The 121,896-nt window shown below is 43.1% G+C and overlaps 1 protein-coding gene across 1 annotated transcript; it reads right to left on the bottom strand.

Moving 5' to 3' along the window:
• Window positions 1-635: 635 nt before the first annotated feature.
• On the bottom strand, window positions 636-64,053 carry LARS2 (leucyl-tRNA synthetase 2, mitochondrial). The gene is made up of 20 exons (XM_056857456.1): window positions 63,820-64,053; window positions 61,466-61,594; window positions 53,273-53,364; window positions 52,246-52,306; window positions 51,131-51,220; window positions 48,378-48,521; window positions 38,861-38,968; window positions 37,137-37,296; window positions 35,338-35,442; window positions 33,412-33,527; window positions 31,778-32,061; window positions 27,368-27,466; window positions 23,533-23,670; window positions 21,258-21,361; window positions 18,893-19,075; window positions 17,848-18,017; window positions 15,325-15,402; window positions 12,293-12,404; window positions 5,329-5,456; window positions 636-819 (listed from the first exon to the last, which is right to left on the bottom strand). Exons 1-20 carry the CDS (start codon window positions 64,051-64,053, stop codon window positions 640-642), a joined length of 2,715 nt encoding a protein of 904 aa, XP_056713434.1. The 3' UTR covers window positions 636-639.
• Window positions 64,054-121,896: the final 57,843 nt, after the last annotated feature.

Raw genomic sequence — 121,896 nt, 5'->3', positions numbered from 1 at the left:
ACCAAACAAGCACGAATAGAACTGAGAAGGGACAGTGGATTTTAACAGTGGACACTGCTTCTGGGACAGTCCACTGACATTCTTGCTTTTACATTTAAAAAAAAAGAAAAAGCACTTTAGTAAAAATGTTTGCTTTAGTATTGAAAACCAAATTTCTGCTCGGGGAGAGGGTGAGAACATGATTGCTAGTTGTTTATTGAGTTGCAGGTTATTATGCAGCAAAGGCTCCTTGCAACACTGACTTATACTAGTCACGCATCAATAAAAGTCTGTTCTCTTACACCATTCCAAAGTGGAGCCAAAGAGATGCTTATGGACTTCATACATTTGAGATCTTGCATAATTTTCCCTCACTTATTTCTTTCACCTTTCTATTCCCTGCAGTACCTTTATTCAAGTTGGAGAATGTTGTGACACAGTTTTCTTTCCTGATTAGAGGAGGAGCCTCAAGTGCCGCTACCGTTTTTCCTTTACATGGAGAGCAATGGCATAATCACTCGTTGTTCCAGCAACTTTTTTACTCCTGTCAAGTACAGAATACGTTTTGAACAAATATCCTTCCTATTTTTAATCAGTCTTCTTTTAATGATTTCCAGCAACTGTCGTTAGACAGTTGGCTTTAAGAAACACACCTATCCGTTATTCCTGGACTAGAAAGTTGATGAGGGCAGTTCTAGGAGACAAGAAGGATTTGGTAATAGTCCGTCCTTGGAGGTGCTCAGACCCCAGCTTGCTTTGAACAACCAGTTCGCGTACGACGTCTGCATCTTGGGCTACTTGCTGAGGTACGCAAACTTTACCACGGGGTTTGTTATTGATCTGGAAAAGACAAGGAAGGAATCAAAAGGAGGTATTTAAAAACAGGCCCTCACTCCCTCACCCACCCAGTCCATTTATTCATATCTACCAGCATGAGTACCCAGCTTGCTGGGGGTAAAGGGAAGATGACTGGGGAAGGCACTGACAAACCAACCCGTAAACAAAGTCTGCCTTGGAAACGTCGGGGTGTGACGTCACCCCATGGGTCAGGAATGACCCGGTGCTTGCACAGGGGACCTTTACCTTTTTACCAGCATGAAACAAATCAATGCATGAATATATCAACTGAAATAGTCATTTTGAACTGCCAATCAACTGAATAAACTGCTGTTAAATTTCATTTCAACCTTTCTTACTTCTCTTCATTGTCACTACATGTTACCATGGGTACAACCTCACCAGTAAAACACTAATAAGCACAGTCCACCAGTACTTTTTTTTTTCTTTTTTTTTTTTTCTTTTTATCTTTGAGGGGTACAGGAAAGGAAAAAGGGAAAGGGGTGAATGTTAACATTATAAAAACAATACGGTATTGTAATATGATTTCTAAATAAAATAAAATTACAAAATGTCTTTGGTTTGTTATTCTTACATCATAATAATCTTTTATATTCTAAAAATTCTTATTCTTGTCTGACAGTTATTTGACATAAAAAGTAAACAAAATATTATAATATCTTAGCATGGATTGTTTATGTTAGTTGCATTTCATATATGTATAAAAAGATGCCCACTTTTCCTGAAATTGCTCAGTGGAGTCACTAAATTTGGGATTTAATTCATCAGTCATTTTAGCCATTGCTGCATATTCCAGAAGTTTTTCTTTCCAATCATCAATTTCAGGTGTGTGGGTTTGTTTCCATGTTCTTGCTAGGATTGTTCTGGCAGCTGTTGTGGCATATTTAAAGACGTCATACAGTTTTTGAGGTAAATTTGACGGTACTATACTGAGTAAATAAAATTTTGGATCGAATGTAAACTTCATATCTAACATCAATTGTAGTTCACGATGAACTCTTTTCCAGTATAGTTGTAGTTTTGGACACGTCCACCAAACATGAAAATAAGAACCGTCTGATTCTTGACATTTCCAACATGCACCTTTTTTCCCTGGGGTTGTCTTTTGGGAAAGCATATTGGGAGTCAGGTACCATCTGTAGAAAGTCTTGTACCAATTTTCTTTCACTTCTTGGGAAACTGTGTATTTCAATTCGGAGGAGCAAAGTTTTTCCCATGAGTCCATATTGATCATTTCTCCGAAATTTTGCATCCACTTTATCATGTTTATTTTCACTTGTTCTTCTTCTGTGTCGTATTTCAAGAGAAGTTTATATATTTTTCCTAATATGTGTGAATCATTTTTAGATATTAACTGCTCGAATTCGGTTAGTTCACGAAATGGTTGTGGATATAAGCAGTCTTTTTGTAAATTGGATCTCAGTTGTAAAAAAGTTAGCCAGTTCAACTTTTGAAATTTTTCTTGAAGTTTAGTCATATCCTTAATTTCTCCCGTAGGCTCTATCATATCATTGTAGGTAAAATGAACACCCGGTTTTAATTTTACATTATCATGATAAGCTTCAGTTGGTGACATTATGGATGGTGGAGAAGGACTTATTCTCTTTTTGTATCTTTTCCAGACTTTCAATAACGCTGTTTTAACATCATAGTCTTCTTGTACTTTATCTTTTGGAACTTTTGATTTGGGGTCCCACAAAACTTTATGAAAACCCTGTCCCAAATCCGCCCGTTCTAAAATAACTTGCCGACTTTTGGGTTGTTTTATCCATTCGGTTGTCCAAGATAGGCAGGCTGCGTGATAGTATAGTTTGATATTGGGCATTGCCAGCCCTCCTCTTTTCTTTTCATCTTGAAGGACTTTGAATCTTACTCTCGGTTTTTTTCCGTTCCAGACAAATCGGTTGATTTGTTTTTGCCAATTATCTAATGTCCTTTCGGGGATGTCAATCGGCAAAAATTGAAATAAAAAATTTAGTCGAGGAAGAACGTTCATCTTTATCGTCGATATCCTTCCTAGCCATGAAATGTTCATCTTTGACCATAAGCTCAGATCTTTTTCTATTTTTCCCCAGGTTTTCAGGTAGTTTGATCTTAGAAGTGTATTGTTTTGGGAGGATATGTTGACACCCAGATATTTCACTGATTCTTTGGCAATTCGGCAACCTGTAATATCTTCAATGAGCTTGTCTTCATCTGCTGTTAAATTAAAAGTCAATATTTTCGTCTTTGTTTTGTTAAGTTTATATCCAGAGTATTTCGCATATTCGATAAGATGATTGTAAACATATGGTAGTGTTTGCTCGGGGTTTTGACAAATTAAGACGACGTCATCTGCATAACTTTTGATTTTGTGTTCTTCGTTTCCTATTGTTAGACCTTTGATTTTTGGGTCATTTCTTATGTAGTTTGAAAGGACCTCCATTGATAAGTCGAATAAGAATGGAGAAAGAGGACAGCCTTGTCTGGTACCTTTTGTGATGTTCAATTCTGTGGACAACTGACCGTTAATCAGAAGACGAGCTTTTTGTACCGAATATATCGTATTGAAAACTTTAAGTAAAGTTTCTCCACAGTCCATTTGTTGTAGTGTTTTACTAATAAAGTGCCAGGAAACATTATCAAAAGCTTTTTCTGCATCCAAAAATATCATTGCTGTTTTTAATGATTTTGACTTTGCATATTTTATTGCACTAAGAACCAGTCTCACATTATCTCTCATGAGTCTTTTAGGAATGAAACCTGTTTGGTCTGGGTGTACCAAGTTTCCGATGTGTTTTTGAAATCTTTTAGTAATTATAGAGACAAAAATCTTATAGTCAATATTCAATAATGATATTGGCCTATAGGCTTGAGGAAGGCATTGGTCTGCAGCTTCTTTTGGGATTAGTGAGATATGTGCTTCTTGCCATGACAGAGGAATCTTACCGTGTTCTAATACGTCATTGTAAAGAGAGAGTAAAACCGGGGTTAGTTGATGTTCTAGCAGTTTGTAGTATTGAGGTGTTAGACCATCCGGTCCAGGTGCCTTGTCTAATTTTAAATTGTTGATGGCATCTACAATTTCTTGGGTTGTTATCTTCTGATTAAGTATCTCTTGTTCATCTGATGAAAGTTTGGATAGTTGTGCGTCAACTAAATAAGTTGAGAGTCCTTGTTCTCGCAAATCATCCTTCATATAGAGTTGCTTGTAGTATTCCAAAAATATTTTTTCGATTTCTTCTTGTTTGTTATGAATTATCCCATCAACTTTGGCACCGATTATCTAGTCCACCAGTACTGATACCACAGCTACTGTCCAGGAAAGCAACACATCATTAGCCCAGACAGCTTGAGGAGTTGAGACAAATGTGGGACTGTGGCTCAGAATCCCAATTCTCTTGTGAAGTTTTCAGAAAGCAACTTTCAGAACACATATTTTGCCTGCTTATCTTGACTTGTATAGGGCCAGAATTGCAAACTACACTTAGGTGTGGGCAGCCACTCTGTTGAGTCTCTAGACCTATAATATGTAAAAACACTTAACCCATGGCCTGGCATTAAACTATGCATTTCCAAGCTCCAGCAAGTGGCAGCCAACGATGGAGTACAGGGGGGGCAACACATGGCTCACGGATGTCAGAACATGAGGCAAGCTGGACTGAACACGTTCGAGGGAGGGGGGAAACTCGACACAAAGATGCCATTTTCAGTGGCAGTTTTGTGTCAAGCATAATACACAACTTTGCCCTAATGGGGTTTTTAAAGTGCTCTATGCAAACTTTATATGAGGCAGTAGCATCTCAAGTTATGGGCCAAATCAGGCATCTCTATTTTTATGTGACCTTTTTGCAGGGGACACTAGTATAAATATGGAAAACACATCTGCCACCATAAAGTATACATTGGCCCAGAGTGTCAAATGAGTAACAGCATGCCCACGTGAAAGAAGAGGTTTTTTATATGCTGACTTTCTCTACCACTTTCTCTATCAAACCGGCTTATAATCATGTTCCCTTCCCCTCCCCACAACAGTTACCCTGTGAGGTAGGTGGGGCTGAGAGAGAGTGACTAGCCCACGGTCACCCAGCTGGCTTCACATTTAGGAGTGGGGAAACAAATCCAGTTCACCAGATTTGCCTCCGCCGCTCATGTGGAGGAGTGGGGAATCAAACCCAGTTCTCCAGATCAGAGTCCACCGCTCCAAACCACCGCTCTTAACCACTACACCACACCATATGTGCTAGTACAACAGCACATCCGCCTGAGCAATGCGCTAATCCCAGACCCTTCCCTGGTCCCCAAGAGTAGAATCATAGAAGGGCCATACAGGCCATCTAGTCCAACCCCTGCTCAATGCAGGATCAACCTATAGCAACCCTGACAAGCGTTTGTCCAGCCTCTGCTTAAAGACTGCCAGTGAGTAGTAAAATTAAACTCTCAGACACCTCATTCTGCTGCTACATGACACCACAGCTCTCAAGGCACATCACTTACTATTTAGGCACTTACCAGAACCATCACTTCTACCACATCTGGCTGCTGAACATATTCTGGGTCCACCGTGGGCCAGGGTTGCTGCAGCACATCCATGTCCCAGTGGTGATGAGTGCAAAGCTTGTTCTGAATGTGCGACAGGCCTGAAACACGCAACAGTGGTGGATTGCTTGTATTTAATTAAAAAAAACAGTTTGTTTGCTCAGTTGAAGCAAAACCTATGGTAGTTTGCATCAGCACAGAGGGGCTCTATTCACTGCCCTCTGAACATGCCCTGGATTCTGGATCACAGCCAAACAGGGTGAACAGAACAAGGAAAAAGGTAATTTTTCCTTCAGTAACTCAAACAGTCCAAAGGAAAAACAAGAGGAGGAGATGACGTCAAGATTTGCTCTAAAACATATTTTCAAAATAAAAAGGGGCAAGTGCATTTCCAAAACCGGACAAGTCAAATCTCACCTTGGGTTGGATCACACTAATCCGTTCTGCTAGCAGAGGTGTTTTCCCCCAGCAGAACGAGCCCTCCTCTGGCAGCATTTTGGAGGAAATGACTAGTGGGACAGATCCAGAGGGTGGAACCCACAGACCACTGCATCCTCCTCCTCTTTGATCTTGTTTTGCGCTTCTGCCTTGTCACTTCTATCTAGCGCTCTTCCACCAAAATCATCCATGTTCTTTATCAGTCTGATCTTGAGACACTGTTCTTTAAATTGCGTGCTGATTTTCTGTCGTCACCCAGATCCAACAAAAACTCCTTAAATCCTCAAAGCTCTCCACAACCTTGCCCCTCTCCCAGCCAAATCTCTGTGCTCTCATATCCAGATACCACCTCGACTTAGACCTGAGGTCCCTAAGTGGCCCTCTTCTCCTTATAACTCTTCCATTTGTGCATGAGTTCACTTCATTCCAAGTGACCACATGTACAATGGAAGAAGCAAAAAAAACTTAACACTGTGGGGCCACTCCTTGTTTTCCTGTTTAACTGGGTTTTTCAGGCTGTTGCCTCAAATCCTCTCTCTGGAATGAGTCAAATCAGTTACATGCTAGAGACAATCATATGGCATAAGAAAAAATAAGGCACAGTGAAGGACTGTTTGGAGGGAAATATAAATACAGAAAACTAGACATTTCTTCGAGAGACTGCCACTCTTGAGACAGAATTATACAAAAATGCAAAAAGATGCCTCCAGTGCATTGTTAGGAAGGAAAATGAATGAAGTGAAATTTCTGTTTCTTTCTTTTCCCAATTCACATTTTTGGAACCCTAAATGGAAGCTGTCATGCACAGTAGCTGTCATGCACAGTAGCTTCTAAGATCAATGGAGTGTTCACTGCTTCCAGCTTTCACAAACACTATAAAAGAGCATCCCAAGATGCTGAAACCAATTAAAAATGACTAATTTCTAGTAGGAACCTATTAGTTGTCATCTATTTCAAACTGCTACATTAAAAATATTTCTTCTAAAAGGCGGATTGGATCCTGCATATTCGTTTCGCACTTTCCTCAGACATAATGAGCCTTCGCCCAATTCAAGAAGGTCTTTGGCACCACCACTAGCAAAACAGATCCCATGGGATCCAACTCAATAGGTATATCTGAAGTTCTTCCAGTTTCATCTTTATACACAAGATGAGTGTTAGTTAACGAACACAGCTCAAATTTTGTGTGCCATCGTATACACCTGTTGAGTGGGTAATTTGAGAATGTGAAAACAGACAGCAGTGATGATATATTTCCCCCCACTCTTCTGCCCCCATTGGGCCACCAATGCAGCTAAATTAAAACATACCTATTAAAATATTATCTTACATTCCATTAAAATAACACACAAATACATAATTAAAACAAGTTAAAACCAAAACTTTAAATAAGTGCAAAAGAGAAAAATGATAGTTAAAACATTGGGGAGAAAGGAGGGATCACTGAGGGAATGCCAAGTGAAACAAAAAAGCCTTCACCTGCTGGCCACAGAAGAAGAAGAGTTGGTTTTTATATGCCGACTTTCTCTACCGCTTAAGGAAGAATCAAACTGGCTTACAATCACCTTCCCTTCCCCTCCCCACAACAGACACCCTGTGAGGTAGGTGAGGCTTAGACAGCTTGAAGAGAACTGTGACTAGCCCAAGGTCACCCAGCAGGCTTTGTGTGGAAGAGTGGGGAATCGAACCCGGTTCAGCAGATTAGAGTCCACTGCTCCAAACCACCGCTCTTAACCACTACAGCACACTGGCTCTCAGAAGGGGACAGGCAAAGACTACACACTTTTTTTTAATGTGCCTTTTGAAAGACAGTTTTCACTTTTGTCTGATGGGATTTCTTGCATGAATGAAACCTTCCCAGTCATGTAAGTTTTTGTCCTTGTCTGAACAGATTGTTATTGTTAGTATAAAGTGTCCATATGTTGCTCAGATACAAGGTTGCAGGAAGGAAACAGATTTCCTCATCCTGTTGCACTTACAAATTGTCAAGTTATCAGTCTGATGAACTCTGGCTACAAGCCCAAAACCGAAGGGCTGACATATCTCCCTAAGTACACACAGACACACAAAAATACACACGCTCATTTTGGTGACACGTAGGCTAAAAAACTAATGATGCCCAGAGAATGACACAGACTTCCGTATTAAAGAACCAACAAACCCAAAAAAATTACAAACATGCATTACAGCCCAAATGCACAACACATGAAAAGATACACAAATAAAGCTTTATTTGGTTCTTGTAGGTTATCTGGGCTGTGTAACCGTGGTCTTGGTATTTTACCAAAATACCAAGACCACAGTTACACAGCCTGGATAACCTACAAGAACCAATGAACTCTGACCGTGAAAGCCTTTGACAAAGCTTTATTTATTTAAACCCCCACCTTTCTCCCCAATGGGGACCCAAAGAGGCTTAAAACATTCTTCCCTTCTCAGTTTCATCCTCACAACAACCCTGTGAGGTAGGTTAGGCTATGAGTGTGCGACTGGCCCAAGATCACACAGTAAGTTTCAGTGGCGCAGCAAGGATTCTAAACTTGGGTCTTCTAGATCCTCATCTGCCGCTCTAATCGCTGCGCCTCACTGCTTCTCTTCACAGAGAACAGTTTCACACCACAAAGTATGAAAGCATCCGAAACTGTATTCAGCTTGGTTGAAGCACAATATGCTCTTAAACCAGAATTTAGCTATCTGCAGTGGGGTCACAAGTATGTTCGCGTAACACTTAAATATGTGTTTTAAGACAAGGGTCACACACCCCTACCCACCCCCCTCAAAAGGCTTATTTATATGCTGCATTTCTAGCCTGCCATTTCTCCCAAGGAGGCTAGTGCTGCTTACAGGGTTCTCTCCATCCTTCATTTTATCCTCACAATAAACCTCTAAGGTAGGCTAGGCCGAGAAAGAATGATAGGGTGAATGACACTTAGCTTCATGGCTGAGTACAGATCAGAACTTTGCTAGCTTCAGTCCAGCTGCTAACTACACCACCCACTGCCTTACTACCATTAACAAGCAAAGGAGCTTTTGGGGTTGTACTGTGACTGTTCTGGATGGTTTCCTTCTAAGAAACACATTAATTAAGGTGTTATAACAGTGGGATACTAGGGAAATTCAATGTATTCAAAAGAGCTTTCATGATATTGTATCACTATCATTCAAGAACTTGAGGAATTTCCCCCTTTTTTCTAGTAGGAAGAAGAAGAAGAGTTGGTTTTTATATGCTGACTTTCTCTACCACTTAAGGAAGACTCAAACCGGCTTACTATCACCTTCCCCTCCCCAAAACAGACACCCTGTGAGGTAGGTGGGGCTGAGAGATCTGCGGCTTGCCCTAGGTCACCCAGCTGGCTTCATGTGTAGGAGTGGGGAAACAAATCCAGTTCACCAGATTAGCCTCCGCTGCTCAGGTGGAGGAGTGGGGAATCAAACCCGGTTCTCCAGATCAGACTCCACCGCTCCAAACCACTACACCACGCCGGAGGAGGAACCTGCCTATCTATGATCATTAATAATCAGAAAAATAAATTCTTTGAGAGAAGCTATGCTTGGGTTTTGTTATTCTAGAGGGCACCAGGTTCTTTCTGAGGCACCTAGAGATCAATCAAGTTATTATATTGTTTCTCCACACACTTGTAGGAAGAAAACTGGGGGGTGGGGGGGTTACTAGGCAATCAACCAGACTGAAGATGCACCTGAACCAAGAGGGATGCAAGCTAAAAAAAAGTTCTGTCGACATTGTCTGAGCCTGCACTCCCCTCCCCATGCCCCACTGATGTACTTGAACGCCAGGTACACGTAGTTATGCAGCAGACTTTTCCCAGCCACAAAATACTATTAAGACAGAAACTCCATTCATCTCTAGGACAGTTCAAAGGACTTAATATGAGCCTGGCTGAATGCCAGCGCATGCTTTCCTGTTTGCAATTTCTCTCAGCCAACAGGTTTTTTGAAAACGCGCTCATTAGAATGTCCAACTGTAGAAAGGCAATGGCTAGTTAAACATACCTCCGACACAATGGTAAAGCTTAACCTACCTGTGTTCTTACACAGAAAGATACAGATTTCTAGTTATTTCCACAGAAGTTATTTCCAAACTATATGTTTAAGCTGGCAGTCCGCAATAATATTTCCTGAAGTGTCTTTTTGTTTTTAACCTAGATTGGGGCTACATTGCTGGACAAGGGGGGGGGGGTATAACTATTCCTCCACCTCTGCTGTTTTCCCAGCTGAAACAGCGCCCCTCCCCTGGGCTGCAACAGCCCCAGCGCAGAAGGAACGCCCTCCCCTAGTCGTTCCCTACTGGAGTTAATTGAACCTGGAGGTCTTGTTTCTATGGAGAAAGTGGGACCAGAAGGAAGAGTTAAACCTTCCTTGAATAAAGGCACAGCCCCATTCTGAATTGGACCCTATGATTGCTTTTTAGAATTAAAAAAAAAAACAACTACACTGGGAGATATGATCATGGATCTCCAATGTAACTTACGGCCTGGTTCTGAGTAACTGAGAGACTTGCTATTCAAAGCACTAAGAGTGGCAGGGAAAAAAATCTTATTATTAGTCCTGTTAGATAACAAGCCAGGCAATTTAAACACAGAAAGAAACACATGTAGAACAAATGATTAAGTTCACTAAGCTATAATCTCATATTACCTCTTTCTCCGGCTCCCCTCCACTCGTATAAATAAAGACATTTACAGCATCCTATTTATACACAAAAACTCCTGCCATAAAAAGTTATTCAGTTTCACTGTAAAGCTTGGAGAACTAAGCTGTTGGTGTAAGGGATGACTTGCCCAACTGTACTGAGGTAAAAGTTATGATGTGGTAGGTTCTACCACAGTATACATTTTATATAATATAAAAGGGTTTCCCCAAATTATACAGTTGTATCCACAAATGGCATAATTGTAATTTAACTGAGAAGCAGTAGAAGATAAGAGTTTTTAAGGACATGGGAACTTTCGTGCCTCAGAAATATTTATATCAATAGGCCTAATATAAATTAATATTTATATCAATAGGCCACTGCTTGTTCTACCAGCCCATACACTAAATGAGACATAAGTCCTATTACAGAGCTCTATAACATTGTCGTTAATTAATACAGCATACTGCCACCAAGGAAACAATGGTAGTAAAGGAACTGAACGCCCTAAAAGCATTTGATGCATTTCCACAGCTCAATCTAATTTGGTCTGGCCCCGAAAGCAGCTCCTGGGGAACTGTAACTAAGTAGTTTTGACTCTTTTTGGCAGAAGACCATGGAATAAGACAGATAACTTACAAGGAATGTTTATTTATGATTTTATTTAACGTAGTTCTCTTTTTTCAGTCTTTTGCAGTGCAATTCTAAGAAGAGCCATACTTTTTGATATCCCAACGAAGTCAATCAGCTTAGAAGGATGTCTGCCTTTCAGCCATTAAAAAAGTCACTAATGGAGGAGTAATGAGAGTTGGGCTGAATTCATGTGTACCAACATTACGCTGATGCATGCAGGAACCTGACCAGGTGTTGAGCTAGGGTTTCCAGGTTCCTCTTCGCCACTGATGAGAGGTTTTTGGGGAGGGCGGGGTTTGGGGAGGGGAAGGACTTCAATATCACACAGTCCAATTGCCAAAGCAGCCATTTTCTCCAGGTGAACTGATTTCTATTGGCTGGAGATCAGTTGTAATAGCAGGAGATCTCCAGCTAGTACCTGGAGGTTGGCAACCCTATGCTAAGCCCAGGCCCATGCCTTGCTCCTTTCCCTTCCTTATCACATGCAGAATTCCCGTTAGAAACTAACTCAGGTAAGGAATGATGTACGAAGGCAGGCACATGGACAACTGGAGTTAGCATCTCAACCCCAAGCTGCGATTTTAAAACAAGTTCAGAAACTTGGTTTGGGGCAGGGGGCTAACTTCAGTTAATCCATGCATTTGTGCATTACGGGTAAATGGAGTTAGTTTCTCACCAGAGTTCTCTATGGAAGAAGGGAAGAGGGAGAAGGATGTGACATGTGCCTGAGTCCAGCAGCAAGCCTGGTTTGAACAAAATGTTGACTTAACATGACACAGGAAAGCAGCCAGAGATAGAAAGGTATTGTATTACATTATGCTGGCACCCCTGCTATACAAGTCTAATCACTTGCTGGCCAAACAACACAGATACTACATAATCACTGGAGATCAGTGAGTGGGGGCTGAGTCACCAAAAGAGACAAATTTGGGTTTTCAAGAGCCTGATGAGAACTCTCACTATTATAACAAACATCTTAAAACAAAAGTCTGAGTTATCGCATATGCTATGAACAGCCACTTAAGTGCATAAAAGGTACCAATTTTTCATGGAGAGGAGTCACTAACTGGGCCCTCCTAAGCAGAATTATACCCTTGAAGCCAATGGGCGTAACTCTGTTTAGGATTGCATTGTAAGGGCTGCTGCTGATACTCGCCCTCTCTTACACCTGTAAAACAAGGGGCATTTGGTCACAATTGAAACTTTGCAAGTTACCTTTCCAGATCTCTGAAGTTATGTGCGGGGCCATCGGGGCAAGCATAACAAAGAGAGTTGCCAAACCATCTTCAAATTCCACACTGTGGAGAATAAGCCGCGGGGTGGCTTGCTGTAAAGAGGAAGAATGGGATTTGTGCATATAATAGTATTCAAAAAGGTACACAAAAAACATACAGCACAAATAAAAAACATGAAGAGCAGTACTCTGCAATGAAGAGCCAGATGCCACAGTTATATAGGAAGATGCTAAAGTTAGTTCCAACTGTTCTGTCTGCAGAACATTAAGATGAACACACAACCTAGAAAATACACAAAACAGAAGATTTAGGCTGTCGATGGATACTGCTGGCCGTTGGGCCTTGACCGACAAAGGTAATGGCATCAGCAACCCTTGAGGTTCTGTACAGTCCTCCGAAAACGCTCCTACACATAAAAGTCTATATGATTAGGGCCTCAAAACAGGAATTCCCTACTCCATACTATCTTAATTTATAATTCCTCTTGCAAATGCAAGAGATAAGCTGGACAAGATGGATAACCCGGGCCTGTGTTTTGTTTGGATACGTTGTCAGCATTCCATCTCTGTCTGCTTTAGATAAAGCCGGGTAATGGAATCAGCTTCAGAAAAGATGAAGTATTGAAACTGGGGAGGGGAAGGAATTCTCCAAGGTTCAGGAATTATTAGCTTTTGGCATACATAGAATGGTCTTCTAATTCTGTCACCACAGTTTCTGGGCACTATTCCCACAGGAGGCTTTCCTAGGACATAATAATATCACATCCACACTTAATACAAGGAGGCAGCTGCTTTGCTCGGGAAGGACAGCCTTGCAGCTATATACATAAACACACATACTCTTTAGGAATGTTATCATGCAGTAGTTGTTCACAATTGAGTGTGCAGCCACTAAAGTGCAAACAAACAGATTAATACATGAAGCTGTCTTATACTGAATCAGACCCTTGGCCCTTCAAAGTAAGTATTGTCTACTCAGACAGGCAGCGGCTCTCCAGGGTCTCAGGTAGAGGTCTTTCACATCACCTACTTGCCAGGTTCCTTTAACTGGAGATGCCAGGGATTGAACCTGGGACCTTCTGCATATCAGATGCTCTACCACTGAGCCACAGCCCCTTCCCTGATAGACACACACGGAGAGTGTTAGATAATTATATATGTATGTGTAAAAAGAACTATCACTTTAAAACTATGTACTTCCTGGTGTGATTCCAAATATCCAGAGACTTTAGCTGAACAGAACTTTTCCCTTCTTGCTTCTGGGGCAGCCCAGTGACTCCACATCCCAAATTTGCTTTCTGGGTGGTAGTGAACCCTCTGGGACAACACAGGGGGAAAACAGGGGGTCTGCAGTGAGAGGCAGGAATCAACAGAAATGGTCGTCCCCTGTTCCTACCTCAAGAGTCTAAGTCTTTGGAACTGTGTGGTTAAATACTGGTCATTGCTTTCTAACCACTTGAAATAAACTATGTTTTAGATGCCCATGTGTGCCAAGAAACATCCAAATAACTTAAAAGCGGGGAGGGGTGGGGGAAGCTATTAAGTTATAGGTGCATTATTACTTTGCTTGTTGTGTTCATTTAAATAATTGTACCCTGCTCCTCCCCCCATCCAAAGTGTCTCCTTAATAAGTTTTTTTTAATGTGTTAATTCATGCACTGCTATATACTCCAGCTCTAGAACAATACATTAAAAATGTTCATAGAATGGCTGTGTGAACTGTATGCTGCTGATTACTAATAAGATTCCAAACAATATGCAATAAAAGTGACTGAGATACTGTCCTTACTGCATTCCGAACAACAATCACTAACTGTGAAAGTGCTGTCTGGGGTAAGTGTCGAATGTTCCCCAGGTCCGAAATTGGTCCAGGCCCCTGCTCCAGGGAAGGGGCTTTAGTTCAGCAGTAAAGCATCTGTCTTGCATACAGAAGATCCCAGGTTCAATCCTCAGCATCTCCAGTTAAAGGGATCAAGCAGTAACGTGAGACCCCAGAGAGGTGAATACTGACCCTGATAGATCAAGGGCCTGATTCAGGGTAAGGCAGCTTCATGTATTCATTGTAGTTTGAGTGTTTGGAGAATGCATCTCAAAGAGTTAGCTGAAGACTGTGTGAAACAAGCCAAATTTTTTTTAAAAACCATTCACTGTACGCACAAAAAACCCTTGTCAGTATCATTCAGAAAGCCTTGTTGCAGGTTGACAGTTCTGCTAGGTCCCCAAAACACCCCCTTCTCCATTTAACAACTGACTACAGATCATTACCCCTCAGAGGTTTTCCTCACTAGACCGTTTCCACTGGCACAGAGCATACATCCATGGTTACCAGAAAGGATTTCAAAGTGAGAAAGAACAGACTTGATCGTTTTCTGAAGTGGAACTTTTCAGTCCTAATTTTAGCTTTCAGACTTCCTCATTTCGAATGGGGTGACAGCGGATAGTCTGAAGCGATGGTGAAAACTTGTTCTACAGCACTACTGAAGTCCCCTCAGGCTTGACACCCCCTGCAGTCTGGGAAGAATGTGAGCAGATGGCCTGAACAGAAAGACATCATTGTTACATTTGCCTGAAGACATTTGCAGTTTCAGCATGTTGCTTCAAACAAGCCAGGTATACTGATGTAACCAAAAATTGTCTCAGAATAGCAAGTAAAAAATTCCCTCACTGTAAGGGAGGGATTAAGGTTTCACTTACTGCCTATTTTTTTTTCTTGCTGAAAAACATGTTTTAATTTATAGCCGCAAAACCATATTTGCAGTACTATAAAGGGTGATGATTCTGTCACATACTTGATTAATCACCACTAACCTGTGGCAATGCAGGACAAGCCACATTGTGAAGAGACAATGTCAACCCTTCTCAAAATGATCTTACAGGAAAGTGGAAGATAAACATGTGGAGATTTCATCCCAACTGGTGCAGTGCTAGTACGTAGCTTCTGCTAGTTTGCAAGTATCGGGCATATCAGCAGAAGGGGGAAAAAGTTTTAGAAATGTTTACACAGAATGCTCACCAACAAGGCATTACTGAGGCTCATCAGTCGAGAAATCGCAGCATTAAACAAGTAATCCTTCAGGAAGTATCCTGTTACCTAATCACATAAAAGCAGAAAAAAATCATTGGCAAAGTAAATTACTGCATCATTGAGGGTCTCAAATTGTGCTTAGTAAAGATATAAGAAGAAACAAATGTTGAGGGCCTCTAGGTACAAGTATGCCTTCTAAATGTGTAATTTAGAAAGATACCGTCTTTGAACTCAAACAATAATCTTTCCTTACATATATTTAACAAAACAATTGAAGTTTGGAATATAGCTTTCCTTTTCATCCATTAGGCTTGAATATCAACAGGAAAAATATTTTGGTATGTTTCAAGATCCCTGGAGATGAACCCTAAGAAGCAAAAACAGGCTATCTGTTCACTGTCCCGTGTGTTCAGTTAACACAAGGGCAAAGCACATCATTCTGTCACACAGCCAGAATGGTGTAGTGATTAGAGCAGGGATCTCCTACGTGACACCAGGGGGCACCGTGGCACCCACCAACCATCTTTAGAAAGTGGGTGTGGCCAGGTGGGGCTTGTGCCCAGGAGGCTTCTGATTGACCGCTGGAGATGTGATTGTTCATACAAATACTGACCAGGGCCGATCCTGCTTAGCTTCCCAGATCTGACAAGATTGGGCTAGCTTGGCTACCCAGGTCAGGGCCGCGTATCATTGCCAGGACCTAAATAACAGTTCAACTTGTTCCACATGACCAGAGGAACTTCTGTCATTTGCTACCTGATGAGGCGGTGTTCCTTCCTTGTGTGGCATGGCAAACGAAAATTTAAAAATGGAAAGAAGGGGCAAAAGTAATTTGTGATGCAGCATGGGGAATCATCTGAATGAAGATGTCTTTGAGACAGCCTAAAGCAGGATCCTGTCATATCTTTATGGTATTCTGCCACAAACAAATATGGATTTCAGAGATCAGAAACAGTATTCCCCCCCTTCCGCACAACTGTTTGTGTTTCTGTGCTAGCCTCCAATACATTTTATATAAAAATGCATTTTATATATGCAATATGTTCGCATAAAGCCACATACACAACCACGAGCCTTCAAACACATATGGTAATAGCATACTGCACACCTCTGAGAAGCATCAACTATTTCCTAGACTGAATTAAATGCGTTTCCTTCATACTATCCGACTGAAAAAAATCCCCAGCCAATTTATTAAATCAGCAGTTATTTTAATTAGGCTTCTACAGAAATCATGCCTAGCTCATTAAAAAACAAACATCCTTATTTGACTATCACATCTTACAGAAACATCAAAACCTTGAGCTATTAACAGCATTTCTGTACAGGCCCTTCTACGTGAAGACATTTTGCTCAGGCATAAAAGATATACAACTGAAAGAAACCCTGATGTCAGCAACAAATGGTTTTTCTTGGGGCCAGGATCTGGATTAAAGCAACTTGTAGTAAGGAGGACCAGCATAAGTACTGCATATGAAAATTCAGGGCTTAGGTTGTTTACCCACAGTCATGACATGGACAGGAAATGAGAAGTTCATGCCAGTGCTACAGGGTAGGTTCTGGAATTTTAACTGAACTCAGAACAACACATATCTAGAAAAGCTTTATTACGCCACTTCAAGGGATCTACTACTACCGCTACTATTTGAATTTCTTGCATCCTTCTTCCAAACAGCTCAAGACAATGTATAAGTGAGCTCATTTTTCCTCATAAGAACCATGTGAGGTAGTCAGATTGAAAGGTAACGGCTAACCCACACTCATACAGAGTGCTTCTTGGCTGAGCGGGCATTTAAACCTGTTTGTCCAGGCTTCCTTGGTGCAAATCTAGGATTTGAAGCCAGGTCTCCTTGGTCCACCTCTGGTGGTGCATCAGCTCCTTTCGTGGGCTACTATCTCCCTTCCCTCTGCTTATCAATGTCAAATCCCCAAGAGAGATGTTAGATGACAGCTACACAGCAGGCAGAAAGTCAGCTTCTCCCCCACAAATAATCAACACTCAAAAGAAGGCCCTGTTAAATGTTTTTCTCTCTTTTTAAAAATAAGCACAATTCATGGTAATGTACTCTGTGCCTGGCTTCAAAGCAGGAAAACGATCATCCAGCAACATTTCAAATTCTTTTTCTGTTGTCTTTACAGGAGTTTTTATCTGCGCCACACAGTACAGATGAAACAGTGGTATTTATAGTACATTGCATAGTAGCTGTTTTGCTGGCAATGCAACAGTTTAACAGCTAAACACACACACAGAAGTGTCTCAAATCGCATCTAGCCTTGTGACATCTGTGGTCATCCACTACATACCATTATAGAACAGCATGTACTTTCCCTGGGTTATAAGGAGAGAGGTGAGAAGAGAACTTCAAAAGTCTAATGTCCTACTACAATTTTTAAAAAGCACTCTGAAATTACACTGCTAGTGCTTGGTGTGACAACAAAATACCACTCAAGACCTAACGACTCCATCCTTTTTTTTTTTTTTTTTTTAGAATAGTCAGAATTCTTTCTAACCTCGGAGACCACGAGGTTCTTCTTCTCCCAGATACGTCTTGCCTGGGCTCGTTCTTTCTGATTCAGGAGCTGAGGACTGGGCATTGTTCCAGAATCCCTGGCTTCAATCAGTTTGGTTGCTAAGTGCCAGAGGCGAGATTGCCATCTCTGCACCCCGGAGATTGCATCAGCTAAATTTAATGAAAAATGGCAGGAGGAAGAGAGGTTTTCATTAATGTAAGTTAAGATAACACTGTTCATGGGATAAACTGTCAGAGAGGATTGGCCACTTGAAATGAGTCAGCATTTAAAATGTTCAGAGATCTTGGTTTGTTTTATTAATATTTAATTATATAACTGGGTAAATAATTCTTCTTTGGTTTAACTCCATTAGCAGCTATGCATTATCATTATTAATTTTTTTAAAGTACTCTCAGACATTTTTCTCCAGGGCTGAATGGCTAACGATACAAACTCCTTACCAGACATTCCCTTTAGACTTTTATGACAGCAGCAACAACTCTCTTATGCCTGTCTAAGTACTTGCAAAGGCGATCAAAGAGAAATTGCTTCAGAGGATGTGTAACTTGAAGGGGGGGGGGGAAAGAAAGAAAGATGACACAGCCAGGTTCTGCTGAACTAAAGAGTGTGAGTCTATAGTGGTCCTGATTATTAACCCTGGAATGGCTACATTTGGTAATGAAGCCATTTTTCTCTTAAACATGTCTGAGGCTTAGTTCGGACACCCACTCAGCTGGCTGGCCCTTTCACACAACCAAAATCTCTTGCGTACGGGCATATTTGCAAGACCACCAGATTTATGGTCAAAAGAAAAAGAAAAAGAGGAAAGCAGCTTTAACAGGAAAAATTGAAATAACTTTGTGCAACTTTGGAGCAAGCCTCCCATTCTTCCAAATTCACTTGGTGACAGGTATCTTCAGTAGTGAGTCATAATATTTTATGAATATTATGAAAATGAAATATTTTTTTCATAATCAGAAGGAAGGCCTTCTGCTGCTTAAATGTAAAATTAAGGAACAAAGCGATTGGGGGAGGAGTGACTTACTCTTCGCATCCCATAAGATGTCTTGCTCCGGAGGGGAAGCAAAGAGGAGATAGAGCCGGATGGTATCAATTCCATACATCTGGACTATCTCCTCGGGCTCAATGCCATTATGTTTGGATTTGCTCATCTTCTCCCAGGTCACCTGCAGTCTCTCCTTGGTTTTTATGTGAACGGGTTCAGGACCTAAATATACAGACCATACAAAGGAATTACTACCTTAGTTCTCCAAACACCTACAAGGGCTTAAAGTTAAGTACTGGTTGTGTTTCGCCTTTCTCAAACAAGTATGTATAAAATGTGTGCTTTTGCCCATGGATCTAAAGAACAGAAGGAAATTGTTCCTGCTTGTTCTGTTTATAGTTGATCTCTCGAGGTTTATAAACAAAAAGGGGAACAATATAGAGGGAACTACCTTCTAGGAGAGGAGCCCCGTGGCGCAGAGTGGTAAGCTGCAGTACTGCAGTCAAAAGCTCTGCTCACGACCTGAGTTCGATCCCGACGGAAGTTGGTTTCAGGTAGCCGGCTCAAGGTTGACTCAGCCGTCCATCCTTCCGAGGCTGGTGAAATTAGTACCCAGCTTGCTGGGGGTGAAGGGAAGATGACTGGGGAAGGCACTGGCAAACCACCCCGCAAACAAAGTCTGCCTTGGAAATGTCAGGATGTGACGTCACCCCCATGGGTCAGGAATGACCCAGTGCTTGCACAGGGGACCTTTACCTTTTTACCTTCTAGGAAAAGAAGAAAAATCCCAGTGTTGTGGGCTGAACCCCTTATCGAAAATGAAGAACCTGGGCAGGCAGGCGAGGGGAGAAATGACAGAAAAGCATTTGCAAACGGCAGAAAAGCAGCAAGAACAAAAGCAAACAAATTTCACTTCCACTTCTCCGGCTTCCCCTTCAATGTACGAAAAAGGAGAAGGTGCACAAGCCTCATTTGCAGAATCAGTGTCTGGCATGTGGACTTGCCCACCCTCAACTGGCAAGTGTTAAGGGCGAGAGAAGACCACAACAGTGGCAGAGACATTTAAAGCCTCAGCTGGCTAGTGGCTTCTGGGAGGAGGAATAGTTACATCTGAGCCACATTGTGGGAACATGACATCTCACGGGAGTCCAGGGGACTTGACAGGGCCTGCACACAAAGTGTGGTGCGCTCTTCGGAAGAACTGTGAGGTCAGCCAAGGATGCCACTTCACTGGCTGCTCCTAGCAGAGTGGACCACGCAACAGCAGGAGGGGTAAAGTGCTGTAAACGCCTTCCTCTTCTGAACTGAGGCTGCGGGGCAGGGCAGGCTGGGGGGGGGGGAAGCAGGGTTCTTGGCCTCGGGTCCTTGCCCACTCAATAATCAGCAAACACTCACTTGCACTGACGTCATCCATATTTAAATATAGGAACACTTGTCCCCTTCGGACATGAGCCCCAAATCCCCTTATTCAAACAGAAACCACCAAGCTTTGGAACGTTCAAAGACAGCTGTGATAGCGTCAGCCCCCGTCAAAACTGTGGCATCCCTTACGGTAGTTACCTCTGTTTAAGGAGCCTCCCCTCCCCCCCAGACTGCAGCTCAATGGTCTTCTGCCCGTGGACCAGGACCCTCAGGAGGGTTATGGAGTCCCTCCTGCTGGGCTGTGATCTGCTAGAGTGTTGCACTTTTGTTTTGTTGCCTTTTGGAAGGACTTGCCGTATTAAGAGTAAAGGTGGCGTGCCTCCTGCCTCCCTTTGAATGCATATTGAAAATAGCAGTAGGAGGACAGTCTGTGGCCCTGCCCCTTGGCTTGTTCCTCTCTATGGTACACCTCCTGGTGCTTGGCTTGTATTTCCTGTCCCCAGCTCTTCTGGTCTGCTGCCCACAGCCTTGGCTTTAACATTGGTGAGATCATAAGCCTGGCTTCCTCTCTGCCCCATCATATGACTCTGATATTATGTGACTTCCTGTCACATGCTTGCAGCTCAACGGGTCTCATGTCTGGAAAGGGTGACAGCCACGGCTCTATTAGTTGCAATATATGTATCTTCCCTTCTTGCATTCACAGCAAGCTTCATGAAGCTTTTGCCAGGCTAATGTACAGCATTACTAGTAAGCATCTTCAGCAATTTTATGCATCTGGTATGTTTGTGAGTGTGTGTGTGTGTGGGGAGAGAATCAGGCATCAATCTTTAGGAAACCCCATTCCTGTCTTCAGTAAAATCAAATATAAATTTTGAGCCTGCTTATCAGAAATATAGCTGTATTCTCACCCTCTTTATAGCCAGACAATAGCAAACCACTCCATTTCTACTTCAGAGATTCAACTACTGTTGCTCCAATAACCTTTTTCTAAACAACCCCTTGATTTGTGCTGATTCAATTCCCCCACCACCTCATTTACCAGTAAGATCAATTTCTTCTTTCTTCAAATACTGGCCCGTTGTTGTTAGCCTGAATGTCCGATTCTTGATAAGCCCTTGAACTAACAGCTCATTAAAAGGCTCCCTGAGGAAAGGAAGAGAAAGAATTCTGCTGAAAATAGCAACAAGAATACATTTGAAGCATACTGAAGTCCCATCTTGTTTGTGAAACAATATCAGCTTACCTCTACCAGAATCAGCCAACTGGGCTCTCTCCAGATAGCTCCTTAGAACTTTCCTGGTAAAATGGCATCCTACTTGTTTTTGGCCTATCTTTGTTGGATAAGTCCACCAAAGGTACATTTTTAAAGGGTTATTGGTAGATTCACTCTCAACTGGATTTCCCAGGGGATACATGCTGGTAAAAAAGAGGCCAAGGGCACTAGTTATTGCAAGAGCACTAAGCCACTTGTGTTGGGCATCTTATTGGAACCCAGAATCTAAGGCCTTTTATGCATGGGTTGTTTCTGTTGGATATGCTGCTCTCTCGACGCACAGTATTTGCAGTTGAATTCTCAAATCGCTCTGCACAGGAGACTGAAACTCATCAACACTTGCTGTGAAACTAACCAAATAAGCAGCCTCAGTCTTCATTTGTGATTATTTCAGCATTCTCGTTATTCACAAAAAGGACTCCGTGTACTGCTATACGTATCAGGAAAAAAAGAAGGAAACCCAAGACAGGCAATGATAAGACACATTCCTTTAAATACTGTTAGTTAGTGAAGTTTACAAAGAAGATAGAGAATGGTGTGTGTGTGTGTGTGGGGGAATTATTTAAACAAAAACAGTTTCTTATGAAAAATAACTTGCCTGAAACCACCAACACTCTCCACAGGCAAAAAAAAAAAAAAAAGAAGCCTACCAAAGAAAACGTGGGGTAGGGGAAAGCACCTTGGTAAGTTTCCAAGCCAGAAGTAATTTTTCAGGAAATGTTTATCTTTGATGACACAGAGTTAATTCACATACGTTGCCCTTGTTGATACAAGCTGTGTTTGTTTGCTAGCACAAAAGTACAAGAAATCTTACCATGTATGGAAGTTAAAAAAATGTATCCTTGTTTGTGAGAATGAAAAATGGGGGTTGGGAGGTTGCCAAAAACTGCCCAAGGAAACTACTTTCTACCACTTTTCTCCTGTTGCTCTGTTTACGCAGAGTTCCTAACAGTATTGCGGTAACAGCTCCCTCTCACAGCCAACTAACGCCCCTCAAATCCACTTCTGGACAGTTTGGGACCAGAAGTGGCCGTAGTTTGGATCTTTGCCGGATTTTGGATCTGAAGTTCGACTGTGGCGGGCAGAGAAACTAGACTGAAGGCTCGTGTCCCTCCTCACCACAGCTGAACTTTGGCGGTGGCAGAGATGCTAAACTGAAGGCTGGGTGCGCTGCAAACATGCCCAACCTTCAGTTTAGTGTGTCTCCCCGCCCCCACCCCCCCAGCTGAACTTCAATCTAACTTGCAGCCATGTCACCAGGCCTCTGGAACTCAGGAGAGGCCAGGCTGTTCAGATCTGCCTGCATGCCGACTCAAAGGGTCCGGTTTTCAGGCAGTCTGAATATGGGATGTCTGGATGTGGAATACTCAACCTGTACTAAAGAGAGGTTGGATTCCAATTTTATTCCATACAGTTCTCTCAGCACTGGGAAGTAACTCGGGACTCCATTACTGATACAAGCAGAGTGTGTGTGATACACCCCTATGAGGTAGGGTTAGGCTGAACAACTAGCCCAAGGACTTCCAGCAAACTTCCAAGACAAGAGTGGGGATTTAAACCCACTATCCAGATCCTAGTTTGACACTCTAACCCCTACAACATTAAAAAAAATTAAATGCAGTAGTTCCAATCCTGCTGTTTGGACTGTATTCAGAGAAGGGTTGGGAGAGTCACAGACACTATCCAAAAGGTGCTTGTGACCGTGTTACACCAAAATGTACAGGTCTTTTCTATTGTGCTGGTTGTGTTGCTGGGAGCTTGTTTGGGGCTCTGGAAGCATTACTAAGACCAGAAAAACCAGTATGGCCATTGGTGAGAACAAATAAATGAACATGTACTGTGGGTCATCGCAACTTTACAATGCCACCTCCTCTTTATTGTTTGTACACATCCTAAATACAGTCCAAAAATACACTCCTGGAGAAAGTTCCCAAGTCCCTGCTTTCTCACTGAAGAGTTTTAATTAAAACTCACAATGCCAAATGTGCGTTTGAAGATTGAGACCAGGATAGTTTGTCCACAGGAATCAAAGATAGCTTACTTGTGCTTCGTCAGCTCTTGATCATGGCAAAAATGACTGAAGAATCGGGCGTAGTACAAATGCATAACGGCGTGCTCCTTTCCTCCGATGTACAGATCCACAGGCATCCAGTAGTCTGCCAGTTCTTTATGAAAAGGCCTATAAAAGCACAACAACAAAAGCTGGCGCCAGGAACGCTTATGGAAACCATTCCAATCATTAAGAATCTATTCAGTCTGGCTTACAGGAAGCCTCTATTTGGGATGTCACCATTAGAGGGCAGCATGGCATTACTATTCTTATCTTGAAAGGCATTCTGAACACTCAAGTGGCCACTATTCATTTAAAACTGTAACGCTTCAGTATAAAAATCAAATATTCACACTGCTTTTTTAGGGCGTCAGACATTTATTGGGGGCGGGGGATCCTGTAGAGGTCATTAATTGCCTATGCATCTTACTGTTCAACCCTGTGCAGAGTTTAAAAAAAGGTAAAGGTCCCCTGTGCAAGCACCGGGTCATTCCTGGCCCATGGGGTGACGTCACATCCCGACGTTTTCTAGGCAGACTTTGTTTTACGGGGTGGCTTGCCAGTGCCTTCCCCAGTCATCTTCCCTTTACCCCCAGCAAGCTGGGTACTCATTTTACCGACCTCGAAAGGATGGAAGGCTGAGTCAACCTTGAGCTGGCTACCTGAAACCAACTTCCGTCGGGATCGAACTCAGGTCGTGAGCAGAGCTTGAACTGCAGTACTGCAGTTTACCACTCTGCGCCACGGGGCTCTTTGTGCAGAGTTACTCTAGTCTAAACCCACTGATTGCAATGAGCTCAGACTGAAGTAAACCTATAGGGTTGCACTGGAGTACAAGAGTGTTTCCCTGGCAAGCGAAGTCGTATAACAATGAATGAATTAAAAACCTCAGATCATAGCAAGGTAAACTCTGCACTGAGAATGAAAAACGTTAAGAAAAGGTCAATAACAGCACTGACAGATTTATAACCTGCCTTTTGTCCATCATAAAGTTCAAGGAAGTATAAATAAGATTTCCAGGTCTCCCTTCCGTGCCTGGAGTAGACCTGCCTTTGCATAGCTTCAGCAAGGTTGCTGTATTATGTGCCTTCTGGCTGTACCCCCAGACAAAAGATAATGCCTCTAAGCAGGCAAACTAAGAAGGATATCCAAATAATCTCAAATTCATCCAAACAGGATTTTTTTTTCACAACATGGGACCAGATTTAACGGTGCAAACCTGTCTGGTTTTCAGAGCGGCAGCTGCAGATACAATAAAACAGCTGTATGTATATGTATGCATATTACAACACTCGCTATTTAATAGCATTTTTCATGTATTCATTTCTAGTTCACATTCTTGGCAGACTAGCAGCAAGAAACCTTTTCCCTGAGGCTTGCATACAGTGGCCGATATAACGAAGAGTAAGCAACATCTCCTAAAGATTGAGCCATAAACATACAGGCAGATCCTCATGGGACTAGGATTTTTTTTTTACAGGCTTCCATCCACACAAGCCAAAGGCAAAGTCTGAAAATGGAGAACAGTGAATTCTCTCCTTAGAGCACAAAAAGTTAAATCCCACAACTCTGGTTGCATAGTATGACTGAAATGCTACCCCTGAGAAACTCAGGCTTTAAACATACTGAATATCCTATTTTTAAGTGCCTAAGGACCAAACTACCCTTACCTGGATAGCCCAGACTAGCACCATTTCATCAGATCTTGGAAGCTAAGCAGGGTCAACACAGTTCAGTATTTGAATGGGAGACCACCAAGGAATACCAGGGTTGGGACACAGAGTCAGGCAATGACAAACCACTTCTGAATGTCTCTTGCCTTGAAAACCCCATTGGGGTCACCATCAGTCAGCTGTGACTTGACGGCAAATAAAACAAATTAAAGGACCAAATTACATGAGACCTTTTCTAATAGGGAACCTAGAACCAACTAATTAGAAAAACATCTTGTGTGATGTAGCCCTTACTTGTCCTTCTAACTCTCTTCCTAGCTAGGTCAACAAGAAGAGCTTTCAATTCACTATTAAACCATCCATAATCAGCCATGTATAATTTCATATTTCTTAGTCCAGTCACACTTATCATTTGGAGTTATTTGCTCCAAGTAGCACTGTGTGTACTTGGGCATCCAACGTTCTGCACTGAAGCCGGTACAGACCATAATAAGAAAGTGACAGAGTCTTAACATGCACCAAACTTTGAAATGTCTCCCAGGTGAAATTCAGAGTTAATTCAAAACCCATAGCTTTTAATCTTGATTTACAACTGCATCACCCACTGTGACACATTTCCTAATGGGGCAGCCCCTCAGCACGGGAAAAAAGTGGATGGCAAAGACGCTGGATTAGATCCTGTGATTCCCTTTTGTCTCAGTTTTTTCCACTTGCGCTGATGGGAGAAGACCTGGCGTGAAGGAGTCATAGAATCCAACCTATTCTTTTAATTAGTTCATTGTGACAACTAAATCTGGCTAAAGCACTATGTCCCTACTGTTCTGACAGCATTTTACTACAGCTGTTTGTTTACTTCAGTTTTCACCTCAGTTTCTTTTCTGTGGAAGTGTACCCATAATCAAAAATTAGGGGAAAAAGAAATCTAGTATTATTCTCAAAACACTGATAACATTTAGTCACATGGACAGAGTTTGGGACCATAATTACTATTTGTTCTAAAATTAACTCTTCACAGGGAGAGCTGTGGACCAACCTGTGCCTTCTGTAATGGTGCAAGGCCTGTATCAAGAGAGCATCCTCACTAAGTGATGCAGTTTAAACCACCCAATAGGTTAACGCTGCATTCAGATGCCTTGACAAACAGCAATTAAATTCCAACTGGGCATGAGCACAGCTTGTTGATGTGCTTGCACATGTGCCTCACTCACCCCCTCTCTTTTCTTCTAAGGGGTGGAGCCTGTTCAATGCTTCCCCAGCTCGATCACAACCTAGTTCATCATGACATCTAAAGGTAGGCACCTCGATGAACCGGAGTATGTCTACACACAAGCCGGCATTCTAAACTGGGATATAGCCACGGTTTTGAACCCCAGCTTGTGGGGAGGAAACGAAGTCCAATTTGCCAGAGGCGCCTGCAGGTTCAGACTGGAACTTAATCAGACCAGGGCGTTTTCCAATAAGCTCAGCACCCTCGAAGAGGAAGGAGGTGGGAAGAGCAAGGGGCATGTGTGAGCACAGAAAACAAACTATGGTCATGCTTGACTGGAGTTTAATTGCAGGCAGTTTGTTGCGAAGGTTGAATGAAGATTAACTCAAATGAGCCTGGGACCAGGCAACAATGACAGAACCCCAATACGAATTCCCCGCAGGACCTCTTTCCATGCTGTTCAGCATAAGCTGATGGCAAAGGATTATCCAGAGCAAAGCTTTGTCTCTTTTCCCAACATGAGCAATATGAAGAATAAGACGACGAGTTGGTTTTTATATGCCGACTTTCTCTACCACTTAAGGAAGAATCAAACCGGCTTACAATTACCTTCCCTTCCCCTCCCTACAACAGACACCCTGTGAGGTGGGTGGGGCTGAGAGAGCTCTAACAAAGATGTGACTAGCCCAAGGTCACCCAGCTGGCTTCGTGTGTAGGAATGAGGAAACAAATCCAGTTCACCGGATTAGCGTCCGCCGCTCATGTGGAGGAGTGGGGAATCAAACCCGGTTCTCCAGATCAGAGTCCACCGCTCCAAACCACTGCTCTTAACCCCTATACCATGTTTGCTCCTTAATGGATGGCATTCATAATTATTAATGGGATGGCATTAATAGTATTAACACAAATGGCTGCATTTCGCATGCGGCACATCTAAATGACGTACCTGTCAGAGTTATGAGGATCGGTGTATCTTAAATAATACCAAGCGGAATCAACAAACGTATCCATGGTGTCCATTTCCCTCTTTGCAGGCCCCTTACACCTAAGGAATGCATATTATCATGATTAGAGTCCTACAGAGATCAAAACTCAACACCAATCTGTTACCCGAGAGCCAATTTGCACGTTGCAAGAAGTGAGAATCACAGATATCTCACTCATGCTTCTGCAAGCCTCACTTCTAGCCAAACACTCAAAGCAGGAGCTCAGAGATCTCATCGGAGGCGGGAGCTTCAAGCCCGCTTAGCTCCTCACGTCAGAAGTGAAGCAATCAGAAGTGCGATTCGCTCAGGAATCCCTGTTTCCGAGAGTGTGCAAAATCAGTCTGAACTCCCTTAACGAGGGGTTCAGATTAATGGGTCACAGATTAATGCACAATTATTACAAACAACAATAACAGCAACGCATCATCCCAGGGTGGGTTTTAGTTGTTCACAACCCTTTTTTGAACTGCCGTGACACTTCAGAGTTTCCCAGGAACCGCAGCCGGCTCCCTTCTATCAGCACCCCAGTGAACGTTCAAAGAAAAAGCAACAATCTGTTCCTTGTGGAACGAACAGAGGGAAAGACTACTGCTGTTTTGTAGTAGCGTGGGAGTCTGAAACCCACTGGCAGCCCAGCAAAGACAGAATGTACCTGGCAGGCGAGAACATTTTCGCTCTCGTCTCCAAAGCCTGTAAACCATTCATATAATTTTATAAGCATGCAATTTTGTATCTAGACCCCTCTAAGATACCGAGCTGTAGGCTTTTAGATATCATCAGGGTTCCTGACTAGTTCAGCACAGCTGGAGACCACATGACACCACGTCCACTTGACGAAGGGGAAGCAAATAGGCAATAAAACCAAACCTAGCAAGTATTAATATTTTGGACGCCGTTTACATTTCTTACATCTATTACTCTCACGCACATGCATAACTTAGTAAATCCTGGGAACAACTCTTTTTCCTCCCCAGGGATCGTGTAAAATGAGAGAATACATGGACTTCTAAATAAGAACAGCCTGAACAAAGGGTGGGGTTTTTTTTTCAAGTTGAGAAATAATAGTTATTAACTTCCTAGCAGTACAGTGTAACAAAAATTGAAATGTTTAAAGAAGTTACTGTTTGACCTTTCTATCTTCCTTCCCTCGAAAGACCCCCTTTATCTGCCCCCTCCCTTGAACAACTCTGGCAGGCATTTTATTCCAATAGTATTGAGCATATAGTTCTCTCTCAATCATTTATCTACCAGCCTCGGTCTTGATGTCACAAGCTGTACTGGGCTCATAGGATAGAATCTGGTCAAACAGTCTCACAAAGTGAATATTTTTTGCATTCATAACATGCTGTAGAAGTGACATATTTATTTATATGGAGATTGGGCCAGAGAGAGAGAGAGACTGTTCTTCCAGCCAACATGACTACATATAGGAGATACAATTGACCACATCCTTTTAGATTGCCCCTTCTATGTGACTCTGCGGGATAAACTGCTATCTACTTTGCTCCAGTACAAGACATACAGGAGTAATGAAGCGAAATGCAAATTTCTTTTGAGTGACCATGATCCCAAAATTACTGCTACCGTGGCTGAATTTCTTACAGGAGTTCTTAAAGAACAAGAAAAGTTTTATTAGCCCGACTGTAACTTATATGTCTTGCCCTTTGGAGGTATTTTGTTGTTGTTTTTTCTATCTCTGTCTTTGGTATGCCAATAAAGGTTAATGAAATGAAATGAAATGAAATGACTACATATAGGATGCTAAAATTTGGCTGTCAATGTATACCAGTACTCCCTGGGTAGCCCCTTTGGCCTAGAATCCTCTTCCTCCAAATCCCACGTTTGTGTGGGGTTGGTTGTAATTACTCAAAGTTGGTCTATACTTTCAGGCTCCCACAAAAAAAATCCTAGGACAGTACCATGTGGAATATGGGGGGGGGGGGAATTGGGATGACTCTGAATACCTCATCATATTAACAACATACCTGTACATAGAGAACAGGAATGTTGACATCGTATATAACAAATTTACAGCCCATTCCTGAACTTCCAGGATGAAAGTCCTTACGAGGCCAGAAAGGGGCTGTGCCGGTGTTCGTGCCCCTTGTGCCAGCACCCGTGCCACTTATGCCATCCGGGTTGGCGTGGACGCCGGAGGGGGCCCCCGGACGCCATTCTCCCAGCGCTGCCACAGCAGTGCCATCCAGGGAGGCCGGCTAGGCCTTTCGCAGGCATCCCACCGACGCAAAGCCCTGTGCCGGGGGGGGGGGGACGACGTTCCCAGGCCGTGCCAGGGGGGCATAGCTGCCAGTAGGCAGCTTCCTGTCCCCTTTTGCCCCGGTACACTGATGGTGAAAACAGCTTTTTGCTGGTGCAGCCTCACTGTTCTCAATGGGGCAAAATGCCCCATTTAAAAGACTTTTGGTGGCCAGGGAACAACTTTGGAGGTGCTGTCGTGGCTCCCTGGCCACTGAAGGCTCAGGAATGAGCTGATATAGGAACAGCCATTCATTTTTCTTTTTACTCTACCTACGGGTTCATTGGCCTTAGTTGTGACAATTAGGTCCGATTTGTATACTTAAGATGTTTTTAAAACTCATTAAGCAAGCTTTTTTTTTTTTAACAATAGTCCATTTGGAAAAAGTTAAGTCTATAATCTTCAATTGACACACTAGTTTTCCACAGGCAAGGTTCCATCAATGTGACCCCACTACCTGCATTCTAAATTGGTACAATTCTAGGCAGGTTACACAAATCGTTCTTCTGAATGTGCAGACTAGCATTCAGAGACGAGGGGGAAAAGATGTTCTAAATAACTATTATTAACTTAGATGTCTCATGGTTAAAACCTGCTACCGAAACCCATTTCCAAGGCTAAGCCCAGGCAAAATGGGGGTCAGGTTAAATTTCAGAACCATCAATTATACGTCTTTGCATTAGCTGCGCTTTTAATGACACTAATGACACTTTTACTTTAGCTGCGGGCTTTTATATAGAAAAGACGTATACGGAGAGGAATTTCTTTTGTTGAAATCTGCCAGTGCACAAGTTCCTCTTGATCTCAAACGCCTTTTGCAACAAGATCAAGTCCTCACGAGACACAGTGCTGAGGCACCTCATTACCAAAAAAACATCTCTTCACTGGCCTTTGAATGTCCAGAGAAAGTGACAGGTTTACTGCTTCTTAGTTCTGAAGTGTGAATGGCTTGAGATCGCTCATGATGCCAACTAGGCAGCCTAACAATACAGAATTCATCATGTCAAATCTGCTGAGAACAATGTTCTATTATATGCATGATGAGAAAAAGAGTCTCCCAAGGATACTGGGAAATTCTGATTCTTTCTACTCACATACGCCCACCGTCCACTCAGCCCTAGACAATTTAGATCTAGTTTTCCTAATGAATATGTAATTCTGTAAACCTGAATTTAGAATCGACAACAATTTAAGCAAACAAAAGTCTGAAATGTGGTGGGCATAGCATTCCATTAATTGCCCACTGCCTATGCCCAAAGCAATGTCCATAAGATGACGTCACAAATTACAGTTCTGCTACTTGGAGGTAACCTTTTGTTACACAGGCAGGCAGTTTATCGACACTTGAATGCGTAGTCAAACAAAACAGAAAGGATGGGTACATATTTTTCATACCCACTAGACAAAGCAATATGTGAAGGGAGTATTGTACCGGATTCATATCAATAAATGAATAATCCTCATTTCTTTAGCAAGAGCAAGTAGAATGAGTGAAAGGGAAACAAATATGGAACTGGGTTGTGGTAAACAGGAAGGGTAATAAAGGTACTAAATTGCTCTATTTTGACAAGCGACAATCCTCGGGGGGGGGGGGCGCGGAATGACAGCTGCGAAAAAGTGACATTTGTAGAACAGCAAGATTTGAGTCCAGTAGCACCTTAAAGACAAACAAGATTTTTTTCTACTGCACACCAGTACAGCTATCCATCGGAAATTATCTGTAGAACAGGAAGCTTTATTGCTTGGTTTAGCTTTTCCAAGTTATGAAGTATATTAAAAGTATGGCCCAGGCTAGCCCAATCTCACCAGCTCCTGGAAGCTAAGAAGGGTCGGCCCTGGTTAATACTTGGATGGGAGACCACCGAGGAAGTCCAGGGTCACTACGCAGAGGCAGGCAATGGCCAACCACCTCTTGATGTCCTTTGCCTTGAAAACCCTATGGGGTCACCATAAGTCAGCTATGGCTGGACAGCATTTTCTGTCACATTTTTCTAAACCATTAACTACTCCTCAAACCAAAGGTCACACAAAAGGACTTGCATAAGGAAAAAAAATCCAGGAATTATTCACAACCAAGTTACAGTCAGGGGACTTACAAGAAATGTGCACTCACCTGGGACATGAGCAGTTTATCCAGTGGGCAGCAGAAGTTAAAGGTGAGCCACCTTTTCCTGTAAAGGATGTTATGTTGGGCAACCTCACAGGTAAATCCTCATAAGGCACTGGAACAGGACCGCAGCTCTGACAGTGAACTATGGGAATCGGTGTCCCCCAATAACGCTGCCGTGATACCAGCCAATCTTTTAATTTATTGCTTGTTAGATGTCCTCCTACTCCTTTATTTCTGGCTTCCTGGGTAATGGCATTTATTGCTTCTTGCCTACTCATACCTGTGAACTGACAAGGAGAACTGCCTTTGTACCCAGCTACTCACGCCGCTGAGGTAGGCAGAGTCATCTTCTTATGCATGGCAAATATTCCTCTAACCACTGATTAAAAAAAATGGAATTCTATATAACAGATCCAGTGGATTTTCAAAGATTTCCCCTTTCCATTCTCTTCTTAAAGTCTACAGATCACAGTTAATAACCTTTTAGATCTTTAGAGTTAGATGGCTCTCTTTTCCTAGGACATTAATGCAACATTTCAGGGGCCAAGGAGGAATAAAAAAACAAAAACCTTTTTCTATAAAAAAAAATTTCTGACTTCAAATATAATCTGCCAAGTATAAAATGGATATCTCTTGCATGCTATAGGCACCCATACATCTTTAGAACTGTCTAAGGCCAGAATGCACTGTGGGGAAGTAGCTTTGCACGGGAACCTTCCAGGCCTTCTCCCATTACTGTCACACACACACTCCAAAAAGCCATTCATGCAGGATGAGGGACCTCCAGAGCAGAACGTGATGTGGCACAAGAAGACCAGCGACACTCGTGTGCCCTGTGCATGGACGCTCTTCACACAAGGGCATTGATCTCTCTGGATTTTGACTTGAACTTTTTCCTAAAAACGCCTTCCATTCAATACTTGAAAATATTGGGTAGGCCCAATACTGGAAGGTTTTATGAACTTTCATTGGTTAACAACATAAGAAAGGCCATGCTGGATCAGACCAAGGCCCACCCAGTCCAGCAGTCTGTTCACACAGTGGCGAACCAGGTGTCTCTACGAAGCCCAAAAACAAGACAACTGCAGCAGCATTATCCTGCCAGTGTTCCATAGCACCTAAAATAATAGGCATGCTCCTCTAATCCTGGAGAGTAGGTATGCATCATGACTAGTATTCATTTTGACTAGTAGCCATGGATGAACATGTTACCATGAGTTGGATTCACCAACTTTTTTACTTAATCTGACACACTTCCCTGACACGCTACAGCTCCCATCCCAAGTGGCTGGGATGTACATGAAGGTCTCATGGTTCTCAGCATTCACTTTTGGGGTGGTTAAGAAGGGCAATGCTTTCTTTTACCAGCAGAAAAGCTGGCTGGATCCAACCCTCTGCTTGGTCAAAATCATTCCAAGCATTAAGGAGAGTCATCCTAATAGTTTTTTTAAAAATCCCACACTCCATGCAGATGTAGGCTACGGTTTGTAAATTTAATTTCATGTTTTGCATTTATTCATTGTATCTCATATTTCAAGTCACATAGCTGTTTTCATTCTTTAAAAAAATGATTGTTGTTCCCAGGCAGCACTGAGAAGTGGGGAGAAAAACAAAAACACACGCACACACGCACCAACCTCTCCAGAGCTGGCCAGTTTCTCTGAGCCATCTGGCAACGTTTCGATGACATTTTCAGAAGCCAGACCTAAACGCCGAGCAACTTCAGCATCGTCTGGCCTAATGCAAGGGACTCCTGGGAGAGGGGTGGGTGGGGAGAAAGATAAGCAATACACATTTATTGAACAAAGATGACCTCACCTTCCTGCATTCAAGTAGGTTTCTAATTCATAATTTAGTAGACAATGTACCACTAACTTTATACTTCACAAACCAACTGCAGCTTGCTCTTCCTGTGAACAAATATCAAATTCTGTAATTCATGGGTTTCCCCTTCCTCCTTCCCTCACACACAGAACCATGATTCTAGCCTGCCTGCTTTTGTTTAATTCCCATCTGATCTAGTTCAATCTTGATGTACAGCCCTAGTTGCTGTGAAAGAAACAAGCCCCTATTTGTCAAGGAACCCAAATCAGACGTTGCAACAACTTGGTGTTAAATCAAAAACTCCCTAAGACCAGAAAATCTTTTAATCATGGCTCTGTGAGGGTAGAAGCAAACAAACTCAAGAATTTGAAGATTTTTCATCTCATGAACAAGCTGGCCACAGCCTCTAAAATACAGCATCAGCTTCTCTGTCCCATGTTTCCCTGTCCTTTACAGTACACATATAAGGCTTCAAAAATCAAAATGGATTTTGCTTGATTGCTATCTCTAACTTTATTAAATTGAGATTCTACATTCAATGAAAACACAGCCCTTATTAGGTCTGATATATATATATATATATGCATTGCTCTTCTCACCTTGAAGATATACAAGGATCATAGAATCAGAGTTGGAAAGGGCCATACAGGCTTAATGCAGGATCAGCCTAGAGCATCCCTGACAAGTGCTTGTCCAGCCTCCTCTTAAAGGCTGCCAGTGAGAAGGAGCTTACCACCTCCCTAGGTAGCTGATTCTACTGTCAAACAACTCTTACTGTAAAAAATTTCCCCCTAATATCCAGCCGGTACCTTTTTGCCCGAAATTTAAACCCATTATTGCGAGTCCTATCCTCTGCTGCCAACAGGAACATCTCCCTGCCCTCCTCTAAGTGACAGCCCTTCAAATACTGAAAGAGAGCAATCATGTTCCCTCTCAGCTTCCTCTTCTCCAGACTAAACACTCCCAACTCCCTCAGCCTTTCCTCATAAGGCTTGGTCTCCAGGCCCCTGATCATCCTCGCCACTCTCCTCTGCATCCGCTCGATTCTGTCCACATCCTTTTTGAAGTAAGGCCTTCAGAACTGCACACAATACTCCAGGAATGGCCTGACCAATGTGGTGTACAGCAGAACTATGACATCTTGCAATTTGGATGTTATGCCTCTGATGATTTGCGACAAAAAAGTTAATGCGATCTTGGGGTGCCTGCTCATATTTAACTTACGGTCCACCTTGTACCCCAAGATCTTGTTCACACACACTGCTGCCAAGAGGTGTATCCCCCATCTAGTATGCATGTCCCTCATTTCTGTTACCCAGATGTAGAACTCGGCACTTATCCGTTGAATTGCATCCTGTTCACATCCACCCACTTTTATTCTTCATTATCTCTGGCCTACTGCTCTATTATGAAATGTGAGAGATTTTGAATTTTTTCTGGTCTTGGTGTTCTTAGTGGATTGTACTAGACCCTGTTAGGTAATCAATCTGAATACAGGAAGTTGCAAGATCTGCTCTAGCTGCAAGCAAAGATTAGGATCCAAAGAAATGTGGTACTGCTCCTTGAGTAGTGGTACTACATGTATTTGTCTGATTTTCTTATACACAACAAATGCTTAAATGACACAGATAGCTGTCTGGTAACTGCATCTCCTTCATTTCTCCTTCCATGCATTTTTGTAGATGCCAAACCACTACCTCACCCGTTTTAAATATGCTATTATTTCAATAAGCACTCACCTATTTTAGTGTCTAGATAGCCTTCAAACTCTGATTTTGCTGATATGACTACAGGAATCTCCTGATTTGTGAGCAAGTTTATAGCTGTCACCGAAGTAAGAGAGTCTGAAAAAAGTGATCATAACAACATAAATGCCAAGATTGCTCAACTTTTATTAAGAATAAATGTTGCTATATTATTACTCAGTCCTCATGCAGCATGTCTGGGAGATCAGATGTTAACTGGCATAAAACTTTACTACTAATTTTAAATGTAATTACCTTTTAATTAATATAAACTCGTTTCAGCTACTGAAAGATTTTTGTGTGTCAATTTTTTAGTTTCTTGGTCAATTCTCTATTTGTTCTTTCTGAAAAAGAAATTACTATTCTCCAGGTCTGTATGGAAGGTTTTCACAAATCATACAGGAAATAAAGACATAATGGCATATTTTTGCCATCTTATGGGACTCCCCCTCCCCCATATATAGGGTTAGAGCCAAAGTTTCTGTTCTGCTAAGGTTGGAGCCCTTTTCTTTGTGCAACATGTACTGAAGGAAGGCTCCACTGTTAATGTAATGGATACATCTCATAAGTTTAGAAGGACTGTCTGTTTTGGGAGTCTGCTGTGTCCTGATCTCTTTTTAGGTTTAAGAGAGCCAATGCTGCCATCTATCACTAGGTGTCACCATTTGCAATTTGTCTCTTAATTCTATATTCTGTCACGAGGTGGCACTATTTTTTCCACAGAGGTACAACAGAATATTCTGCAATGCTTTATTTTCACAACCAGCAGCAAAAACAAAACAAAAACCAAAGAGGAAGAAAGCAGGGATGGGAAAAAGAACCATGTACACTGGGCACATGTTTAAAAGTACAGCCCTACAGATACCAGTTCCTAAACCTAGGTAAACAACCAAAGGAATACATACGACCATTGTCCAAAGTCATCCTAAACTGAAATAAGCCCAGGAGAAATATTATCCACAGAGAGTCTAGAGCAACTTTTGGTTGAAAGACCAAGTAGCCTCTCTTGGGTATTCAGCAAGTGGGCTCATTCTTAGTCCTACTGGTATTTGAATATTTTAATACTATGATTTTGCAAATCTGAAGGCTGCTTCCTGTGTTCCTGAATTACAAGTTTGCAGCTCTAAAGCAATAAAAATAGGTTCCAATGATCACTTTGCAGTTATTAAGTACAACTTAAAAAAATAAATCTTAGATGCAGAAAATGTTATTGCAAATTAAAGATGACACTTGAGGATTGAACTGGCATAAACACTCATTTTAAAGGCTTAAAATTAAACCGTTGGATCTGAGGTTTTAGAAAACACAGTTAGAAAATTTTGTTCTACTTAACCAAGGCTAAAAAACAAATCCAGCCACTAGAATTAAACCAAATTTGGATGAGAGTAAACATTAACTAAATGCCTGGATAAAGACTTCAGAAGTCAAAGGAGAACATGTATCGCCAAAGGCAGTAATGGAACCATCAGAATCCTGCCAATCTGAGATTGTGATTTATTAGATAATTTTGGCTCAAGGTCTCTTGACTGGGCAGACTAATGTAAATAATAAAGAGTGTGAAATGTGTGAATTAGTTCATCTTGCCTTCCCTCAGGTCTTTAACAAATTACACACACACACAATCGGAAGAAGTGAGCTGTGACTCACAAAAGCTCATACCCTGCCAGAAATTTTGTTAGTCTTTAAGGTGTTACTGGACACTTACTTTTCTACACACACAACTGTCAACTGCCTACCTTTGTAAACGGAATGCTACTAGAAACAAACAGAAGCACAGGGGAGGGGAGAATCACCTTTGCCTGGAACAAACTCTTTCTGGAGGATTTCCTTTAGACAGTTGTTTCCATGCAACAGCCGATGGCTAGGTAAGATGTACAAGTGAGAAGCTCCATATATGGCTTCAGGTATAGAGGTATAGGCTGCTATTGTCTCTCCTGTTGGTTTGTTATTAACCTGACAAAACACAGTAAATGTTCCAGGAAAAAATGGTTATTGCAGTTTGCCTCTATAACAATACAACACTTTCATTTAAGGATCCTATCCACTTAGGAATTCCACAAAAAAACCCCAAACATATTGTATAGGAATAAATGATGAAATCTGACAAAGGGCACTGAATATTAATACATAAAGCACATTTTAACACTGCCCATTACGCTAACCATGGTCCAGGTGTGCGCCGCGGACTCCACTCCTTTTCGTGTATGAATTCATCCCTCCCTATCGTCTTCTGGTGCAATAAGAAGAGATATGTACTGGAGTTCTTGCTAACCATGTTTACATCAAACCACAGTTGGCCACTTCTAATCATAGTTGACAGTTGTGGTTGGGAGCAAACCACGGTTAACAAAACCAATGCTGACAGGAACAGAGAAGCAGCATGCAAGCCACAGTTAGAAGACAGGAAAGTGTATGTCCCCAACCCTAAGCAGAATTACACCACTCTGAGCCCATTGGTTGTGGTTACAGATGTTAACCTTAGGATATGCCATTGTGCTATTTTAATGTTTTTAAAATATTTTTAACCTTTTTAACCTTTACATAGCGCTTCCAATAAATTATATTTACAGTATTTATATATTTTCCTTTTACCCAACCTCGGGTACCCAGCTTCTGTTTTTAGGTTGGGTCTTATTCCCCTCTTTTTTCTTCCATGGTCTGTAAGTCTGCCATACTCAAGGGGTAATTAATTGACTGCTCATTTGGCTGCTCTTCAAAATGCTCCATTCAAATGATTCCCCCACTCTACGCATAGCTCATGTGTCGCTTTTAACATCTCAAATTGTTAAAGTAAAAATCAACCCCAGCTTTCCCTAAAACGGGGTCCACCGCTACTTCCCCAGTGTTTGCTGACCTTAACAGAACGTGTCCAGGGCCATTGTAAAGCAGGGCTTGTTATTGGCTACCATCATGCAAATGAAAGGGTTTTCAATGGCTGAAATAGCCTGCGGCCACTGGTGGAACAGAAGAACTGGTAAGCACCTGGGCTTTTCTTAATCAGTGTGTGTTTATTTTCCCCATTCAGGTTTTCCTTCTTTTTATTCCCTGTTCTCTTTCTCCCTCCCCACTTTGGCTTTCCTTCATTTCTTTTCCCTCCCCTTCTCTGATATTTTTGTAAAGCGAGGAGCGATATATTGCATTTGGTTCCGCCCCCTGCAGCAGCCATTTTGGGGTTGGTTTCACCATTTTGGGTGATGCTCACCACACTCTTTCAAACATGCCTACGGGTCTCAAGAAGGTTGGGGGAATCCCTGGTTTAGCTCATCTTCCCAGCCAAAACAGCCCAAATCAGTATAAATACATCTAGACCTACAATTAAACATCCAAACAACAAATCACAGAGTCCGCTTGCCAAACCAATTCAAAACAAGAAAAGCATCAAACACTTCATCATCAGATCAGACTGAAAATAGAATATAACAGTTGGCTAACAGTTGGCTAACAGTTTTGAATCAAATTATGAGAAATATCACTGCAATTTTCTTTGACCGCTTAATTCTAAAAGTGGGCAACTCACCTTTAGCATGAACTCAAAATAGCATCCAGAACAGTCCCCCAGCCAATTGGCTTGCATTTCTTTTATTCCATACCACTTGGGGAGCCCAGGTAAAGCATCAAGCATGGCCTGCCAAGAACAACATGCAAAACATTTAGGAAGTTAGACATCAAAATTCTGGCAGTTTTGGATCAAGGAGCATAACATTTGGATACGAGGGGAAAAAGAGATGGCCCGTTTTGAGGCCTGACAAAGGAAGCCTAAATGGGGGTTAGAACATTTAATGTCTGAATGTTTTCCCAGCAGTTATTGTCCTGATACTTAATTGTTAAACACTTGATCATCTTTTATTATTTCAGTATTTTACCACCTTCAACTGCTGTTGTTTATTGAATTATTCTTTACTGTAGGTTGCGGGCTTTTGAGAATTAGCACTTACTTACGCTTCTGTTGCTTGTCAATATTCTTGGTTGTTTATGCTTTCGGATCCACAATTGTTGTTTTTATGATGTTTTACAGGTTTTTTAAAATTGGAAATGTGATTGTGTTAGTGGGGGATCTGTAAAACTGCCTTGGGAGCCAGTGGCTGAGAGTGCAGAGTATAAATGTTTTAAATAAATAAATACGAGTGCAATCCACTCCCTAATTGACAATTTGCCACCTGCTGCTGTCACGCCAGAGCCACTGCTGTGAAAGGCTTTCTCAGGCTGCCTAATGGTGGGTTGGGGCCCTCTGAGGAAATCTGAATGAGTGGGCAGGGAATCCAATTCAGTAGAAAGACACAGAAATCTGTACTTTGTCAGAGCTTTATGAGCCCAACAAATTAATAAATACAAATCTGAGTAAAATAACAGGAGCAGAAATGTAACATATAAGTTCAAAGGATAAATAAAGGATGCAGCCAGAGGGTGAAATGTAATTTAATGCAAATTAAGAGCAAATCCACAGTAAGCCAGCACACTCATATAATGTACCAAGAAAACATAGGAACAATTAAGTCATTATTTGTATTTAGGGGTGAGAACAGAGAATGTCAGTGTAACCTACATTATCAAGAGGCGAAGGTAGAAGAAACCATGACAAATATCAGTATTTGATGTGGGAAAAGGTCTGTCCAAAAAATCAGAGCATCCAAGCTAACAATTGTGAGGCTAGGTATGACCAATTTATGAAAAGCACAAGGAATGTTTTTTATTTCAATAACCAAGAGAGAGAAAACATGTTATTGAACTGCAGTTGAACCTTAATCCGAAAGCGAAGGTAGGAAGAACGTTATCATCAATTTAGTCAATAACCAATAAGCACAGTCACACGTTAAGCATACGTTCAATGTATTTCAAAGCCTAGAAAACAACATGACTTCATTTTGAGACACCTGCCTTATCTAACCTGTTTAGCCCAACCACTTTACTAACATAATGCCACACCCTGTGATGCTCCACACAGATCTATGATGTTGTAGTAGCACAGCCACTACATTCCCAATAGCACAGTCTTGAACAAGGGATATCAATCCTTTTTCTTTAACGAGAGGTACTTCTCATTCATGAAAAATGTCCTGAGCTACTCCTCACCCAAACAGCTCTACAGGCCCTGGGCCCTTGAGCTGGTTTCACAGATGGGAGGGAGATTCAGTCAGACAAGAAGATCATGAGCCACTCTTAGGGATAAGACCACACTTAGGGATGAGACGACACTTGGAATACTGTGTACAGTTCTGGTCACAACTAAAAAAGGATATTACAGAGCTTGAGAAGGTACAGAAAAGAGCAACCAAAATGATTAGGGGACTAGAGCAACTGTCCTATGGGGAGCGGTTAAGACGCTTAGGGCTGTTTAGCTTGATAAGAAGGCGGCTAAGGGGAGACATGATAAAGGTCTATAAAATTATGCATGGTTTGGAGAGAGTGGACAGGGTCAGGTTTTTCTCCCTCTCCCATAATACTAGAACGCGGGGTCATCTGTTGAAGCTGGAGGGTGACAGATTCAAACCAGATAAAAGGAAGTATTTTTTCACACAACGCATAGTTATATTGTGGAACTCCCTGCCCTAGGATGTGGTGACGGCTGCCAACTTGGAAGGCTTTAAGAGGGGAGTGGACATATTCATGGAGGAAAGGGGTATTCTTGGCTATTAGTTAAAATGGATACTAGTCATGCTGCATACCTATTCTCTCTAGTATCAGAGGAGCATGCCTATTATATTAGGTGCTGTGGAACACAGGCAGGATGGTGCTGCTGCAGTCGTCTTGTTTGTGGCTTCCTAGAGGCACCTGGTTGGCCACTGTGTGAACAGACTGCTGGACTTGATGGGCCTTGGTCTGATCCAGCAGGGCCTTTCTTATGTTCTTAAGACCAACCTTTACAGAGAGAAGCATTCATTACGGAGACGAGAACCCAGCAACATGAGCAGAAATTTTGATATAGTACAAAGATGGCCATCAACAGCACTAGTTGCTAAGAGACAGTGAGATGAGGGAATTATAGAGCTGGGCGTACCTAGCGACTTAAATAAAAAACAGATCTGAGATGTTATAAAGAGAAAACATTCATGTCCAAAAGTCAACCTTTCACGGCTGTTCAAGATTTATGCAGCCTACACAAACAAAGAAAATGCACGGAAGACAAAATCTATGGTTCATCAGAGTTTAAACAGTCAAGATCCCTCTTCCTTAAACACTGTCATGAAGAATTTTCTAACAAGAATGTTAAGAAGCATAGATTCATTACATTATATATAAAATATTTAAGTCTAAGCAATAGTAAATGCAAAGAAAATGAATGCTTTTGAGCCACAACTTCCAAATCAAATATATGCACATCACACATTTCTTTATAATAAGGTAGCAAAAATTCAAGCTGCTTAATAGCTAAGCAAATCCTTTTTGTAATACAACATCCATTTTAAATCTGCTGCCCATACCATCTTAAAGCTCTGAGCGCCTACATCGCCCTGACAGACAACGGAATCTATGGCCATTTATGGATGGGAGGTTTTGCCTTGGATTTGCCCCTCTCTAGATGCACATTTCCCCCATCCAAATCCTCAAAACTCAAAAATAAGCCCCCATGCAGAGTTCTGAGAATTCAGATGGGAAAAAATGCACATCTGGACAGGGGCAAATCTAAGGCAGAACCTCCCATGCATAAATGACCTACAAGTTCCAACATACATATTATGAACATTTTTAAAAATTAAGCGCCTTAAACCAAATCAGACCACTGGTCTCTCTAGCTGCAGAATTTTCTCCCAAGAAAATGTGACCAGGCATTAAGCCCTCCAGAAACCAATTGGAAAGTTCTGATTAAATTTAAAGTATCCAGCTACCACTGCCTTGTAGATTAGAGTTTAACGGTGCTAGTTCCTTGAGTGCAGCTGAATTCAACATGTTATGTGTATTGAATAGTAGCCTCTCACCCCACCCACAGACTACACGGCAAACTATTTTGTAAAATCAGAAGCTGTTTGTGATCCAGCTGAAACCTTTTGTTATTGATAGGAAATCAAAGACCCAGCATTCCTCTTGACCCAGCGTGGAGTGAGACACCCCTCTGTTCCCTCTACACAGCACAGAGAATGTGGAGAGTTTACTCTGCGAGGGGTAGAACAGATAAGCCGCCCTCTCAGGAGCAAGACTCCATCCTGAGTCCTCTGCACTTGCCAGGGGAGCAAGGGCAGAATTGGTATTGACCACAAATATTAGGTATTTACCAAGTCAACATTTGTGGATTGTAGGCCCTGTAGCTCCCAGGCAGAAAGCCGGATACTTCCCAACCAGTATACCTCACAGGTTGTTGTAGGACAAACAAGAATAGTGAAGTATTCATAATTATTTAGATATTTAAACCCCTACTTCAGAGTATGTATCTCTATTCCACCTTTTAAAAAATGGCTCCTCTAAACGGCTCCTCATTCTCTTCTCCAAAACAGTGAAGCGTACCACTTACAGAAAGCTACAAACGTTATATAGTACTTTGTACTTCCAGCTCTAAAGCCACCTATTAAACAAGATACATTAAATAAAGACATAGAGGCACCAACAATAAATGTAATGTTATTCATTAAATCTATGCATTGCAGTGGGTTTTCATAAGTGGGTCTAGAACTGCTGCTATAATATTTGAACTATATTGTATTGATTGACTTCAGGCAATAACGATTCAAGCAAACAGCCCTGAAGAAGATAATGATGTCATTTGTCAAAGCTATTATTTTTGATAGATTACTAATGATCATTTCACTACCTAATATTTCTTTGCTGCAGAATACAGGGACATTATTTTGGTATTCGTTCCGAAGAATCCAGTTTTACTGGCTGCTCTGACATTTCAACTTTCTTATCCTGCCCACAACAGGGACAACAGCTTATTCTATATGAGAGCAGGTCATGCGAGTTTGGGAAGCAGGGCTCATAACACCTCTAAGAAAAAGAAGCTTTCCAGAACTGGCAAAGCCTTGAAAGGGCTTTTGAATATTTCCCTGTTTAAAAAAATAATGACGGAAGCTGTGCTGGAGGATCACAAGGAAGGCAAGAAGAGAAAGCTGGCAAAAATTCTATAGAAGAGGAAAATTAAGAATACATTTCCCATTCTCCTGGCAAAGAAGAGCCCAGTTCCCCATTTTAAAGAACCTTTCTTTGAGATTAGGTCATTCGCTCTCATCCTTTAACAGGAAACACTGACTTTATTGCAGGTTGGTACAGGTTGCTAGATTATTTATTTAAAATATTTCTATGTGGCCTTTCCATCCAGATAGGGTACCCAAGGTGGTGTACATAGATGAAATTATCCAGTGCTTCTCTGCTATTCCACCAGACCTATGACCGAGGACAGCCGCAGGTGTCATCAATGCTGGCCTTCCTACCTCCCCCCCTTTTTTTTGGGTAGCCCCGTGGCACAGAGTGGTAAGCTGCAGTACTGCAATCCAAGCTCTGCTCACAACCTGAGTTCGATCCCAATGGAAGTTGGCTTCAGGTAGCCGGCTCAAGGATGACTCAGCCTACCATCCTTCCAAGGTCGGTAAAATGAGTACCCAGCTTGCTGGAAGGGGGGTGTAAAGGGAAGTTGACTGGGGAAGGCACTGGCAAACCACCCTGTAAACAAAGTTTGCCTAGGAAACGTCGGGATGTGACGTCACCCCAAGGGTCAGGAATGACCTGGTGCTTGCACAGGGGACCTTTACCTAGTACAACTATGCTGGAGGGGGCAGCCTGTCTGCCTGTCTGACACAGCAAGTGCTGTAAGTACTGTGGCCATCTTTGGTTTTAATGTTGGAATGTATTTTTATTGTTTTAAATGTTTTAATGTGAGATAGATGATGGATGGATGATAGATGGTGAAATGGTGGATGGGTAGATGGTTAATGGGTAGATGGTGGCTGGGTAGATGGATGGACAGATATAAATATAAACTGGGATTTGATTGTTGTTACCTGCCCTGAGCCTGGCCTTGGCTGGGGAGGGCGGGCTAGAAGTTTTTTTATAAAATACAGCAGTGTCCTTGCTTCCTTTGGGAGGGGGACAGTAATTCTGCCACATATCGGCATCGGTTTGAATTGACCAATCCAATCACTTTTGGTGAAGTGAAACAGTAAAAATACCAGCTCTCAGAGCGGGCGCACCCAGAATAGCCACTCGTGCAGAATCACAAGGGGGTGGGCCAGATAGTTTTAAACATCATCCATGCAAACGTGTTCAGGCCTAATGGCAAAACTGTAATTCCCAATTTGTAACCAGGAAGGAAAAAAAAGAGCAGGCAATGAATGTGACTCAGTGGGAAGCATTTGATATAGGCCAGGGTATATGGTGGTGTAGGACATTTTGGAGGTCATTGATTCATAGGGTCGCCATGAGTCAGAAGCAACTTGACAGCACTTAACACACACGCACATGGTGCTGCATGAATTGTAGCTTGTGCTTAATTTGTAGATCAGCTGCTTTTATTGTAAGATACTGATAGGGGGGGAAAGCGACATGGGATTCAAATAAATAAAAACTAATTTAAGGAGCGGATGGCTGTGGAACTATACAGAAGAGATGAAAGGATGAGAGATTCCTTCCAAGAAGAATCTTGCAACAAAGAACCTAGTTTTAGAAAGTGAAGTGAAAATGGCACTGAGAGCAATTGGGAGAAACAAATCACCAGGAGCAGATGGGATATCAACAGAGCTATTCCAAGCCACAGAAACGGAGTCCATCAAAATCTTGACAAGAATATGCCAACAAATATGGAAAACAAAACTGCTTTTCTTGGATGTGTGCTTTTACAATGCAAGACATAGTTTAGCAACATTCTGGTCACATAGTCAATTTGGAATACATCTTATAATACATACCCGGGATGATATGAAACAGTTCTGTTTGTTAATGAAAGTTTCTGTGTGCATAATAGGTTGTACTAGACCACTGAAGAAGGCCTGGGGGCCAAAAGGCATTTGACATTTGGTTTTAGATTACCAACCCGGCATTTGTTGCCATAAGGGCTTGTTTTTAATGTATGCATAGCACTTCGTAATAAATATCCTTTATTTCACCCAACCTTTGGGGTACCCAAAGGTGAAGTAATGAACTATAGGGAGGAGGGGATTGCTTACTCCAGAATACTGTCTTGCCCTCAGCCTATGACAACAAGGGCAAACGCAATGATCAGCAATGAAGGCTCTCCCAGTCTTTTACTGCATTAGGCTAAGATAATAAAGCTAATACACATAGGTGTGTTTGGAGAAGAGACATTGCTTTAGAACTCCAGTAGAGCATGCAAAGCCAAAAAAACAAATCCACCCTCAGATTTCAACACAAAATAGCTGTGACACACACAAATAACTAAACAGAAACTACTAACGCTAAGCAGGACCCTTTTCAAGGAATCTACATATATTAATGCATACATTACTAAGTAACTATGGAAACATACTAATTCCACTCTGAAGACGCTTCATAAATGTTTGAAAGATTTTTGATGAGAAAAAAAATCTGCTCCTTTAGAAACACTTTCCCGTTAGAATGAGAGAATTTTCCAAAAAACAGAAGTGTGTTTTGTAAAACTGAGCACCTAGTAGATGTCTGACATGGATGGAAACAAAAAGATGCATTTTGTGACTGACATGGCCTATCTGCAGTGTGTCTGGCTATTTCCGGCGCTTTCAGTTGGAGTTCTGTGAGTACCATAGAGTCATAGAGTTGGAAGGCGCCATACAGGCCATCTAGGGTGTTGGACTAGATAACCTGTATGGCCCCTTCCAACTCTATGATTCTATAACCCTAAAGGACTGTCTGAAGGACTGTGTAAAGAGGGTTACACATGACAAGGGAGGAAGTGGCAAAGTTGTGACGAAGGAGGGGTTCAGTACTATTTGAAATAGGGAAAACCATGACAAGTGTAACGTGGGGGGGAGTTAATAAAGTCCTTTAGAGGAGTAAGATATTTTATGGACATTTCTGCACCCGTAGGCGTCTTCTCCTGTGCTAAAGCCAACATATTAGTCAATAATGTCACTGCATTAAATAAAGTGACCTGATCATCCTTCTGAAAGAGTGGGTTAAGCTCTATTTTTTTTTCACAGCAGATACTCCATCATCTACTGGCTGTGGCAACTGTGGGGAAGTAGATACTGCCCCCTGCTAATATATTCTCTAGTTTCTGAATCAGAAAGATACATTATTTCCCAAGTATACCAGTCTGACAATGTTCTCTTCCATTTAATTTGAGCACATGAAGCTGCCTTATAATGAATCAGATCATTGGTCCATCAAGGTCAGATTGTCTACTCAGACTGGTAGCAGCTCTCTGAAGTCTCAGGAAGAGGACTTTCACATCACCTACTACCTAAATTTATCTACATGGGAGGTTAGAAGCCAATCAAGAGCAAAAGTATGATATGTTGGAAAGTTAAATCCAAAACCTAATGACCTACAGAATACCTTTGATAAGGACCAAGCCAATGACACATAACTGTGCAATGTTCCACATGCTACCCAACTCTTCTTAAGCTTGGATGTTACAAAAAACAATTTTGAAATGGAAAATAAAAATGCAAGGACACAATGTGCAGTCCTGTTGCAGTCATCTTCTGTGTAATGCTAAGATGTTAGATGCAAAGCCGATGCTGGTATTCAGTGACTCCGAGTTTTTTTTTAATGAGCCATAATAAAATTATTCCAAATGCAAGTAGTAATACAGATACTACAGTATACCAAAGGAATTACATGCTGTTATTACTGATCCTTGGCACTTCACTTTAAGTGGACTTTTGAAGACAGAGAGAAGAAAAATGGAAGGTACTGGCCAAGAAAAAAAAATGAAGTTAAAAAGAGAAATTATAAATGCAAGCAAATGGTGACTTAAATTCGTTACAATCCTAAGCAGCATTAAAGAAGAGCTGAGTTTTATACCCTGCTTTTCCCTACTGAAAGGAGTTTCAAAGCAGCTTACAAATCCCCCCCCCCCAAACAGGCACTTTGTGAGGTAGGTAAAGCTGAGAGTTCTGAGAGAATGGTGACTAGCTCAAGGTCACCCAGTAGGCTGCATGTGGAAGAGCAGGGAATCAAACCTGGTTCTCCAGATTAGAGTCCATCGCACTTAACCACTATGCCACGCTGGTGCAGAGAACATATCCAACTTGCTTACCTCAAGCTCATGTAGCCCCTATCCAGCTACTCCGTGTTGTGACTTATTTACTTGGCTAGTTGTTCTAGAAGGAAGGAGGGGAAACTACTGAGGTCAGGGCCTTGGAGGGCCAAAGTCTGATTAAAACTGCCCTATCATATGGCTGGTGAAAGTCACTAAAAGAAAGAAAGAAACTGTAGAAAAAATATACTTGTTAACTGCATTTAACTGGCAGAATGTAAGAGACTTGCTAGGGAATAAGTTAGCTGAAAATATTTTAATGAATTAATACATACTCCACTTATACCTCACTTTTCTCCCCAATGGGGACCCAAAGCAGCTTAAAATGGAGGAGGGGAGAACATTATATCTTCACAACACCTCTGTGACTTGCCCAAGGTTACCTGGCAAGCTTCCATGGCAGAATGGGGTCTTGAACCTAGGTCTCCTAGAGTCTAATTTAACCACAACACTACACTGGGTCTCAAAAAACACTGTGTGTAAAACCGCAACACTAAATCTTCCCTAATTTGTCATAAAGGAAAAGCAAAAATAGTATGTTAAGGACTATTTTTCTTAAAATAGTTACACACCACATATATCAAGTCTATCTTCCTCACATACACATAAAAGCGTTTGTTTTTGTGAAATTATAATGAAGCGGGTTTTTTTTTAAAGACAACTGTTAACATTAACCACTAATTTAACACATTGATTTCAAAAGATGCTCTGAAATACTCTGCTCCTAAAAGCCTAAAGAGTGTTCTAGGCACATTATAATAATGAAGCCGTATCCATTTTTGTACTAGCAGAACTTACTGGCACCAACATCCTGATCACGTAAAGAGAACAGAAAGAAAACCTAATCTTAACATACACATGATTGATGAAACCTACAAACTTTCTCATTGTTCAGAATTATTTATACTCACACCTTTGCATAGGCGGATGTTTTAATGAACCACTGTTTGAGATATTTCTTCTCCACTTTTGCTCCTGAGCGCCACGAACAGCCATTTTCATCCACCTGTTCATTAGCGAGAACAGTCTGGTCCACGGGGTCCCAATTAACCATAGCCTAAATTATGCAAGGATCAAAAAAAGTGGGGGAGAAGATCGGATGTAGTAAGCATGCCACTAAGAGCGGAGCCAGTGTTTCAGATCTGGTTGGTACAAATGCACTTCTTCTGACTCCCTAAAGGCAAAGGTAGTCCTCTGTGCAAGCACCGGGTTTACACATGTCAATTTGAGAAATCACCCTGTAATAGGACTCAACTCATAGTCCCTTTTTAATTCCAGAGTGGTGGCTGCAATAAACAGGGGTCTTGAGGCACCTTAAAGATGAGCAAGATTTTATTTCAACACATTTTCATGGACCAGCGCCCACTTGGTCAGATACTTTTAAAGCTCTGTTAGTACACACAGCAGAATTTTTTTCCGGCATATTTCCCAAACAGACATGGTGATGGAATATGGTGATAATGCAGTTCAACAAAGAATGGGATTCTAACTGACCCTACTAAGGAACACTTGAGAATTTGCAGCAGGATCCAAAGACTTGGTCTAGATGTGCCCAAGGGCTTCCACTCAGGGGGTGGAATTTTTGACCTTTCCCTCTTAAACGCAAGACCCTCATGACGTATCACAAACAGCTTTGCAAATGCCCCTTAGTATAAAAAGCAGTTATCCAAGCGGCATGTGAGGGCTGCTGCTTGAGAAGAACAAATCCAAAGCCCTTTTAGATGTGCAGAACTAGCTGTGTGGGTTCTTTAGATCAGAGCTTTAAATTTCCTAGTAGACTCTGGTACTTCTACATGCAGTGACATTGTAAAATTCTGCCTCTGCCATGACATATAAATAGAAGCTCAATATTTAGAGGCAGTGTGTCTCCAAATACCAGATGATGACAAAGGGGATTCTTGACTTCATGCCCTGCTTATGGGCTGGCCACTGTTGGAAACAGGATGCTGCCCCAGATGCACCTTTGGACTGACTCACCAGGTCTCTTTTGATGTACTTAGAAGACAAACCTACAGACTAATCCCACAGACTTTTATTAGCATTAGGCTGATTTAATTCACGAAGGTACATTATTTAGTGGTTTGGGGGAACCACATGGCTGTCAGCTGCATCAGAATAAGAGAGATAAGCCTGATTTTAAATGTCTCACAAGCCTCTGCATCAATGCCCTGAGTTTTGGGGAAACAGAAGTCCAGTGGCACCTTAAAGACAAACAACATTTATTCCAGCATGCGCTTTTGTGAGTCCGTGCTCACAGGTGTCTAGGGGCCTCTCAAATTTAACATATTCACAGTGCAAAGAAGAAAATCTAATATTGCTAAATAATGCACAATTGTTCATGGGTAATGTAACGACACAATCTGAACCACTTCTTGAGCACACCATACATTATAATAGGGATCTGTCATAGGAAGAGTAAGCTACAGTTATCTTAAGGAAGAAAATTTCAGCCCTCTTTGGCAATCTTTCATGTATTGCAATCATTCTTTTCATACATTCCACTTTGCAACGTTGTTCTTGAATACTGCACTGGCTTGGATGCACACCTCTGCTTCTGCGAATCAAAGCTTTATTCATACGTATGTTGCATATATGTGTTGCCGATATTTCCCCAGCTACAGTGTATTGCTCTAGTACTAGACACATTTCCAGAGAATCAACCAACTGTCCACAGCAGTTTGTGGGGGGACGCTATGGGCTGCAGCCAGAAGGAAGGGCTTAGCAGCCACCCATGCACAAGCAGAAGTTTAAAAGACATTTTTTTTGGGGGGGGTCGAATATTGGATCTAAGATGAAATTTTCAGTGCAAAACATTACTAATAAACAGTCACGTACACATGATATAAGATAGTTTAAAATTATAATCAAGAGCCATCACACCATTTTTTAAAATAGAAGAAATGAGCTAAATATGTTAAATGTGGCACTGAATGGCTTGCAGGCAAAATATTGCTTGTCTGAAAATTACCTTATCAAATGTTGCGGAGCTGAACCACTGCAGCTGAAAACAAAAACCGCTTACTGAACCCTGGCTGTCTGTTTCACTCCCTTATTCCTTATATTCTCTCTGAACGTCATTCCTTCAGTACTGACTCTTTCAAGAAACAGCAGTCGGCTGTGTGACTTGAGAAAGAAACTGCCAGGCGTACACAGGTCTTGTGGGTTCTCTCTCACTCAATTATGTTCCCAGAGAGACGGGAAATTTTCATCACGCAGCAAGACCTGCTTTGACTTCTTCACTCACTGTTGCTCAAGTGCTTACCAGGAAGATCTTTTCTGTAGGCGTTATAAATGTTATGTCTAAAAAATCATATTAAATGCAAGGGGCATCAGTTTTGCCAAAATATTTACGGTGTTTACCTGGCATATCAGAAAATCTTAGAAAGGAAAAAATATTTATCAGACAGTCCACAACACTTCCTTTGATAGCGAAGATTTTGTTCCAAATAAATAAACCTGTCATGGCAGAATGGACACCCATCACCTACCTTTATAGTCATGTGATGCAGAACAAAGCATGCATATCTGCTCCCTCCTTTTACTAGTTCGCACACACCTATTTTGTGCACAGTCTCCTCCATGACAACAAACCAGAAAGTTATTGCACAAAAATTACAAGGTTTTAAAAGGCACCTCTGAAATTGATCGAGACCGAGTGGAACTTACTTCATGTTGGTAAACTAATCCAGCTTCATAAAGTCTGATAAAAAGATATTGTGTCCACTTGTAGTAGTCTGGCAAACAAGTGGTTATTTCCTGTAAACAGAGTCAGAACAGATGTCAGGACATCAAAAGATAAGCCAATCCCTTAAAAGATGATCTGGTACCCTGTAAGCACTCTGGCATGCTCCCCATTTAATAGAAATGTGATAGCTCATAGAAAAGTATCGTGTAAACAAGTCGGATATTGGGGAGGGGACTTCTTGGGCCACAATCCAGGTGGGCTCAAGTTCATTCATTTCACAGGGTGGGTCGTTTCACTAATCATGTTTTACACTTTAAGGGTGAAATTAATTTGTAAGACATTTGCTGCTCTGCGCCTGCATTTGCACAGGAATAGCACAGCCTTTGAAGCAAGGCTGTTACCAGCCTCGAGGTAAAAGACTGTGGCAGGCAACATCCTTTCGCATCAAGAGCTTCATTGATTGACATCTCCAGGTAATACAGGCCCTATGAGAGTCTTTGATAGAAGCCGTGAGCATTAAAGCATTACTCTGGTCTTGCACAAAAGTGGACAATAGGCTTGTAGCGCAAGGCAGAGGAAAGCAATCAAAGCTTTCTTTTCAGCAGTAACACGGAAAAGATGACAACATATGAAGTGACTTTTTGCCATTTCAAAAGTAAGACAACTTTTAAGAAAAAGACGCTTGAGTCAAAGAAATCGTGAGCAGAAAGAACATAGCTACTTCTGTTCTATGAACCCTTCCTTGTGCATGGTTTCGCTCAAGAGTACAGTGCTGAACTAGACAGCTTTTAAAGGAAATCTCATGCAATAATCTGGGCAAAGGCTATGCAAGCAGAGTAACACATACAGATTTTTCCCCAGTACAATATTGTAGCAGGGTGAAATGAAATACACCACTTATGTGAGCAAAATATGCCTCCTGCATGAAGGAAGAGATCTTTGGATCCAACCCAACGTTTTCAAGTACGTTCAGGGGCCCGCTTCGTGCTTTTTAACATGAAATACTTAAATGCTTACACTTCTGTTTCAGTCAATTTTGTTTCTAGGAGTACACTGCACACATTTTAGAGGTATCGTCATAAAAAAAAAAACTTACCCGATCCCAGCTAAAAGACAGGTTTAGTGCATCAAGCTGCTTTCTCATGTGTTGAACATTGCTGCAGGACAAAATAAAACCCATTTCGGTTAAGGGGAAACAAATACCCCAAATAAATCGCTGGTGCTCAATGCTCCATTTGCCCCAAGGCTTCTGACTTGAGCTGCCCTCGCTCTGCCCTCACTATCCCCTCCCACACGGCTCATTCGTTATTTGCGAGACAGCTAATTTCTGAACCCCACTTGGGACTACAAAGTATCTCAGGTAACATAGCTTCATCAGCATATCAGGGATACCATTTTTAATTTAAATCTTTCATTTCTGGTGCGATGATGGGAAAGATCTATAAATTCATAAGTACTTGGGGTGGCTCTCTAAGGCACAATATTTAATTGCTGTGTAGTACAATGCTAAGCAGTTCTGTTCTTCTAAATCCACTGACTTTCAGTGGATTTAGAAGACAAAATTGCCACTGGTAATGTCCCGTTTAGGAGAAAGCATAGAAGAAGAGTTGGTTTTTATATGCCCACTTTCTCTACCACTTACAGAAGAATCAAACCAGCTTACAATCACCTTCCCTTCCCCTCCCCACAGCAGACAACCTGTGAAGTGGGTGGGGCTGAGAGAGCTTTAAGAGAGCTGTGACTAGCCTAAGATCTCCCAGCTAGCTTCCTGCGTAGGAGTGGGGAAACCAACCTGGTTCACCAGATTATCGTCCGCCGCTCCTGTAGAAGAGTGGGGAATCAGACCCGGTTCTCCAGATCAGAGTCCACCGCTCCAAATCACCACTCTTAACCACTACACCATGCCGACTCTCGTGGTACAGCAGCACATACTAAAAACAGGGAAAATGTGCATCAACCTGGGTTTAAAGGAAGGCATGATTACAATTACGTAACAGTAAATATACAGACCCCCATGGAATGAAAGGAAATCAAAATGGTGAAGGAGCAAGGAAGAGGAATCGAAGCACCATCTCTTGTTTCAACACTGTTAACTGTGCTCAATTGCTAGAAAAATAAAACACCTCTGCGTCCAATTTGCTGGGTGGGATCCATGCTCGATTGCCGCATTCTCCGCAGGTAATCCAAACGCATCCCATCCCATGGGATTGATGACCTGTAGCACAATGATTTGTAAAGAAAACGTCATCCTTTGTCACTTTCCAGCATTGATTTAATGACACCTTCAGGGCTCAAAATAACGAAGTGCCTTCCACAGTTCAGCACTTTTCACTCTTTCACTGAATTGCCAAACTGCTACAAACAATTTGGCTTTAAGAACTATTTTAAGGGCATTTTTTTGGTTCTATTTTGCTTATGCTTCAGACTGTGTGCACTCTACAGAAAAAGTGAGTTGCAATTCTGCATTAAGAGAAATACAGCGCTTTTTCTTTTTCTTCAGATGCTATGGCTAGTGTGGTCCAGGAAGGAATTTTGGCTTTGCTTGGTTGAATTGCCAGGTGTTTGTCCTTAAATATGGATGACTGGAAAGCTAACAACGGGAAAGCTGAAGTTTGTGCCAGGGCTCAGCCCCAGCATCTGTTTTCAGTGCCTTAGCCTTGAAATATACAAAGAAAGAAGTGCTCCTAAACAAATCTGAAGAAGCATTTCCTTCGCCACTCAATTAGCAGGGAAAAGAGGCTTTACCCAAAGAGATTAGAGCTTCAGAAAATGCTTCTAGATACAAATGCCCCAGAATCACCATTTCTGAAAAGTAAACCCTGGGACTACCAAACAAAAGGGATTATGGAGCATATTCTTCTGTTTTTGTAATCTGCATGCTTCTGAAGCCATTGACAGACTGTCCCTGTCAATGGCTGCAGAAAATGCAGCTTGCAAAGACCAAAGAATATGCTGATGGTGTATTATTCTGACACCCCAACGAAATTCTACAATAACGTCAAGCAGTGGTTCCCAAACTTTTCGGGCCACTGCCCCCTTGGTTCCCACAAACTCAATCCCAGCACCCCCTATTCTATCCAACAACACAGTGGAAGGGGTCCACCTCTAGCACCCCCTGCTGCCCCCTTGCCTCTCAGTGCCCCCCCAGGTAATCCCACTGCCCCCCAGGGGGTGGTACTGCCCACTTTGGGAACTACTGATGTAAAGGGTCAGAAGAGAATTTGGAGTAATGAAAACTGTTTTGAATAGACATATTTTTTTCATGAAAAATGGAAAAATGCAATTTTGCTAACTGTATACATTATGCAAAACAAATACAGAATATATTCTCATACTTTATGAGAATGAGTTAGGCAAAGCACCAAAATCAGTCTTCCTCCCCTCTGCAAATTCTACATGCTTACCAAATAAATACTTATTGAAATTATGATGATTACCTAGAATCCCCTACTCGTTTATCAGAACAGCTACCCAAAGATGCAACTATGGACAGATTCCATAGATGCCAACTTAAGACCCACATATCTAAAGGACCATCTCTTTCCATATGTCCCAATGCTCCATTTGCTTTACTCATATTTCCACCTGCTAGTTTTCCCCTGCTTAGCATCGCTCACCTGGCATCAACCAGAGTCCAGGTCCTGTCTATTGTAGCTCCCACTCTGCGGAATGGGCTCTCAGAGGTGGTGAGGGGGACGCCGTTTCTATAAAATTTTAGGTGGCACTGCAAGGTCATTCTACTTGCCTGGCCTTTTAATGATAGCCTATAAATTATATTTGGGAGGGGGGAGCGTGGTTATTTGGGATTCGGTTTTATTCTGTGTACCTGAAATTATGTTTTTATAAGGTGCCACAAGGAAAGGCAGGATATAAACACGCCAATAATATCAATCATTCAATCAATAAAATAAGCCCAGAGGGTATGCCTGGTGAACCTGTGCTTGGCATCATTACAGATGACTTTATGCTTAATCTGACCTCTACAAGCAACAGGAGCCTTCTGGCTATTCAGAAGCTGGCAGCACATCCCTGAGAGACAGGGATCTGGGAAGGTACAACACGAAGCCTTGGCCATCAGAAGAGCACTGATGGATCCAGCCACAGCTTTTGACATAGAAGCCATTGATTTTTTTGGTCCCCTTTTAAAGACATCTAAGCTAGAGGTCATCAATACATCTGGTAGCAGCAAATTCTACTGTATACTTTTGTGAAGTGTGTATAATGCAGAAGGGCTGTGAAGTACTTTCCCTCTTCCAGTACCTACCTCCCATCAACTTCAGTAGGTACCCCTGAGTTCTAGTATTATAGGAGAGGGAGCAGTTCTCTCAGACTACTTTTCTCATCCCTGTAAGAAAGTAGTTACCTTAGCACTAGGCCCTTGGAGACAAAGAACCAAGTAATGGGGAGTGTGTGTAAATTCTTACAGAATAGTTGCTCTAGTCCAAAAATTGCTCTTACTGAATTGGGACACCTGTGCTGACTCAGAAAGGCAATTTCTACAAAATGTACCTCTACCTTAAAAGTGGATAATTACATATCTTAAAGATTACAGTGGTGGTGGTTGAGGACCTGGGTTTAACCCAATGTGTGTTATACAGAGAAATATATTATTTCTCTATTCACAGTCACTTAAACTACCAACAATCATATTTCAACATGTACCAATAAGATGCCTTGGGGTTTGATACTAGTTTGGTGACACTCTGTTTCTTCCCATTGCATGACTTTACATGAGAGTTAATATGCTGTAGAGGATCCGGGAGTCCTGGGTTAAAATCCCCAATCTGCCATGAAGCTTTCTGGATGGTCTCAGGCTAACTACTATCTCTCAGCCTGACCAACCACACAGGATTGTTGTGAGAATGGAGGACAGGATAACAATGTATGCTGCCCTGAGCATTTTGGAAGAAGCGTGGGATAAAAAATGTACTAATTAGTGGGCTGGACCGAAACTAAATTTTCCAGTGGCAGAATGGATTCCTCCCCCATCCCATCCCAGAATGAATTCCTTCCCCATCCCACTACAACCCTCTGATCTCCACAAAATGGTGCTCCTGGGGAATAGGGGACCCTGAGGAATAACATGAGGGGGATCTGTAGGAAAAAAGGGAGAATCGATGGAAATGGCGAATTTAGTCTGCAGCAGTCAGTAAACAGACAACCTTCAAGCTCCATGCAGTCCTAAAACCAGGAATCCATAAAGTCACACCCTGCTTGCAAGTACCCTTCCATCTTCCAGCAAGCAGAGTACTCATGTCCCATAAGCTCAGCACAAAGATCTTCTCCCCTAAGCTGTCAGTGCATGTAGACAACCTGCCCATCATGGAAAACTCCAGCACAAGGGCAGAGAAAATTCTGCTTCCTTCCTAAGTTCCCTGCACATGGTCAACAGCAATGACAAAAATAGTTGAGCGGTAAGCAAAGCCTCAGATCTGTGGACTCTCATAAAGCTGGATCCAGACCAGCTGTTCCACTCACACAAGGCCCTTCTGTCAGTGAAATGAAACATTCCCCCAAACACGGATCTCCCCAAAATGCTGCTCCGGGGGACAGGGGTCTTGGATCTCTCAGGAACAGTGCTACAGGCAAAGCAACAGCCTGCAACAAGAAGAGGGCATTGGTGGAAATGACCCCAACTTTTCCGTTAGCAGAAAAATTACTCTGGAATCAATGCATATGCTCTACATTCAAAGTTAGGTCCCACAAACATCAGTGTTAAGAAGAAATATTACTCATTCATTAGTCTCTGCAGCAGATGTACTTAACGGTTGCCGTAGAGACAAACACATTGTGCAAAATAAAATCAGAAAGAAACCCATTTCCAGTCCATTGTCAATTACCCATAGATTAATCTCTGAAGCCGATGTATTTATCTGTTCCCATGGAGACTAATGTAGCCTCCAATCTACATCAGAAAAAGAAAATCATTTCTGATCCATTCTTTCTTGGCTTTGGACTGCAAATGAATGTTAAAGGTTCCATAAAATGCACTTTTATGAACTTGTAATAGGCTAGTTTTCAAAGGTAATGCAGTACTCAAGGAGATTAAATGCAAATAAAGCTAGAGGGATGCTGTCGACTTCCAGTAGAGCGCTGGCCCAAGCACCATGTCTCTCAGGGATCTCCCCGAGAGAATCCAAGACACGTTCAAATTGGGGTGCAAAAAGGCACCCCACCCCAGTCCTAAATAGCGGACTGGGATGCAGGATCACCCCTGCATACCGTGAAGAGTGGTTTGACTCCCACATTCTCTGAGAGAGTCTCAAGCCTCTCGGAGGAGTGGATGCTGTCCCGCCCGCAACTGAGGGAAATTCCATCGCCATGAACGTCTCTTTGGCTTCAAGCTTCGACCTCCTCTATCTATCAACACTTAAATAATAATCTTTTTGGAACGGAAACCGCATCTTCCGAAATCTGAGTAAGTTACAAGAACTCTCTTGTTTTTTACCCTGAATTTGAAGTTTTGAAACACCGGGAAAATCACCTAAGCAATCCGCGCTTCTCCGCCCAAAAAATAAGTGACTTTGGAATTGAAAAGATACTAGATAAACTAGCAGGAGCCTTATCTATTTGATCGGCACTTAGACACAACGAACGGGACTTTTGAAAGACATTACAATTACCAACCAGTTCCCGAGACGTCGAAAGGGGTGGGAGTAAACAAGAAAAACACCTTTGGGTCTTTCCGGCTTGAGAAGGTCCTCCAGCCACGTTTTCACTGGACTGATCTATTTCGGAGCATCGGAAGACTGCAAGGAAATATACTTGCTGCTTTTCAACATACCCTATAACTAAAACTCAGCACCACTGAGATCGGACAGGACAGACTAAATAGTTGGACCGGAAGTGTGTTTCCCTCGTGCAACTACAAAATATCTCCTACAACCCAGGACCATAGAGAGGAGACGACGGAAGGTCCGGGAACCAACAACATCCTGTCTACTTCCTACTCCACTGCCGAGCTAGAGCGTCACTAAAACTTGATGGTTTGTTGAAACTTTAAGTTTCATTCTCATTATAACTGGAACAATTTAAACTGTTTAAAGTTGGTGGAAATACAAAGTAAACAGAACTAGGCCCTGCCATTTCATTTGTAAGACAAATGTTAAGGATATAAATTTTGATTTTGTTAAAGACTGGATTTTTAAGCATCACTTCTCTTGTAACATCAAAATATCTGGTATCCTTTTTAAAAAAAAAACATATGGATGAGATGGAAAAAAATACAGGGAATGCTAGCAAAACAGGATCTGATAAGAAAACAACAAGAAATGTCACATCAATTGACTCAATTAACTGTCATGTTAACCTTGTTAACCGACTCCAACCAATCTATTAACCAAAAATTGGACATTTTGACAAGTGACATGAAAAACATAAAATCACAAGTGACTATAATGAAAACGGATATGGGACAAATGGATTTATCAATAAAAAAGACAGTTGAAGAACAGAAAGAAATAAAGAAAAAATTGGAAATTCAAGATCAACAAATTAAAGCTATGCATTCCCAAGAAGAGATTATTAAAGATCAACTTGCTATGATGGAGATGAAAGTAAGAGAATCTAATATTCGCCTTCGCAATTTGCCGGAAGAACTAGGTGATACCAGAGAATCAATTATAAAATAATTGGCTGATCTAACTCAGATAAGTGAACAAGATCTGAACTATGCAATAAATAGAATATACAGAATCCCTTTACCATCCAGATTGGAAAAATCAAAGACCAGAGATGTTAAGATCTCCTTCTATGACAATAGGATGAAAGACATGATTATTCAAATCTTCAACGACAATCCTTTGTCAATGAAGGGAAACCCATTGATAATACTCAAGGATATCCCTCAACATTTGATGACGAAGAGAAACATGTATAAAAAGTTCACTGTGATACTGAAGAGGAATGGAATAAGATTTTCCTGGATATTTCCACAGGGACTTATTCTTACCTACAAAGGAGTCAGAACTACCATCATTTCACTGGAAGACACTGAAAAAATTCTGAAATATTATGAACAAGATCTCACCAATATTATTCCAGAGTAGAAGCAAGAACAAGAAGAAGGGAAAGAAGCTCCGTCTTTGAAACTTGGACAAAAAGGAAAAGATATAAGAAACTCTAGAAGTGGTGGAAAAACTAAAATTCATGGCAAGAACAAATCCAAAAGACATCGTACAACCTATGGGTGAAAGAGAGACTCTGAGAGCTTACTATGGAATTTAATAATAACCAAAAAATTCTAGTTATTATTGATCTAATCCTTTTACTTTAATGATAATAGTAAAAAGGTTATTTTCAAAAATTATTTTAAGTTAAAAGATAATATGTAACTGTTATATCTATTATAGTGATAGAAAATAGAATTGAAAATACAGTTTGGAATATCTTAGTAGGATTAGAACTTTAAATACAAAAGAATGTATAAATTTATAGCAAGACGAAGGAAGATGAAGGGGAAGTCTTTTTATTACATTATATTTTCTTAATGATGAAAGAGCTTTTCGACAATATTGTTAAATTTTTTCTTACACTACCTATTCATAAAATGTATATGTTGCTGAAAAGTATTTCCTTACAGTATAATATTTTGAATATATATATATATATATATATATATATATATATATATATATATATATATATATATATATATATATATATATATATATATATAAACTAGAGGGATGCTAAGGAAAGAAACAATAGTGAATGCTAATGCTAAAATCACAAATCCGTACAGTGGGGGAAGAGAAGAAGAAGAAGAGAGCATATGGATACTCCCACCAGTTCCCTCAGCATCCGAATCACCGTTCTTTGCTCCTGGAACTCACAGCATCTTCCCAGTGATGCAGAAATGAAAGAAAATCTACTCCGCTTGTGGCTTTTACACACCTTGCGCCTGTCTGCAGAATGCACTGACACATCTCTTCAGCAGCTTGCAAAAAATGTCTGCTTCAAATTAGGTCTTGGCTTCTAGCCACTGTGCCAAGCAGGATGCTGGACTAGATGGACCATTGATCTGAACCAGCAGGGCTGTTCTTGTGCTTCTATGTTCACTTAACAGCTTAGCTCCAGACAACAGGACCCATTGATCACCACGGCAAGAACACTTTCCGACAACCATATTTAAAAGAGATGCTCAAGAAGATCACAGAGGAGAAGAAATTCATTCTTATGGCCTCGTGTGGATGCAAGCTCTCGCTTAAGCTTTCTGGACTTTCAACTACTAAACTGAAGGAAAGAGAGCATACCTTACCTATAGTTTTCCTACAACTGCAGTTCTGAAACTTGCAAGTGGCACACAGGAATGCACCTTTTCCATCTCTGCATGATTCAAAAAAAGGGTGCTCTACCCACAACTTAGTGAAATATTCTTGCAAGCTGAAATCCCGAACCAAAAGTGCAGTGCCTTATTATCATGGACTGTGAGGCTTGCCATTCCGGTCGTGTCTTCCCCTACCCTTTCCATGGGGACAGATATGCCCTCCAGCAGAGGGAAGAGCGAGTACAGACATTTTAATTCAAGTGTCAGATAGGAGAGAGCATAGCCTTCCTACTCTTTTGTCCCCCAAAAGGGGGGGGTCACAAGTATTCTATTTGTACCATCAAGATGAATGTAACCACTGAAGGAATAGTAACTTAAATTTAAATGAAAAAAACAGAAATTCACAAACGTTGCAAAAATGGCACGGGGGAGATGTTGTTCACTAATAATGTCATATGTGTTGGTAATGTTCATGTAAGTACACTTCATATGGCCATCACAGCAGTAACAGAAGTAATGCATATTGAAACGTCCCGATTTTGATAGGTACAAATTACAATGCCTCCAAGGTTCAGAAAAGGAAACATCGCTGCCACAGAAGTCCAACCTGAAAGGACAGAGAATGGCAATGGGGAAAATACATAAAACCTGCCCTCATGTGGAAAAACAACTACACTCCCACACTAATTACTATAAATTGACAGTCCTAGAAGTGATATTGAAAAAAAGACCTGATTGATATGTAGATATATCTAGTGACGGAACTGCAAGGAAAGTAACACAATACCTCAAAAGCTCACAGCACATTTTTAACAGGAATTCTAGTTATGCCCATTACTTTTAATAAACCTTTTCCCCTCCTGAGGGTTTTTTGTAACTGTGTTAGTCCCACAAAAATATATATATTTCAAACAAAGGGTTCTACTTTCATCCGGTCACTGATTTTTGCATTTTGTTCTCTAAAGCAGCAGAAAACATCACTGCCCCTTTTCCCGTGCCCAAAGCAACTTCTGAACAAATGCTATCAGGATTGTCCAGTAACTGATACCTGCAATCCTCTCATCCTCTGAAACCGTGCGATGACGTCACTGATGGTGTAGACTCGAACATGGCCCATGTGAAGCTTCCCAGAAGGATATGGAAACATCGAGAGGACATAAAACTTCGGTCTTGATTTCTAAACAAACAAAAACATTTTGAAGGCTTTCACAGTCAGAGTTCATCAGTTCTTGTAGGTTATCCGGGCTGTGTGACCGTGGTCTTGGTGTTTTCTTTCCTGAAGTTTCGCCAGCAGCTGTGGCAGGCATCTTCAGAACAGTAACACAGAAGGACAGTGTCTCTCTTCTGTCCTTTTGTGTTACTCCTCTGAAGATGCCTGCCACAGCTGCTGGCGAAACTTCAGGAAAGAAAACACCAAGACCACGGTCACACAGCCAGGATAACCTACAAGAACTGAAAAACAAAAACGTTTGTAGGTTCCAGATTGGAAGCATCTACTGTTTGTCTGCAGCAGTAAAACAAATCAGGAATTCAACTTCAAAAAACACTATTTTTAAAAAATTACTTAACGCATTTCATATTTTTACAAAGTCACACTAAAGTTTTCTCATATATATACTTGTGAGCAAATTGTAATGCTGGAACGTCTGTGAGGTGTGGTGTCATTTCAGCTCAAAAACCTCTGGTTTTTGGAACATTCAGTTTTTGGATTTAAGGATAAGAGATTCTCAACCTGAAGAATAATGGATCTAAGCTTTATGCTCACAGATCTGCATTAGCCTGATCCTAGTTAACAACCAAATGTATGGTTGATGATGTCAATTGACCATTGAGGCCTGTTGCTGGCTCTGATGGACAGCTGTGTTTTTAAAAGTTGTCCCAGTCGTAGAACCCCCGTGACTGACAGGGAGTTCAAACAGAATTCTGAGAGGGAACAGTTAAGAACTGACAGTTGACTGGGATAAAAGCTAACAGACAGAGCTTGGAAACAGCTGTGGGAGCTGTAAGCTGCCTGGTGGAGGATTCTCCTCATGAGTAAAAAGAACATATTTTGGGGGTTTGGATCAGGACAGGATCCATTTTTGTCATGCTAGCTATGTGACCTAGGGGTCAGAGGAATTTGCTGACATGACTGGACTCTCTGCAGCTGGGTCCAGCCCCCTTAACAAAGCCTCACTCCCACTAGATGTGCTCAGGCACTAATTAGAGGGAATGCACTCTACATTACAGGCAGAAAGGTACCAGCTGGATATTAAGAATTTTTGTTTTACAGTAAGAGTAGCTCAGCAGTGGAATCAGCTGCCTAGGGAGGTGGTGAGCTCCCCCTCACTGGCAGTCTTCAAGCAGCAGCTGGAGGAACACTTGTCAGAGATGCTTCAGGATGATCCTCCATTGAGCAGGGGGCTGGACTAAATGGCCTGTATGACCCCTTTCAATTTTAGGAACACACATGAAAATCTTGTATTTCTATATGAGGCGGTGGGGTACACCAAACCAGGGCAGAGGGATAGGGTTTAAACAATGCCTCACATCGACAATAGTCCCATACACTGATAACAGGCCCACAAAATTGAAGCTGAATCCAGATAAGACAGAGGTGATTCTGGTTGGGAAGGCTGATATTCTACAGGGACTCAATTTACTTGTTCTAGATGGAGTAATGTTGGCCTTTTCAGAATAGGTTAAAAGCTGGGAGGTGATCATGAACCCTGCCTTGCTGTTTGCAAATCAGGTTGGTATGGTGGCCAGGAGTACACTATCAGCTGCATCTGATTTGCCAACTTTCTCATTACCTAGACTCAGCTGATCTAGCTATGCTGATCCGTGCTTATGTAATCCTCATGGTTGGATGACTGTAACACAGTCTGTGTAGGGCTACCCTTGAAGACAGCAAACAACTTTGGGGGGCTTGTTATTTTATCTTTGGTTTTAGATGAGGATGTTTTAATTATGTTATATTTATTGTTGTTGGAAGCCGCCCTGAGCTGGGGAGGGCGGGATATAAATCTAATAAATAAATAACTATAAGAATGCCTTGAACCTAGTGGAAAGGCAGGATATAAATGTTCTAACAAACGAACAGTAACAGTACGAGATGTTTCAAAAAGTGTAGATCACAGACCACTAGTCTTGTTGAAGAAACAAACTGTGGACCAGTTTATTTCAGACCAGAAAAGAATGTAAGAGACATGGAGGGGAGATGGCAACTGGCATGGGAAGGATGGTTTAGAATCTGAACAAATGTATCCAAAAATGTCAGGGTGGAAAAGCATAAGAAACCCAGCATTCAGGGAAGCCACAAAGCCTGAGAAAGACTGTATAGATGCTGATATTTCCAAGTGAGCTAGCAGAGAGAAAAAAAGAGAAGCAGGAATGTATTTTCAATGTTGACATCATGCTTACATCTATCCCTGCAGTTGTGTTGAACTGTTCCGTTATTCTTGTACGCCACCAACTTTCCACTTTCTTCCTGGTCTCCAGTCCATATTTTTTCTCCCATTTTCCCGTTTCACTATAAATAGATCTGATGCCTCTTGGAACTAGCCTCTTCTGCCATGTAACCGGGCCCAACGCTCCAAGGCACCGGCTTCGCCAACATGAAAGACAAGCAAGGAATCGACAGCAGGTGATCCACATTCTGCAGCAAATGGTAGCAGAGCTGTAAAAACAAAACCATTTTAACTTCACCCTAATTGGCAGCACACATAACAACTATAACAAGTATTGTCGAAGGCTTTCACGGTCAGAGTTCACTGGTTCTTGTAGGTTATCCGGGCTGTGTAACCGTGGTCTTGGTATTTTCTTTCCTGACGTTTCGCCAGCAGCTGTGGCCGGCATCCTCAGAGGAGTAACACTGAAGGACAGGGTCTCTCAGTGTCAAGTATTAACACACCACACCCTCATTAGCACATTATCTTGATACGTACAGGACAATGATTAGCACATTACCTTTGATACTTTTTGCAGGGCAATGATTCAGCTCAAACCCAACCCCTTTCTGGCTATATATTGCTCTTCCTACACACTTGACCCTGAGAGACACTGTCCTTCAGTGTTACTACTCTGAAGAAGCTTGCCACAGCTGCTGGCGAAACGTCAGGAAAGAAAATACCAAGACCACGGTCACACAGCCCGGATAACCTACAAGAACCAATTTAACAAGTATGTTTAGTTGAACAAAATAATATTGAACAGTGAGTAATATTCAGACCAGCCCAGACCCCCCCCCCGCACCCCAAAATTACAGAAAATTTAGCCAGCACAGGAAGGCAGAAAGATGTAACACATTTGCGGTCCGACCCTACGTCGGAAGAGAACCCCAAGAAGTGCAACAGAGCTTACTCCCAAGTAAGACTGCAACCCTGTGCACATCTTTCTCATTTTTTTTTTTTTTTTTTTGCAAAAGGAGACTACTGCAACGGACATGTGGGGCGGAGGTGAAAACAAAGCGTGCAGCAGGCAAGCGGCAACGGTGACCGCGCGGCAGACCGGAGAGGAAATATGCACGTTACCTACACGCACGTATGAAGACCCGTCATTCCCGCCTCCCCGCTAACCGCACGGGCGCCGCCATGTTGCTTCCTCCCCCCCCCTCACAAATCGGGAGCGAAGAGCAGCCCGCGCAGGCGCACGAGCAGGCACGGCGAAGAGGGCGTGAGCGGTCTGGCGCCGGGGATCAGCTGAGCGGGAGCGCGCGCGCAGGGTGAACCGTCGGAAGAAAGTTAGTGCAAGAGGTGGGTTAAAATAGCTTAGGGGGTGGGGTGGGGAGCTTTCTTCGTTCTCTGTTCCGTCTCGCTTCTTATGTCTCCTTCTCATCTTCTGGGCTGGTCAACGCTGAGAGTTATTTTTTTTTAATTTTTTTTAATTATTTTTCAAACTAGTTCACATCCTAGTGTATTATTCCATTCGCATAGTATATAAGATAGATAATTTCTATCTTAGCGCTAAAATATATATATATTTGACTTCCCCCCCCCTCCTCTATCCATTTAATATCCTTATTTCTCTCTTTGTATTTAATGGCTAATTCATTATAAGAAACCATGTTTAGCATTATCTTCAAATCCAATCTTTAACTCTCTTATCTTAATTGCTTCAAAGAGTTTGAATTAGATCAAAACATATCCCTTAATGTTTCCCAAGTTAAGTTCATTGACACCGTGTGTTGTCCGTGCCCTCCCATTCTCCCACAAATTCAGTATTTTCTTTTTGGTTTATGAACGCAGTAAGTCAACGCTGAGAGTTAGGAGCCGGTTTAGAAGTGGCACGTGGGACATGCTGTTGTTGTCGTTGTTGCAATTTTCTTGAATCGGGTTCCGGGCTGATGGCTACCCCCGGCGCCGCTAGGCATTCGGCTCCTCGATGGGTGTTCCTGACTGCAGGAGAGTCTGGTTTGGTAGCTGCGGAGGATCGAAACCGCTCAAGGCTGAAAGTGTTAACTCTGCCAAAAGAGCCCTGGTTGTGGTTGGCTTGGCTGATGAAATCACGGGTACCGCAACAGGGATGTACTAAAGCGCCCCAGGACACTTGTGCTAGTCCTAGGGACTGTCGATCCACTTGGGGGGGGGGGCTGCCATTCTCGCCCCAGAACACTTGTGCTGGTCCCAGGGGCTGCCGTTCCAGTCCCACAGTAGCGTATCTGGGCTTAGAGACCTTACTGGGAAATCCAGTCCCCGTTTTCTTTGCAACTCTTTCACTATTTATTCATGGAAGGTTTTGCCTTGGAGTTGCCACTCTTTAGATGCACTTTTTCCCCATTCACATTCTCAAAACTCAACAATAAGCCCCCATGCAGAGTTTTGAGAATTCAGATGGGGGAAATGTGCATCTATAGAGTGGCAACTCCAAGGCAAAACCTTCCATGAATAAATGGCCTTTTTTTCTGCTGTAATGTATTTCAATGGAGCCCATGCAAGTCAAGGGACACTCCAGGCTCCCATTATCTTCAATGGGCCGGGCATCCTCTCCCAGGGCTCCCAGTGGGCTGGCTTGTCATGCGTTTTAATACATCCCAGAGCAACAGTAGCTAGACTGGTCCCTATGTGGGGCGGTGAATTGCCGGTGTATTTTGTTTGGGTTGTTTTTTTCCCTTTGGATCATTGCATTTGAGCTCTTTCTTGCGGAGTACTTGTTTGTTTTTTAACTGGAAAATATAATTTCCTACCCCTTGGTGGGTCTGGGGCAGTTTTTTGTTGTTTGGGTAAATCAAGACTGGCCAGTGGGTAATCCTGGAAATTGTGGGGTAACTGAAATAATAATGGAGTGGATATGATTACATGAACACATGAAGCTGCCTTATCCTGAATCAGACCCTTGGTCCATCAAAGTCAATATTGTCTACTCAGTCCAGCAGCGGCTCTCCAGGGTCTCAGGCAGAGGTCGTTCACATCACCTACTTGCCTAGTCCCTTTAACTGGAGATGCGGGGGATTGAACCTGGGACCTTCTGCATGCCAAGCAGATGCTGTACCACTGAGCCATGGCACCTCCTCAGTCATTCTCCAGATAGCCTTCCTCAAGCCTGCAGAGCCTTCCTCCAACTTAAGTGTCTCTCATTTCAACAGAAGAGCCACTTGAGCTGGAGGAAGGCTGCTTAGATCAGAGAAAGACTTCAAACTTAAGCCATAAGGAAAGGTGGAGTATAAATGTTTTAATAAATAAACATTGCTCAGTGGAGTAGTAGAATAGGATTCACCCCATGAGTTTAGTATTTCCAAAAGCAACTTTTACCACCAAAACAAATAATGAACTTCTCCTTAATGAGTGATATGACTGAAGTCCTGGGAAAGGAACTCTGTGAGCGTCTAAATTTGGCACTAGCTACTGCTTCGGGTATCTGTAGAGAACTGCTCAAGGCACCTGATGTGATGATGAAAATACTATATTCATTGCAGATAGGTCTGGCTCCTGGATTTCTGGCATAGCTCCTAGATGCAAATAAAATTTGTCAAAGCCTGACATACTTATACACCAACCCCAGCACTTTACTGGAGAATATGCGGAGAGGCTGGTGCTTACTATTAACATCTGGTGGCAATGTAGAAAAATAAGACCCTTTTGGACTCTTGTTGAACATCATCTTAGAAAAATTACAGGCTATTCTTTTCTACTACAGGCAAGGATAGTAAATTCTAGAATATATGGAAAATAACCAAATACCACCAATCATAAATTCATTGTTGACTGCAACCACAAGAGAAAATACACAGAAATGGAAGAACATTTCTGACCGTGACAGCTTGGTACAACAAAAGATGTGACTTTTTTTGCTGTCAAGCCACATCTGACTTATGGCGGCCTGTGGTGGGGTTTTCAAGGCAAGAGATGTTCAAAGGTGGTTTGCCATTAGTCTTTAAGGTGTCTTAAAGACTAAGACAGCATTAGTCTTTAAGGTGCCACAAGATTCCTGTTGTGTTCACTCCAACAGGAAATGGGTACTGCTCTAATAATGTCTTGCAATTCTTCTTACTGGAAGTGGTGGAGGTACCCGGCAAATTACTTTTAGACTTGTCATTTTATAAACATCCTTTCGGTTCTTTTCCAAGTGCAGGCATGGTCAGTAAGTGTTTTTGAGCGTGCAAAGTACGGTCCAGTTACAGCTAACTTATGGTAGGGTTTTCAAGGCAAGAGATGTTCAGGGGTGGTTTGCCATTGCTTGCCTCCGCATCATGCCTCTGGTATTTCTTGGAGGGTCTACCCAAATACTTGCCAGGGTCGAGGCTGAGCATGTGTAACTGGCCCAAGATCACCCAGCAAGTTTCCATGGCAAAGTGGAGAGTCGACCTGGGTTTCCCAGATCCTACTCCGACACCTTGACCACTGCACCACACTGGCTCCCAATGTGGACTCTGATCTGGAGAACTGGGTTTGATTCGCCTCTTCTCCACTTGAGCAGTGTGTAGAGGAAAAACCAGTCACCTCTGTTCCTGGTTCCTCGGTTGGGGCAAATTCATGCTCTCCTTGCAGAGTGGCTTGGAGGCCAGGGTGGATGGGAGAACCCATTCTTCCTCCAAAACTCTCACAGATGCAAATTGAGTACGCATTCCTGAAATGCCTGACTTCACCAGCCAGGCCGAAGGTCTGAACCAAAGATTTTTCAGCAACAAGTGTGGGACTCACCCTTTCTTGACACAGTGGAGGCTAATCTGGTGAACTGGATTTGTTTCCCCACTTCTATACACATGAAGTCAGCTGGGTTACCTTGGGCTAGTCACACTCTTTCAACCCCACCTACCTCACAGGGTGTCTGTTGTGGGGAGGGGAAGGAAAGGCGATAGTAAGTCGATTTGATTCTTAAGTGATAGAGAAAGTCGGCATATAAAAACCAACTCTTCTTCTTACATCAATGAAGTGTTGTGAATATAAGTATTCTCAAGTATCACAGTGGGTATGTTGTTTGTTGAAGTGACTCTTGCCAAACTGTACATGGTACTGATTGAAACTTATCCTGTGATACATAATGTTTTGATAAGCAAGCTAGCAAACTTTAATGGAAACCTACTTAGAATGACTCTTTTTGCAAAGAAGATAGCAAATCAATCTGTACTACAAATGGTGAGTGGGCCTCTTGTTTCTATATCTACTCTCCTTTGTGAATAAGAGGGACCAGGTGACACAATCAGAGAATGTGTCTTGGAACTACTGTGTCAATGGATTTAGTCATTCTACTTTCCCACAAAGAGTATGATGTCACTGGCACCCAATTAATTTTCCTATAAGTTGAAGGATATTGATAGCTTGGGCTGTTTGTATACCTCAGATGGGAATAGATCAGGGGGACTAAGAATGTCTTTCCCCAACCCGATTTCTATCTTTCACTTTTTGTTCTTGGCTCCTTAGAATGCCCCGTCAAGGCCGCAAGAAATCCAAATCCGCTGCCACACCTCTGCCAAATCCACGAGTCAAGTCAAAACTGGGTTCCCCGGCCAGTGGAACCACCTCCGTCAATTACAAAGCCTTGAAGAGGTCAGAGTTGCAAGAGCGCTGTAAGGAGTTAGGCCTTCGTGCCGTAGGAAAGGTGAGAGAAGGTGGTTAGCTATAAATTGGGGCACTCTGTCCCATCTTTACTCCTCAACCGAATAAGGACTTTCCCAATCCCAGATTTCCATTTGGCTGGATCTTTGTAGAGCCAGCGAGGTGTAGTGGTTAAGAGCAGCGGACTCTAATCTGGAGAACCGGATTCAATTCCCCACTCTTCCACATGAAGCCTGCTGGGTGACCTTGGGCCAGTCACAGTTCTCTCAGAACTCTCGCAGCCCACGTGGAGGCAGGCAATGGCAAACCACCTCTGAACATCTTTTGCCTTGAAAACCCCAAGGAGTCGCTATAAGTCAGCTGCAACGTGATGGGTCTTTACACCCATACAGAGATCTTTACATTGAAAAGGAATGAAGGAAACCCTGCTTTCTGCTTCTGGTGGGGAAATGGAATGGTTGCTCCTACCTATTCAGAGGCAAACATCAAAAGTCACAGGACGTGTAGCCAAAAATAATAGCAATGAAAGGATATACTCTGAATAAATTATATTGGTGTGTAATTTACTACTAACATTAAGCGCCCTCTCAAAATGTAAATATTAAATAGCAAATAGCCACACACAACAGCAGTTCAAGACCTATAAATCAAACAGTAGCTCATTCCAAACACAGTTCCTGACTGAAGATGAAAGGTCCATGGTATGCCAGACGTTAAAATGTAGAAGTGGCAGCAGAAGCGACGTCGTAGTGCTGTGTAGGAAGCGGGCAACTTCACTGGGACGCCAAAAAGTGAGCATTCAAAATATGCAACTTGGAATAATTACAAAACGGGTATTCCGGTATAAGCAGTTTCGTTGCTATATAGCAACTTGTGATTCAACTGAAGAAGCAATACAAAAAACGGCTTATACCGGAATACCCATTTTGTAATTATTCCAAGTTGCATATTTTGAATGCTTGCTTTTTGGAGTTTTGGCATACCGCTTTTCAGCAGGTCCCAGTGACGTTTCCAGCTTCCTACTCAGCACTACAACATCACTTCTGCTGCCACTTCTAAATTTTAAAGTCTGGGCATACCACAGACCTTTCATCTTCAGTCAGGACTCTAACTGTGTTTGGAATAAGATACTGTTTGACTGACATGTCCTGAGCTGCTGTGGTGTATGGCTATTTGCTATTTAATATTTGCATTTTGAGCGGCACTTAATGTTAGTAGTAAGTTATACACCAATATAATTTATTCAGAGTATATCTTTTCATTGCTATTATTTTTGGCTAAAAGTGCTGTGACTTTTGATGTTGATCCTTTTACAGCATTACCCCTGAACTGTTTAGTATTATTCAGAGTCAAAAGCACATGTTCTTCCCTGCTTGTCGCTGAGCAACCTGTGTGCAAATATGCAGCCTCAGAGATTGATCACAGAGGTTCTGTCACACTTTGGTGTCCTAATCTTTCAGAGTCAGATGATGAAAGACAGGGTTAAGAACTGGGTGCTTTCAACCTGGTGGCTCCTCTGCACTAGCTCTACCCATTTCTCCACCTGTTCGTTCTCTCCCAGAATGCAGAACTAGTGGAGAGGCTGGTAGCCTATCATGTGAAACCTCCACTGGAAACTCCAGGTGCTGTAGGAGAAGCAGCAGAGAAGACTGACGAGCGTTGCCAACCTGCAGAGGTTAGTGGACCCTGATCTGGGATGGGACTTCAGGAAAAAGACACTGCTATGCTGTATTCATCAGCCATCAGTGGAGTAAGAACTCCCAGTGTTGGATACTGTAACTGCCCTCCACCAAGACTTTCTTCAACAAAGGAAGGCTTCCTCTGATGGAGGAAATATTTCTCCATTGGAAAAAAGTCATTCTCCTTTGGAAGCTTTCTTTGTTGAAGGAGGACCTGATAGATGGCAGTTATAGTATTGATCTAAGTGGAAGGAGAGTCATAGGATCCGACCTCATGTCTAGGATGGAAATGAGGCCTGTGAAGGAAAGATGTGAAATCTTAGCAGGTCTGAAAGCAGGCAATATGGGATGGACGGAATTATTCCACCAGGCCTACAACTGAGGGCAGCCGTAAGTTGTCCCTCGGTGCTGGCCGCCCCATCCCTCCCCCCACCTTTTGATTATTTTATGGGGTTCGGCTGCTTGACCAAGTCTTCAGTGGCTACTACCGTTACTATTACTTGAATGAGCGCCATCTTGATATATTTATTTTTATATTCATTTATATTTATGTGCAGTTTGATGATTGTTGCTGTTTTAAATTGGAAGTTTTATGGTTTTATATTGGTTTAAAGCGTTGTTACCTGCCCTGAGCCCAGTCTGGCTGGGAATGAGGGCAGGCTATACATTTAAATAAATAAAATGCTCACAGTTTGGCGGGTAGAGCTTACAGGATTTGGCTGGCCACTGCTGCAAACAGTGCGCTACATGATTTTGGTCCGATACATCAGGGCTCCTCTTCTCATGTCCCGACGATTACCTCAAAAATGATAGTCCCTGCTCAGATGGCAGTCAGTCAGGAGGGAAGTCAAGGTGAAGGGAATGAGTGGAGATTGGGAAGGGTGTGGTACAGAAGGGATTCTTGCGGTGTAATAGTTTTTATGGCAGAAATGGTCGTGTGGCATGTCAAAGTGCTGTAGCCATGGTACTGGGGTGCGTGTGCGTGCCTGCGTGCACATGTATACAATGGGCAAGGAGGTGGGAGAGGTCTTCATTGTACGTGTGTCTCTAATTCTCATATCAGATATCTCTGACAGTCCCACATCCCAATCCGTTGCTGAAGGTGAAATCTGAGCCTGTTGAAGAGAAAAAAGGTAACTAAATCTCATGGGGGGAGGGCTTGAGGCTTAGTTTATGGGGGCTGTTGGGAATCTTACAAGGTTAATAAATATGAGAATTGGATAGATTGTGATACAGTTTTTAATATGTGATCAGTTATCAGAAGGGGTAAAGGGGGAGTCAGATCCCCAATGTTCGAGTTCTTTCAGTTTAGACGCTCACATACCCATGAAACGATTAGAAAGGAAATAATTTTAATTAGACCAAGCTATCTAGCACTCAAATTTATGGACTGTTAATTTACAAGAATTAAATGGACAGACTAACTTAAACATTAAGAAGGGGGAAATCTCTTGGTAAGGATCTACCTCTGAATATTTGGTAATGCATATGGGATAAAATCCATTTCTACATGATATATTCAGGTTTGAGAGAATTCCTGTGAGATACTATCACACTGTGCTTATCTCCTCAGAGGGATCTAAAATGTATACAAATTTGTGTATTTTAAACATGTGACAAGTTGAAACTTTTTGAGCATTCTTTAGTCTTCCCACAGAACCACCAACAAATTTGAACCAAGATAATACAAGTTAGGAATATTACCTTAATAAAGAGTGGTTCTAGGTCCTCGGATCTCTTCGCATATTTAAAAGGAGTTGCCCCTCAAAACAATAAAAAAAGGAATACTTTTGTTCCATCTTGTAGAAAGATTGATATGAGCTAAATATTGGAAATCCTTAATGCCTAAATTAAGTGAATGTATTTATTTAATGTATAGCCTGCCTTGTGACTTGGCTCTAATGTATGCAGGTTAGAGTGGGACTTCAAGGGGTTAACATATCTTGTGAATTGTACCAGGGATTAATACTTTTGTCCAGTGACGTTTTGAGTGGCAATAATTACAAGCAAAGTTGAGGAAGAACCAGGGCTATGTTGGAAGAGGTGGCCTCTGTAGAATTGGGTGCAGAGCAATTGGCGAAGCCAGATCTGGAGAGGAACCGTGTAGCCAGCATTGCTTTCTTCTTTTAGAGGTTGTGGAGGGCTGGTGCGTCGTCCATGGAATGGTGCTGTACCGCCCATCATCCAGCTGGGCTCCTCTGTCGCTCCAAAGAGGCTTAGTCTATGTCCAGGATGGGGAGAACCTCACCCCTTTTCACCTGCACCCACTCAACGTTCCTGTCCCAGATGGCTTACTTGACAATCACATCTGTGGAGAGTGTGTTCTCAGGTAAAACTTGGATCCCTGTATTACTTCCTTTGAATTCTCCCCTGTTCCTGCTTTACACCTTCCTGGTTTATTGTCACAGGAACCAAGAGAATGCAAGGAAAACGTGCTGCCGGACTGGCTCTTCTCAGGATTTCTTTCGTTATAGCACATCTTATAGCACACCTCACCCTTCCCACCAACCATCTTGTGCCTCCAAGGACAGTAAATGGTGAGTAGTCTATCCACAGAAAGAATTATAAGCTTATAGGAAAGTTCATGGATAATGGATATTTCCCCTCAAAGTGAGCATATGATCCCAGTGATGGATTGTATGAATGTGGGCTTGGGGCAGTAAATTCTGATTTGTGCACCAACTATCTTGGTATACTTTGAGAGAATTGCTACTGAACTACGATAGATAAAAGTAAATCTCCTCTGAGCATCTACCCAATAGATAGGGTTGCCAGCTCTGGGTTGGGAAATACTTGGAGATTTTTGGGGCGGAGCCTGAGGAGAGCAGGTTTGGGGAAGGGAGGGACTTCAATGCCATAGAGTCCAATTGCCAAAGCAGCCATTTTCTCCAGGTGAACTGATCTCTGTTGGCTGGAGATCAGTTGCTAGCATCTTGAGGTTGGCAACTCTTCCAATAGAGAAAGCTGCCCACTGTTTACATGATTTACTAGTCTAGCTATGCCTTGTTTTGATCACTATACAATGATAGAAATGGCAGGGGAGTTATTTTTCTGAATTTCTCCTCAGAGAAGATTACCTGTTGCATTTCTGCATGAATTGGGCTCTTGGAGTCAGATTACTGACTTAAGAAGAAACCTAGGAGGATGGGTCTCCTCTTAGAGCTCTCTCAGCCCCACCTACCTCACAGGGTGTCTGTTGTGGGGAGGGGGAGGGAAGGAGATTGTAAGCTGGTTTGATTCTTCCTTAAGTGATAGAGAAGGTTGGAATATAAAAACCAACTCCTCTTCTTCTTAGCACAGAACTGTTCAACAGGACCACACTCCATCACTCACATGGTTTCTTCCACCCTTCTCTCACTTGCAGGCCCAGACAGTCCAAGAAATTGTACCAGCCCCAGGAGGACCGGGAGTATGCCCAGCGGGTGAGTGGGAGAGTTGGTCTTCCCTCCTGTAACCACCTCATTGACTCTCAAATGGAAGCTTGTCTTCCTTAGCCAGGTTCTGTTTTTGTTTGCTAGTAGGCCCCTCTTCCAGTCTGTGGCATGCACAGAGGACTTGGGGAAGTGCCCGGGGTTTCTTTTATGCTGCTGGAAGGAAAGAGGGTTTTTCCTGACATCTAGAGACGCTAAAGAGTAGGAGCTGCCCCCAGCTTTCTCTCTCAGTTGCCTTGAAATCTAGAAGAGATAAGAAACTGTTAACATCTCAGCTGATGTACTTTCTCCAAATTGCTATGTGAGTGAGAGTTCAAGGGAAGATAGTTATGCTACCCATGAAACAATTAGAAAGGAAAGGATTTTAACTAGACCAAGCTATCCAGCACACAAATCTATGGAGTGTTAATTTCCAAGAATGAAATAGACAAATTTAAACATTTAAAAAGGTGTCCTTCTTGTCAAGGGGGCCGGGAGCCCTGGTCAGTGACACTGCAAATATCTCAGTACGATAGAGAGGTCCCTTATTGGATAGATGCTTGCTTCTTAAATGGCTGTGTCCCATCACCCTTTCCCCTGAATCTTTCACCAATATAAGGATCTGAGAAGACATGGGTAATGGCTGCTTTGGGGGTTGCAGGCTAAGCGGTTACGCTTATCCATGCTGGCTGATCGAGGAGCAGGTGAGAAGTATCATAAGACATTTCCACTTAAGAGCAAGGATGGCGTTTCTCTGGACAGTCTGTGTATGAGGCGGTCTTGAGACTTTATTCCATGGGACTTGGATGTGCTGAGACGTTCTTCCTTGTCTTCTGCAGGTGGATGGGATCCTTACCCAGATGGCACATGGGAAGCTGGGAATGGATCAAGTTCTGCATCCCGTCCAGCCTTTGGTCGTCCATTCTCCAGCCCCTTTCAAACAATAACAAGCTTGTCAAAAATGGGTGGAGCTCAAACGTCAAGGACAGCAAGATTGGCCCTGTACTGAGGCATGGCTTGGACATTCAGGAGTGGAGGCATTACCCAAAAGGGTTATATTGACAGTGGAGTGCGCTGTCTATGATACTAAGGAGCAATCTGAAAACGGGTTTCAATGCTGTGTTTTGCACCTTGCAGGCGATTTCTGGAATTATTCTCATGGGCATGGGCACATGAAACTGTTAATCAGCCGTGCCCACAACTTGTTCTGAGAGGATCCTGTAGCATGAAGCTTAGAAACCAAATTAACACAAGCTGCAGGACCAGTTCAGTAAGACCATCGATGAGAAAGTTACCTTAATCACCTGTTCTGATAAAACATGATCAGTTCTGGGAAACGTGTGCTGGTCTTTGTTTGCAGAATGAGTTGTTATCAATAAATTAGTTTTAATTCCACTGCTGTGACTTCCAGAGATAGCACCTCCTCTTTTCTCTCCAACCCCAGCTCTTTAACAACTGCATTATGGGAAGGAACATACAGAGCCAGGAAAGAAGGCAATCCTCACTGCTGCTGCTTCAAGCATCCATCTTACCTGCCTGTCCTGCACTTCATTCTGTCCTGTCATTACTTCATTCATACCCTCCCTTTCTCCCCATGTGGGGACCCAAGCAGGCTTACATCATTCTCTTCTCCTCCCATTTTATCTTCACAACAACCCTGTGAGATAGGTCAGGCTGAGAGTGTGTGAGTGGCCCAAGGACACCCAGTGAGCTTCCATAGCAAAGTGAGGATTTGAACCTGGGCCTCCTAGATTCTAGCCTGACCTGCTAACTATTTTAACCTCATCACACTGGTGGCATAAAGAACCTTGCTAGAAAATGGGTCACTCCTTTTAGGGTTGGCACCAGAGGTGTTATTTCACATACAGACAGGGCTGCTTTGAGGGGGAGGCCAAACTTTTGGGACTTTTGGTCACCTTGGAGGCCCATGGAGCTGGCCTAGTCAGGTGACTTGTTTTTCTACGTTTGGGTCGTGTCTTGATAGCAGAAGGGGATCTGAAAGTAAACCTCTGCCTGCGGGCCTGTGGCACCTCTGGGCAGAACGACGTAGGGGAAGGCACCTACCGCTCACAGGTGGGCTGTTTCTAGGGTTGCCAACCTCCAGCTGGTGGCTGGAGATCTCTGGGATTACAACTGATCTCCAGGTGACAGAAATCTGTTCACCTGGAGAAAATAGCCGCTTTGGAAAGTGGATTCTATGGCCTTATACCCCATTGAAGTCTCCCCTCCCCAAACCCTGCTCTCCTCAGGCTCCACCCTCAAAATATCCAGGTATTTCACAACCCAGCATTGGCAACTCTAGCTGTTTCACTGCTGGTGCTAGGGTATTGTGCAACAAAAGGGAAAATAATATGAAAGGTACTCTTTCACTTTCGTGAGTGGTACCTATTGTGCATATGAAGCTGCCTTTTACCAGATCCAACCATCGGTCCATTTGCACTGCCATCCTAAATGGAGTTACACCCTCCTAAGCCCACTGATTTGGAACCTGGTGGACTTAGAAGGGCATAATTTTGCTCAGGGTGGCCCTGTTAGTTTAGTACTGTCTCGTTTAACTGACAGCAGCTCTCCACGGTTTGAGGCACGAAAGGGAATTTCCAAACATTTCATACACAAGATCTTTTCACCAGAAATGCCAGGAACTGAACTGGAGACCTTTTGTATTCAAAGCTTGTACATTACCACTGAGCCATGGGACTCCTCCTTAGGAAATGGTGGATCTTCCTATAATGCAGGAGTGGGGAACCTTTTTTCCACCAAGGGCCATTTGGATATTTATAACATCATTTGCGGGCCATACAAAATTATCAACTTAAAAATTAGCCGACCAAGCCCCAGGCAGGCAGCTGTTCCAGATGACCCCCCCCCCCTCGGCATGGGCAGGCAGGCATCCAACCGGTGGCGCACTCGGCCACCTCGTGGCACAGGATGGTCAGCTACACCAGCTGGGCGTAGCTGTCCAGCTGCATGCTGGAGTTGCTCCTGCTCTGCATGGTCGGGGCTGGATTCTACAGTCGGCTCCTGCTACTTCCGCCTGCAGGGATGAAATGAGGGCACACTGGCTAAGAACTCCCCCACCCCACCCCGCGCTCGCATTCTGGACCTGCCCCCTGTAACCCCTCCATTGTCGCCACTTCCGCCCCCAGCCCTCTTGTAGTACAGAGGGAATATGTTTCTCCACAGCCCTGGTGAGACAGGGTTAACACAGTTTCTTGGGCGGTCCTAGCAGCTCCATAGCTAACGACTCTTCTGCAAGGGGGAAAAAGGGTTCCTTTTCTCAGCAAAACAAACTCACATCCGCCTTGAATAGAGGCTATTCCTGTCCGCGGGAGGGGGCGGATCACCAGTCTTAGATCCTTCTGAGCTAGAGATCTGCCAGGACCCACAAAGGGCCAGACCAAATGATTTTGTGGGCCTTAAACGGCCCCCGGGCCTGACGTTCCCCACCCCTGATATAATAGAACTGTGTGTACCCTTGCATAACCGTGTTGCAGAAAAGTGCTAGCTGCTGTTTCCCTTCCACACAGATCCAACCTCTTGTTTCCAGACTATTCTTCTGTAAGGTTTACTTTGGGAATCAATGCATGTGTCAATGGCTGTTCTCCTCTCCCACCTATATATGCAGAAGATATACTTTTTAATCTGTTGCCTTGGAGTTTTATTTAAGGCTTTCTGATTCTCGTGTTATCATGTCGAAGAGTAAATAGCAGCAGCCCTTTACTTTCTCTGTGCCTTTCATTATATTGGACACCCTGACCTTTTTCTCGAGAATAAACAGTGCTCATCTTGTCAATTGCACAACCTTTTCCAGGGTCTCTTTAATTGCCGTTACCCTTAGCAGAGCCACTCTCTCCTTGGGGTTTCAACCAAGAAATAAAATTACTAACAAGTGCTGATCTTAAGAGGAGCAGAAAAGAATTTCCCTTACATGGAGATTCGGGAGGAGGAAACTCAAATCCGAGAGTGAATGTCGCTGTGGTACCAGAGATCCAGTCTTTTGCAGCTGTTTTTTATTTCATCTGGAAGACCGTAACCAGTAAGTGACCTGGCGTTAGAGCAGTGGACTCTAATCTGGAGAACCGGGTTTGATTCCCCACTCCTCCACATGAGTAGTGGACACTAATCTGGTGAACCAGGTTGGTTTCCCCACTTCTTCGTATAAAGCCAGCTTGGTAACCTTGGGCCGGTCACAGCTCTCTAAGAGCTCTCTCAGCCCTTCCTACCTCACAGGGTGTCTGTTCTGGGGAGAGGAAGACAAGGTGAGTATAAGTCGGTTTGATTCTTCCTTAAGTGGTAGAGAAAGTCGACAGATAAAAACCAACTCTCCTCCTCCTCCTCGGCTGTGTGGCTGAACAAGCCACATGTGCCGAGCCTTTCTCTGCAGTTCAGCCCTAAAAGTTCTTCAGGGCCCAGATGTTGGTGAACTTGGCTTTGAGCAAGAAGCAGTAAATCGGTCTTCCAATTAAAATCAGTAGTAAGTATAACATTTGCTCTGGCTATGCACCAGAAACACCAAGGACAAAATAGAGAACTCAGAGTTTTTCAGGTGCTTCTGCTGTTTGGACGAAAGTGTTGCAAGGGAAGAATCTGAAGCACAAACACAATATTATAGCCACGTAATTCATGTGTGGAGGTTGTATTGTGATGCCATCTGTGCCTGTCTATTTATAGTGGGAACCTCTGCTTCCCATAAAAAAGAGAAATACTTCACTAATGTGCTGCACAGTTATCCTTTAGCAGTCACAATAGTTGCAATTCGGCTAGTATTTGAGCCAAATACCACCAATTACATCTCATAACTCTTTTTGGTTGTAGACAGCAGAGATCTTCAACTCTTGTCTCCCTTGCCGTGAAGCCCACACTCAAACTGCAATTTAGTAGGTAAAGGTAGACCCCTGTGCAAGCACCGGGTCATTCCTGACCCATGGGGTGACATCACATCCTGACGTTTACTAGGCATACTGTGTTTATGGGGAGGTTTGCCAGTGCCTTCCCCAGTCGTCTACACTTTCCCCCCAGCAAGCTGGGCACTTATTTTACCGACCCCGGAAGGATGGAAGGCTGACTCAACCTTGAGCCGGCTACCTGAAACCGACTTCCGTCGGGATTGAACTCAGGTGGTGAGCAGAGCTTGGACTGCAGTATTGCAGCTTACCACTCTGCGCCACAGGGCTCCTGTTAGTAGAACTGTTTAATGGCAGTTCTTCCTTCTCACTTGCATGCCCTTATATGTAAGATCCTATTTGCAATAGAATGGTGCGACCATCATGGGCCTCACTTAGACGCTTCCTGTGATAATGATGATACAATAAGCTATTTCAATTGCTGCCCAGATACCCTCTTGTGAATATATAAAGTCACTTTATACCAAGTCAGACCACCAGGCCATCTAGCTCTGTATTGTTTTCAGTGACTGGCAGTGGTCTCCAAGATTTTAGGCACAGGAAGGTCTTTCCAAACACTGGCTCCCTGGTTTGGGATGCTGGAGACTGAAGCTGGGTCCTTCAGCATGCAAAGCTATGGAGGGGCTGTGGCTCAGTGGGAGAATATTTCCACCCAAATTATTCCCTCAAATATCCCTCCATGGCATGCAGTAAGTAGGGAAGAAATTATGACCCTAATTTCTAAACTAAAAACCGGTCGAGCACCAGGTCCTGATGGGCTCCCTGTCGAACTCTTTTAAGAAATATGCTGACTGGTGGGCTCCACTACTAGCCAGTCTTTTTACATCAATTGATCATTATGGTATCCTTCCTGATTCATGGCTGAACTCAATCTTAATGCCAATCTATAAAAAGGGAGACCCCAATCTACCGGGAAATTATTGTCATAATAGCTTGCTATCAGTACTGGGCAAGTTATATGCTAGACACCTTGAGACCCGCCTTTCGGAGTGGTCTCAAGCTAAATCCATTATTGGCCCAGAGCAAATAGGACTCACTAAGAACAAATCATCTTTAGATCACTGTCTCGTTTTATCCTTTCTTGTGGAAAAATACATGAAGATGGGGGGGGGGGGAATTGTTTGCAGCTTTCATAGATCTAAAAAGTGCTTTTGACTCTATTTCTAGAGAGAAACTGTGGGACAAATTGTCAAATCTAGGAATTGACCCCAGGCTGCTAATTCTTTTAAAGAAATTATACTTAAACACCACCTGCCAAGTTAAATACTTACCTAATGGTGGACTGACTAAGAAAATCTTAATTCAAAGAGGCGTTAAACAAGGGTGTGTTTTAGCTCCCCTACTTTTTAATATTTTTCTTTCTGATCTAGTGCAGTCATTGGGTTCAGTTAATGGTCACCCACCTAAATTAGGGTCCCAGTCTTTACCTCTACTTCTTTATGCGGATGATACCGTCATTCTTTCGTTCACCAAAATAGGCCTCCAACAATATCTAGATGCTTTTAATAATTATTGCCATTCGAATTTACTTTCTATTAATTCCTCCAAATCAAAAGTAGTGGTATTTTCCAAAAAAATGGTCCTTATACAAATGGCATATTGGGAAGGATTCAATCGAACAAGTTAAAAGCTATAAGTATTTGGGAATTACTTATAACTATAATCTCAATTGGTCTATACATCGACAAAATACTATCAAAGCCACCAGGATTTCCTTAAATCAACTCAAGCAATTTTTCTACGCTAATGGGAATCAGTGTGTTCCTGCAGTGATCAAAATCCTGAATTTGAAAATATTCCCCCAACTTCTGTTTGGTGTTCCCTTATGGCTTGGAACTCTTAATCAAGAAGTGGAGAACATCCAAGCCATATTTCTTAGACAAATATTGGGGATACCTAAATGTCTTTCATATTTTACAATTTGTCTTGAAACCGGGCAAAACTTGATTGCCACCAAAACCTGGATTCAAACAATAAGATATTGGCTCAAATTATATTTACAAACTGAGCCAGGTTCCCTTTTATATCTTTGGAAAGGTGAACTTCATTAATTCTCATGGAACATATTGATTAGATCTAGACTCTGCCAAATTGGAATTGATTTAGATAATCTTGCTCTGGCCAATGAATCTTACATCTTTAAAAGAATCAAGCAATGTCTCCTTGATGTAGAATTGCAGAATTTTATCCCAGCTCTTCCCCCCATCTGTTCTCCTGCGGCCCTAGGCCTTAATAATGGATCGGGTAAAATGGCTAGGTATCTAGATAACCTAGAGATATCTTCTCAACGCAGCGCTTTTCTATTAGCTAGGGTTAACGCATTCCCATCTAGGATGCTCTTAGGCCGATACCTTCAGATCCCTAGACATGAACGCCTATGCACATGCGGTTTAAATTTGTTGGATACAATTGACCACATCCTTTTAGATTGCCCCTTCTATGTGACTCTGCGGGATAAACTGCTATTTACTTTGCTCCAGTACAAGAGATACAGGAGTAATGAAGTGAAATGCAAATTTCTTTTGAGTGTTCATGATCCTAAAATTACAGCCACCGTGGCTGAATTTCTTACAGGAGTTCTTAAAGAACAAGAAAAGTTTTATTAACCCGACTTGTAATTTATATGTTTTGCCCTTTGGAGGTATATTGTTGTTGTTGTTTTTATCTCTGTCTTTTGGTATGCCAATAAAGGTTAATGAAATGAAATGAATATTTCCACCCCAGGTTCAATCCCTGGCATCTCCAGTTAAAAGGACCAGGTAGTGGGTGATGTGAAAGATCTCTGCTGAAGAACCTGTAGAGCTGCTGCCAATCTGAGTAGACAATACTGACCTTAATGGACCCTTGATAGAGTCAGTATAGGGCATTCATATGTACTTATGCTCAGTCACTGAACAATAGCCTTGCTTCAGTGTTGCCAATATGATAGAAACTATAGTACCACAGAAATACATGAAGCTGCCCTTGGTCTATCAATGTCAGTACTGTCTACTGTACTCTGACTGGCAGCAGGTGTACAGGGTCTCTGGCCAATGTCTTTCTCATCACCTGATATCTGACTTTTAAAAAGCTGGAGATACCAGGGGTTGAACCTGGGACCTTGTGCACACAAAGTTGATGCTCCACCACTGAGCTACAGCCTCTCCTCTGAAGTGGGAGTGATCTGCTGCCATATCTCACAGAAAGCTTGGGCACTAAAAAGGTGGGTGGGCTTCCTCCTTTCAGCATAACCAGTTCCTGTTTTAGATCACAGTGGGTAGCCAGGTTAGTCTGTCTGTAGCAGTAGAAAAGACCAAGAGATCCTGTTTTAGTTAGTCTATGAAAACAAAAAGGCTGCTGCAGCTGAAAACCACCTATCCAGAAATAGCCCAGCTGTGAAGATGTTAAAAATCCCCAAACAAACAACTGTGGTGTATGTATTTTATTTATTAATGAAATGCTATTTATGCTTTTGACAGGCAATAGCAAATTTACTATCCTGAAAGACAAAATCACAAGCAACACAGTTGTTCAAAACATAGCTTTGCTAAACGTTGATCCGTTTCCCCCTGACGGTTCAGTTTTCAGGGATGCAACAAAACATAACTAATTTTGTTGATAAATTGTCAGGGTATTAACATGTGCAGAAGCAATTCAAGTGTCTACTCAGAACCTCCTCTGGAGACATCTCTGGCCCTTTCAGTATTCTGTCATCTACAGTTGGAGCTTGCTAATTAACCAAAGTGCCTCCAAAGATTAGATCACTACATCAAAGAGATGCACAGAACCCCACTAATTCGTTCTTGTTTATGATCTTTTTTTCCTTTTGCTGCTTTAATTCCCACTCCCCTCTGTGCCGCTCATTAATAATGGTTGATAATAGCTTCAGAATCACAGCCATTAAAAAGCTGCTTCCATGTAGTTTCTACCCACGCAGCTGTGGGTCACCTGTAGTTCCCAGCTTCCCATGCAGCTGGGAACCTGGAATCAGATGGGCAAGGCCAATCGTCACGTGGTGGGCCCTGTCAAGAAACTGTTAATCCCACAATTCCTTGTTGCTGAAAAATCTTTGGTTCAGACCTGGCAGTAGTAAAATCAAACTGCTGCAGGCATCCCAGGAATGCATACTCCATTTGCATCTCCCCATTTGCATCTGTGAGAATTTTGGAGGTATGTTTGCAAAGCTTAGGAAGGATGGTTTCCCCCACCCATCTGTTGGCAAGGTGACAGATGGCTGGCAAATGGCTCTTATCCTGTCTCGGAGAACTCCAGGTGACAAAGTGTACTGCAGGCATTCTTCTCACCTTGGTATTGTTCGATGCAAGCCGGAAGAAACCTCCTTTGGTCAGTAAAATCTAACATGTCATCAATCTTCGGTTAATTGGCATCCCCAGAGCCTCCTTGGGGTTTTTGAGCTCCCCTCACTGAGATTTGGGAAATAAAAGATCCTCACACCCAATTGGGAGTGTGGTTGTCTTCCCATATGGGCAGTATGAGGGACCCCATCAAACAACCTGCTTGATCCGTTGGACTGCCTCTTGCGAGGCGGTATGCTGAAACCGTTCTGGAAGCCTGGTAACTCCGTTTAGATGTTAAACTGTGATGGATAAGGGGTTAATCTGCAGCAAGGGCTGACAGACCAAGAGTGGGTGGAGCCAGGGAGCTGACACTCTGAGCTCTGAGAGACAGAAAGCATTCGAAGCTTGAGACCCAGCCTGAAACGAGGCTGTGATAGATTGAAAGCTTAGGAACCAGCCTGAGAGGAGGCTGTGAAAGGAGTTCTAAGATTGGAACCAGCCAGAGAAGGCTGTGATAGATTCTGAGCTTGGTAGCGAGACTGAGCGGCAGCCAGACTGTACTCTGTGAACCTGAGGGGTTCTGTTAAAGCCAAAGCTATTAAAACACACAACCTGTGGTAGTGACAGGAGTGAGAATTGGGTTAGAGAGGGCCCATTCTCAGGTCACAAAGGGGAATTAGTCTCTGAGGTAGAGCTATTCCAGTAGCAGGGAGGTGTGGAGGATTACAGCCACTGAGGTGGGGTAGTCAGAGACAGAGCTAGGCTGGGGACAGAGTCTGAGAGTCTGGATCCGAGTAACAGTTCTGAGGGACAGAACTAAGCTTGAAACTAAGAATGGAAGGAACTTGAGTGAAGAAAACATCTAAGCTATTTCTCTGAAGTGTGTGTGTGTTAAGTGCCGTCAAGTCGCTTCCGACTCATGGCGACCCTATGAATGAAAATCCTCCAAAATGTCCTATCTTTGACAGCCTTGCTCAGATCTTGCAAATTGAAGGCTGTGGCTTCCTTTATTGAGTCAATCCATCTCTTGTTGGGTCTTCCTCTTTTCCTGCTGCCCTCAACTTTTCCTAGCATGACTGTCTTTTCCAGTGACTCTTGTCGTCTCATGACATGACCAAAATACGACAGCCTCAGTTTAGTCTGAAGTAATCTTGCGTATATAAATCTGACTCTGAGTTTTCCCTTCAAATTCTGCCTTTTCCTTGAAAACCAATCTCTGCGAGTTCTGTTCAATAAACTTCCCTGTTTTGTCTGTTTAAATTAAAAAGCCTCGTGTCCTATTTCTCTCTGAGGTAAATACTGGTGTGGGACTGGAGGAGAAGGAAAATAATCTCCTCACAGATAGATTCAGGCCAACGCCTTTCCCTCAGCATATACAGTCGGGCTGAGTGAGTGGGATATTGAAGTGGTTGAAAGGGGGGTGCGTCATATAAGCCTTTTGCCAAACACTTGGTTTGTAGAAACCTCTACTGTGTAGTTAGTGATTAAATAAGCTTTCTTGTTTTGTTTACTCTTGCCTCATGAGAAACCTCTTGTTGTCTGTAAGAGCACAAGCTTTCCTGAATAAACTCCTTTAGAATATAATTTGGTGCGCTGGTTGGCTTTTTAGCTTCAAGCTCTAAATCCAATTGCCTTGATAAGCTGTGGTCTGCTTACCAACCCTTTTGCTTTGCTTCTCCTTGCGAGGGCCTACCCCGCAAGGAGAGCTCTACTTGTTAATTGGATACGACCCACTCTCTCCTGGCCGGCTGGTGATCAAGGAGGGGGAAGGACTTGTACATGCTTCCACACGTTGTCAAGGCAATGGGGAAAGAAGCTACAGGAAAATGGGTCCCACATCACGGTGCCTCGAAAAGGTCTTGAAGACAAGATTAGGGATGCATCCCCAAGATGAGGACCGTGACGACCAAAGAGTTAATCTTTGAGAGAAGCTCAGAGAAAGGGAGTGGGCAGAGCAAAGGAACTCACTGTTCTGAAGAAAGGGACTGATTCTGATTTTGGTAACCTTACATGTTCAGAAGCTGAATTTGACTCTGAGAATCTGAGGGTTCAGTTTTGCCTAAGCTGGTATGAAACAAATCCTGTGGAGTGACTGGCAGAGATTTGGAGGAAGAGGGTCCCTTTCTCAGGTCACATGGGGATTTTGTGGCACTTCCCTTCATCATAGGGTTGCCAACCTCCAGGTGGCCAACGCGCAAGCAAGTTACTAACAGCAAGCGTTGGTCCCTGAGGAAGGCTTTGATATAAGCCGAAACAGATGGTTACCGGACACCTGTCGAAAGAACCTGCAACACTCCTCTTGGACAAAGTGATGAGCTACACATGCTACTATGCACAGTGTATTCCTTGAATAATCATAATTGTATTAATGTTTGCATTATTTTTGTAATGGGCAAGTTTGCCTTTCTACAGAATTAACTATTTTCTTATGCAACAGTGGATATGATAAATTAATACCACTTGTATCTTTCGCATATCGTTGCTGTTTTTTGTTTGCCAAATTATTGTCAGAACACTAACTTTAGTTTGCTAAACCTCCAGGTGGCGGCTGGAGATCTCCTGCTATTACAAGTGATCTCCAGCCATTAGAGATCAATTCACCTGGAGAAAATGGCCGCTTTGGCAATTGAACTCAATGGCACTGAAGTCCCTCCCCTCCTCAAACCCGTCCTTCTCAGGCTCCACCCCAAAAAACTCCCACCAGTGGTGAAGAGGGACCTGGCAACCCTCGTTATGGAAGAGGCTCATTGAAAGGGTGAGGTAGGCACCTTTGTGACCTTCTGGCAAGGCTTAGAGTTACCGACTCCACATTCATTCAGCTTCTCAGCCTGATCAGGAGTGGGCCCCCATGTCATTTCTAAACTACTTTAAAATGGCAGGGGCGTCCCCGTGGAGGACACGAAGATGCCATCATGTCTAGTTTGGTCCCTAGGCTGCATGGCGACAAAGATCTCACCTCAAGAAGAGAATGCAAAGCCTTACTATCTGCCCCTTACCTTCTCATCCAAACACTTTGGGGAACTGATGCTCAAATCCTAGGAAGCAGATTCCAGTGCTAGGATGAACCAGCTTCTCTGTTTTGCGTCGCCAGCCTTGGCAATCAAATTCCTCTCCCTTTTTTTTATCTCACATCTTTCACCGTGCCAGGTACAAAGGAAGGGCCTACTGTGCTGGCAAGCGCAAAAGGCACACACTTTCCCAGGCCCTAATCATCGTGAAATATTGAAGAGCTGCCATTCGGTCTCATCTGCTCTTTGCTCAGGTTCTTCCACCTGACCCGAGAGCAGCGGCTGAGTAATCAAATCAAAGAGGCAACAAGAGGTAATGATTTCAAGGCAATTAGAGGGTTTAGATGGAAGAAGTAATGTGAAGGAGGAAACTGTGATTGGATTGGAAACTCAGGTAAATATAATGTTCCGTACAGAAACTAATCATCCTCCGCACAGCAGGACTAGATGTAATTTCTGGTGAGGCGGGGGGGGGGGGGGAGGCAGAACATTGGTCAGTGAAAGCGGAATGGGCAGGAGTTTCTAATTTTAGTTTGCTCTCCAGGGCAATTTTCCAGGGGCTACAGGGGCTAAGAATGGCATTGCTGGGTCTAATATTGCTTGACATTTTCACATCATGGTGCACGCCATTTTAAAATGTGAATGAAAATCCCTAGCAATAGAAATATTCAATATGAAAGCCTGGATGGGATACTCATTTCTCTGGACTTTGTGGACCTACAAAAAGCACAATTTCCTGCTGATTTAGTCCAGTTTAAGTTCACCGAAATCATTTCAATTAGACTGGCATAAAACTGTATAAAGTAAAGGTAAAGGTCCCCTGTGCAAGCACCGGGTCATTCCTGACCCATGGGGTGACGTCACATCCCAACGTTTACTAGGCAGACTTTGTTTATGGGGTGGTTTGCCAGTGCCTTCCCCAGTCATCTCCCCATTACCCCCAGCAAGCTGGGTACTCATTTTACCGACCTCGGAAGGATGGAAGGCTGAGTCAACCTTGAGCCGGCTACCTGAAACCAACTTCCGTAGGGATTGAACTCAGGTCGTGAGCAGAGCTTGGACTGCAGTACTGCAGCTTACCACTCTGTGCCACAGGGCTCTTAAAACTGTATAGGAGTGCACTATATTTTATTTATGTATTTAAAAGTTTTCTGTGCCCCGACGTGGGTATGTTTGCCCCCAGGACAGCGTAAATGCCCCTTATCCTGGGTTAAAGGGGCACGTATGCCGGCGCGGGGTCACAGTGGCTCCTAAGGAGCTTTGTCCCAACTTCAGGATTGCAGTCTTAGGTTCATAACTTCCACAAAGGCTTATTTTCTCCCTTGCCACTTAGGCCAACAACTGCCACACAGAACACAGATTTCCCTCACACTCCACAGCACCTCACTTAACCTTTCTTCACCGCTCAGTTCCCTTCTTCTCTATTAGGGGAATTTTTCACGGAGATTTGCTGCTGTTTTGATGCTGATTTGTGTCGGAGTCAAATTTTGGTTATCCACTGCAGATCCAGCTTTTCCCTGATAGAGGTATAAAAGCCGCGTTATGTCAGCGGCAAACCAAACCACTTCTGAGCCGTACTTTCCAGTAGAAGCGCGTTTTGTTGCTCGGATGCCCATGAAAAAATGTTTGCTTCGGTTCCGCTGTCCCTCCCCGGGACGTCTCCTTTCTCCTCCCCCAAGAACGGTGATTGGCTGGGGGAGTTTCGCGCTCGGACAAGAATACCGCCCCTTTTACTGCCTGCCTGCCTAGAGTCCTGGCACTTCTCTCCCTCCATCCCGGAGGCTGGCGGGCGGGCAGGCAGCACGCCTTCCCCACCCCTTGCCCGGGATGGGCCTTGGAGCTGGGCCCACACCTCCAAGCCCAGGGGGACGTCGGACGGACGGCTCCAGGGGGAGACCGGCAGGGCCACGCCATGTGCTCCTCGCGCGCTGCTGGTGGTGGTGGTGGCAGCTCGGTCTAGGGCAGCTGGACCCGTGGGGGGGGATGTTCAAGGGAAGGGGCTGTTGGCCTCTCTACCCCAGCGGGGAGGGGGGATTTTTGAGAATTCGGATGGGGAAAATGTGCATCCTGAGAGCGGAAAACCCAAGGCAAAACTCCCTCCCATCACTCTTCTGAAGAGGGGCGGCCAGCCTGCTCTTATCTCCCTCCTCTCTCTCGATGCATTGTGGCCGGATCATGGCCGGCGTGCAAGCCAAGGGGCCTTCTTTCCTCTCCCCCCACCCCCACCATTCCCACTTTCAGCTAAACACTTCTCTGGGCACATGGATGCAATTCCTGCCCACCCCCCCGAATCCTGTCTATCATTAAAGGGCAATGGGTTCCACACCTATAGAAAATAGAGGGAAGCTTTGAGGAAAGCGCTGCCTTGCCCCCCCCCCCCCAATTTGGAATCTGACTGTTCCAAAAGCAGAACAGAGCGAGGGTGGAAGAAAAATGGAGGAGACCAGAGGGACTGGTGCTTGTTTTTTGCGCTGGGGCTGGTGAACCGCAGGAGGTAATCTGCGGGGCGGAGTTGGGGCGGAGCTGGGGGCAGGCATAAACAACGAGCCTGTTGGAAGGGGAGGCCTCCTGCAAAAGGGACAGACCAAACCGTTGTCAAATACAGCGTGCTTTGTTCCCATGAAAAACCAAAACGACATCGAGATTGACAGGGATAAATCGCGGCCATGAAAAAAACATTTAAATCGTGGGTTTTTTTAGTCCGTGGCAAAACAGAAGCAAAATCTACCGTGAAAAATGCCCCTTAGACACAGAAACCCTCTGAACAGAACCAGTCAACTCTGCCCCGAGGGTACAGCTACCACCCAATCCACTTCAATCACCCATCCAGCCCCTTTTTTCTTATTCTAGAGACCTGCATTTTAAACTAGAGTCACATGCATATAAAACTCTAAATAAATTCACAGAAATAAGACACACCCAACTTATTTACATAGCAAAACATCATGCTACTAATCAAATAATATTTATTACACGTGTTAAATAACAGTAATTTTTAATAGACTAAAATAAATTTCATTTATTTATTTGTATGTTTTTATGCTGCCTTCCCCTCTTAGGCAATAAACAATTAAATAAAAAGACAAGTATGAATAAAAAACAACAACAACAGCTGTTCGACTTGCCTTCTGGGTAATCTCTCCTTATAAACTAGCTGCCAAATGCCCACCCAAAACGTCTGCAGAACATGAGTGCTGGTGCTCTTCACATGGCGCTGCCAACTTCCAGGTGGGATCTGGAGATGTCTCAGAATTGCAACTGATGTCCAGAGACGACAGAGATCAGTTCCCCTGGAGAAAATGGCAGCTTTGGAGGTCAGACTCTATGGCCTTATAACCTGCTAAGGTCCCTCCCCTTACCAAACCCCTTACCTTCCCCAGGCTCCACCCCCAAATCTCCAGGTATTTCCCAAGCAGAAACTGGCAACCCTAGCACCATGTCTCCTCCTACAGGGCTTTCCTTAGCACCAACGCCCCTACTCAAAAAAAGCAGGCCTGTGTTGTGGCTAGGGTTGCCAACCTCCAGGTACTAGCTGGAGATCTCCTGCTATTACAACTGATCTCCAGCCGATAGAGATCACTTCCCCTGGAGAAAATGGCTGCTTTGGCAATTGGGCTCTATGGCATTGAAGTCCCTCCCCAAACCCCGCCCTCCTCAGGCTCTGCTCCAAAAACTTCCCGCCGGTGGCAAAGAGGGACCTGGCAACCCTAGCTGTGGCTGATTGGTAAGGTTGCCAGGTCCCTCTTCACTACTGGCGGGAGGTTTTTAGGGTGGAACCTGAGGAGGGTGGGGTTTGGGGGCGGGGAGGGACTTCAAAATTGCCATAGAGTACAATTTCCAAAGTGGCTATTTTCTCCAGTTGGTCTGATCTCTATCGGCTGGAAATGAGTTGTAATAGCGGGAGATCTCCGGCTATTACCTGGAGGTTGGCAACCCTACTGATAGGACAGCTTGCTGGGAAGGTTCTGGGAAATTCTGTGGTAAGGAGCAGGCTCATCTTGGAGCCCTGGCTCTGTTGCTGTGATTGACCAGAACCCTTGACGCTTGGTACAGATGTCGTAGCTACGTAAAGGGTTTGTTGCCGCCGTGTCCTGCAGGCCATCCTGAGAGCCATGTGGCAACCAGACACAAGGCTATTCCTCCACTGAGCCACACATAACTTTCACACCCTTTATAAACAGTTCAGCCAACAAATTGTCCCCCAAAATAGAAATAGAATAAGGAGGTCAACATTTTTCCCCAGAAAGAGAGTTAAGTCCACATGGCACAAATCAGGCATCTGGCTATGCAGAAAGCTTTGGCTCCGAGATGTGAACATTCAAGCCCTTTGCCTTTGCCAGGGAAGGGAACACTGTTAAGTATATGTACTCTGGAAGCTAGGAAAAGGCTTACACATCTGACTGAAAAATTGGGTAAAATACTGCCTGCACATTTTCCTTTTAATTTTTAAAAAAGCTCAACATTCAGAGGAAATGTATTAAATATCCACGAAGGCCTTCCCTCATGGTTATCACCCGGGGTGGGGGGCAGAGCACTGTTTCTGACCTTCCACTAACATCTTTTACAATCCCACAGAGCTCCAAAGGATCCCCTTGCTATATATATATATATATATATATATATATATATATATATATATATATATATATATATATATATATATATATATATATATATATATATATATATATATATATATATATATATATATATATTGCACAATGCTCACCAGTTTGATTGACGCCCAGTTCTCCATGAGCATGTTTATTTTTATCATATTTTCCCTGCTGGTTTTTGAATGCTGCACACACATGATTAGCGGGCATAATGAATAAACAGCTCTCTGTGTGCACTTTGTACAAAAAAATGAGCCTTTGATCCCAGGAGAAGGAAATATTTATGAACTATGAAGCTGTTGAAAACAGCACAGGGATGCAGGCAGGGAACAAAGCTAATATGTAATGAACTGCTGTGAAGAAGCTCAGATCTAGACATATCTTAAGCATCCAGTGCAGGTCCCGCACTTTGTTATTGATGCTAGCTAATAATCTGCTAGATACAGCATCCATGTGGATTCCTTAATGCATAAGAAACGAATCCTATTTTGCACTTTTTGCATATCTTATGCCTTTTTAATTTACAGAAAATAAATTTCAAGTTAATTTCAGTGTCCCACTTTCTCCCTTGTTTTGATGTCTACCTTCTTAGGGTATAGTTTCCTCCTCTTTGGGGCTAAGCATGTGGCAAATCAGTTATTCCTTTGATCCGCTAAGGCTGCCATTCAGCGAATGATATCCAGAAACTTCCGTTGCATGCTGGAGAGCAATTTGGAAGAGAGGTGGGGTAATCAAACGACCACTTTGTGACACGGTCAGTTGCAGTACATATTAATCTGTGTACATCCCTGTGTATTTCAAGGTGGATTAGGGTTGCCAACTGCCAGGTAGTAGCAGGAGATCTCCTGCTAATTCAACTGATCTCCAGCCAATAGAGATCAGATCACCTGGAGAAAAATGGCCGCTTTGGCAATTGAACTCTATGGCATTGAAGTCCCTCCCCTCCCCAAACCCCGCCCTCTTCAGGCTCCACCCCCAAAATCTCCCACCGGTTGTGAAGAGGGACCTGGCAACCCTACATACCATGGCTGTAACACTGGAATTAAAATCAGGAAAGCCATTCAGCCTGTTGGTTCCATGGGTGATCTGTACATGTGTACATTAGCTATATTAGAAAAGGAGGGGTCATTTATTGAATGGAATATATTTATGGGGCCCATGTGAATACCAAAGTCAGGCTGGTCAAGATATTGGTGCTGACAGGAATAGAGACAGAAGCCAACAAACTGGAGGCGTGATGGTCACAGCAACACTGCTCTCCTAGGCTGTTACCGCACCAAGTATTTTAAATGTTTTGCAAAACGTTTCATTCCATACCGTTCGCACCTTATTCCCCCCAGTTTGTGTTGAAACCATTTTGGAGATGTTTAATCGCCGTTTTATCAAAAACCACTTTTATGGTGATTTATTAGGATCCTCTGTTGCTATGACAGCTTCCCCGGGGGTGCGAAGATGCTGACAACTAGGATCTCAATCCCATTTTGTCTACAAATCCTTTGTGGACAGGATGATCACATCTCAGGGAGCAGAGTCTACAAGGGTGGATATATCCTCTGTTGCTACCAAGCTGTCCCTCCAATCATTATATGAAGAATAGTTTTATTTGCATTTAGCCATAGGCCATTACAAACATGTCAAGGATACCACAGATACATAATAAAGGAAATATAAGGTTAATAAAATTCTGGATGGATAATAAATATAATAAAACTATGCTTAAATATACATGATAAAACTATGCTAAACTCGATGCATTCAGAGAAATAATAACTAAAAATTGTGGTGGTGTCCCAATAGGCCAATGGGACCTAGCAACCATTAAAATCCATCTGAAGGTTCAGCTCTCTTAGCAACCATATTGGACCTTATTTTCTTTGCCACCGGAGCATACAGGGAAGTCCTATAAGAAACAAACCTTATGTGAAGAATTCCAACACTAGTGGCTTTTCTTTGGTCATCATGTATGATCAAGTTCTTATTTACCAGTCCAAGTCCAGCCCTGAACTGTGGATCTTTGTCAATGCATCCTTTAACTGTCATTACTAATTGGTTCAATTGCTCATGAAGATGTAGCAACAGTCATGCCTGAGTTGTCTAACAACATACTGCTTGTTTTAGGTTTCTTTGTGTGTGTGTTTTATAAATTGCACAGTAACAAAACCTGTGTACAGTAAAGAGACGACACTCTGGCTGGCAGAGCAGGCACCCAAAGGTGACATAAAAAATCAAAGGTAAGTAGAAATAATAATGAGGAAAATATTTTCCTTTCAGTTTCTATTCAATTTCCATTCCAAGAAAAACGCAAGGTTGCTTCACCAAGATACTTGAAATTCCAAAAGGAGAAATTCACCACGCAGTCATGCAGAGTTCAATCAATAATGAACAATAAACAAGGCGACACCTCCAGATTGGTGACCGTTTTGCAAAAATTGCTTCTTCAGTTGGTCTTCTATATTTTCATGCGAATTGCAACATGGTGAGAATAAGGCTTCAGGGTAAAAATACCTCTGAAAAAAACATGGAACATTCTAGCCACTTATACATATAAAGCAAAACAGAAAGGAATAATACAATATAATATAATGTAAGCTTACCACAGCAGTAACCAATAGGACCCAAAGGGTGCTTCTATCTTTATGAAGGCTTGTGAGAACTGCTAGTTTTTCATAGTTTGAATTTACTATCAGGACAGGTTACCAGCTGTAGATGATTTAAAGGGACCGATGATTCTTAAAGGAAACATGCCAACTCTAACTCATTGTTTAAACCAGTGGGAGTCATTGATTTAAATAAAAATACAAATCTCATTTCTTGTCTGCGTAATATTTTAGTTACATCCTGATGGCAGTAGGGACGGGGTTTGTACTGCCACAAAACAAAAAATAGCAAATCATTATCTGTGTGCCCCTTTTGAACATAATGTCCCGTGAGGGGTGCGTCCATAGTTTTTGCCCGTATTCTCGCCCTATGCTCCCCGATGAGTAATTTAAGTTGTCTCATGGTGGACCCAATGTACATCAATAAACACGAGCACAGGATGGCATAAACAACATTTTGTGATAAACAATTAGTGAATTTCAAAGGTAATGTGCTAATCATTGTCCTGTAAGTATCAAGATAATTAGTGAATTGTTTAAGTTTGAACCTAAAGTTGGAAGCAGTGGAGCTCACTTCCTTAATCGGAAGGCTATAGGTACATACGGAGCATGCGCCACATTTGTGATGGCCAGTGACATTAACTCTTTGTTTACTCACTAAAGAGTCAGTTTTCACGAGGTAATTTCTCAGGGATTGTGTTCTTCTAAGACCAAACAACGGGGGTAGTTGGCAACCTGGCACATTAAACAGCACATGCCAGTGGCGGTGAACAATCTTTTTAATCTCATAGGTTAAATGATTAAATTCTAGAGAAGCATATATTCTAGGAGGTCTAGCCCCTAGGTCAGTGATGGCGAACCTTTTAGAGACCGAGTGCCCAAACTGCGACCCAAAACCCACTTATTTATCGCCAAGTGCCAATGCGCCCCACAGCAACATGGCAAAGCCCTAGGCCAGTGGTCAGCAAACTCATTAGTCAACAGAGCCAAATATCAACAGTACAATGATTGAGATTTCTTTTGAGAGCCAAATTTCTTAAACTTAAAACTATATAGGTAGGTACACTGAATAAAACTTGATATACTTAATAATGATCTTATTTATTGATAAAAATTAAATTGTAAGTCCCTGCCATTTCCCCCTCCCCGTCCGGAGTCCTCGTCTGGAGGCCTAGTCTACTGCCATAAAAGCCTATTGGTAGACCTGGCCTCCGGCTGAGTCCCATTGGGAGGCCAGGTCTACCCACTGGGTTTCTTAGCAGTAGACCTGGCCTCCGGAGGCCCATAGAAGCCGATTGGTAGACCTGGCCTCTGAATGGGGACTTTTCCCCCTCCTCGGAGTCCAGGTCTACCGCCAAGAAAGCCAGTGGGTAGACATGGCCTCTGAGGGAAAAAAGTAAGTAAGGTATCCATAAAATTAAATCATGACAATGACTGACAAACACTGTACATTTTCCCCATCTGCATTCTCAAAACTCTGCAGGGGGGCTTATTGTTGAGTTGTGCATCTGAGTGGCAAATCCAAGGCAATTCAGTGATGGCCTGCATGTGTGAACCAATTCCAAGTGTAAAGCAACAAAGCATTGAACAAATAAGTGAAGTAACAACGCAACTGTATATATGATCCATCCCTGACAAAACTGAAAATGTGATGCTGCAGTGATAAATAAAACTCCATCTTCTACAGACACTTCCTGCACAGTTGTCTACTCTACTTAATGGGATTTTTCTCATTCAGATCAAGGCTGTGAAAACAGCTGTTCTCTCAGAAGATATAGTTGCACATTCTAACAGGGAGAAGACTTAGTTGAGTAAGCCAGGAAATGCAGAAGAAGGCTGTGGGGCATCAACGGAAGGCCATGCTTACAAATTCCTTGTTTATTAATGGAAACAGGGAATTAAGTGGTGATGAAGTGCCACGATTTATAGGGAGACAAAGGTACCACTGGCTTTAGATGGCAGCCATCTTATGCTTTAAATCAGCTCCTGTCTATTTTTATGCTGCAGGCTTCACTTGCATGCAGACTTACTTTGTAGCTAAACAGGTGCTTTGAAATCTAAAGTTAGCACAATGACCTTTTCCATACAATAAGCTCTTCTCCAAAAGTAGCCAATTAAAATCAAATACCAGTGATGGTATGGTCTTCTGCATGACAGAGAAGGTCTATTGTTCCTGTAACCATATTCTATAAATTTGCATTTTTCTGTTAATGCTTGTTCCTTCAAACCAACAATATGCTTCAGCTGCTTGTGCAGCTTCAAAAGGTGATTTGGAGCTTAGATTTTGTTGAAGGGATCTCAGCAAAACAAGATAATCACATACTTGAACAAAAGTTTAAATTCATGAATAATTCACAGGTTCTGGGGTTAGATCCAAAAAGTTGTCCCCTCCATGAGCAGTGTAACTTTTTTTGCTTTTTTAAAGACCCCTTATATGTAACACCTATAAAGGCAATTCTCCATAGTGTTGAGGTGATGTATGTTATGCTGCCTCCTTGCCTCCCTTAGCGTTTTCTACTTATTTTCGCTGCCACCAAAGGCTCTTGCCTTAGACTTCTTCGATGCATCAAAAGAACAGGATGGCTTAGTTGTATGTGGTAGAATGAAGAATGGTCAGCGCATGGGAGTGGCTCTGAGGTAAAAGAGAATTTCTTGAAATAAGTTGTTTGCTCTTTCTTAAACATAGTTTGTTTAGACATGTATGGTATAATAGTTTCAGTAAAGTTCATAAGCTTAATGGTTTCAGATAGGTACAGTTCTTCTTTCTCTAAAATGCCTTAAAAAGACCTAGGCCATTAACGCATGGCCGTTTGTCCCCTGAATCTCCAGGGCATGTAGCGATTGTGCTCAGTCAACACACATGGCTGTCTCCGACCAGCATGTTCGACCCACCCACTTCCGCTACTTGCCCGTGTTTTCCTGTTCCTTGTTTATCGTGACCTTAATGTAAAAAAGCACTGCAAACGGGTGAGCTCACCGTAGTGTTTAGCATCCGCGTCGACTCCCTTCCAGAAGAAGCTACTTGGCCAGTGGTAGCAGCAGCGGCAGAGGCTCCTTCCCCCCCAACCCATGCCTCTCTCTCCCCTTCTCCCTCGTGCCCCCCCCCCAGAACCAGCCAGCATTTTAAGCCCACCTCAGAGCAGCCTTAAGAATGCTCCCTGCTCCCTGGAGCCCCGCCGTTAGAGGCGAAGCGGCAGTGGCGGCCCTTTCTGGTGCCAGGGCCACGCGCCTCCAGCCGCCGCAGCCTCCAGCCGCCAGGAGAGGGGGAGAGAGATGCATGGGTCCAGGAGGCAGAAAGGAGCTGCTGCTGCCGAATTTGTTTGTCCCGGTCTCTGTCTCCGTGCATTCAGTTTTTTGAACGTGGGGTCATAAAACGCGAGAAAGGACAGGGACAAACAAATTGATTACAGCCGTGCGTCAATGGCCCTAGCCACAAACGCTTATTTTCTCACTTGCCAGTTAAGCAATTAACTTCCACAAAGCTCAGTTTTCCCAACTTGCCACTTAGGCTAATAGGTAATAGCTTCCACAAACAACACAGATTCCTCACACTCTCCCCAGCACCTCACTCAACTTCTCCCTCACACACACTGAACAAAAAACTCTCTCCCACAAACCAGTCAACTCCACACCCTAGGGTACAGCTACCATTCAATCACCCATCCACCCCTCCCACTTTCTTAATCCAGAGACCTACATTTTAAGTCACATATTCATATAAAACTCTACATTAAAATACAGAAATAAAACAATATTTACATATCAAAACACCTTCAAAACAACATAAGAAATCGTTATCCTCCATAAGCAGGAAGAACCCTTGTTCAGATGGGGGTCTCTCTGAATTTGGGGCTTTTGGGGGCAGGGCACTCATGGACTTGCTATGCAATTCAGGCCCTGTGTGAATCTTTGGCATATTTTCTACATTTGATGAAGCTAAATAATCCCTTTATTAATAGAGTTTGCCGCCATCTATTCTCATTTACAATTGGGGGCAATGAATGAGATAGAAAAACCCAATACAGCATCAAAACCTGAAGCTGCAGTGGTTTTTAAATTTAATTTAAAGCAACATCTGTTTCAGCTAATTCACACGTCTCCCTCTGGTAAGTTAATTGACGCATTGAGAATCGCTGTTATGTACCACTGGAAGGATAGAAGTTAAACAGAAGGTTAGAGGGGGCAGATTCAGGTGTTCATTTTGCAAATTCCGAAGCCCTCAAACGGCACATGACTTGAGAGAAAATTATTCCATAAAAATTTACCATAACATGGTAATTTTTAACACCTGGTGACCATTTCTCATCCAAACCAGTGCTGTTTTGTTGCTTGTTGATATGATAATCCATTTAAAATTAATTACTCCAAGAACAATAACACCCCCAAGGCAGTATTTCTTCTTATTTCTCTCATAGCGGCACAGATGGAAAAAAGATCAACTTGCATTTGAGATGCAAAACAGTGAAGGCAATAAGATAGATTACAGACATGGGCAGGCACAACTCCAGTGCAGTGCCCAGGTGGATTTCTGCCTACAAAGAGAAAATATGCTAGCTTTGAGAATCTTTCCTGCTTTTCAATTCAATAATTCAATAATAACCTTTAATAGGCATAGCCCTGCTTTTCCCAAGTGTGTTTGCTTTCCTTTAAGTATTTTGTACATTATGATCTCTATTCTTTACACCTCGTCCATTCATGAAACAATGCATTCTATGACGAGTTGCCATTTTTGCCTTCATTTCTAAAGCACATCATAAGTATGGTGGTGATTGCTGAAACATTTGCCAGATGTACGTGGAGAAAATCACCACTGGGCCACTATTTGGCCACTGAACTCGGGAAGGGTGTGGTTAACACAAGGTGATTTTTAAAAAAGATGGATGTGCAGTTCTTTGCTGGGCACAGTGGAGTGCCATTTTGTTGCTGTGATTCTCCGCTTTACTTCAGTGCTTGACACCTCTGTTAAAAATGGCATCAACAAAGGGAAACGGTGGTCAGGGTGTCTCTTGGCGGGAGAAGGAAACACTTGCTCTGCTCTTGATCTGGGGAGAGGAGAAGGTGCAGGAGGCCTTAGGGACCTCGCATAGATACACTGATGTTTTCAAACGTATAGCCAAACAGATGGTGGTATGGGGTCATAATCGGATGGCAGTAGAGTGCCACACTAAGATGTAAACCCTGTGCCAGAACTACAAGAAGGTGTGGCGCATAACAACAGAGCAGGAAACTCCCTGCAACATGCTTTTCCACAAAGAGCTTCAATGGACCTTGAGAGGGGATCCCAGTATTTGATCAAGGTGTGTGGCCAGGAGCCTCAACCTTCAATTCATTGTTCAAGATAACTTATCCACTCTGCCGCCGGGAGAACCAATAGGGAGGTGCAAGCAGTCAATGGCACCAATGCAGTGCGGGAACCCCAGGCAGCTGAATCCATCCATGGTCTGTAACAAGCCAAAACACATCAGTACTTGTACAACAGCAACAGTCTTCAGGCACCACTGCTTTATGTGCATTACCAAGATATTCACGTTAACGCATTATCACTAATGCCTTTGGTTAAAAAAAAAAAGTAAACATTTTTACAGTTTGCCTGCCTAAGCAAATTACCAACCCATGACAAACTAACAAACATCCCGACAATCTTCATGCGCCTCATGCCAACATCAGGACAAACAGTCTTCTGATACTGTTCTATTCCCAGTGCAAAGCAAAATTCAAGAACCATCTCCCCCACAGTGGACAGTCCAATGCCGAACTGCTCTTGGACCTCGTGGTAGGTATTAGGATTTGCATGGTACCAGAGGGCGATGGCTACCTGCTTCTCAACTGGTATAGGCTCATGCCTGAGGACTAGCCGATCCTTCACTGCTGCAACAATTTCCATGAACGTTTCCTGGGTCATCCTGAAATTGTAAAGCTGCTGCTCGTTGCCCCAGATTCCCATCACACTGTTATCCCACCAGTTGGAGCTCTTGGGATATACCCAATAACAATGAGGAACAGGAATGCCTGTGTGACGGGCTGAGGGTTAATGTCTGTATGTGAGAGAGACATACAGAGAGTGGTCGGAGCTTAAGAGAGAAGACTCTGAGGGCGAAAACGCATGGTCGCTTTAGCCTCCTTTATTCCCTGTTTCAACCAGGATTCAGCCAGGATCGAATGCACATTTGGCGAAAACGCATGTGTTCAATCTTGGCTGAATCCTGGCTGAAACAGGGAATAAAGGAGTCTAAAGAGACCATGCGTTTTCGCCCTGAGCTGCTGGAAAGAAAAGGGTTTTTTGTGTTTTTTTTTACTCTGGGTTCCAGTGGGATGGGTTGTGCTTCATGTGATTGGGGGGAAAAACAGAAGGGTGACGACAGAGAGAGTTTGGGAGGAAGAAAAGGCCTCTACTCTAGTCACGGGGGGGGTGGTGGGAGGAATAGTCTCTGAGGAAAGAGGTATTCCTGGCCCACGTATTGTGAGAGAATTACTTTAAGCACTATGAAGTAATTCCACAGAGAGAAAAAGGAAGGAAGATGGGAGAATCCCCATACTTCCTAGTTTCAGGCACCAGAGTATACACATGAACCTCTGTGTGCAGGTTCTGGGACTAAGCAACCTTAAAGAGTTGGAAATCTGGATATTGTCGAAGGCTTTCACGGTCAGAGTTCATTGGTTCTTGTAGGTTATCCGGGCTGTGTGACCAAGACCACGGGCTGTGTGACCAAGACCACGGTCACACAGCCCGGATAACCTACAAGAACCATTGGAAATCTGGGTTGAGTAAAATAACATCTGTGCTGTACTTGTTGAGCAACTCATTATTTATATAGAACATTTGTACCTTTCCTTAATACTAGTTTTTCCTCCAATACCTTTCCCTGTGAAGTATAATAAAATCCTGTTATTTTATGGTTGAACTGAATAAAGCCTCTGACGTCTCAATTATCTGAGGTAAAACTAAGTAGGGGATGAGGGAGAGAGTCCCCCTCCTTTGTCACAGCCTGCAAGGGCATGCCAGTACATCCTGACTTGGTGGGAGAACTGGGCACTGTGGCCATGTCACACTCGGCGCCTTCTCCTCACCCTCTGGGTTGCAAGTGCTCTGTGATTCAGGCACATCCGGCGCAGGTCCCATGCACAGAGAGCAAGGGAGTTCCTCAGACACAAGAGGGTGACTCGGAGTGCTGCCATAAGCATTTCCCCCATCTCCGTCTCCATTTCTAATAGTCCAGGGAGGCAGTAAAAACAAAACAGCTTCTCTAGTTGGGAAATGGCTGTCCAAATATGCACAAAAAAAGGAGAATCTTCTGAACTGCTCTGGGCCCTTTTTTGAAAATGTAAACCAGCCCATCCCTGTGCTGCATTACAAACAGATGGGCGGGGGGCGCAGGCTTATTGGTGATGTTTTCGTAATGGCCAATCAGCGAACTATCAATAGAGCACAGGAGCAAAAAGGAAGAAGAAGAGTTGGTTTTTATATGCCGACATTCTTTACTACTTAAGGAAGAATCAAACTGGCTTACACTCACCTTCCCCCCCACACACACACACACAACAGACACCCTGTGAGGTAGATGGGGCTGAGAGAGTGTGACTAGCCCAGCTGGCTTCATGTGTAGGAGTGGAGAAACAAATCCAGTTCACCAGATTAGCCTTCCCTGCTCGTGTGGAGGAGCAGGGCACAAACCCAGTTCTCCAGATCAGAGTCCACCGCTCCAAACCACCGCCTTTAACCACTACACCAAGCTGGATACACCAAGAAGAAAAAAAGGGGGGAGGTAGTAGAGGGAGGTGCATTCGTGTCATCTGTGACACCACCAATGAAGCACCACACCTCCCCCAATCATACTGTGTGGTATTGTCGAAGGCTTTCATGGTCAGAGTTCATTGGTTCTTGTGGGTTATCCGGGCTGTGTAACCGTGGTCTTGGTATTTTCTTTCCTGACATTTCACCAGCAGAGGAGTAACACTGAAGGACAGTGTCTCTCAGTGTCAAGTGTGTAGGAAGAGTAATATATAGTCAGAAAGGGGTTGGGTTGAGCTGAATCATTGTCCTGCAAAAAGTATCAAAGGTAATGTGCTAATCATTGTCCTGTAAGTATCAAGATAATGTGCTAATGTGTTAATAGTTCCATATTAACATACCACACCCTCATTAGCACATTATCTTGATACTTACAGGACAATGGTTAGCACATTACCTTTGATACTTTTTGCAGGACAATGATTCAGCTCAACCCAACCCCTTTCTGACTATATATTACTCTTCCTACACACTTGACACTGGGAGACCCTGTCCTTCAGTGTTACTCCTCTGAAGATGCCTGCCACAGCTGCTGGCGAAACGTCAGGAAAGAAAATACCAAGACCACGGTCACACAGCCCAGATAACCTACAAGAACAAATAAGCTGGTGTTGACCGTTGTTCCTGAAGCAGGACAACAAAAGAAAAAGCTGGTGATACGGAATTAAAAAGCCAAACCAAATCCAATGTGAGGAAAATCTGGATAAAGTCAGCGGTAACCTGAGCAAGCGGAAAAGGCCTTTCTCAATTCCACCCACTTTCCACCCTTAAGATTCTGCAGGAGCAGCAGTACAGATCAGTAACATTCGCTGCCTTTCCCACCAGGCTGTAGAGCCTACTGTAAAAAACAAAAACAAATTACACAGCACTGTATCTTACCAAAATCTCAGCACCAGTAAGTGGAAGTGTGGGCAGTCAATCACCTACTTTCTCTACAGGGAGTCCTCTTTTTTTGCAGGGAATGCAGTTTTGGCCTGTTTGTCTTCTCTGTTGGATCATCCCTCCACTCCTCCACTGACGTGTTCCCAATTCTTTCCTTTACATTACTCGAAAGACAACTGTCAGCGGGGCTTGCTTTATTTATTATCAAAATAACACAACTCAACTAAACAGACTCCTGTGGATTCTATGAGCCACACAAGGGGCTTTGCTAGTATCAGACTCTGACACCTGTAATAAATACAGCAAGCTCCAGGGCTTCCAAGTCTCAACACTGGCTTTTCTCTGAATCACAGCACTGGCTTTTAAACAATAATTTATTAGGGAGCCTGTTCATTTGTCACTGCTTACTTGAATCTCCTTAATGTCCTTGTCTTCGATTTCACCTGCAGTTCCAGGAGTCTGACATGCATTTTGGAAAAGCTGACACTCTAATGCATATGTGACTCCAAGCGCTGGAGATGCCATGGGTGCCTTAACACATGATGTTAAAATGTGCAGCTGAACCTCTTTTTGGGTCCTTTATGTCATGTGGGAATGTTCTTAAGAAAGAATGTGAGAGGAACTCTTGTTAATGAAGACAGAAAGGACCAATGGAGTATTTTGCTGTTTTGGTGTACGTGAACATGTACCTCTGAGGCTTAGCGGGGTGGGTGGGGGGAAATCTGAGTTTTGAGTAGGGTGTACCATGGCTGGAAAATATATCTGTTGCTTGTTTCACATAAATTGGTGATCATGCATATTGAGAAGATAATGTTTAGTGTGCTTTCCTAGTAAATGAGACAGGAGTGCAAGAAAAGTAATGACACATGTCCATCCTTCTTTGCGTTCTACCTTCTCATTGCTATGTCACCTCTAATGACATTGGTTCTGCTTGTCAAGATTACAAGTCTGTCAGATAGTTTGACAGGTGCAGGATAGATCAGTGAGATCTAAGGATGATGTAATCAGCCTGGAAAGTACCTGGGGAGCTAGAGAAAGCTGGCCTGATCCAGTTAGAGCCAGGTGGCTGATGCAATGCAGTAGCAATACCAGGATAATTGGATATCTACTGTGATTGGTGGCTGCGTCCACCAGGTGTATATAATGAAGTGAAACCACAGTTCTATGCGGGATGTTATGAGCGGAGAGTGTGAAAGGAGTATCTGTATATATTTCTGCACTGTACAAATAAACTACACTTTTCTATGTGGCCGTGGACTTTCTGATGGGTATCCTGGACAAGACTGCTAATCCGCTTGGCTTCCGCGTCAGGGTTATGGGCCCAGCTCCTCTACGTTACAGGAGTGTTTCTGCTATATTGCGCAGGTTTTATGTGTGGTGGTAGTTAAGCAGAGTCCAGGATTTTCAGAGGCTACTGGAGAAGTGACAGCTGTGTGTAAGTAATGGCACAACAATCTTTTATCCCGGTGGATAAACTCACCTCAGAGAATTACCACGTTTGGTCTGTCAGGTTGGAGCAGTATCTGAAAAGGGAAGATTTATGGGATGCTGTGGAAAGACTCCCTACTACAGCAGCCGAGATTGCCAAGGACATAAAAGCCCTTGCCAATATCACCTTGACGGTGGGAGATGACCAGCTTATTTATGTTGTTGGAAAAGAGCATGCAAAGTTGGCATGGGATAGTCTGCGAGCAGTGTATCTCCGGGACTCAGCTGGCACGCTGCTAGTACTAATGAGGCGGCTTTATAGATGCCATAAATCACTGCACACGCCGGCCGCAGCCCACTTGAAGACCCTAGCAGAGTTGTTTAGACAGCTGGAGTTGAGGGGAAAAGTTATATCTGCGGAGGACCGGGTGTATTTGCTTTTGAGTTCTCTGGATGCGAGCTTTGATGTTTTAGTGACCTCGCTGGAGAGCCTGGCAGCAGGGCAATTAACCTATGAATACTTGACTGGACGAATTCTGGAAGAAGAGGAACGACGGGAGGAAGGACGTAAGCAGAAGACAGCAGCCCAGCTGAGATACACCCCCGAGGTTAAATCAACGAATCGCCCATCTGCCGAGACCTCAGGCCCCCAGCACGTTTTTCATCCCAGGCAGAGAGACTGGATAGAGTCTACGCCGAGGACTGCAGCCGAGCTGTTTAGACAACCCCGAGACGGGCAAGAGGTCTACTCAGCACAGAGCCAGTGGCAGCAGCAGAGGGGAGGCGACGGAAGGCAGAGTAGGAGCTACAAGCAAGATGAGGAATGCATGATGTTCATCAGAAAGTGTTTTCTTTGTGGGTCCTCACAACATTTGAAAAGACATTGTCCCCAGTTGGCCAGGAATAAGCAACCAAAGAGACAGTCAGTGAATGGAACTTACACTGCTGTTGTGCTGGCAGAGGCTGGAGACAAAGAGAACATTTGGCTCTTGGACAGTGGGGCAAGTACATGTTTTGTTAACAAAGCTTCCATGTTGGTTAACCAAAAGCAGTCTGCTAAGTCTTATGCAAGTCTAGCAGATGGGAGACACTTAAAGGTACACTCTGAAGGGGAGGTGTTTTTCCCAGAGTTAAATCATAAGTTTCAAAATGTACTTTGTGTGCCTGAGTTACAGCATAGTTTGCTAAGTGTTTCTGTGCTGGCTAAGACTGGTTTTAAGGTGCAGTTTCAAGGAAACACCTGCCAGATAAGCCAGGGGGAGGTTGTAATGTTAGAAGGGCACTTGCAAAAGGATGTTTATGTGGTGCATAGAAGGACAGGAGAAACTTCTATGGTAGTGGAGTCTGTGAATAAAAATCCACATAATGAGTGCATACACCTTCTACATAGGCGTTTTGGCCACGCCTCCTTTTCCATTCTAAAAAAGACCCTGAAGGATGACATTAAGTTGAATGGGTGTAATTCTTTCCTAGATTGCACTGTCTGCAAATCTGTTAAGAGCAGACGTAGTCCAGTGGCTAAGGTAAGCCAAAGGGTGGCAAGCAGACCTCTGCAAATTGCTCATTTAGATCTCTGTGGTCCATTTCCTGAGAGTGTGTCTAAGAACCGGTACGCTTTATGTATTGTGGATGATTTCTCTCGTTATGGCTGGGTGTATCTGCTGAAGCAGAAAAGTGAGGCATGTCAAACCATCAAGTATTGGATTAAAAGGGTGGAAAGGCAGCTAGACCTCAAGGTATCCAGTATACAATCTGACAGAGGCGGTGAATTTGTCTCTAGTGCATTTACCCAGTGGTTAGAGAGCAAGGGAATTGAGCACAGATTGGCTAATCCCTGTGTTCCTCAGGAGAATGGTGTGGCTGAGAGGAGAATTGGTTATCTAAAGTCAATGTTGCAAGCTTTGATAGAGGATGCTAATCTGAAACCCAGGTTCTGGGGGGAAGGCATCAAGGTGGCTTGTTATTTGATTAATAGACTTTGGACCTCCAGTATTAACAATATTCCCTACAAGGCATTGTACAAAAGAAATCCCTCTTTAAAGCATTTAAGAGTGTTTGGTACCAAGGCTTGGGTGAATATACCTTTAAAGAACCGCAGAGCAGGTGGCAAGAAATCCAAACCGCTGATTTTTCTGGGATATCAGAATGCAGCAAAATCTTATCGCTTTGCTAATGATCAGAACCAGGTGTCTTTTAGCAAATCTGCGAACTTCGGAGAATCTTTTAATTGGCCACGCTTACATGGAAATGAGAAGGTTTCTGAAGAAGTTTTATTGCTGGCTAATGAACAGCCAGAGGCAGGTGAAAGTGTTTTTCCTGAAGTTGTTGCAAGCAGGGAAACAGTAAAGGTTGAGACTCCAGAAGGAGGGGAGTCTAGTGGCACGGTGGTCAGACGGTCAGACAGAAGTAATAAAGGAGTACCTCCACAAAGATATGGTTTTGAAGAATGTGACTTAATCAACCACGTGTCTGTAATGGAACCTGAAAGTTACAAGCAGGTGCTTTCTCTTGGTGATAGAGAGAGAGATTTATGGCTGCAAGCCATGGGTGTGGAAATGAATGCTTTGAAGGAGCACAAGGTAGTTACACCAATGCATTTACCAAAGGGACAACCTGTGATAGGTTGCAGGTGGGTTTACAAACTCAAGCAGTTGGCTGATGGTACTGTACAAAGAAAAGCCAGACTAGTTTGTAAAGGGTTTGCTCAAAGGAGATTTGTTAACTTTGATGAAACTTTTTCACCCACAGTTCGTTGTGAAACCATTAAAACAGCCGTGGCAGTTGCAGGGTTGAAAGGTCTGAAGGTTTTCCATTATGACATTCAGACAGCTTATCTAAATGCACCTTTGGTAGAAGAAGTATACATGACTCAAATTCCAGGGTTTGAATTAAAGGAAGAAGGCAAAGTACTAAAGCTGAACAGAGCTTTGTATGGTTTGCATCAATCGGCCAGAGAGTGGCACAAATGTTTAATTGAGGCTGTTAAAAAGTTAGGCTTCACACAGAGTGTTGCTGATCCTTGTTTGTTTTCAAGGTGCACAGGTCAGAAGGAGTCATACGTGCTGATTTACGTGGATGATTTGTGTGTAATAACCAATAATGAGAGTGACCAGGAACAATTTCAGAAACAGCTTGGAGAACGCTTTAAACTGAAATGTTTGGGAGAGATAAGAAATTATCTTGGGGTAAAAATAAACAGAGACAGTAAAGGTGTTTTTTACTTGTCTCAAACAGAAAAAATAAAATAGTTGCTGGAAAGGTTTAGCATGCTTGATGCTAATGCAGCTGAAACCCCAATGGTCACAGGTTATTTATGTGAAGAGTCTCAGGAACAAGAAGAGTGTGACAAATCTCTGTATCAGTCCCTGATAGGAAGTTTGTTATATCTTCTTGTTGGACTCGCCCAGACATATATCAGGCGGTACATTGCCTGAGCAGGAAAAATATGTCACCAAAGCAGAGTGACTGGAAAGCAGCTAAGCGTGTACTCAGATACCTGAAGGGATCTGTGAACAAACAGTTATGCTTGAATGCATGTAATGGGGAACTGACTGCGTATGCAGATGCATCATGGTCAGATCAGGGGAACGCGAAATCAACGACCGGGTATGTGTTGTATTTTGGTGAATCACCCATACATTGGAAATCTGTAAAACAGTCATTTGTAGCCATGAGTTCATGTGAAGCAGAATATAGTGCTGTGAATGTATAAATCAGGTGGAATGGTTTGTCTATCTCATGAAGGAACTCAATGTGTCTGTACAATTACCAGTAAAGGTGTATACTGACAGTCAATCAGCGCTACAACTTGCGACTGAGCAAAACTTTAAAGGCAGAAGTAAGCATATAAGAATCAGATATGTCAATGTAATTGAATCTGTGAACAAAGGCTTGGTATGTATTGTAAAGTGTGCCAGTGCTGGTAATGTGGCAGATCTATTTACAAAAATTGTGGATTGCAATAGATTCATGAAACTAATCAAACTAATCTGAAATCCTTGAGAAGGAGTGTCAAGATTACAAGTCTGTCAGATAGTTTGACTGGTGCAGGATAGATCAGTGAGATCTAAGGATGATGTAATCAGCCTGGAAAGTACCTGGGGAGCTAGAGAAAGCTGGCCTGATCCAGTTAGAGCCAGGTGGCTGATGCAATGCAGTAGCAATACCAGGATAATTGGATATCTACTGTGATTGGTGGCTGCGTCCACCAGGTGTATATAATGAAGTGAAACCGCAGTTCTATGCGGGATGTTATGAGCGGAGAGTGTGAAAGGAGTATCTGTATATATTTCTGCACTGTACAAATAAACTACACTTTTCTATGTGGCCGTGGACTTTCTGATGGGTATCCTGGACAAGACTGCTAATCCGCTTGGCTTCCGCGTCACTGCTGTGGTGCTATCATAGTTCCCATCCACATTAAAAACAGTGCCCATAAGACTATGAGTGAAACAACTCCATCTTTATGTTGATACCATGTTGTTACCCTAACCACAGTACCAAGCCATCAAAAAAGGGCCTTGACCAGGATGGAGATGATCTCAAGATGCAGCTCCTTCCTTCTCAGATGCATGTACGCGCTAAGGGAGAGATGCTGTGGGGAAGTTAGGCTATGAGCGAAATCAGGATTGCTCCTTTTGATATTAGAACCAAATCACCCACCCATGTTTTGTATGTGGTTTGGGCAAATCCAGGTTGAAACCATGAGTTTCAACCTAGATTTGGAGCCATGTCTGATTTGGCTTTTATGTGATAAGTGGAGTGAGTTATGCACCCTGAGGGGGTCGTGGCTCAATAGTAGAGCATCTGCTTTGCACACAGAAGATCACAGGTTCACTTCCCGCCATCTGGAGCTGAAAGGATTGCTAGAAGATGATGTAAAAGACCTGACACCTTGGAGGGCTGCTGATGATCTGATAAGATAGCTAGTGCATTCACTCCTCCACTGTGCATGACCCTCACATAAGCTTCTGAACAGAGCTTTTGACCTGAGGCTTTTGAACTGGAGTCTGCAGAAATGAAACTCACCTGGGCTTCTCCAGACTTTGCCATTGCAGTTGCTGTGCCTCAGGTGTGTTTCTTTTGAGCGGAGAGTTCTCTGTTTGGGGTATGCCAATACCTTAAAAAAGCAACAGATGACTAGTTTTCTCCATGTCGCAAGCTATAAACAAGAATATCTCCTCCTGCTGATCCATGTGGACTGGATATTGCATATTACTGTCTCCAAATTGAAAATACAGGGCTATAAATAGGGTTGCCAGGTCCCTCTTCATTACCGATGAGAGGTTTTTGGGACAGAGCCTGAGAAGGGTGGAGTTTGAGGAAGGGAGGGACTTCAATGCCATAGAGTCCAATTGCCAAAGCAGCCAATTTCTCCAGGGGAACTGATTTCTATCGCCTGGCGATCAGTTGCAATAGTGGGAGATCTCCAGCTAATACCTGGAGGTTGGCAACCCTAGCTATAAAGCAACAGTTCAGATGCAAGATGGGCATTCTTTGTCTGGCTGAGCCTCCAATTTCGGGTATATTTTTTGCCAAAGGGCATTTTCCTGCCAAGGCTGCCCTGAATTTTTTGCTACCCAGGAAACAAGAAGTAAAATGTTTGCTTCTTTATTTAAGAGTATGAAGTCCAAAGAGACCTGAAATCCACCTCTGCATACTCCCACGTACATTTCTGTAATGGGTTACATTTTCTCACATTTGTTTCCTATCATTGTCTTTGCATACTTTTCAAAAACAGTGGGAAATCTCTTGTGTTCAGGGACTTTGTAGGTTATTTATCTTCTGCTGGGGGAGATTAAAAAGAAAATGCTCTTCACTCATTTCAAAGCCTTAATCAGAGGTGAGAAATCACAAAAGAGGCTGTGATGATGGAAGAAGCGGCATTCACGCGCAATAAAAGAAAAAAGAAAAAGACAATATACATTAACCTAGAAGAGCACATCCCATCTCCATCTCCTGTGCTCTTCTGCAGTCCGACCAGGGACCACTCAGGCACAGATAGGGTTGCCAGGTCCCTCTTCGCCACCAGCGTGAGGTTTTGGGGTGGAGCCTGAGGAGGGCAAGGTTTGGGGAGGGGAGGGACCAATGTCATAGAGTCCAATTGCCAAAGCAGCCATTTTCTCCAGGCGAACTGTTCTCTGTCAGCTGAAGATCAGTTGTAATAGCAGGAGATCTCCAGCTACTACCTGCAGATTGGCAATCCTAGGCACAGAAGAGCTTTCTTCCAAAACCTGCCTGCAATATTGCACAAGCAATTACATGCCACAAGCATCACAGGATGATTTCCATCACATGCTGTGCAGATAGGGTTGCTAACCTCCAGTTAGTAGCTGGAGATCTCCTGCTATTACAACTAATCTCCAGCCGATTGAAGCCCCTCCCCTCCCCAAACCCCGCCATCCTCAGGCTCTGCCCTTAAAACCTCCTGCCAATGTTGAAGAGGGACCTGGCAACCCTAAGACCAAGCCTATCTGCATATTACCATTCCATTTCTCCCCCCCCCCCCAATACGGAATTGAGATGACAGCATTTACCTTGGCTGGAGGACATTTATGTGTCTATAGAATTGTAACTTGATATAAATGCAGCTACCGAAGACACATCAAAGCACAACCAGATGTTGCTTGAATTGATTTTATGATTAAATAACACTGCAATCTAGCAGTCTTTAGAAGATGTACATTTTACAATTCATGAATATTCACCGTGTCACAATTTTATTTGCTTCTATGAAATAAAAAAAATTCTTCCATTTAAGAGAAGAGTTAAGGCACCTACAAGTTCACTCTGTGCTCCAAACAACATGAGAATGGTAAATTCAGGCTACCACCTTTGCCAGATGCTGGACAGTGATGTTTCTGTGCTTGCTTCAAATTTAGGCTATGCTTGGTAATTAGCGCATTCCAGGCTGAAGTGCCCCACATATTCCCCCCCCATGATGAACCATCATTCCAGCCGTCACTGCGAAGCCAGCGAATACCTGCTTCACATTTCTTATGAGCCCCTTTAACACAACCTTTTGTATTTGCTCTGCCCCCGCATCGAAGTATTTACTGAAGGAACCATGAAAAATCACAGCCCTGGCTTAGCTATGCAAACTACCATTGCTAATGGCTATGCAAACGAAGGAATGAAGGAGCAGGCAATTGGGGGGGTGGAATTTGTTTGATTTTCTCCTCTTGCATCGGGACCGTGAATTGTCATTTTAAAGGGCGGATTTAAAAAAGCAGCTTTGAGCGAGCATCAAAATCGACCCTGCATAAATGGCCTTAGGCTCTACACGGTTACATTGTCCCTTTGTCTTTAAGATTGTTTTTCAAATTGGCATTGCTGTTACACCCATTCTTTCCAACAGATATGCTATGTCATTATTTTTAACACGTAAATGTTATGGAATATTTGTATAGCGTGGACCCCCTGTTCAGTGTTATATCGTTACAAGTTAATAATAAAGCTTTCGTAGACCGACATAAATCCTTGAAAAAAGGCAATAGTGAGCTAGCAACGCCACTGTTCTGCCCTTCCAAGGGCTCACTGAATCCTACAGGGTTATAAGTTTTGGTTGGGGCTCTGAGGCAATACGTAGTCATCCTGAAGAAACCCAAAGTGTATTACAACATTGTGGTTGTTGTTTTGCAATATGTGTAGTTTTCATGTCTTTTTTTCACTAAGAGAGGCAAATGATATAAAAGTTTCACAGTTACTGGAGGAAAATGGATGCTAGTATGGATGATAGTTTACTAGTGAGGAGTTATGAGTGCAATAAATGTACTATCATTTAATGTTAAAGGGTTGAGAAACGCTATTAAAACAGTTATTATAGCTGTTATATATAATGGCCTCTTAATGGGTGTTTGCACCCATGTTTCCTTGAGGTGGGAAACTGGACCATTGGAATAGGGTTGGGAGCTATACCTTAGAGGGTTCACATGGGGCAGGCCAAGTTGGGAAATGTCATCTATTCCAGTTCCATGTGATTCACCCCTCATTGCGCACCTCCCCCCATCGGTCCAGGGATTTTTTTTTCCTTGTGAGGAATTGCAAACCCAGGGTAGTCTGTGGTGGCTGTCCTGCGACCTCCCATTACTCCTTTACAAGAGTGTAAAAAGGGTGTTCTTATTTGTGGGTTCCATCTTCCCTCAGCCACATCTGCCCCTGGTGCAAAGAAATCTGCCTTCAGCCTTTTCTGTTTCGACTTCATTGGGGAAATACTTCAAGAAAAGCTCTTTGAGCAAAGTCTTCATGGATCCTCTCCCAGTACATAGAGGCTTGCTGTGCGAAGCTGCTCATGAAGAGTTGGATCCCAGAACTTGCCCTGATGGTGACAAGTAGGGTTGAGACTTCTCCTCATTGCCACAGGCTTCTGATCTATTTTCCCACAGAAGGCTGTTTTCTGGGAAGGAAGGCGGCATGGTATAGCCCAGTGTTGTCAGATCTTGGAAGCTAAGCAGGGTCAGTACTTGGAAGGGAGACCTCCAAGGAAGGCTCTGCAGAGGAAGGCAATGGCAAACCACCTCTTACTTGCCTTGAAAGCTCCTTCCTGCTAGAAGTAGGCTGCGACTTGATAGCACTACACACACACACACGCTGTTTTCCATCTCCATACCAATTGTACATTTAACAAATATGTAATATCTTTTCTCATCACTGAAAACACTGTTGAAAAAACCCTTAGTATTCTTTAAAAAGAATGCTTTGCCCACTATTTTTTATCAGGATGTTATGCATAAAACACCTGTCCGAGATTAATATTTTTCACAATTTTCTCTTGACTTGCTTTAATATGTGTCTCTTGCAAACAAAAGAGACTACCTTTTCTTTTCAGATACCGGTATTAGAAAATGTCCTCTAAAAAGGTGAATGTAGTTGTGTTAACATTTTAAAAGATTCAGTCTTTATTTACGGTATATTTCTTAAAGAAGTTAAAGAGAAAAAGAACATAAAGAAGGGAGTAGAAAAAAGAAAAGAAAAAAAATAGGAGGGGAGTCGGAAAAATCTCCTAAGTGGATAGCCTCTTGAATGGTTACTATGTTCGGGGAGCCAGCATAGTATAGTGGTTAAGAGTGGTGGTGGACTGGAGAACCAGGTTTGATTCCCATCTCCTCCACAAGAAGCCTGTTGGGTGACCTTGGGCTAGTCACAGTTCTCTCCGAACTCTCTCAGCCCCACCTACCTCACAAGGTGTCTGTTGTGGGGAGGGGAAGGGAATGAGATTGTAAGCCACTTTGAGACTCCTTAAGGTAGAGAAAAGCAGGGTATAAAAATGAACACTTCTTCTTGATTGTGATCAATTCATTTTAAGTACCGCTGCAATCGGACAAGACAAGATTAGTCAAGTGAAGCAGTGGGAGTGGAAAAAGAACAAAGGACCATCTGATTGCCGTGGTAGTTATAATTAACTGATCACAGTCAGTTACAGGTTTCTTTTTACTATCTTCTGAGATAGCATCTGTAGCCTTAAGGATTGCTATCAGTTCCATTTCGAAACACACATTAAGTTTATAAGGTGTAGCCCAGCCTACTTTGTGTCAGATTCTCTCACCCTGGAGTCAGAAGCTGCAATGGTCATCATTAAGGATTCATATCTCTTGATCATCAACTATTAATATATGACCTTTTCATAATCTGGCCAATATTGCATGCTTAATTGTGAGGGTGATAAATATAACTAACACATCTCTTGGTTTACCATATTTTAAAGCTGCTTTTGCTCCTCTTCTGTATATAGTTTCAATACTTTCAATACTCAAAGGAGTGCCACACCTTGAATGGTGAGAAATCAGGTGATTTGAACATAAGCACAACCCTAGAAAAACAGTTAGCATGCTATGATGCACAGGATTGCCAGATCCCCCCTGGCCACCGGCAGGCGGGTGGGGGGGGGGTAGGGTTGCCAGCTCCAGATTGGGAAACTCCTGGAGATTTGGGGGAGGACAGGGACCTAAATGGGGTACTTAGAGTCCACCCTCCAAAGCATCCATTTTCTCCAGGGGAACGGATCTCTGTATGAAGGGAAGACAAACACGTATGTCTTGATTTCAAGGAGGGATCATTCTCTCCCCGGAGAGTTGTCCCAGGTTTTATTAAGCAAAGACAGACAATCAGTAGCAAGGTTTAATAAGTAATTAGACAATGGGTACTAAGACAATGAATACCAAAGTTAATGAATCAACAAGACAAAGAGACATTTACGGGAAGACACTCTCTGGTAAAAGGATTAGCTTAGGCAAGGATTTTAATCATTCACAGTTCTACGTGACCAGTATCCAAGGTGGACTTTGACCAGGAGCCTTCCAAAGACAAGGTGCAGAAAACTGTTGCAAGCGATGACCTTGTGACCTGGGCGTGCCCACCAATCACGCATGGCCTGCAAGAATATCCTACATCTGTAGTCTGGAGATCAGTTGTAATTCCAGGGGATCCCGAGGTCCCACCTGGAGCCTGGCATTCCTAATGATGATGCATGAATCTCTCAGATCTGGAATTCAGTGAAACGGCTTTCTCCCTCTTTTTTTCTGCACAGATCTTGGGTTAAGAAAGAAATTTCAATTCATTCTTAAATTCAATTTAGGTAGAGGTGGAAGTTGGAACATCATGTTTATTTATTTGCTTTTACTTGCTTTGTTCTATGCTATTGCAATGCGCCGTCTTAATAATAATGTATCTAACCATATCTAGAATTATTAATTATTTTTAAAGAAAGGTTTGAACTAAAAAACCTATGGCATTATTCTGCTTGCATGTCCACTCACAAGAACTGAGTGGATAATGCACCCTGAAGCATGTTTCTGTGTGTGCAACAAATTAAGGGAGCAGAAGAAGCACCCGTCACAGGAACCAGCAGTAACCCATGGATGAATGAATCCTTAACATGTGGGTTGGCAGCAATGTTGGCCTTCTATGCAGGGATGTTTCCTTGCAGTCACCACCGCCAACTGCTTCGGGGCTTCCTTTTGATTATGCATGCCTTTTCTGCCCATCAGAGGTCACCTCACTCTCCCCATGTGTTTTGCCCATGTTTTCCAGATGCTGTTTTAGCCAGAATCTGGAAAACGAGGGCAAAACGTGATATAATCTTTTTGGAGTAGAGGACTTTTTAAAGTCAAGGTGCAGTATTATGTTATCAGAAGATAACTTGCCTAAGGAGTGGATTAAGACCTCCTTTTTTTCAGTTTCTGTCAATTTACACAAATTGTGATAACTGAGCTGTTAATTATAAGGAAGTTAGAGCCAAAGCAGAACTTGAAGTTTTGACAAGTAGCGGTTCCCTTAAGGGTGGTGTTTAAAAGTTCTATAAATTATTGATTAAAAAAGAGATCAAATCCTAGATATGTTAAAAATGAATTAAAATGTTATCCTTAGAATTACCAAATAATCTTTGGGACAGTTAGAAAAAGAAGAAGAGTTGGTTTTTTAGATGCCAACTTTCTCTACCACTTAAGGAAGAGTCACACCATCTTACAATCACCTTCCCTTCCCCACAACAGACACCCTGTGAGGTAGGTGGGGCCAAGAGAGTAAGAGAACTGTGACTAGCTCAAGTTCACCCAGCTGGCTTCATGTGGAGGAGTGAGGAAACCAACCCGGTTCTCCTGATTAGAGTCCACCACTCTTAACCACTACACCATGCTGGACACATGTAAATCAAACACTTAATTCAGCTGATTTGAAATAAAATTTTGTGGAAATTATGTACTGTTGATACCTAAAACTAATTAGATTATCTTGCATATACCCTGGATACCAGGACTTAGAGATGTCAATTGATTCAAGCAAATTTATTAAATATTCTCTGAAGTTGTTCTCAAATGCAACCTATTGGCCCCAGATCTTTTTCTAAATTTTAGAATTAATGAGCCATGATTTACTATTTGATCCTGTGTTTGCTCTATTGTGTTACATGGAAGATTGTATACCTGCTTCAGACAGAGAGGTTACAATGAGCTTGTTAACTGCTTTAAGACAGTGTGCTATGGTCTGTTGGACTTGGAAACCCTCTATTAATGACTGGAATACGAGAGTATGGAAAATATCCCTCATGTCTAAATTAACATACTAAAATATAAATATAAACTATAAATCAAGACAGCGCAAAGGTTGATAAGTTTATCGACGGACCGGCTCTGTTTATAATGTCAAGAATGAGAAGGTTAATGATGGTTTTTTAAAAACTTTGTAATGAGTGCTTATTTTGTATTTTTTGGGAGTTTCCCCCTTTTTCTCCTTCAGCCATTAACTATAATAAAACAAAATAAAAACCAGCAGGCAAAATGTACTCTGCTGGCCAGGAAGGGAAGAATAGCCGGCATTAAGGGGATACCACAGGGTATTTACCCCTGTATAGAAGCTCTGCGGACAGGGGTAAATACCCTGTGGCATCCCCTCACGCTGGCTATTCTTCCCTCCCTTGCCAGCAGACTGCATTTTGCCTGCTGGTTTTTATTTTGTTTTACTATAGCTAATGGCTGAGCAGCATTTTGTCTGTTTTTTATTTTGTTTTACTATAGTTAATGTCTGAGCGAGAGTCCTTCCGCTGGAGAAAGACTCTGCCATTAGTGGAACACAACCTTTGGGTTGGATGCAAAGGTTGTGTTCCACTAATGGCGGAGTCTTCTTGCAGCGGAAGGACTCTCGCTCTTCCCTAACAGAAAGGCTCCTTGTACAAGAGGAATGGGGTCTACTGTTGGTGTAAGGGAATCATAGGATCCATCCAACCCTTGCTTAGTTTCATCTGCGAATTTGTATTTCAGCAGGCACTATGGTGGGCTGCTTCATGATCTCAGAAACCAACCTGTCTCACAAAAGATTTCCCCCACTTTTAAACACCCTCGCCATTAATTGGGTAGCCTAAGGGTCATTGCAGAATCATTTTAGTTGAAAATACCTGCAGGGTGATTTTGGTTGAAAACAAAACAGTATGCACTCCCAAGAAGAGACTATAAATAGGAAATTGGTTAGCATATGGTTGGTGAAGGAGGAAATGAAATTAAATGTAACAAAGACTATTGATCCAGTAGAGTCAGCCTAGCAGTCAATTAAAAGCTATAATTTGGGGAGAAAGAGATTTACCTCGCAGTTAATTTGGATCAGTCTTTGGGAGAAGATGAAATGTTAAATAGTTAGGAAGAAGGCATGTGAGATGTACTCAGCAACAGGCGATATTATTTAGTATATTGTTTGGGGATAAGGAAGTACTCAGGTTTTTGATCCAGGGTATTCTTGATGCTGTTTCCTCTCAGGCAATCTGTTTCTGCCAGGAAAGAAGCCCAAGCGGGGCTACTCAGAAGTAAGTCCCCTTTTATTCAATAGGGTTACTCCAGGAAAAAAGGTTCTCAAGATGCAGCCTGAAGCCTTCAGGAGAAAGGCAGCACTGCTAGGACATTGCCTTTGCTTGAGAGGTGAATGTGGAGGTGTTTGGTTGCTTAACAACCACAATGTGCTGAATTCTTTCCCGTCCCCAGGGCCTGGTTATGTTGGCCAGATGAGTTCTACTGTGATTGGGAACCAATAATAGCAAAGAGGTGGTTGTCAGAAGCTCAGTGTTCTGTTATCGCACATCTCTAAATTTTAAACGTTAATCGTAATAATCTGTAGCTATAAGATTTACTTATTAATTACAAGGCTTACTTATTGCTTATATAAAATCAAATCCCCAATGGTCAAGCAGCAGCTGACACTCTAAATGCAGTAACACCAAGATCTCCACAGATGGGTGTGACCAATGTTCTTTCCACACAGACATGTTGTTCCAACTTGTCTTCCTGACAGCAATGCAGTTTTGGGGAGCATCCACATTTTGTCGTCCTCTAGTCATTCTGCTTCCATGTTTTCCCACACAGTTGTGATGATTCCCAAAGGTTTGGTACATCTTTTTGGAAAGATCACAGTCAAAGCACCTTTGGATACAATGTAGAAGAGAGGGTGTGCATTTTTTCCCCAGGTGCTGCCAACACTGGTACTATTTTCCTTCCCTCAGCTCTCATATTTTGGGCCAATTGAAGTTTCTAGATAGTTCTCAAAGGCAGCCCCATGTAAAGCACCTTACAGTAATCTTCTCTGAATATGATCGCCATAGGGGGACCAGGTCTCCTGCTATAGCAGAAGACCTCCCTCCCCCCACCCTGGTACCCTGCTCCTGCCTGGGGCAGCAGTGGGCCGAATTGGGCTGAAAAGGTGATATCACAACAGAGGTCTGGGGGATTGCTAGAGAATCGTTGGCAATGTGTGACATCACATAACTGGAAGTGATGCCATGCAGAACTCAGCCAGAAATTGATAGCCCTCAGCTAATATGCATCATCATAGCCAGATCGGGATTTTCAAGGAACAGCCATAGCTGGCATATCTGCTGAAGTGGGTAAAGGCCACAGAGGAGACCTGAACCTCCAACCATAAGCCATTTCTAGAACCTGATCCTTCAGGGACAACACAACACCTCCAACACAGGCTGACTCCTCAGTCTTTGAGCAGATTTATTATTGACCAGTAGGGTTACCAGCTCTGGGCTGGAAAATACCTGGAGACTCTGGGGGTGGAGACTGGGGAGGGTGGGGTTTGGGGAGGGGAGAGACCTCAGCATGGTGCAGTGCCATAGAGTCCACCATCCAAAGCAGCCATTTTCTTCAGGGAAACTGATCTCTGTCGTCTGGAGATGAGTTGTAAAAGCAGGAGATCTCCAGGCCCCACCTGGAGGCTGGCAACCCTGCACACCAACCAATCACCCCTTGGAATAGCACATCTCACTCATCACACAGAAAAAAGCTGATGTGCCTCAGAAGGTTGTTTTCTATTCTCCAAAAATGTTAGTCTTACAGTCCAAGGATTGCTTTCAGGTGGCTGAGAGCAAATTATTAGAGCCAAATGATAATGAGCTCCAAATAAAAGCTGTTCAAGTACTCTCTGATGGGCTGGCGGTTAATACAGGAATCAGCCTTGAAGTAGCTGCTTGTCTGACAAAGAGCATGCAGAAGCATAGTAAAATCTCCCCATTACCTAAGAATGTTCACCCTGCATATTTATGGACTTGGTTGGAAAACTCTGGGGATGGTGCTGAATTTCTGAGGTAAGGGCTCTGAAATTAGCTTCCTGTCAGGCCTCAGCAAGCCGATGCATTCCAGGCAATAACTTTCCTCCAGACGATACAGCGAGTAAAAAGTTTATTTCAGAAGAACAGCGATTTCAGCAGGTCAAAAGACTTAAGGCTGGCATACAGGTATGGGGGAATATTGAAACATATATAGTAGGGTGGATACAATGGGGTTGATTGGATTATTGGAAAAGACACAATACCGAAGCAAACTACCGGTAACGACTTGAGCAAAAGTATTCAGAGTAAAATGCGGGCGTTAAGTGGCTGATCTTCCCGGGCTCCCAGTATTGTTCTGGGGGTCCCGTATCAGATCAGCCATTACCGGGGAGGATCTCCATTGAGCTGCAGATCTTGGGCAGGAGACCAGGTGCAAACGGGGGGGGGGGACGGAGTGCAAAAGGACTCCATCTTGTCCGTGGGGGAAACCATCTTGTTTCTATCTGGGGCCGGCGGAGGGCCTATCTGACATCTTGCCTCCCCAAAGACCCCCTCCCCGGGTTCCCAGGTTTGTCGGGACAACTCCGGTGAAATTCAGCGACCAGGAAGGGGGCGTTTACATGTACCGCGGAAACCCATTTGTCATGGCTAGAGTTTAGGTGTTTCCAGTGGACAAGGTACTCCAGCTGGCCCCTTCGCAGTCTGGAATCCAGGACTTTAGAAATTTCAAAGTGTTGCTCTAACTGAACCATAATAGGGGTTGCGGCCGGGGGTTCGGGATGCCAATCGGGGGCAGGGAGAAAGGGCTTTAAAAGGCTTACGTGGAATACCGGGTGTACCCCCTGCAAAATCTTGGGGAGTTCTAGTTCGACGGTGACCTCATTAAGGACCCGGGATATTGGAAACGGACCCACATATTTATGGCATAATTTCTTACACGGGCGCAGCGACCTTAGATTCTTTGTGGAGAGGTAGACCTTCTCTCTGACCTTCAGGTCCCATTCGGGCGTTCTGTATCTGTCTGCCTGCGCCTTGTATCTTTCCTTAGCTTGGTCCAATTGCTCTACTAACAAGGGCCAGGTATTCCGTACAGTATTAGCCCATGCGGATACTTCCGGGGGGTCCCCCCCTGGTGGGAGAGGGACAGCTCCCAAAGGATTGAACTCCACCCCATAAACTGCTTTGAATGGGCTCAAGCCAGTCGCGGAGTGTACCAAGTTGTGTAGGCATACTCTGCCAATGGTAGCAAATCAACCCAATTATCCTGGTGGTAGTTAGAAATGCAAAGCAAGTAGCATTCGATCATGGCATTAACCCTTTCCATCTGCCCATCTGTCTGCGGGTAATAGGCAGAGGATAGTCCCTGTTCCACACCAACCAGCCCCAGGAATGCCTTCCAAAATTTTGAAATGAATACCGAGCCCCTGTCGCTCACAATCTTCCGCGGAAATTCATGCAGGCGTAAGACCTGATGCACAAACAGACGGGCTAATTTGTGGGCTGAGGGCATGCCTTCGCATGGTATAAGGTGAACCTGTTTAGATAAAAGGACGGTGATAACCCACAGAACCGACTTGCCCTGGCTAGGTGATAAAATCCATTCCAATCACTCGCCAGGGCGCCTCCGGGGTCTCTAGAGGTTTCAATAATCTGGGAGACTTCCCCATCAGGCGTTTATTCGTGGCGCACGCTGGGCAGGACTTTCTAAATCCATCGATGTCCTATCACATCCCTGGCCACCAGAAGCGTCATCACACTAGGTGCAGGGTTTTAACAAAACCAAAATGCCCCCTGCCTTGGAGCTGTGGCTCCACTCCAGTACCTCTCGGCGCAGTTTCTGGGGAACATATGTTTTTCCCTCCGGGGTGCTGTTCTCTCCCTCCCCCGGGAGCTTTTCCCCTCGCTCCTCCTGAAGAGCGTCCTCCCACCTAGCGTGAGTGGCCGTGGGAAGATCCCCTGGGATCACTAGGGGACGGGGGGGGGGGTAGAGGCCGCCTCCCCGTGTGGGAAGTCCGGGGCAGCCGGTGGGGCTGCCGCACAGGCTTGGGCTCGGGTCAGAACCCCTGCGCTTGCCCCTTCTGGGTCCAAGCCAAGGTGTTCCAGGGTGAAAAGGGAACCTAACGGCCGCTCGACTCTACAATCGTACTGCGGCATGCGGGATAGTCCATCCGCCAGACTATTCTCTTTTCCGGGGACATGCTTAATAGTGAAGCGGAACTTTGAAAAGAAGTCCGCCCACCTAAGCTGCATGGCAGAAAGCTTCCTCTGCCCCAAAATGGCTTCCAGGTTGCGGTGGTCCGTCCAGACCTCGAACGGTTCTGCTGCCCCTTCCAGGAATTGACGCCAGACCGTGAGGGCATGCTTAATTGCCATGGCCTGCTTCTCTCTGATCGGCCAGTTAAGCTCGGGCCCGGAGACTTTTTTTGAAAAGTACGCGCAGGGTTTGACCTCCCCTTGCTCGTTTCTCTGGAGGAGGGCCCCCCTATGGCCTTGTCAGAAGCATCTACCTGGAGGGTAAATGGGCGAGAACAGTCCGGGTGGGCCAGAATGGGCTCCGAAGTAAAGCAGCTTTTTAGAAAATCAAACGCCGCCTGGCAGCGGTCATCCCATGCCACCTGATAGTTGGCAGCAGTAGCCGCCTGTCCCTTCCCCTTTGTTTTAAGGAGGTCAGTGGTGGGGAGGGCTATCTCGGCAAAGTTGGAGATGAAGGCGCGATAAAAGTTTGTGAAGCCCAAGAACTGTTGGACTTGTTTGCGAGTCCTGGGGGGTTCCCAATCTCGGACCGCCTGAACCTTTTCGGGGTCCATGATCAACCCGTTGGGGGAGACGACATACCCGAGGAAGGTCAGTTGGTCCTGATTAAAAGCACACTTAGATAATTTGGCATAC

Source organism: Euleptes europaea, chromosome 11 (assembly GCF_029931775.1).
Source record: "Euleptes europaea isolate rEulEur1 chromosome 11, rEulEur1.hap1, whole genome shotgun sequence".
Classification (NCBI taxonomy): Eukaryota; Metazoa; Chordata; class Lepidosauria; order Squamata; family Sphaerodactylidae; genus Euleptes; species Euleptes europaea.
Note: the sequence above shows the minus strand (reverse complement) of the source record. Positions and strands in the feature narration are given on the sequence as shown.

Bases quoted from the DNA above. Each gene is read 5' to 3' on its own strand.
- LARS2 (XM_056857456.1), bottom strand. From the start codon at position 64,053: ATGTGGATCACCTGCTGTCGATTCCTTGCTTGTCTTTCATGTTGGCGA. The intron at 53,365-61,465 runs GTATCAGTTACT...ATTGTGCTACAG, and splicing joins AGAGGATGAGAGGATTGCAG to GTCATCAATCCCATGGGATG. The intron at 35,443-37,136 runs GTGATTCTCCCC...CACTTTTTTCAG, and splicing joins AGAGTTTGTTCCAGGCAAAG to ACTCTCTTACTTCGGTGACA.